The 144,179-nt window shown below is 36.9% G+C and overlaps 2 protein-coding genes across 9 annotated transcripts; one reads left to right on the forward strand and one right to left on the reverse strand.

Moving 5' to 3' along the window:
* Positions 1-2,965: 2,965 nt before the first annotated feature.
* On the reverse strand, positions 2,966-54,561 carry TGS1 (trimethylguanosine synthase 1). Of its 2 annotated transcripts, none has more exons than XM_037506559.2 (13): positions 54,248-54,560; positions 46,758-46,822; positions 44,209-44,381; positions 43,021-43,840; positions 37,790-37,907; positions 36,228-36,314; positions 33,399-33,573; positions 31,482-31,767; positions 28,958-29,113; positions 26,436-26,579; positions 22,926-23,142; positions 22,129-22,207; positions 2,966-6,087 (listed from the first exon to the last, which is right to left on the reverse strand). In XM_037506559.2, the coding sequence occupies exons 1-13, from the start codon at positions 54,349-54,351 to the stop codon at positions 5,965-5,967; spliced, it is 2,547 nt and encodes an 848-aa protein (XP_037362456.1). In that variant the 5' UTR covers positions 54,352-54,560; the 3' UTR covers positions 2,966-5,964. The 2 variants fall into 2 exon arrangements, with proteins under 2 accessions (XP_037362456.1, XP_054548237.1); XM_054692262.1 differs by lacking the exon at positions 2,966-6,087 and adding an exon at positions 11,136-11,401 and having other exon boundaries at positions 54,248-54,561.
* TMEM68 (transmembrane protein 68) lies at positions 54,267-99,421 on the forward strand. Of its 7 annotated transcripts, none has more exons than XM_054692263.1 (9): positions 54,583-54,739; positions 58,660-58,710; positions 60,608-60,652; positions 61,238-61,631; positions 79,564-79,731; positions 82,225-82,418; positions 87,318-87,378; positions 89,153-89,292; positions 98,080-99,421. In XM_054692263.1, exons 4-9 carry the CDS (start codon positions 61,307-61,309, stop codon positions 98,194-98,196), a joined length of 1,005 nt encoding a protein of 334 aa, XP_054548238.1. In that variant the 5' UTR covers positions 54,583-54,739; positions 58,660-58,710; positions 60,608-60,652; positions 61,238-61,306; the 3' UTR covers positions 98,197-99,421. The 7 variants fall into 7 exon arrangements, with proteins under 7 accessions (XP_037362421.1, XP_054548238.1, XP_037362402.1 ...); XM_054692264.1 differs by lacking the exon at positions 54,583-54,739 and adding an exon at positions 54,999-55,802; XM_037506524.2 differs by lacking the exons at positions 54,583-54,739; positions 58,660-58,710 and adding an exon at positions 54,267-54,452.
* Positions 99,422-144,179: the final 44,758 nt, after the last annotated feature.

Raw genomic sequence — 144,179 nt, forward strand, 5'->3', positions numbered from 1 at the left:
CAAATGATTTTTTTTTTTTTTTTTCGGGACCCTCGCCGCTGGCGGGGGAACGAACGGGCGCTGCAGAGGCTGCAGGCAGCCTGGCACCTCAGCGCTCAACCGCTGTGCCACCAGGGAAGGCCCTCCAAATAAATTTTAAGCCTTTGAAAAAATTAACTGAGTTAAAATGATTATGTAACTGTCAGTACATATTGATACAGATAGTTTGATAGTAGCAGAAAATTGTCTCAAGTTTAAAAACTGGAAGCAATGGGCTGGCTGAAGTCTTGCCTTTGCCTGCTTAGGCTACGACCCTTGCATGTGAGAACCTGGGGTGAATTCCACAATGACTCTTAGATCCCTCTGCTATTATCACTAGAATTCACTTGGGTCTATTTGGGTAATTTGAAGTAGGTCTGGGACATCTGGAAAGATGAGCCAACTGTATGAAAATTGTGTTAGTTTTTCAAAGTAAATATTATTAAAAAATGAAAGTCAAAGAATGAAAGCAAATATGGATAATGTACTGTCTTTTCATCAATAAAAGAAAATATAAATGGAGATTTTCCAAGAAGTTATAAATTATTAAAAAAAAACATGAAGGAAGGCATTATTAAAAAGCCTGAATAAAATGATTATTTGAAAAATGCCACAATCAAAACACTTTGCTTAAAAAGTTATCAGGTCAATTTTCCTGGAGTTCTATCAAGGGTTCAATGAGCAGATATTATAACTGTTATTTAGGACAAAGAAAAAAATGGAACACTTTCTAAGTATTTTGCCAGTACAGTCTAACAGGTACCAAAACTAGGCAAGTTACACAAAGTTACCAAGTGAAATCCAACAGTGATTTGAGATAATACATTATTATACAACAGGATTTAATAAGAATGTATATAATGTTGATTAATTTGAAATTCTGGGAGTAATTTAGTACTTAATTAAATAAGAACAAAAAACTCCAGGGAAGAAAAGTAATGTTTTTAATTTTAATGTAAGCTATAACATTTCATAGAAATGCTTCTAATTTTTCATTATAAAATAAAAAGAACAAGTGCCATTATCATGACATTCTTGGCAGGTCTAACCAATCAATAGGAAAAGAATAAAGATTAAGAGGCAATATATATATTTTTTATATCATTGCTCATTTTTAAACAATATTTGCTTCTCCCCTCTCCCCGCCCCACCCCACTCAGGTATAGTCCCCATAGAATTTCCTTCACCAATGCACCCACGCACCATCACCAGTGCTCTTCCTGCCCTCCCTCTGATCCCTCTCCTACTCTCCCCTGAAGGATGTCTCTGATTTATAATTGTCTGTTTTTGTTTTGCTGAGTTTTATATTGTTATTATTTTTTTACCCTGATGTCTTATTTGGTTCCCCTATATTCCTCCTATAAGTGAAACCATCCAATATTTTTCTTTTTCTTTCTGACTTATTTCACTGAGCATAATTCCTTCTAGCTCCATCCATGTTGCTGCGAATGGCATGAGTTTATCTTTTGATTGCTGAATAGTATTCCATTGTGTATATGTACATCTTCATGATCTAGTCCTCTATTTTTGGGCATTTGGGTTGTTTCCAGGTTTTACCTATTATAAACAGAGCTGCAATAAACATAGGGGTACGGGTATTTTTTTTAATCAATGTTTTTGTGTCCTTTGTGTAGATCCCTAGGAGTGGAATTGCTGGGTCATATGGTACCTCCATTTTTATTAGTTTGAGGAACCTCCACACTGCTTTCCATAGTGGTTGGACTAGTTTGCACTCCCACCAGCAGTGTAGGAGAGTTCCTTTTTCACCACATCCTCCCCAACATTTGTTGCTGCTAGTTTTTTTTGATATGTGCCATTCTTACTGGTGTAAGGTGGTATCTCATTGTGGTTTTAATTTGCATTTCCCTGATTATAAAGGATGTTGAACATTTTTTCATGTAAGAGGTATATATATTGGCAAAGGGAAAAGCTGCTGTGTGGACATCATGATTCTATTATTTAGAACATGAAGCTGAAAAAATTCAAAAGCTATTCGAAAAACTATTAAAGAAACTACTAGAGTTCAACAAGGTGACTGGATACAAGACAAACAAAAAAGCACTGTTATATATAAATATTAGAAAATTTAACAAAAGATCTCATTCAACATCAAACAAAAAGTGTGAATACCAAGCAATAAACAGCAAAAAAAATGCAATATTAGTATCACTAAGATGAAGTTTCACTAAAAGATATAAAAGGTCAGAATAATGGGGGGACATACCAAGTCTTTGGATAGACTCAATGTTGTAAAGATACCATTCTCCTTAAATGGCAAATTTAAAATCCCAAGACAATTTTTAAAATACAATTTGATAAATTCAAGCTCATCTAAAAAAAAAAAAGCTCAGCAAGGGCCAAGAAATTTCTGAGAGACTATAATGGGGGTATTTGCAACTATCAATTCATATAGTGAAAACTACAATAATTAAAAACATAGGGCACAGGAATGGACAAGTAATCAATGGAACAAAAAAAATGCCAGAACCAGAATTATTTATACATACACAAAGATTAGATTTCAAATTAACAGAGAAAAGCAATTTTTTTAAAGATTAATGTTCTTCTGACGTTATTTATTTATTTATACAAGCACTGGGTACAGTCAGAAGCACGGGAGGGTGAGAGAATTCACCAGAGCCAGAGCGGGGAACAGAACAGGCAGACTGACGAAATACACTGCTGAGGGGAGCAGAGGGCATGGCAGGAGAGGTCTGCATGTCATGAGGGACCCTCGCTGGCAGCCAGGGATCGAACTGGTGCTGCAGAGCTGCGGGCAGTTTCGCAGCCCAGCGCTCAACCACTGAGCCACCAGGGAGGCCCGAAAAGCAATTTTTTTAAAAATAAGAAATGATATAGCAATTGGTTAGTCATTTAGTGAAAAAATTAGATACTTAACATACACATTTGAGTAATAACTATATGAAAAATTGCTCATACGTCATTAGTAAACATGACATGAAATTAAAAATAATTTTGTTGAACAGACTAGTAAAATATGCAGTTTTTGAAGGTAAGAATATATAGTTGGGGGGAGTCAACTTGACATGATATGCCCCCCCCTAAAAAAAACATGACTTTTGACTTAAAAATTTCACTTCTTGGAATCTACCCTACTTAGAAATACACTGCAGTACTAATTGCAAAAATTGGGAACAATTTAGATGCTCATTGTTAGGCAATGGCTAAAGAAACTTGTGTATTTGTATGGTGCAACCGTTAAAATGATAGTGTAGCAGATTTGTATGTAGTGATATGGTAAATTTGTAAGACATATTGAAGTAAAAACATAATCAAATGTCAAAATATAAATCTATCCCACCCTACTGTTTGCTTTTTATTGCTCAGGGAAATGCCTTGAACGAACATACCAAAATGTAAACAGTGGTTGTCCCTGGGAAGGGGACAGGAAACATGGGAGATGGAGATGGAGAGAAAGGGCTTAAGGAAGGGGATGAGGGTAAAGGTGAGCTGTGACTTTTTTAGTTGCTCAATTTATATTTAAATTTTAAAAGAATATGCACATTTTAATTAAGAAGGTCTTTAAAAAGTTTTTCCACTTAAGAAGAAAAAAAATGTTTCACTACTACAAGAGCTGCTAGCTTCATTTCTGTTTTATTCTAAGTAGTTTCAGGGCCTTTTTTAAATCCATTTTACATACTTTGATTTTCCTAAGATTTTTATGTTAACACAAGAGTAGCATAAAAGAATAGAACATTTCTAAAGTTGTTTTTGAGCACTAACAACCTATAAATGAGTCCATAAATCAATTGTGTCATGTGTGACTAACAGGCAGGAATATTTTAACCTTAGGTTTCCCATTCTACTTGTGTAAGGTTCAGGAAGACAAAAAAGTTTGTATATTAACAATATATAAATATGACAATGTACTGTGGGAAAAAAGTATGCATAAAATGTTAAATAACAAAAACTAAAAAGTAATCAATTCCTCTTAACATTCTACCTCGTACCCTCCAGTAGCTAAGTAACGTCATACTAGTTCTAAGGGGCAAACAAGACTGTCAGGACCAATGCGACCATTATTTTAAAAAATGTTGACAAATATTGTTATGGTACATGAGGAAAGAAGTATAAAGCCTGAGAAGAGTAAGATTTTGATATTGCAAATATACATAAAATTAATATAATACTTAATGACCAGCTCAACTGCTACTTTATTGCAGGCATACATTGTAAAACTTCAAGGGACAGAAGTTAGCATTGCTTCTCCACAGTCCAACAAAGTTGTTTTTTATTTAAGAGCTATTTTTTCCCATACTACTGTGAATTCTCCCATTTTATTTCAATTCTCTCTGTTCCATCCCAGTCAAAACCCTATTTTGCTTAATGTTTACTATGCTCAGGTTATTAAAAGATAAAGTCACAGATCCCCATGGCCAAAGTCCTACATCCTTGTCTTTTTAACTCGTAAAATGACAGAATATAATTTTTAGGTGAATGATTAAACAATACATACTCTTTTTCTTTTCATTGCCATTTTAATAAAAAGATTATAAAGTCCTATATTGCAAAATATATTTCATATTGTTTTTGCAATGGAAATTTAAAAAAATAGCTTTATGAAAGGATGTTAAAAGCAAATTCCAAATGGGGTAAAGACATGAAAATAAGAAATCCTAAAAAAGTCTGGCTAAATGTACTTATGTTCTGGGAATAGAAGAGTTTTCAAAAAGACCAAAATCCAGAAGCAATGAAGAAAAAAAACTGTTAAGTTTGACTACATAAAAATGTAAAATTTATGTATGGTAAAAAAATTAAAAATCACAAAATATGTCTAAAGATAAAAAAATGGAAAAAACATGTAATGATGACTAAAGGTTCTTTATTTACACAGTGCTCATACATATTAATAAGAAAAAGACAACCCAAATGAAAAATTAATAAAAGATAGGAATAGTAAGCTTAAAGGAGAAAAATTATTTAAAAAAGACCAAACACATGAAAATATGCTCAAGTCACATTCAAAATTAAGAGAATACATAGAAATAATAAGATACCTTTTTTTCTGAAGTGAGATACCAGAAATTTAAGTGTTTGAGATGCCCAGAACTTGGGTAGGGTGGGGGCAAAGAGAAATATTTATACTACTCACTGCACAACATAGTTGAAAAGCGCAAAAATTCTGAAATAGTCCCAAAAGTCAAACAATGGGAAACTGGTTAAATTGCGGCCTACTCAGAAGATGGAATATAACGGAACTTTAAGTGAGACAAGGTAGGTCTGTCTCTGTGTATACTGGCATAAAAAAGGTCTTTGAGTAAAAAAGCATATGCTTTTAAAAAAAGGATATAAGTAAAAAAAAAAGGGAGGTGTACTGAATAATGCATCAACGAGGGAGAAAAACTATTATTAGGATATACTGAAACTCCTTTCTGTCCTGCAAAGCTGTATTTGTTAGATAGATGAATAAAAGAGAGAGGAAGAGGGTGGAAGACTTACTATTCAGTTTTACCATTCTATCTACTGTTTATGCTTTTAGCTTTAAACATAAACATTACTCATTTACACAGTATTAAACAGGTAAACAGACTAACTCAGTCACTGTCTACTTGGTATCTATATTAAAAAAGTGCAATAACTTTTTTACACACAAATACACACACACATTAAACCAAAACATACAAACTAAAAAAAAATTACAACATAATCACATACATATACATACACATACCTGACTGACATTAAGCATGGTGGAAAGTCTTTCTCTATATTAAATATTACTAAACAATATACATTGTTACTATAGCCAAAGATCTCAAAAACGTCATTAATATTTATTAATTTTGTTTAAAGTTCTCATTTCACGTGGTTATATAAGATAATGGGTACAAAATATTAGTGAATATACAAAGAAATTCCAAGTGTCTCATTTGACTAATGTTCTGACCACTACATGATCTTTTTGTCCTTGGTACAACCTCACAGTTATGTTTCAGTGGCTGATCTTCTAATTAGGTCACCAAAATAAGCAGTGATTGTCTTTAACTTATTGTTAAGAAAGTTTTGTTCGATTTCCACTTGTCCTCCAGGTCCAGCTAAGGATGCCACCTAAAAAAGGGAACAAAATCACAGACACATAAGCTTGATTTCAAGAGAAATCTTTCCTTCATATGCTTTATAATTTTTTAATATTCTTTATGAATTAGAAAGACTAGTTCATATTTAAGTCCTTCAAGTAATGAGGCATCTCAAGTGTGACACAAGGTTTACTTATTAAAATAGGAATTTAAAGACTAATTCCCTTTCCTGAAAGCTTCTGTCCTGTTCTTAGCTTCTCTATCCACTTTCATTCTTTCAACAATATTTACTGAGTACCTGCTACATGATGTTACAAATATATCAGAGAGCAAGACAGGTGCGACCCCACTCTCATGGGGGTTCTAGTTTTCGGCAGCCATTTTTTCCATTTCTAATTGATCCCTTTTGCTGTTCTCTCAACTTGAACTACCCCATCCAGCTGCTGTTCTTTAGTGTTTTAAAATCCCCCTTCCTTTGTATTGAGGTAAAACATATTATTCTTTTTTAATTTTATATATTTTTACACCATTTTTCATTTTCATGTAATGTATGCATTTCATCTTGGTTATAATCCTCATACACTTCCCACTCCCCTTGTTTTGATTCTACTCCCTCCCCCCCCACCCCCCTGGAGTGTGTCTGTGGTTTATAGTGCTTGTTGATTTTGATTTTTACTTTATTATAATCAGTCTTTTTCCTGGTCCCTTATTTAGGTTTTCTAAATTCCTGCTGAGTGAGACCATCTGGTATTTTTTTCTTTCTGGCTTATTTTGCTGAGCATGATCCCTTCCAGCTTCATCTATGTTGCTGCAAATTGCATGAGTTTATCTTTTTGGATTGCTGAGTAATATTCTATTGTGTATATGTACCACATCTTCTTGATCCAGTCATCTATTTTTGGGCATTTGGGTTGTTTCCATAGCTTAGCTATTGTAAATAGTGCTGCTATAAACATAGAGGTGCAGGTGCCCTTTTGAATTGTTTCTGTGTCCTTTGGGTAAATACCTAGGAGTGGAATTGCTGGATCATATGGAAGCTCCATCTTTAGCAGAGTGAAGAATCGCCACACAACTCTCCAAACTGGTTGGGCCAGTTTGCACTCCCACCAGCAGTGCAGGAGAGTTCCTTTTTTTCCACATCCTCGCCAACATTTGTTGTTGCTAATTTTTTTTAGTATGTGCCATTCTCACTGGTGTAAGATGGTATCTCATTGTAGTTTTGATTTGCATTTCCCTGATGACAAGTGATGCTGAACATTTTTTCATATGCTTGTTGGCCATTTGCATTTCCTCTTTGGAGAAGTTTCTTTTGAGCTCTTCTGCCATTTTTTAACTGGGTTATTTACTTTGTTTTTGTTGAGTCTCATCAGCTCTTTGTAGATTTTTGTGATCAGTCCTTTATCATTAGTGTTGTGTGCAAAAATCTTCTCCCAATCAGTGGGGTGTCTCTTTGTTTTGGTTACTGTCTCTTTTGCTGTACAGAAACTCTTCAATTTGATGTGGTCCCAGCTGCTTATCTTTACCTTCACTATCACTGCTTTGGGTGATGTGTCTGTAAAAATGTCTTTGAGGTGCATGTCATGTAGTGTTTCGCCTATATTTCCTTCTATGTATATTTTATGGTTTCAGGTCTTATGTCTAGTTCTTTAATCCATTTTGAGTTGGTTTTTGTGCATGGTGTGAGGTAGTAGTCAAGCTTCATTCTTCTGCAAAAACATATTATTCTTTGAGATCTGCTAGACTATAATGCAACCAACTCTTTTTAGGAAGCTAAAAGCACCGTCACCTCCCCATCCAGAGTTGATATGAAAAGGATGCTAATCAAATGACCTGGTAACAGGGACAGACAGCTGCTAAAGACTTCTTTTTTGCTCCATGACAATAATGTTTGTCAAGTTCTTACATAGATAAAACTTGTGTTTGGGGCCAACATCTTTCATCTAGCTTCCCAGATTTATTAACTGGCAAACAGATTACCTTGTAACCCATGATCACATCAGCAGAGATCAGTTTATCAGAGTAGCAAGTAAGGAATAAGGGAAAGGGGAATGAAGTGAAAAACCCTGGGATTCAGAGAAACAGGAGACATTTTGTGATAAGGGAATACCCAGGTAGCAGGGACAGGTACAAACAATAGGAGACATGTATTTTCTGAAATTAATTCTGTAAATGTAATCAGCAAAACTATAATTGTGTATTTTGGTCTAGTTTGGTTTGGAGACCGAGAGCACCTCAGTGGTATAACACATACTATACCCGCACTGACAGAAGGTAAGGTTTATGTACATCGCCCATGAATATGTATTTTAAAGTACTGCAACTTCCTCTTAGGAAAAAAAAGTCACAGCTAGCTGTCTACCAAGTAGGTAAAAAGGTCAACATTAATCTCTGCCAGCAAAGAGACACAAAAGAACTGTTTTTTTTTTCAATGAATAGTAATAGATGACAATACAAATCAAACCCAGTTGTTAAAATAGTAACAAGCACATATACCCCACTATTTGTTAATAAGGAAATAATAATTAAAGTAGCACTAGAAATCAAAAAGAGCCATGTAGTCTCAGAGTGGCAATTATTAGGTATAATAGTTTTACTATTTTGATATGTTTATATCAGTCTGATTTTTCACAAAGAATGACAAAAATGAAGATTCTGAATTTAACGAATAAAAAGGCTTTGATATTGCGATTTATAAGGTATGTATTCTATCATTTTGATGGCCAAAGTATATTTCTCATACATATTTGTTCTTCATCTATAGCTCCTGGCTCACAGCCTCACACCCCTTGTAATTTTCTGAGTGTTGAAGTGACATTTTTGGAAGCACCTAAGGATGTGCTCTGGTTAGAACTTTGTTCTCACTCTCCTGACCCCCTGGTAGGGGAAAGGAGCTGAAGGTTGAATCAACAGCCAATGACTTAACGAGTTATTCAGCCATCAAAAAACTCCCTAAAGAACCCCCTCAGATAGCTTCTGGGTTAACACATGGAAATTGGGGTAAGTGGCATGGCTTTTAAAGTCTTGTAAGCTCCTCACCCCTTTTCCCATACCTCGCTCTATGCATCTCTTCCACTGACTGTCCCTGAACATCATTTACAATAAATTGTTGATCTAGTGAGTAAATTGGTTTCTTGAGTTCTGAGTCATTCTAGCAAATTAATTGAAACTGAGAAGGGTGTCTTGGGGACCTCTGGTCTAAAGTTGGTAGATGAAAACACAGGTGACAACCTGCACTTATGACTGGCTTCTGAAGTGGAGGGTGGTCTTGGGAGACCAAGTTTTAAACCTGTGGAATCAGAGACTATCTTGGGATAGGCAGTGTCAGAATAGAGTTCTCTGATACCCTGCTGGTGTCTGAGAATTGCTTGTTGGTGGAGGAAGTCTATGAGTTCTCATGTTGGATAAAGAGCTAACGGAATAAATACTCAAAGACATATTGACTAGTACATCTAGTTTATCACAATAAATTTTATATGAATAAGGTATTAAATGAAGTATTTCTCTTGTTCTTTTAAACAAGTGACTTATTTAAAGAAAGTGAGATTGGCAAGCTGACATTTTCTTTGGGGTTAAGGGAGAAGGGGAGTTGGGTAAAAAAGGGGAGGGCAAAGTAGAGAACAGATTGAGAATGGAGTCAGAGGTCAAACAATAGTGAAAACTCTGCTGGGATATTCCTAGCAGAAACAAGCAGTCAGAGGCAAATTTTATTACCAGTCCTACCACTAATTTCCTACATCAATTAAAAAAGTCTTTAAAATAGGCACTGGCTTTCAAGATCTGAAAAACAGAATATCATTATCTCCCTAAAATAGGGCATTCTGAAAAAAGATTTCTAAAATTTACTTGGAAAAAATCAAAAGCAATATAAAAATGGATGGTTATTACTTTTTTAAAAAATATAAGCCACACATAAAATTACACTGAAATACATCTCTGAAAAGGTGGGATAGTTTTTTACTCTTTTTGTCCACTTTCTAGGCCTTTTTTAAGAAGCAATGAAGATATGATTACATGGGAGTTTTTGAAGTCAATATGAAACAGTCAGATTATTTTATTCTACAACTATTTACTGAGCAGAGATTTTTTTTGTTTACCAACTCCACTGCCCAGAACTGACATTTTTGTTCTGGTCAGTGGAGCATAGCAGACAAAAACTTCTCTGGTTTCATGAATCTTACATTTTAGTTAAAGTCAGACGATAGACAAAACTGGAAGGTTAATATGTCAAAATATGAGAAAACTTGTAGTGTTTAGAAAGAAATTAAAAATTTTCAAGGGTTCTAACTAGAAATAGTTTTTTCACATTTTACAACTATATATATCTTAAATGTTAGAATTCTGGAGTTGAAGACTATAAAGACTATATACTTCAAGCCAATAAATAATACTTTGCTTCACGTAAACTCAATGCCATCAATTACCAGCTGTCTTTACTTTTCACTTTTGACAGAAGTTATTTGGCTCCTTACTCTTTCTTTAAGTTAAATGAGATTTCAATGTGTAAGTGTATAATTTTTATTTTTTTTTTGCAGATAGCATTTCAGATTCCTTGAAAGTTACCTCAGTCTCTCACAGATATTCTTTTATCTTTTTTCAAACATTTATTTGTTGATCAAAATACCTGTGATGTTTAAAAGCTCATCTACAAAGTGTTTTAGGAGGTGGCTACCAATATCCAGTTCACTAATCTTTGTACTTTACCTGTTCTTAGAACAGGACAGTGGTAATGTAAAGATTGTCCTTAAATAAAACACAATAGACGCAAGAATCAGTAAGGCCCTGGCTGTTAGCACTATATGTGTGTAACACTGTATGTGGTATCCTCACTGAAAATTTATTCAGCGGAATAAAAGAAATATAAGCTTATATTTAAAAGCCTCTGTGCCTTCTCAGTTTGACTCACAAAGCCATTTTACTAGACTACTTGAGAAAAATATATGCAATACCAGAGCCAATAATATGATACTGCTCCAACTGTGCAGGGGCAAACTTTCCAAAAGAAAAGCTGGCAAATAAGATTAAGTTAATCAACTTTGTATTCTTAATAGCAATCTATGATTAAGTAGTAGATTTCACAAGGTATAGAGTGGGACTAAAAACCTGGATTACTATCAGAGATAAAAGAATACCTGTGGCAGATAAAGCTCAGCAGCTAGTGACTTTTGTCTTGTGAATTTTTAGCCTTCTACTGTCTTACCAATCAGGAATGGAACAGAAGTGATTTAGCAGAACTCTCTGTATTTTCCTTTGCTTTGTTAGCCACTTCAATTTCTATTCACTGCTTCCAACAAGCTCTTGGTGGGCTGTGATAAGAGATGAGTCTGTTCCTTTTTGGTAATGAATACCTTGATAGCGGAAGATAGTTCTGTCATTGTGAGGCAGAACAAGCAGGTAAATCACTAAACTTCTCTAGTTCACGTCAATAAGATATTGCTGATAACCTGACTTGCTTACTCCAAAGCTGTGATGATGATCCAATTCAGAGAAACTTACAAATTCTAAGTATGCCATTTAGACAAGACACATTTATTAAGTTCCTATGTTGCATATAAATGTAGGGCAATGTTCCTTAATAGTAAAAGGTACTTTTCAGTGCTCTGCAGTTTATTAATCCTACAAGTACCATGTACCATAAATCCAATACAGTTCTTAGCCCTCTTTCTACTCTTCTGCTGCTGGTGCCCAGAACTTCTGGAATGACTTTATAATACTTAACCATGGTTATGGTTTTGACTATGAAAGTGATGCTGTAAGACCAGATTTTCACTATGGAAATTTCATTTAGAACAGTAAGTCTTTTATCAATTTTAATATTTAGAAAACCAGTAAGCCCCAATCTTCTATTTATTAAATATGCATACACCATAGCTAAAAACCAAAATACTTGCAAATAAAACTGTTTGCAGACTTTTTTGGCATTCATTCCAAAACAAAAAAAAAATAATTAAGTGAATTTAGTTATAGTCAAATTATTCTCTAAATAACTGTCACCAAATAGTTTACATATTTATCAAGTTTTAATTAGTCAAAAGCACATACTTTTCTACATGTTAAGTTTTAAAAATGTCAGAATCATGCTGATAAATAAGTTTTCCCTCCCTTCTACCTATCTATTAGATAGACGTGCCTAACTAATAAAAAGTATAATGACTTCTACAGTTAGAAACTTCCCTTCTTTCATGATGGAATGGAATATAAGAATTCAATGGATGCCTCACAAACCCAGTCAACTAGAAAAGATATCTTGATTAAATCTAACAGCAATTTCTATACTTAAAGACACAACTTAAACAATTACAGAGTAAGTTCTTCCTATGGTATCAGATTAATTTGTAAATATTTTCCTGCATTATCAGGAAATAAAATAGGTGGGGTTTGGCCCAAGTGCCAGAAATTGAAAGATGCTGGACTTTCTAGTTAATTATTTCAATCTTTGGGGATGCTTTTCAAGATTTCCCTGTTTTCTGTACTGGTATGAACAGATTACAAAGAAAAGTAACTTAAGTTTGTGCTGAAAGGTACAAATGCTATCATTACTTTTCCCAAGTTAGCCATTTTAAGAGATAGGAAATTGCAAAAAGATAAACCATCCAGTAGCTAATCTTCCACATTCCTGCTGCTCGTCAGGAGACAGGACTCATCCAGTTAAAGATTCTACCACAGGTATTTCATTCACAGTGGTGTCTGAAAATCACTGCAGTAAAAATTCTTTGGGGAAACTAACCACTTTTCTCTGCTCAGAGACCTCTACTTATATATATATTTACCACTTAAAAGAAAAGTTTTTCATCTTTGAAAAGCATGGTAGATCCAAAGCCAACATTGGCCAGAGGTCTATGGTTCTCAAAACAAAGACATAAAGGAAAATAGCAAGATATAGGCATCAAGAAGACAAAATCTGGACTCTTTGAATTGAATCTAATCAGTTTCCAAGTTTCAATAGTGATTTCTGAGAGTGACATATACCGTCTTTTCAAAGAGCCTATTATAAAAAGATTTTCCAAATTATTCATTCTTGAGTTTCATAGTGAGAATTCAGATAAAAAGGGACACATGTTGTCAAATAACTCCAAACAGAAAATGGAAAATATGAGATCAAAGTAACAGGGTCCTAGAAAAACAATTTACTAGACCAGAAAACAATCAGCCTCATCTCCTGAATGGCAAACTTGCAAGAAAAGTTGTATTAGTATTTAGTCCATATTCAGTTTAGCTTCTCTAAATATAAATATTATCCAGAGTACAAATTTTTCCCTGACAGGCAATTAATTGTTCTTTTAGAAACATTTCCATGGGAAAATGCAGTCTGAATTTAAAATGAGAGTCTCATAAACATTTGAAAACCTAACCCAAGTAAGTGTAATGGGTTCAGATTGTTGTGACATTCTAAATTAACGTTCCTTAACAAAAAAGTGAACTTCTCTGTAACTTAGATCTCTCTTTCAATCTTATAGAACTATCTCTTCTGTCATTTAAAAAATCCTACATATGTACAAATTTCCTTCATTTTTAAAGGAAAAATTGATTTTCCATTATAATTTGATTCAAATTCATTATCAACCAAAACAATGCACTTCCTGTTTGACTTTTATTATTCTCTAGTGTCATTACTCCCTCTAGAGGTAGAAAATGTCAATGAACTGGCTTAATCTGGGATGCAGATATGAGTCACATGAACAGGTTTAATAGTATATTTAATATAAAAACTGCATGAAGCAAGGAGACAGTGCTTTTGCCTTGGATGGTCTGATGGTAGACACAACAGTTCATAAATAGATGACAGGCAACAAGATCTAGTTTTATTTCTATTTGGTCTACATTTAAATTTAGAGTAATACAGAAAGCAGTATTGCTGTGAGAAGCTGAGAGAGTATTGCTGTGAGAAGTTGCAGCTGCTTTCTTGTTCCTCCCTTTCCAAACCCCCATAATGGAGAAGTTAAACCTTAAGTTAAAGAGTAGTCTTCAGATACTGATTTTATCCAGCTTCCCCCCACAGGGGAGGGTATATCCTGAGACCAATGTATTTTGTGATAATTAACTGGGTTTGCTAACTCAAAGCATACCCACCTTCACTGCTTGAGTTTATCCCTGATGTTAACACAGGTTACACATTAAATTGCCTCAGAGTTTTGAAAAACCAGTTAGGTCAATTTCTGGAATGGAGCGTGGACAGTCTGTCTTTGCATGTTTCTAGTGATTCTAAAATGCAACCAGGGTTGATACTGGGTTCTGGCCTAGCCTTTCTCCTTTTGCATTACTTGAGAATAGCCAGTATCCAATAAAACAAGATTAAGTGATGATCACGAGTGTGTCATGGAAGAAAAACAAAATGAATTATAAATTATAAAAAATGCAGAAAAAGATAGAATAGATTAAGAATTTAAACTTCCTGGGCCTCCCTGGTGGCTCAAGAGGTTAAGCACCGCACTAATGAAGCAATCCTGCAGCCTCTGCAGCATAAGTTTGATCCCAGGCCGGCCAGGGAGCAACTCAAGATAGCAAGGTAAACCTCTCCTGTCTCGCCTGCTGCTCCCCTCAGCAGAGTATTTCAGTCAGTCTGCTTGTTCTGTTCCCTGCTCTGTCTCTGGTGAATCCTCTCACCCCCCACATCTGTGGCATATACCCCAGCTCTTGTATGCATAAATAAATATTTAAAAAATATATATATATAAAAAGAATTTAAACTTCTTATAACAATATACAATGAGATGTTATTAGGATGCAAAAGAAAATAAAAAATACAGAAATATTAAGTATATAATAGAGTATAATTATTCCATTGAAAAGCATAAAACATGGGATAAACAATAAAATTCATATACCTAAGGAATGTACTACTTGAAAGAATAATTGAAGTAATTTCACAGAAGGAAAAAGAGACAAAACACCAGGAAGTATAATTATGGAAGACTAACATTCAAATAATAGACATCCCAGAAAAAGGAAAAAAAAAAAAAATGATGAAAACACAGTTGAAGAAATAAATTCTCCACAAAAATGAGGGAAAATCTCAGAATGATAAGGCCAGTTCTCAAAGTATCAAACAGGAGAGAAAAGAAAAACCCATGTCCAGCAAACGTAAACCAAAATTTAGGGTAAGACAAACAAAAGACTTTCAACAGATTGCTTAGCATAAAGCAGAAAAACATAAAATGTTTATAGAAAAATCAACAAAAGCATGAAATAAAGATATCATCTAATCTTATGAGGCAGATATATCAGCTCCAACTGTACTAAGAAAAAAAAAAAAAAAAAAAAAAAAACATGGGGGCGGAGCAACATGGCGGCGAGGAGACTCTGCGAGTAAGATCTCCCATTAAAAAAAGTTAATAGGGAGGAAAAGCGGCAGGTCCCAGTGAGAAGTGGGACACGGAAGATAAACGGGTGACGCCAGCGAACTGCCCGAAGAAGAAAGTGGCCATAAAAGAGGACTAGAAGGGAGGGAAGCACAGAACCCTGCTCCCCTCCCCCACCCACAGAGGCGGCACTCTCCGACCGGCAGAGAGGAGGAAACAACAAACCAAACGGCCCACAAGAACAAACGACGCAGCAAGCGGGACTGTGAGTGGAAAGGAACTATTGCAGCCACCACACCCCGTGAACGGGAGCTGAGGCGAACCCTGCAGGATCCGCCGCGGCGGTGAGCGAACGGCTCCTGGCGCCATTAGAGAAGAACAAAGACCCCGGGAGACGCGCACACAGCCCGGGCTGCCGGTAAGCTGGCGCGGAAACGCGGCGCGCTCGGGGAGCTTGAAAAGCAAGTGCAGACCTGGATCGCGGCTGCCCAGGTCCCCGCGCCTGCGACTTAGGCTTGCGGGGAGACGCACGGAGGTCCTCACTGAGGTGAAGGTCCCTCCCTGAGTGAGCAGGAACCAGGCGCCCAGGCACGGGAGCGGTGCAAAAGGCGCCATTCCCGCGCCACTGAACTGGGCTACAGCCCGCGTCCTGGAACTGAGGGCTTTGAACTGAGACCCGGGGCACGAAAATTCGGGGCGTGGGTTCTCCACGACGGTGGGGCACAAGGCAGACACAGCACCCCAAAGCTGTTGAGGTGTACCCTACCATTCCCGCTCTGTTCTCTGTCCCATGGGGTGGGGGGAGGCGAAAAACAGCCCCCCAAGGACAATAGGAGAGATCTCTGGCGCCACCTAGCGACCAGGAAAAAAAAGTCACTAACACCCTATAAAACAGGACAATTCTTAAGACTGCTTGAAAAGGGCAGAAGGTTTCTGGAGGACCCAGGGGCCAGCCAGGAAGTTATTCCACGCCAGGCCCCTTCCGACCAGCAGTCTGAGCCCACAGAGGGAGCAGGCACCCACGTCCGGGGCAGACCGGGTGCGCAGAAGAGTGTGCCTGAAACCGGAGGCGCAGGGACTGCATCCCGCTTCGCCATTTGAGAACAGGGACATTTCTTCAGTAAAAACTGCCTAAAACCAGCAGAAAGCTCCCCCAGAAGACAGAGATGGCTCCTGGAAGAGCCAGAGGGGAGCGGAGAAGTTCACCCAAGATGTCAGTCAGTCCGAGCAACACAGTGTCCCAACGCATACGACAAATTAGAAAACAGACAGTAGGGAGTAGAAGAACCACACGCAACCTAAAAACTCCTCAGGAAAGAAGCACACCACAAAAAGAAAACCACTCCCAGATTGCAACGACAGCAACTTGGAAGAACTTCTGAGCCTTCCAGAAAGAGAATTTAAAATTGCCATGATTAAAAAAGTGATAGATAAGAAGAAGGAAATTGAGTCCCTAAAGAGGGAAGTAAGAGAAATGCAGGAGATCAAAGAATTAATGGAGGAACTAAAGAACTCTGGGAAAAGCAATGAAAGCAGAATAGATGAAATGGAAGAACGAATAAGTACTCTTGAAGACACAGAAATAAAAAGAACCAAAACAGAAAAGGAAGAGAAGTACGAAGGAAAAAGAATGAAGAAAGACTTCGGGAACTATCTGACTCCATGAGGAAAGGAAATATAAGAGTTATAGGAATTCCAGAAGGAGAGGAGAGAGATGTAGGAACAGAGAAAATATTCATGGATATAATTGAAGAGAACTTCCCAAATGAGAAGAAGGAGCTGAAAATTGATATACAAGAAGCAAGAAGAACACCAAACTTCCACGACGAAAGGAAAAACACAGCAAGACACATAATAGTAAAGCTCCCAAGAATCCAGGACAAGGAAAAAATAATGAAGCTGACAAGAGGGAAGAAACAGATAACATTCAAAGGAAAACCAATCAGGCTGACATCAGACTTCTCTGAAGAAACACTACGGGCAAGGAGAGAGTGGAGGGACATAGTCAACAGACTCCAAGAAAACAGATGCCAACCAAGAATACTCTATCCCGCAAAGCTCTCTTTCCTCCATGAAGAAAGAATATGGACCTTCCCAGACAAAGAGAAACTCCGGAATTTCATTGCGACTAAACCCCCACTCCAAAAAATACTACAAGGAATCCTAAAGCCAGAACCTCAGAGGGACGAATAACAACGAAAGAAAACCAAAAAAAAAAAAAAAAAGTTATTAAAAGAATAAATAAATAAAATCAAAGGAAAGACAAACATAATGGCTAATACAGATGCTAACATATCAATATTAACTCTAAATGTAAATGGACTAAACTCTTCAATAAAAAGACACAGAGTTGCAGCCTGGATTAAGAAACAAAACCCAACCTTTTGCTGTCTCCAGGAAACACATTTAGCTACAAAAGATAAAAATAGGCTCAAAGTCAAAGGATGGAAAACAATCCTACAAGCAAATGCCAAAAAAGAAAGCAGGAACAGCTATACTTATATCAGATAAAACAGATTTCAAACTCAAAAAGATAAAAAGAGACCCCAATGGTCACTACATTATGATTAAGGGACAATACTTCAAGAAGAAATAACACTCATTAACATATACTCACCAAACGAAAGAGCACCAAAATATATCAGACAACTGTTGTCCTCTCTGAAAACAGACATCAGAGAAAACACGTATGTAGTGGGAGACTTCAACACACCACTATCAACAATGGATAGATCAACAAGACAAAAAATAAGTAAAGAAACTAAAGCTCTAAATAAGGACCTAGAGCATTTGGGCTTAACAGACATCTATAGAACACTAAACCCAAAAAAAACGGAGTACACATTTTTCTCAAGCGCACACGGATCATTCTCCAGGATCGATCACATACTGGGGCACAAGACAAACATCAACAGATACACCAAGATTGAAATCATACCAACCATCTTTTCTGACCACGAAGGCATCAAACTAGAAATAAATCATAAAAAGAAGGCAAGGAACTATCCTACCTCATGGAGATTAAAAGCCACACTACTGGAAGACCACTGGACTAACGAGGAGATCAAAGAAGAAATTAAAAATTCTTTGAATTGAATGACAAGGAGGACACCAATATCCTAAATGTATGGGATGCAGCAAAAGCAGTAATAAGAGGAAAATATATAGCAATAGAAGCTCACATCAAAAAACAAGAAAGAACTCAAAGAAACAACCTAATCTCGAAGCTCAAAGATCTAGAAAAAGAACAACAAAAAACCCCAGAACCAGTAGAAGAAAAGAAATAATAAAAACCAAAGCAGAAATAAATGAAATTGAAACTAAAAAAACAATCCAAAAGATCAATGAAACCAAGAGCTGGTTCTTTGAAAAAATAAATAAAATAGACAAACCCCTAGCCAGGCTCACAAAGGAAAAAAGGCAGAAAGCACAAATACACAGAATCATAAATGAAAGAGGAGAAATCACAACGGACACAGCAGAAATCAAAAGAATAATCAGTAACTACTATGAACAGTTATATGGAAACAAGTTCAACAATCTAGAGGAGATGGACAAATTCCTACAACTCTACAATCACCCAAAGCTAGATAAAGAAGAAATAGAACACCTAAACAGACCAATTACAAGCAGCGAAATTGAAATGGTAATTAAAAACCTCCCCAAAAACAAAAGCCCAGGACCTGATGGATTTACAAATGAATTCTACCAAACATTCAGAGACGAATTAGTGCCTATCCTTCACAAACTCTTCCAAAAAATTGAGAAGGAAGGGACAATACCAAACACGTTCTATGAAGCCAATATTACACTAATACCAAAACCGAATAAGGACAACACAAAAAAGGAAAACTATAGGCCAATCTCCCTAATGAACACTGATGCAAAAATCCTCAATAAAATTTTAGCTATCAGAATCCAACAATGTATCCATAAGATAATTCACCACGACCAAGTTGGATTCATTCCAGGGCACAAGGATGGTTTAACATCCGAAAATCAATCAACGTTATCCAACACATCAACAAAGAAATATAAAAACCATATGATAATATCAATAGATGCTGAGAAAGCTTTCGACAAAGTGCAACACCCATTCATGATAAAAGCCCTTGAAATTCTTGGGATACAAGGAACATACCTCAACATCATAAAGGCCATCTATGACAAGCCAACAGCCAGTATCATTCTCAATGGTGAAAAGCTGAAAGCAATTCCATTAAGATCTGGAACAAGACAAGGATGTCCACTCTCACCACTGCTTTTCAATATAATACTGGAAGTCCTAGCCAGAGCAATAAGACAAGAGAAAGACATCCAAGGAATCCAAATAGGAAAAGAAGAAGTCAAACTATCACTATTTGCAGATGATATGATAATATACATAGAGAACCCCAAAATCTCCACAGAAAAACTAATTCAACTCATCAATCAATTCAGTAAAGTGGCAGGATACAAAATCAACACGCAAAAGTCAGTAGCCTTCCTATACACAAACAATAAATCTGAAGAAGAAGAAATCAAAAAAACCACCCCTTTTATTATCGAAACAAAAAAAATCAAATATTTGGGAATAAATCTAACAAAAGAGGTAAAGGACCTATACAAAGAAAACTATAAAACACTGTTAAAAGAAATAGAAGAAGACACAAAGAAATGGAAAGACATCCCCTGCTCATGGATTGGAAGAATAAACATTATTAAAATGGCCATCCTACCAAAAGCAATATACAGATTCAATGCTATTCCAATCAAAATCTCAATGGCATTCTTCAAAGAAATAGAACAATTATTGATGAAATTCATATGGAATCACCAAAAACCCCGAATAGCCAAAGCTCTACTGAAAAAAAAAGAAGGAAATGGAGGCATCACACTCCCAGACTTCAAACTATACTACAAAGCCATAATCATCAAAACTGCATGGTATTGGAACAAGAACAGACATACAGACCAATGGAATCGAATAGAAAATCCAGAAATAAACCCACAGATTTATGGTCAACTAATCTTTGACAAAGGAGCAAAGACTATGCATTGGAGCAAAGAAAGTTTGTTCAATAAATGGTGCTGGGAAAACTGGGTCGCTACATGCAAAAGAATGAAGCTTGACCACTACCTCACACCATACACAAAAATCAACTCAAAATGGATTAAAGAACTAGACATAAGACCTGAAACCATAAAATACATAGAAGGAAATATAGGCGAAACACTACGGGATTTGCACATCAAAGACATCTTTACAGACACATCACCCAAAGCAGTGATAGTGAAGAGAAAGATAAACAGCTGGGACTACATCAAATTAAAGAGCTTCTGCACAGCAAAAGAGACAATAACAAAAACAAAGAGAAACCCCACCAACTGGGAGAACATTTTTGCACCCAACACTAATGATAAAGGACTGATCACAAAAATCTGCAAAGAGCTGATGAGACTCAGCAACAACAAAGAAAATAATCCAGTCAAAAAATGGGCAGAAGAGCTAAAAAGAAACGTCTCTGAAGAGGAAATGCAAATGGCCAACAGACATATGAAAAAATGTTCAACATCACTTGTAATCAGGGAAATGCAAATCAAAACTACCATGAGATACCATCTCACACCAGTGAGAATGGCACATATTAAAAAAACTAGCAACAACAAATGTTGGCGAGGATGTGGAGAAAAAGGAACTCTTGTGCACTGTTGGTGGGAGTGCAAACTGGTCCAACCACTATGGAGAGCTGTGTGGAGATTTCTGGACCTACTAAACATAGAGCTTCCATATGATCCAGCAATTCCACTCCTAGGTATTTACCCAAAGGACACAGAAACATCAATTCCAAAGAGCACCTGCACTCCTATGTTTATAGCAGCACTGTTTACAATAGCTAAGCTTTGGAAACAACCCAAATGCCCAAAAATAGATGACTGGATCAAGAAGATGTGGTACATATATACCATGGAATATTACTCAGCATTCAAAAAAGATAAACACATGCAATTTGCAGCAACATGGATGGCACTGGAAGGGATCATGCTCAGCGAAATAAGCCAAAAAGAAAAAGAAAAATACAGGATGGTCTCACTCATAGCAGGAATCTGGAAAACTTAAATAAGGGACCAGGAAAATGAATATAAGAAAGTGAAAATCAAAATCAACAAAAAACTATGAACCAGAGACACTTTTTGGGGGGTGGGGGGCGGGAGGGGAAGGATTGGGGTCAGAATGGGGCGTTTGCAATTGTATGGGGGAATATAAAAATAAAATTTAATATTTAAAAAAAAAAAAAAAAAAAAACATGATTAAAGTAGTCATGTTTACAGTTAAGAATAGAATAAGGATATCTCAATGTTAGTCAAGTGTTCTATATCCTAACTATAGTTAAATTGTTCTTGGACAAATTAAGGTTTTTATCTGTCTGTACTTTTTTTAAGGTTATTTTCAATAACACCAAAACCTCTATTCTCAAGGTAGGTTTTAAGAAGGATAAATCTTGACTAGTTTAGGTATTGAGCATTTGAAACAACATATTCAATCATCCTCTCAATATAAGTAATAAAAGCTTAAAGAGCTCTATTTACATATACATGTCTGCCAAGAACTGTGGAGATGAAGACAATGAAACAGGGATAAATTAAGTACCAAGCACTTCCAGTTTCCTAGTGGTGGAAAAACCAAGGACTACTCATAAAAATTCTTAATTAAATAGCATGTGTCTTTTTCTGCCCATTCTCTGTAACAGTGATTGATGCCAGAGGCTCATGCATGTTCTTGAGTAATAGCTTACCTGATCAATGTCAGCATTTCTTGGCAGAAAATAAACAATATTATTAGTGATCTTCTGGGAAAGTCTGAAAATTTCAAAGGTGGTGAACAGTTAAGGAAAAGTAACAAAAAAAGCAGTTAATTTTTTTATCAGAGGTATGTTCTTTACTTATTATAATTCCAATGAATGTTGATGTGTAGCAGTAAGGAACAAACCTAAATCTTTAAATGGAACCTAGAAGAGAAATACATAGCAGATTTTGTAACTCAGCAACATACTGTCCCTGATAGGTCAGAGGTTAGAAGTTAAACCTATTTATTAGATTATCCTAGTGTTAGGTAGTTAAGAGTCAGAAACATACTTTAGTCTACATTCTAAATTTAACTGTGCTATTATTTATGAAATCAGGGTTTGCTCGAGTATCTTGGAAGAATAACAGGGAAAATTTGAAGATACACAGAGAATTAGCAAAAGTTAGTATGAGTTGAATAAAGGTTAAGTAAGGGATGGTGACGTAGTTTAGGGATAGGTGTTGAGCAAATTACCTATTTCCAGACAATGCCAAAAATTAGTGCATTCTAGTTCTTGTTTTGCAATGGGAAAACTAGACAGTAACCAAAGGAACCATGACTTCACATTTGCCATTACTTTTGGTTATCAATCACCACTTAATTTTACATACAATCTGCTTTAGATGCAAAAAACCTGGAATCTAATAAGTGTCCGCCTTCCCCTTTCAGTCTCTTTCTCTGAAACTCTCTTCTCCCTCTTTCTCCATAATTATTCTTTGAGTAAACTTTTAGAATTCCAAAGGATATCCATCAGGAGACATCATTGTTCTAATATCAAAGATCTCTGCAGTTGCATAGTCTGGCCCTCCCCAGGGGGGGCTGAGGAACACAACATCAGCCTTTAAATGAGAAGCCAGCAACAAGAAGTCTCCACAGATGAACTCTATCTTGTCTGCTATCCCATAAACTTCTGCATTATTGCGAGCCAGATCAATCTTAACTGGATCAATATCAATGGCAATCACTAAAAAGGGGAAAACAAAAATGAATCAAATACAGTGATTATTAGTTACAGAGAACAGTTCATCTTCTGAGCAATCTACTTATCTTCTGTAAAAAAAAAAAGTACAGATTAAGGGAGGTATAGGCACAAAGAAACAGAGACAGATTTTTCAATTTAAAGATTCACTTGTCTTGTACCAAGGAAATATGAATGAAGAACCTAGTTTTCAAAGCTATCTTAGTCAGCCAGTTTTACCAAAGCAAATAGTGAAAGCTGCCACCTAGAGAGCCAAATATGTGCTTGGCACTCTGCTCTATGAACAGTCTGAGCAGCAAATTCTTGGAAAGGTCACCAACCACATGAAAGGCTTATAGTGCTAAAACTTCAGAAAAGCCCAATCTCTTCAAATAGAAGCAACTTCCCAAAAGGAAGACAAATTTGACAACTTCTACAGAAAACTGAAATAAAACACATTTTAAGAAACCTATATAGCCAACTTATAAAGAAGAAATGTAAAGACATCTGTTAATGATGTTTAATGAGGCATGTCAGGTAGAGGGAATAGGTAATGTTTTTATTTTCCTTGAATGCGCTTTTATTTAACTTATTGTAATTTCATAGTTTGCAGCACAAACATAAGTTAATTTTAGCTCACTCATGTCCTGTAGTAAGTTACCAAGCGCACTTGTATGTGTGCCTGTATATTAATGGCAATATTTTGTTTGGAAGGGCTAAGTGGGACCCTGATGCATGCAGAATGGTAGTCATGGAAACAGTTATTTTCTAGAAAATGCAGGTTTCAGTGTTTGTTAATGTTTTTGAGAAATATTGCACAAAATAAATCACGTGAATCAAGAATATAAGAACAAATTATATGTTGCAAAATCATGCATTTACAATTCTATGTTTTCTGTTCAAAATAAACATTTATTTTTATAAAAGATCCTTTTCAGCTGCTCAATCTGCTGTATTTATAATTCAGAGACAGATGGAAAGATATGCTGACACTACCAAAAAATTCAAAGGGAAAAATGGCTTTGAATATCAAATATACACAGTTAATTCTCATGTTTTCACCTTCCCTTGGAGGTCATATTTTGTTTTTAGGCCTAACAGAACATAAGCAATCTATCATATACATGCAATGTTGCCAAATGATGGATGATACTATATAAATAACTGTCCAGTAATGGCAGCCACTAGTGGTGATTACCTTTATATTGATAAATTATTAAGAGAATACTCAGTCAAATGTCACATTTCAAGTGTTCAACAGCCAGTGGCTAGTGACTATCATACTGGATAGATAGAGACTTATTTTCATCATCACTAAAGTTCTATTGAGCAGCATTGATAATGCACTACTGAAATACATACAAAGGGGGAAAAAAATCTTTTAACAACAAAATGTAAACCTTTGGGGATACTCTAACCATTTGTTTGACTCTGTGTATCTGAATGGAAACAGGAAACATGTCATAATGCCATTTTCTCATATGGTATGTATATAAACATGTGCACACACACACTCATACACAATCAATTATACTTTGTTTTGAATTTTCTACTATTCTGTGGTCAGCTCAAGCATACTAGAGCAACATATATGACTAATACTAAAGTACCAATGAGTTATTCTGCTCTGGGGAGCAGATACCACTATATTGAACATGCTTTAAGGTTCCTAAGCTTCCACTTCCATATGTTCCAAGGACAGAAGCCAGATCACCATGGTATGGGAAAGTGTTTGCTGTGCGTCTCCTTTCCTTCCCAGAGGCTAGGCTGATAATTTGTAAGTGTAAGTGATCTAAAGAAGCTAAAAACTTTGAGAACATGGTAACAGTAATTTCCTTTTAACTTGAGACCAACATTAAGACATTTACCTTTACGAAATGTGTAAGATGTGTATTAAGCTCCAGAAACCCTTGGCAATAGAGGTGTATTTGGAGAAATACAAATATACCATATGGACTGTTTCCATAATGTTTTGAGAAATTTTCCAGATTTGCTGCTTTATCAGAGATAAGACATTTTTATTGTCATGTTATGATACAATGCCAAAATAAAAGTTATAAAGGTTTACAACTTTGAGGAAAAATCTTTTTTGGCAATAAACACTAATTTGAGTTCACAGGATAGGCAAAGGCAGAGAACCTTAAGAATAAAGAGCAAAGTCTTGAAAAACAAGGACATAATTACTATTCTGGTACATGTGAAAATAGCTTCAATATAGGGAGGCTAGGAGACCATAATAAAGTTAGCAAATGTCATGCTTGAAACACCAGAGTGATTGAATAAGGGAGACAATCCATCAGCACTGGTTTAAAAAAAAAAAATCAATGTTAGAATTAATCACTTTGCATTTTCTGTGACTTCCAGCTTTTCAAAGTTACATGCTTTCCCAGTTAATATTAAGAACTTTGTGTAAACAAATGTGATTTGTATGAGGTGTGTTTAAAGACAAATTATTACTGATATACATAATGTAAAGATACTTAAAAAAAAGGCATCTGCAGTGTATGACTTAATAACTTATTATCTCTAAAATATCCAACCACGCTATACTTTAAAAAGGATTTATAAAGAACAGGGTATTAGATACAAAAAATTGAGCATAAATTCTGGCTTTATGATTCAATTTTGTTAATTTGGACAGACTGTTCAATTTACTAAAGCTTTGTTTGCCCTGTGAAAGAGTGCATATAAAACCACTTGACGTAGTTCCTGGTCGATATATAGTTATTATAGTAAGTTTTCTTTCTTGCAATTCCAAAATCGAACAACCACAAAGATGACCTAATACTTGAAAGGTTTTTGGAATTTTAGGAATTTAAAAGCTGAAAGATATCACAAAGATTATCTCAACTTATTGTGTCCTTTAAATTAAGGATAAATGATGTCCAAAGTCAGAACGGTACTGTATGGCAAACCTGGGGCTCTGTGCACTGCCACTGTCCCTTTCTTCTAAAGAATAGGCTTCCATTTTAATATTTTTGGTTTTATAAGTTATAACCTTGGTTCCACCAACTTGTGCCTGTCTAATCTTGGATAAATTACTTCATCAGTTTATTTCTCAGTTAATCTATGAAACACAGATAGTAAAAGAAACATTTTGCAAGACTGCTGATTGAATAAATTAATACATATTAAGTACTTACATTAAGATGTGATACAAAGCGTTTAATATATACTATTATTTTAAATATTTGGTATTTATTAACTATATATTAAATCTCAACAAAGGCTGAAGCAAAATGAAACATTTACTGCATAAATTAGAATAAAATAGGTCTCTTCCATTGACAGCTAATTACCTCTCTTTCCTGTCAAGGCAAATTGAATGGTATTCCCTCCAACTCCACAAAACGCATCCACTACAATGTCACATTTGAAGGTCTGACTGACCCGGCCAGCAATGTGTTCTGCAATCTTTTCAGGTGTAACTGAAAACCAGCCCTCTGTGAAAGAAAAGTATTTCTCTTAAAATATAATGTTCAATTTCAAGAAGCCAAGAAAAACAAACATAACAAACATCACTACATATTATATACTTAAAAACTCATTCCTTTCAAAAAAAGTATGAATTACCTAGTTTTAAAGAAGAGTTCCATAAAGCTTTCTAAAAATTAACTACTATTTCCAATCTTCAGAGAAAAAAAAATCACTTCCATTTTTGTATGATTCTTTGGCAATATGTCCATAAATGAATATAATTCCAATTTCTCTGCCTGAGCCATTACTGACTAGGGAAAATGGAAAGTTAGCTATTCTAATTGGCCAACTCTCTTAAGTTCACACAGTTCTTCAATTATTTCATACCTAATAAGGAAGCAATGAACCACATTTGCACTGGATATTTTGGAAAAATTCTCACATTATTCAAGTGTCAGGAAATGCAAGAAGCTGATCGCAAAAGAAGTGTAGTAGGGATGGCAGAACACTAACTATTTTCAGAAATGAGGCCGAGTCATTCACTCCAAAAGAGAGCATAGTGTCCTCCTTTCCCAAGAGGATATTTATATTTTTCAAAAAGATACTTTTCTGTTTGAAACATTAATTCTAAAGGGCACCTGCACCTCTATGTTTATAGCAGCACTATTTACAATAGCTAAGCTATGGAAACAACCCAAATGCCCAAAAATACATGACTGGATCAAGAAGATGTGGTATGTATACATAATGGAATATTACTCAGCAATCAAAAAGATAAACTCATGCAATTTGCAGCAACATGGATGGAGCTGGAAGGGATCATGCTCAGCGAAATAAGCCAGGAAGTAAAAGAAAAACACCAGATGGTCTCACTCATAGCAGGAATTTAGAAAACCTAAATAAGGGACCAGGAAAAAGACTAATTCTAATAAAGTAAAAATCAAAATCAATAAGCAACTATAAACCAGAGACACACCAGGGGGTGGGGGGGGGTGGGGAGGGGAGAGGGATCAAAACAAGGAGGATGGGAATAGTATGAGGACTAAAACCGAGATGAAAATGCATACATTGTGCAAAAATGATGTAAAAAATGTATAAAATAAAATTTAAAAAATATAAAAAAAAATCGACTTAAAAAATATAGTTTCTCCCTCAAAAAAAAAAAAAAAAAAAAGATATTTCTCTCTTTTGTACAACCACAGAACTCCTGTTTATAGTACAGTTGATTTCCAACTTTGCCATTTGATCTCAAAAAAGATATTTCTCTGAAAATAATGATATACCAATTTTCCTGTTCTTTACTGAAACTTTAAATAGCTTCTCCTTGCTTTTGAAAGAATAAAAAACACAAACTTTTTGTAGAATTAGAAGATCTTTTTCCAGTCATATTGCCATTAACAAACTTCAATATACTTTTCTCAATACACAATTTTTGTATATAATTCATATTTCATAGAACCTCTCAATTTTCACCAGATTAACAGCTCCTGGTTTTGAGTTAATTAATACCAATATTTAGGTAGCCCTGATATGAAAATAAGTATCAATTTGTAGGATCAAGTTAAGTAAGCTGTTCAAGAGCTGAACAGAAGAGCTGGAAAAAACCTAATTTTAGTGTTAATTTATTAAACTTATTTTTCTGCACTATATATTTTTTCATCAAATGTCTTGATTAATAATCTATCAAATATTTTTGCTATCTATCCTAGACTACAAATACAAACTAAATCCAAAACCTGAAGTTTAAAAAACTTATATATACACATATATGTATATATACATATATACGTATGTATATATATGTATATATGCATGTATCCATGTATATGTATACACACATATATGTACGTATGTATATATACATACATACACACACATATATATGTATATAACCAAATAGAGGGATACTGTGGAAAACTGATGACCATCCCTTGAAAATGTCAGTGTTATGAAAGACAGAAAAGTCTGAGAACTAAGTGCATACATGACCCTATACTGGGTGAAAATACATGACCCTATACTGGATGAAAAAAATGCTATAAAGGACATGACCAGGATAACTGGAGAAACTAGAATAAGTTGTGTAGATTATTATAATGTAACAATGTTAGATTTATAATTATAAATTTATAATTTATAATTTTTCTATTGTTATGCAGAAATATTCTGGTTTAAGAAAACACACTGAAGTTAAGGGGTAGGAACAACTGAATTAGCAATACAAACAAGTAACACACACACACACACACACACATCTACAGAGATTGAAAAAGCATATGTGGCAAAATGTTAATAGTTGAAAATGGGGATATGAAAATTTTGAAAGTTTTCTACACAGCGCTTGCTATTTTTCTGTATACTTGAAATAATTACAAAATAAAGTAAAAAAATACATATACTTCACCTCTGTCCAACTTAATCCCGTCATCAAATCGGGAGAAAAGCCTGTATCTCTGGGCCCAGTATTTTGCCAGTTCAGGAACAGCAGCTATCTCAGGAGGCAGACCATTTACCTTTTTGTTCTTGTTTTTTCTCTTCTTCTTTTTCTTTTTAATTTCAGCTACAATAAAAGAATATAAAAAAACATAGAGCTCAGTCTAAAAAAAGAAAATCACAGTGAATTGATCTAAAAGTACAGACATATCAAATGTTTACATTTTGGGACTGTGCTCCAGAACATGTATGGAGAAGCAGAAGGCAAAATGGAAACAGCACTTTACATTACAGTCTCCATTTTGCTATTACTGGCTCCTTGAGCTTATAAAGTGACTTGAGTTCTCTAAGCTCTTATTTTTAATTCCTTATCAGGAGTGAATGAATGAGTATTATTTAACCACCTACTTATTTCATAGGAATGTTAGGCAATAAGCAGAAATACTATCATAGCTATAAAAGTTATTACCCCTGCTAGATAAGACACTACTTAGTTTTTGAATTATAAGAATTTAAATATTTCCCTTACCTTCTTTAAAATAAAATCACTTAAGGATTGATAAAGCTCTCATTCTTAGTCACATCAGTACTTAGAACCTAGCTATCAACTAGAAGGTGTGAAATAGGAGTAATTATCTCTATTTCATTCAATCAAAGACTGATTTTTTTTTACTTGCAATTTTTAGTAGTTTGACTATTTGATTTCAATTTTGAGCAAATCAGAAGCAGTGACTTAGAAAGATGAGTGTGCTGTATCAACTATGTATAATGAGAAGAATGATACAGACACATGAAACTACTATATTTAAAATAATTCCAAGGAAAGGACCATGTCTTAATATGGACATGTGGTCATTATTACCAGCAAAAATGTCATCAATAGCAAAATCCAGTGAGATTTCTCAAGAGAGGGGATACTTATATTTTGAGTGAACAATTTTTTGTTCTGCAAAACCACACAGTAACCTAGACTATTAAATGCCAGCATTCCTGAAGGCATTCTCTCAACCAATATCTTCCAAATACCCGAGAGTAGTAGGGTAGGGAAAATGAGATTTACGAATCAGATCACTTGGTACTGAGTCATAGCTACTATATACTACCTAAATGATCCTTGGCAAATTTCTTATTTTTTTTTTAAAGATTTATTTATTTATATATGCACTGGGTACAGTCAGAAGCGCGGGAGGGGGATCAAAGCGGCGCTGCAGAGGCTACGGGCACCTTCGCAGCCCAGCACTCAACCACTGCGCCACCAGGGAAGCCCCCAACTTTCTTAATTTCTTTGAGCTTTACTTTCTATATTTCTTGAACAAGGATAATTCTACTCACCTCACTGGGTTACTTTACAGATTAAATGAGAATAAAACGTGAAAACATTCAGAAATCTCCAAGTACCAGTGAACATTAGTTGCATGATGATAATAAAATTAAAACTACCTTAAGTATATTGTTTAGAAAGGCAACGAAATGTGCATTACAAAGATCAATGGTCGGGTCTCCCCGGTGGCACAGCGATTGAGCGCTGGGTTGCGAAGCTGCCCGCAGCCTCTGCAGCGCCAGTTCGATCCCCGGCCTCCTAGGAGGGTCCCACATGACGCGCAGACCTCTCCTGCTACCCGCTGCTCCCCTCAGCAGTGTACTTCAGTCCTTCTGCCTGTTCTGCTCTCTGCTCTGGCTCTGGTGAATTCTCTCACCCTCCCGCGCTTCTGACTGTACCAGTGCTTATATAAATAAATAAATAAATAAATCTTAAAAAAAAAAAAAAAAAAAGCAATGGTCAACACACACACACAGGGGGAAAAAAAAAAATCAAGGTTCAAGTAAAGTATTTTCCTCAATACTAAATTAAAACTATGAAGGATCTTAACAATACTTACTGGCTCCATTTACGGTATGTCTGAAAAATTCAATAAAACTGAATAATGTTAAATGAAATTTCTACCTTATAATAGCCTCAATGTTCAATCGAATACAATGATTATTCTTTTAAATTATAAAAGAACATTTGCTGTAAAAAATATTCAAATAGTACAAAAGGGCATAGTAAACATGTTATTCTCTTCTACATACATTAAAGCCATGTACTATAAATACTTTTTACATATATGTACCGTCAAAAAAAAAATTATCATCAGCAAACAAAAATCACTACCAAAAAACCCAAAAAAATTAAAGGAAATTGACCACCATTAGCCCACGGAACGTCATGCCCATGGTGGCAGAGACCAATCTTACTGGCAGAAGAGGTCCTTTTTCCCACATGCTTTACCTTTTATTTTATTGTACTTGCTCAGCAAAGAGTTAAGTATGCCCTGGGTGCTAAGCCATAGCCATTAGAACATTTCTCTTTAATATGCTCTCTCAACTTAAAAAAATAAATAGCAGGTATGAAAATTTAGATAGAGATGATTCATAAATGAAAACTAAGGAAAGACATTTAAAAAATGTATTTGTCTAAACCCACTAGCAAGGTGAAATAGATTTAGTCTTACCTTCAGTTTCTCCCTGAAGACAGTCTGGTATATCCTGAGTAACACAATCCTGCTTATCTGTAACAGCTGCTACTGAGCTAGCCATTTCATTTTTTTCTGTTTCAGGTTCACAACCTGCAGATACGGCATGGCACTTTTCAGGTTGTGGACTGCTAATCTCCAGCAGGTCATCACCCTTTTTAACAGAAATTTCTTGTTCCTCTGAATCACTGCTTGTACAAGTGTCTAGCACATTATTGTGAGAAGCTGATGTTTCCTCATTGACCCATTTTAGAAATTTTTCAACCTAAGAGTGTAAGATGTCAATAAGCATGAGTTAATCCCAAATTACACAAAATATTTCCACCTGCTTTACCAGTTATTACTTAATGACAAGCTGTGTCATACTTATTATCTCCAAGAAGTATGACGCATCACACATGCTATTATGAGTAAATAATTCTAATTGCACTTTGCTGTCTGGATATACCACAACCTTATTAAAGATTTCTTTAAAAGAGAAAAAGCATCAGATTAAACGTAAGACTGTAGCCACTCTATTATCATTTAACACTAAAAGGATAAAGCTGAATTGTTCCTGTAGCTTTCCTAACATATAACCATACTGTGTGATGTTACCATCACAAATATAATTATTACTGAGCTATTAATTTTGGTTTTTCAAATTATGTAGAGCTTTCTGCAATGGTTCAGGCTACAATCTGTGGTACTCAAAATCAAAGATGAACTCAAAAAAGGACAGTGCCAATCTGTCTATAGGAATAAAAGCAGTGTTGGGCTTCCCTGGTGGCACAAGAGGTTAAGACACAGCCTGTGAAGCTGTCCGCAGCCTCTGCAGCACTGGTTCAATCCCCGGCCGGCCAGGGAGCAGCACACATGGCGCAGCAGACTTCTCCTGACTCGCCCACTGCTCCCCTCAGCAGTGTGCTTCAGTGGATCTGCTTGTTCTTTTCCCCGCTGTCTCTGGTGAATCCTCTCATCCCCCACGCCTCTGGCCTATGCCCCAGCTCTTTTGTGTGTGAATGAAGTAAATCTTTAATTAAAAAAAAAAAAGAAGAGAATAAATGCAGTGTTATCTTAGAAAGAAATCAGCTGAGTCAGTAAGATGATGCCCAAAAACTAGGATTTATTCTCTGAAATGTTAACAAGGTTATAAGGCAGATGATAAATATTTCCTTGCATTTTCAGTAACATGAATATTCTTCATAACAGATCTTCATGTCCTTCTTGAGTTAATAAAGCAGAACAAGAATTGAACACAGATGCTGAAAATGGACAACAACCCAGAATCTTCCTTTGACGTTACTGAACCATACACAACAATTAGATATCTAAGGACACAACACTCACATTTATTTTTTTCCTCACCAAACCTTAGCAATCATGTTTCTATTCTTAGATACATATAAATGATGGGGACCATCACATCAAATACATCATAAAAAATCCCACAGGATTGATTGGACTGATACTGGGATAACAGATTAGCAACGTTGTAAATTACTAAATTAATCCTGAGTCTCGTGCTATTAAGCTGAACTTACTAGTACAAAGTTTGATCTATTGCTTCTGGATGACCTAAAAAAGGAAGGCTTACAATAAAAGGTGATAAGGAAATGGACTACCAAGGATCCTACTTACCTGAATGAGATGTGAAATCCTACTATCCTTACTACTTTATAAAGGGCAATTTTACCTATTTATCTTCCTAGACACTACTACTTTGTAGTTTTGACACATCTCCTTTTCACACTGCCCCCAACTTAGGTTTTTAAATTTAGTTCATACAATATATGCTTTTTAGGTACCCTTATTATCAGGTAGAAAAAGGGTTTCCATTTGAAAACAACAGTTTTAAGGAGCCACGCTCACAAAATGAAATTCTATCTGTAAGTATAAAAAAAAATTTATACTTACCTTACTCAAAGCTTTGCTTTTCTTCAAAAGCGGTTTTTCTGACTCTTCAGTAAAAAATATGTGTTTGTTTTTCATATTTATTTGCCTTCGCATATCCAGGAACTTTGATTTATACTTTACGTTCTTCTGTAGATACCTGACCCGTCGATGACTAAAATTTGAAATCTCACCATATCTGTGACCAAACCAAAAGAACTGGACTCAAACATAATTCTATGGGCTTGTCTCCTTACGTGAAAAGAGAAAAAAACTAACAATTTTCACTATTTTCTATTAGTAGTCACCATTTTCATTTCATTTTTCTAAATGAAGAAAATTATGAAATAAAGTTCAAAATGAAGGGAACTCTGAGGTCCAGTTTGTATGTTAACTCTCAGCTAAATGTGAAGGTGAGATGATGCCAAATATCTGTTAAGTTTGAATTATCTTAAAAATGGTTCCTATATTCATAATCAAATTTAGTCCATGCTTAACAAAGAAGCAAGTCACTATTATCAAAATAATTAGAGAATGTATGTTGATTTAACCATCTGAATTTTGCAGTCCTAAAAATATGTGTCCACTATAAAGCCTCCTTTGACTATATCAAGTCTCATTTAACTGGCCCTCCTATACACTACTTGGGCCTTGGACTATAATATACAATTTAGCACTTATATATTCCTGAGTAATTTGATTGTAAATGTCAGATGTTCCAAAGGACACAATAAATAAAATCCACAAACACACTCCTAAGCTCACTGCAGCACTATTTACAACAGCAAGATATGGGAAATACCTAAAAGCCCCCAGACAAACAAATGGATCTAGATGTGGTATGTATATACAATGGCTTACTCTTCCGTGATCAAAAAAGACATATTCATGCCATTTGTGGCAACATGGATGGAGTTAGAAGGGGTTATGCTAAGTGAAATAAGTCTGAAGGAAAAACATAAATAACAAATGGTTTCACTTACATGTGGAATACAGAGAAACCAAAGTCAGGTAAAAGACAAAACTTGCAAGCTGGCCATAGACCTGAGGCAGACAGCAGGAGAGGGAGAAGGGTCAAAACAGGGAGGGAAGAGCAGAAGGGACTATGGTGACAGATCATGGGTACTATGGTGGAGGGAGAGCTACAGGGACTACACCGGAGGGGAGAAATCAAATACTGTCCTAAAAGTAACAACAATGTAATAAAAAAATTAAAATTAAAAAATAAAGTTTATTTTTTAGTTATAAACTTCTTTATAAAAAGTGTATCTTACTCTTAGGGTGCTTTAAGTAGAAAGAAGATAGTTAAAAAAAGAATAAATCTGTGTATATAAGCCAAGAGCTATCCAAGTAATTTCTCAATAAAATTATATGTGGGTAGAAATAAATTCTACTACCAATTTAAACATGGCAATATCAAAAAAATTTTTTATATTACTAATCTTTCTCATCTTTAGTTTTAGATAACTATATGAACTACAATTGCCTTTAAGTACCATAAGGAAGTGATAACTGAGTCTTTAATAATAAAAATATTCACAGTACTATAATTATGAACGTTCATTTCTGAACTAATTTGAATTCAACTTACGGGTCAACCATAAGAACAATCTCCTTTTCTTGTTAACTTCATAATGTGTAGGTCCCCATTAAATTTTCACAGCTAACAAAAATAAATCTCAACCCTTAGAAATATCAAATACCTTAATCTTAACTAAAATCACTGGTGTAAATTGGAGAGGATTTAAGTTTAGCTCTTGAGACAGTAGGTCTTTTGTGTGCCTTAATTCAAGTTCAATCTTTGTGTCGTGTGCAATAAATCCTTCAGTTTCCTTATATTTAATACTTGGGCATTTAATCCCAGAGAAAACTTGAATCTTCTGGATATGAATGTTCACAGCAGCTTTATTTGTAACAGCAAAATATCACACATGATTCAAGTGTCCTTAAACAAATGAATATCTAACAAATGGTATATCCATACAATGACATACTATTCCAGTAGTAAGAAGGAATGAGCTACCTGTACAATGCAATAACCTGGGGGAATCTCAAGGGCATATGCTTAGATCTTAGAAAGTAACATAGATGTGCATATAGGATGGTGCATGAAACACACAGCCCCACTGAAAGGATCAGTAAATGTATGTGCACTGACACAGCAGGGTGTTCACTGTCCACTGTTGGGGGAAAGGGCAAGCCCCAGAATATGCATATCTGTGTTTTATAAAATGATTCTTATGTTTTATAAAAAGGGACTCGTGTGTTTATATGCACATAATTATAAAACACACACATTAATGTGGATGGATATATGCCAAGTTTTGTCTACATTTTAGGAATGATTTGAATAAAAGAGTTTTACTCTATAGTTGGTACTTCTGCTTTGAGTTTTGCTACTTTCTTAAGAAAAAAGAAAAAAAAATACCATGGCTATTAACTTTTCATGCATGTTTGCTTAAACAGTTCAGATAGTGTACCGGGGTAGACATGTGAGACTCTAGATGAAAAGAGAATCATGCTTTGAAGTCTCAACAGTTGGGATTATATCCTTTCTCCAGGAAATTATATGATCTTGACCAATTCAAAGGTTCTGTAAGCTGCAGTTGCTTTAGCTATGAAATTGAGTAACGGCATTGGATTGCTATAAAGTGCAACTTTAACATATGAATATGTCACAATGTATGGTGATAGTCCTACAGTTCTTATTAAATGAGAGGTTAATATTTTAATTGTAACATACCACCATGGAATACATCATCAATCATTCTTAGCTATCCGAATATTGGAGACCTTTAAGATAGCTCAAGCAGTTAAGATTTCTGAAAGATAACAGAATTTATGTATAATTACTTTTGTCCTGAGCCATGCTTGAATCCTAGCAGAGAACCGTCATCTTCAAAGTCTGAATCTGGGTTTTCATCAATGTCCAGTTCATGGCTAAACAAAGAAACAAAAGGTAAATAGTACTTAGCTATTACCCCAGAGTCAGTTCAGGCAAATATCAAAAGGTACCAATGCAAACTTTTCCATCATGACTATCAACTATAAGCACACAAATTTAGGAAGATAAGAAAGAGTACTTAAATTGGGATTTTCCAAATTGGATATAGTATCTAGCAGTATTTAGAACACAGTAACAAACTATGTCAAATCATAAGCCACTGAACATGGTACAAATAAAGATTCTCCATTTTCCTTTGAAAAAACACCAATAAAAGTTATAGCCTTAAACTAATCTCCTAGACTGATATATCTAGAGGTTTTCCTTAAAATCAAGCAAGGAAACATTCAAGAAGTTGAACCCAACCAAAAAAATTAAAAAAGGAAAAATACTGTTAGGGAAGAACAAGGTTGTGATACAAGTGATATTAAGTAATATGGGATCATCTACCTACTGGGAATGCCTTCTAGGTATCTCTACACTACCTGGGCAACAGCACCAAATAAATAAAAATGGTGAGAAAGAGCTTTTATAAATTAAGCTAAGTGCACTAAACATTTATGGAGTATCTACAAGATCCCAGGAATATATGTGCATATATAGCTTCCAGGAGCTAATGGAGGAGTTTACAAGCAATGTCTACCATGCAGAAGGAACATACTACAGATATGCTTTTAAGTACTATGTTACTACTACTTAAAAGAATAACCATACTATGTTACTACACCTCCAAATCGTTCTGTTTTTCGGAAGCTGTTAAAAATGAAAGGTTTATGGAAGCACTTCATATTCTGTCAGAGAAATAAATGTTTCCTTAATGTCCAAATTCTATAATATCAATCCATTCCTTGTATTTTATAACATGAACATCTGACCATATTCTACCTTAGATTATTCCCTGTTTGCTGCTCCATATTTATTAATACTAGAAAGAACACTGTCTTCTAAAGTCTAATCTCTAGCTTTAGAGCTGCCATTCATGCTATGTAACTCTGGGCAAGGCATTTACCACCCCCCCCTTTCAATTTAGTATTTGTATCTATAGAATGAAAGCATTAGCTTTGATGTACTGAGATCTTACTAGAAATGAAATTCTGTGATAATATATACCTAGACTTTTGAAAAAATTAGGACTCTCTTGTAAGACCATACCTATTTATTATCAGTATTACTTAAAATCTATCACCTATTGATAGATCTAAGTGTTAGATATGACACACGTTAGTTCCAGTCGTCCCAATGATCTCACATAAAAAGGCATCGATTCCATCTTATGAGAAATGGTGGCAGAATAAGCGGTAGAGTTGGGAAATGATCATGTTTCAAAATGTAGTCTTCCCAGTATGTCTTGCCTCTTTTTCTCATGGATTAGCAGTGTTTTAATTTAACAAGTACTTTCTAAATAAAGACTCATTCAGACATACTAGCTTATGCTAATACATTCTGGAGAGAACATTAACATGCAACTTGCCTTCTCTTGAGTTTACTGGGCTTATGCTCAGGTGGATCTTCTTCACTCTCATCTCCATCAGCACCGTTGGTGTGTGTTTTTTCTTTGACTGCATTTGCTTTTGAAGACTCCTGCAAATCTAAAGAGGCAGAGGTATTGTAGTAGATTTCTCCCTTTGGTTTGACAACTCTTCTGCCATTTGCATAGGCAATCAAAATATTTCAGTGCCTTTCCTGCAATGAATTGTATGTGTATGTCAAAGTGTCAAACCACATCTACTGATTATATACTACCTGCAGAGATGGAGCATAAAATAACTGTAGCTATGTTTAAAACACTACAGACAAACATACTTTATCTTGCAATGCTCTCCTCTCCTTTCCATACAAGGAGAAATTAAGGACCTTCTTAAAGTCTTCAGAAATTCACTACTACTGACCCCCCACTTCAAGATATAATATTAAATGAAGCCTTGGACCCTAAACCAACAGGGGAATAAACACAAAGAACCAAACAAGGTTTCGAAATGATAAGCTAAACGGCAATAACAGACTTCCACATATCAATAATCACTCTAAATGTTAATGGTCTGAGCTCACCAATAAAAAGATAAAGGGTAACATGTTGGGTTAGAAAACAAAATCCAACTTTCTGCTGCTTCCAGGAAATACAACTAAGTTCCAAAGATAAGCACAGATTGAAAGTAAAGGATTGGAAAACAATTTTTCAAGCAAATGGCCCCTAAATGAAGGCAGGGGCAACCATATTTTGATAAAATGAACTTCAAGCTAAAAAAGGTGATGAGACATAGATGGTCACTATATAATGATCAAGAGGACAACACTCCAGGAAGACATAATGCTCATAAACATATACTTAACAAATGAAGGAGCACCAAAATATATTAGACAATTACTATACCTCTGAAAACAGACATTGGAAAAATACACACATTGTAGGAGACTTCAACACCCCACTCTCATCAACGGACAGATCAACAAGACAAAAAATAAAAAAGAGCACAATAGCCCTAAATAAAGATCTAACATACATCTATAGGACAATACACTCCCCAAAATCCAAATACACAGGATCATTCTCTAAGACTGACCACATATTGGATCACAAGACAAAAAATAAGTACGTGAAGATTGAAATAATACTAAGTATCTTCTCTGACTATAAAGGCATCAAACTAGAAATCAGTTATGAAAAGAAATCAATGCACTCCCCCATCACATAGAGACTTAACAACATGCTAATGAAAGACCACTGAATTAGCAAGGGAATTAAAGATGAAATTACAAAAAAACCTTGAGGTGAATGACAATGAGGACACAACCTTCCAGAATGTGTGAGTCATAGCAAAAGCAGTATTAAGAGGCAAATATTTAGCAATAAGGCCCACATCAAGAAAAATAAGAAAGAACCCAAAGAACAACCTAATCTCCCATTGCAAGGGACTGAAAAAGAACAACAAAAAAAAAAATCCAAAAAAGTAGAAGGAAATAATAAAAATTACAGCAGAAAGAAATGAAATAGAAATTAAAAAGTCAGTCCAAAGGATCAACGAAACAAAAAGATTAATGAAAATAATAAACAAAATAGAAAACACTTTAGCTAGGCTAACAAGGAAAAAGAGAAAACTCAAATAGGATAATAAATAAAGAGGAGAAATTACAACAGATACAGCAGAGATCTGTAGGATAATCAGAGAGTACAATGAACATTTTTGTGCAAACAAGTTAGCAAATTCTTGGAATCACAAAATCACCCTAAGCTGAAGAAGAAATAGAATTTTAAAACAATAAGCCAAGAAATCGAAACCTTCCCCAAAATCAAAAGCCCAGGATCAGATAGTTTCACAAGCAAGTTCTATCAAATGTTCAAAGATGAACTAATGCCTATCCTACAAAAATGCCCCCCCCCAAAAAAAAATCAAGAAAAAAGGAATAGTACTAAGTATTCCTTTTATGAAGCCAACATTACATTAAAACCAAAACCAAAGACAACTCAAACAAAGAAAACTATAGACCGATCTCCCTAATGAACAAGGATTCTAAAATCCTTAAAAAATTCTTAGCAAACTAATCCATAATGCATCAGAAGGATTATATACCATGACCAAGTGGGATTTATTCCAGGGTCACAAAGATGGTTCAACATCCTAAAATCAATTAATGTAATTCAGCACATCAACAAAAAGAAAAACCATGAAATTTAATTAATAGATGCCAAAACGGCATTTGATAAAGTTCAATGTCCATTTGCGATGAAGGTCCTAGGAAAACTAGGGATAAAAAGGAATGTATCTGAACATAATAAAAGACACGTATGACAAATCTACAGCTAACATCACTCTCAATGGTGAAAAACCAAAATTCTTCCCATTAAGTTCTGGAACAAGACAGACTGTCCACTCTCATAATGCTTTTCAATATAATACTGGAATTCCCTAGCTAGAGCAATTAGGCAAGAGAAAGACATGAAAGGAATCCAAATTGGGAAAGAAGAACTAAAACTATCATTATTTGCAGATGAGAAGATATTATTTAGAGAGGATCCTAATAAAAATCCATGGAAAAAGTAATTAAACAATAAACCAGTTTAGTAAAGTAGTAGGTTACACAATCAAGAATGTTATCATCAGCAAAATGGTTTCAAATTTGAGGAAGAAATTGAGATTTTTCTTAGACAAATAAAAGTTAAGAGAGTTTGTTACCACTAAACCTGCTCTGCAAGAAATGGCAATCTGGCATGGTGAGCAGAAAGCACACTAAATAACAGCCTACACCATGTGTAGAAACAAAGATCTTGGTATACATTAAAGGAAGTATTATTGCAATAACAGTTTGTAACACCACTTTTTGTTTTCTGTGTGATTTAAGAAACTAATACATGTTCAAAAATTATTAGTCTAAAAGTTAATATTATGACTCTGATTTTAATTTCACCTTTTATTTCTTATATAATTTGAGTTTAATGAAATTAAATATTAGTTCATAAATTGGGGCACACATTGTATAAAGACGTAATTTATGACATCAACAACTCAAAGGGTTGGGACAAAGTTGTAAAGAAGCACAGTTTCCGTATTTTATTAAAATTTAACTGGTATAAATTTTAAAAAAAAGTAGCTACTTCTATTAAAGTCTAAGTTTCCAGTTCTAACTACTTATTGACATCCAGATCTACACAAATTAGTCCACAACTTACTTTGTGATGGTCATTAGCTATCATATTTTGATGAAATTTTAATTTAATGACTTTAACAACAGCATGATCACATGGATTAAGTAACTCTTTTTATGAAGAAGCAAATGCATTTGTTTCTACCATAGCTCTTAAATAGTGGAAACATCAGAAAGATAAGTATCATCACTTAAAAAGAATGTTTTTTACTTGTCATGGCTCCATCTGAGGCTTGTGTCTTTGTTTCACTTATTTTCAGATTGCAAAAAAGAATGCCCAACCACCAACAGAAGTAGAAAGATAGAAATGCAGTATGTGCTTTGTGTTTGACCTAAAAGAAATCAAAACCTAAAATTCTCAAATTGATCCTGATGGCAGTCACAATGGAGCTAATTAGAGAAATGGCCAATTACCTATACAACTAAGAGAACAAGCAACAAAAATGGTTAATCTCTACATATAATGTAGGAAGCAAGCGATAGAAGGCATAGACAGTAAAATTTACATTTGACATAAGAAAAAAGCAGAAAGAGAAGGGAGGAAAATCAAAGCGAGTAACATGAAGCAGTAAGCTAAGGGCTAACACATTGACCAATATACAAATTTCAAGTTTAATGGTCAATAAGTACAAAAAATAATCAACAGAATTATCTGGACTAATTTAAAATAATCACATTAACTATAAAAATAACACCAAGCAGAAAAGAATGAGAATACCATACTACATTAAGCTCCATTATAAGAGTGTAGAGAAAACGCCAATAAAAAAACAGATGGAGTTCTATAGGTACTCTTTAAAGGAAACTGAACCAGATAAAGATTATCAATCTGAAATGAGCAAAGCAAAACCAATTGTTTAGTCAAAGGCCAAAACCTTTTGCTTCATCTAGGAATAAGGCTAAGAAGTTTTGATAAACCAGACTTTTCTAAAACTAAACATCAAGAATGTCAAAATAATATCTCAGTGGACTTCAGGAAATCAAAATGTTGTGAAATTTCCTGCCTCTGCCACTTTCCCAGAGCCATGACTTGGTAGGACCCTCCCATGCAGCAAGAGCATTCTTATATTCACCTTACTCTAACTTCTCCCAAATACTTCTTTTTTTTTTATTTTTATTTTTTTTAACAAGTTTTTTTTTTTTAAAGGAGGCATGCTTTATTTATTTATTTGTTTGTTTGTCTGTTTGGTTACACATGCACTGGGTACAGTCAGAAGCGCGGGAGGGCGAGAGAATTCACCAGAGCCAGAGTGGGGAGCAGAGCAGGCAGAAGGACCGAAGCACACTGCTGAGGGGAGCAGCGGGCGGCAGGAGAGGTCTGCGCGCCATGTGGGACCCTCCTCTGGTGGCCAGGGAGCAGCCGGGGATCGAACCGGCGCTGCAGAGGCCGCGGGCAGCTTCTCAACCCAGCGCTCAACCGCTGCGCCACCGGGGAGGCCCTCCCAAATACTTCTTACTGGCTTTCTTTAGTTCTGAGAGTGGTATCAGTCTGCATGATGAGGGTTTTTTTTTTTCTTTTTTTCCTTTAATTCACTTAGGTAGGAGTCAACAAAGCTCCCTACCTTGGATATTTTATAAGAATCCTAAAATCAATCCTTCTAGTTATAAATTTCAGGCTCTGTTGAGATTCTCAATAGAGCAAGACTTCAATTGTTCCAAATGAATTCCAAATGATTCACAATCAGATTTGCAAGATGTCAAATGTGTGCTCCCAATCACTCCTTAACCTGTGTTCTAAACTCTGGCCCTCTGGAGAAACTCGGAAATTCCAAGCTCAATGTAAATTAGATCTCTTAAGGGATTCTGAAGTTTAAATTCATTGGCCACCAAGGTACAATAGCAAGAAACAATACTTTTGATACCTTATGGAATTTTTTCCCAATTTATATAAAAGGATAATAAATAACTTGTAATACAAAAATGAGATGTGTAAATTAATTCCTTAATTGTACAGTAAAATGTAGTTGGCATGACTAAATTCTACCATAAAGGATGGTGTTATTTTGTAAAAGACTCATTTGGTTAACCATTACTTTGTAAGATAAACTTGGCCAATCTTACCTTGAGAAGATTGGTTTGTGCATTTATTCCTGGACAAGCTGTTTTCCTTGGTTCCGCCATTACATGGTTCACTTTGGCCAGAAGCAGGGCATTCTCTTCTGTTGCTAACTTCACATAACCACTGATGTCCATCACAACTTACAGAGGAATCCAATAGTCTCTGTTCTACTTTCTCTGAATTTAGATTTATATTACTCATTCTACCAAGTATTTCACTATGATCTTTGTCACTTGAACTAGAGCTTTCACTATCAATTCTAACAGATGGAAAAGAATTTAAGTCACCTTTCATGCAAGTTTCATCTTTCTCATTGTCAGCTTCTGTTTTAGACCCATAAGTATCTGTGTCACAGCTTTGTGAGGCATCAAATGTCCAACCCTGAGCTTCCCAATAATGAAACTGTTCCAGATAATACCAATAAAGTTGACTATAATGTTGTTCCCATTCTTCCTTTGTTTCAGGTATGTTCCATGGTTCAGAACACTGTGTTTGATCTGAATGTTTTTCTTGCCAGCTTTGCCACAACAGTCCTCCACCATATTCATTCCAATACTTTTCCCATTTCTCTGTAATTTCTAGTTTTGGAGATAATGCAGTTTCAATAGGAAGATTTTCAATTTCATTATCTTTTTTGGTTTGAAGTTTATATTTGCTGATGTTCTCAGACTGCTTAACTGAAGATGGATCATCTGAAGCCAAAACATCGTCATCTTCATAGTATTGTTTCCAAGATTCCCTTATAATTTCATCTAAGTACTTCTTTTGATGTTTTTTCTTTTTCTTTTTAATTTTAACTTTATTTCTAGTATTCATAGATACCTACATAAGATAAATATCTTGAATATAAAATGTACTTCATAAACTATAACAGATAATACAATCTCTTTTGACATTAAAAAAAAACAAACAACTTTCAATTCAAACACATACTCTGAGTCCTTATACAAACAAATGAATCTTACTAAGTTTCCTAGAAGAGGGAAAAAAAATTAATCACACATGGCACACATCACAGCTTAGTTTTGGTTAATTTACAAATAAATACATTTAAAGAGAGCAAATGCTCTAACTCATGAATGCATTAAATTTGAGATAAGAAAAATTTCAATGTGGTATTTTATGAAAACAAAACAAAACAAAACAAAACAAAACAAAACAAAGTAACAAGTAATATAATGAATACATACCTCAAAATTCTTATGTGCAGATATCCCACCAAACTGAAGGGGAAGTCCCATACTTCTCATGAGTTCAGCCTCAGAATCAAGTTCACTTTCATCTTGGTCCAGGCCTTTGCTGTCATGTGATTCTGTAATGCTGGTGGAATGACTGCCATCCTCCTCATCTGTAGCTTGGTCTCCTACAGATGTTTATTTAATTTAGTTTCTTTTTTTAAAAATCTTTTTTTTAAAAAGATTTATTTATTTATTTATATAAGCACTGGGTACAGTCAGAGGTGCGGGAGGGTGAGAGAATTCACCAGAGCCAGATCGGGGAGCAGAGCAGGCAGAAGGACCAAAGTACACTGCTGAGGGGAGCAGCGGGTGGCTGGAGGAGTCTGCGTGCCATGCGGGACCCTCCTCCGGTGGCCGGGGAGCAGCTGGGGATCGAACTGGCGCTGCAGAGGCTGCGGGCAGCTTCGCAACCCAGTGCTCAACCACTGTGCCACAGGGGAGGCCCTATTTTATTTAGTTTTAGAGAAAATATAGACACAGGTTTTATCATCCTCATTTTAAAGAACTTGAGACCCAGAGTAATTACAACTTGTTCAAAGGAAAGGTGTGCAAATGTTAGAATTTTTCAGGGGAAGAATAAAAAAAGGACAAATGGAAATAGATGGTAACATGAAATAGAAAAAAATAGCTAATAAAGAATCAAGACACAACTTCTAGTCTGGCTCTGCCTGAACTATCCATCTAGCTTCCCATTCAATTTATACTTAACCATTATCTTCTCTGTGCTGAGCACCTGGCAAACAGTAAGGATGTAAGAGGGACCATGGCAGAGTTACCACAGGAAAATACGTAAAATCTTTACATTCGTTATCTGAAAAATTACTGAGTTAACTATGTGGCTTTAAAAATGATCTGTGGAATTATCGTAGCAATTGTTAATAAGAGAAATGAGAAATACATCTTTCAGCCCTTCACAGGCATCTTAATCACAAGTGGGATTGATACCCTGGGTTCTGTGGGAAGGTTGAATTAATTTAAGGGCTCTGCTATTAAAAATTTGAAATCCACCATCATGGAAGATCCTTTTAAACTCCCTGAATCTAGGTCTTCCAGAAAACCTGTTTTATTTTAACAAGTTTTACTTTTTCCTCACATGGTTATTTAAAAGTAGCTCATTCCACTAACTGGACAAATGCCATTTAAATGCCCTTAACCGTTTAAAAATCTGAATTTTCTATATTAGCATTTTCAGTTAGGCTTGAGTTGCATACTGGCTAAATGATCTCAGGCAACAGAACAGTGAAAATAGTAAAAATAAAGACTGAAAGAGAAATCTCAAGTGTATACATTCTACTGAAAGAGAGGAAACCAAGATATTTATCTAAATAATGAAGGGGATTCAACTCACCATTCTATTCAATTAACTTATTAAAGCACAGAAGAGCAAAATAGGGAAAATAAATCTGTTAAATTTTATGTTCCTCTCATGAATGCATATTTTCTTGTGTTTGGTGAGAGCTTAGTATCCAAATAAATCTTTTGTACAACATAATATTGAATTACAAGCACAACATTTTGTCCAGTGCTCAATTGAAAAAAAAAAGTGATTTATTCCCTCAATGTTGCAGTTAAAAAGATTTTTGAGGGTAATATGACATCCTTCACTTGTGCTGATTTTAAACTATAACTCATGCTGCTGTTTTTCCCATGGCTAGAAAAACATAAAATATCTGGGTAGAAAGGAAAACTTGGGTCCTGAGGCCTGAGTGACATTAAAATGGCTTTCAGGTAGCTAGGTGAAACTCAAAGTACAAAAAATTCTGTCTGTTACTTGGAAAATTACCTAGACTGTGACCTCTTTACTTCAGACAACAGACAATGATGTTCACTTAAGAGTTTATCCTGAATTGTTTTCAATACAACTGGTAGTTAAATAAGGAGGCTATAAAATTGAGGTGACTCTAATGCCTTGATAGCTTACTCAAGCAAATCAAACCTAACTGAGTCAATGAATTGAATCTGAGAAAATGAAAATTTAAGTACAGCCAACTAGACTTTCCCAAAGAAAGCAACTACTAAAACTATGGCAAATCAAGTAAGTTCCTTGATTTGCTTGTCCATTTTCTTTTGTAAAAAACTTTCCCCTTAGTTTCTGTTAGTGGAACATTCCTTAACCACCTTTGGTTTGGCCCTGTCTGGTGTAAATTGTTGTATGCTCAGATAAACTTTTGAAAAATATTTATGTGCCTCAGTTTAACTTTTAACACAATAAATTCTGCTAAAAAACTGTATGATATATACTTTTCAAAACTTCACATCTCAGGTTACTCTTATTTAATGGAGACAACTAAGGAACATTACACAGGAAAAAGAAGTCAAGTTCACACAGGACAGGACCTATAGGAAAACAAGCCTGGCTTTGATAGAACTGTGCTATAATAAAAAATAAGGACTGTACGATTACAGGATTACTTTCCACTTATAATATTTTATCCTAACAAATTAATATAGTAATAGTTAACTTTAGCAAGAAAGAATTATATTGTTTTATACTGTGTTACCTGCACTGTTGCCGTTTCTTCTGACATAATAGCCCTTTAAGCCCAAATTGCATAGTTTTCGATCTCTGTGAAGCAAATTAAACAGTCAGTATTGAAAAAATAATTAAACTATATGTTTAGAGGAAAAACAAGTTGAAGGCAGCATAGACTCATAAAACTTAAGGAACTGAAAAGCAATTTGCTTATTCATTTTCCTCATTTGTAATACAGATGTAATACTACATATTAAGGAGTTGTTATCAGGATTGACAGTATTATTACAAAGTTCTTACTGAAATATTTTATCAGACTGAAACATAAATCAAGACAAAGCAATGCAATCTCAATGACTGACTTATGAAAAACAATTAATGGCTTAATTCTTCTTAACAAACCTACTTATTTTGTTTTTTATTATTTTTTATTTTTATTTTATATATTTTTTTACATCATTTTTCATTTTTGCACAATGTATGCATTTTCATCTTGGTTATAGTCCCCATACAATCCCCCCCCACCCCCGTAGTATCTCTGGTTTATAGTTGCTTGTTGATTTTGATTTTTACTTCATTAGCATTAGTCTTTTTCTTGGTCCCTTATTTAGGTTTTTTAAATTCCTGCTGTGAGTGAGACCATCCGGTATTTTTCTTTTTCTTTCTGGCTTATTTTGCTGAGCGTGATCCTTTTCAGCTCCATCCATGTTGCTGCAAATAGCATGAGTTTATCTTTTTGGATTGCTGAGTAATATTCCATTGGTATATGTACCACATCTTCTTGATCCAGTCATCTATTTTTGGGCATTTGGGTTGTTTCCATAGCTTATTGTAAGTAGTGTTATTATTAAGTAGTGCTGCTATAAACATAGGGGTGCAGGTGCCCTTCTGAATTAATGTTTCTGTGTCTTTTGGGTAAATACCTAGGAGTGGAATTGCTGGATCATATGGAAGGTCCATCTTTAGAAGTGAGGAATCTCTGCACAGCTCTCCATAGTGGCTGGACCAGTTTGCACTCCCACCAGCAGTGCAGGAGAGTTCCCTTTTGTCCACATCCTTTTTTTAAAATATGTTGCTACTTTTTTTAAAATATGTGCCATTCTCACTGGTGTAAGATGGTATCTCATTGTAGTTTTGATTTGCATTTCCCTGATGACAAGTGATGCTGAACATTTTTTCATATGCCTATTGGTCATTTGCATTTCCTCTTTGGAGAAGTTTCTTTTTAGCTCTTCTTCCCATTTTTTGACTGGGTTATTTACTTTGTTTTGTTGAGCCTCATCAGCTATTTGTAGATTTTTGTGATCAGTCCTTTATCATTAGTGTTGTGTGCAAAAATCTTCTCCCAATCAGTGGGGTGTCTCTTTGTTTTGATTACTGTCTCTTTTGCTGTACACAAGCTCTTTAATTTGATGTAGTCCTAGCTGTTTGTCTTTGCCTTCACTATCACTGCTTTGGGTGATGCGTCTTTAAAGATGTTACTGATATGTATGTCATGTAGTGTTTTGCCTATATTTCCTTCTCTAGATTTTATGGTTTCAGGTCTTACATTTAGTTCTTTAATCCATTTTGAGTTGGTTTTCGTGCATGATGTGAGGTAGTAGTCAAGCTTCATTCTTTTGCTTGTAGCAACCCAGTTTTCCCAGCACTATTTATTGAACAAACTTTCTTTGCTCCAGTGCATATTCTTTGCTCCTTTGTCAAAGATTAGTTGACCATAAATCTGTGGGTTTATTTCTGGATTTTCCATTCAGTTCCATTGGTCCTAGTGTCTGTTCTTGTTCCAGTACCATGCCGTTTTGATTATTAAGGCTTTGTAGTATAGTTTGAAGTCTGGGAGTGTGATGCCTCCATTCCCTTCTTTTTTTTTCAGGAGGGTTTTGGCTATTTGGGGTTTTTGGTGGCTCCATATGAATTTCATCAATATTTGTTCTATTTCTTTGAAGAATGTTATTGAAATTTTTATGGGAATAGCATTGAATCTGTAAATTGCTTTTGGTAGGATGGCCATTTTGGTAAATAACATACCTACTTCTACACTTTTTCTCTTTATGTACTGAAATCAGAAATTACATAACTAATATAAACCTAGAAGAAGACTTTTAAAAAGGGGATGCTATTATCTTTCTGCCAGCAAATGCAACTGTAATGAACTCCATTATAACTGCCAATAAGGCCATTTGCAGTAACAACTAATACTGCTTTTCTAGTAAAGCTATGATAAATTCAACAATATATAATCCTTATGTACTTGATATATTACTTCATATTCTCCCATATATTTTTTAATACTTTATAAAACATAAAAGTAGGTGGTGACTCATAGCAGGACAGTGAAAGGGTTAAGGAATCAAGTGCAAGAGTGCTCTGGTAGTATGCCTCATGACTCCCACGAATATGGGATAAGAGAGGCAGTGAGTGCATTGGTAGGGTGGGAGGTAGGACTGAGAGCAGCAGCCACATAAGCGATCAATGCTGTGCCCACCAGCATCTGAGAATATGGGGCATCAAGGTGTCAAGTGGAGGATTGAGCCAGTGAGATTCCCAGATTGGTTACACTGAGGATGATGATAGCCAAGACTCTCCTACACACACAAACACACACACGTATGTAAAATACACATATATATGTACATACTGTCTATTGTGAGGGTACAGAAACACTGAAAATGCAGAAGCAATTAAGTGCAAGAAACACTCCCTAAAAGGAACCAGGGTACCATGGAAATAGAGTGGTTTCTACTTGAAGCACACAGTATAGAAGATAAGCCTGGCTGAACTTATCCCAGACTAGGAAGAGCTTAGAAAATACCAGGGACATATATCAATAGAAAGGGTACAGGAGTCACTTTGAGAAGCCCCCACAAGCCTCATCTGTGACAGTACGAATTCAAAAACAGAAAAAAATAATAGAACATACCCATTAATAAACTAAGAACCCATAGCCCAAGTTAATATAAAGGAGCAAACAAATCCACCGGGAGAGAAAAAGTGCTCCATAGAGAATGCTAACCCATGAATGTAGAAGGAACGATGGAGACAGAATCACTCTTCGGTAACTTTCAGAGGTAGTGGATTCAGGCAGGAAAAGGATTTTTTTTTTAAGGATTTATTTATTTATGCATACAAGAACTGGGTTGTAGGCCAGAGGTGCTGGGGGTGGTGACAGGACCCACCAGAGATAGAGTGGGGAGCAGAATAGGGTATTGTTTCCACTGAAATACACTGCTGAGGGGAGCAGTGGGTGAGGCAAGAGAGGTCTGCTGTGTCACGTGGGCCAGCTCCCTGGCAGAGCCAGGGTTGGAACTCATGTAGCAGTGGCTGGCAGCAGCTTGACAGTGCTGTGTCTCCAACCCCTGTGTGTGTCACCAGGGAGGCCCCCCCAAAAGGTTTTTTTTTTTTTTTAAATAATAAATTTTATTTTTATATTCCCCCATACAATTGCAAACGCCCCATTCTGACCCCAATCCTTCCCCTCCCGCCCCCCACCCCCCAAAAAGTGTCTCTGGTTCATAGTTTTTTGTTGATTTTGATTTTCACTTTCTTATATTCATTTTCCTGGTCCCTTATTTAAGTTTTCTAGATTCCTGCTATGAGTGAGACCATGAGTGAGACCAACCCGGCCACCGGGCGAGGGTCCCACAGGCCGCGCAGACCTCTCCTGCCGCCCACTGCTCCCCAAAAGGTTTTTAACACTGGAAGACTTCCTCACAAAATAGTAATAAGTACAAGGGGACCATTATGATTTTACAGTGGAGAAGATTGGGAGATAGCAACATGATTAGGCAATGGAGTTCAACATCCATAGTGGTAGGATAGGTTTACAGAAAGTATCCCCTGAAGTGACACAGAATCAAGCACCAGGATCATTTCTGTGGCATCCCTGACAAGACTGTATGGCCCAACTATGTTCCTGTTGAGAGGTCGCACAGACCTAAGTAAAGTCATTCTATAGAAGGTAAAGTCTGTATCTTGTATACTCCTGAGAGCATGAAAAGAGTGAGAAATTTTTCCAGAGACTGACAAGAGATAATAAGTAAATATAGTAGGGTCATTCATACCTGGAATCCTGGATCAGAAAGAAAAAAAGCAGTTGGGAAAGCTGGGGAAATTTTAATCTGAATCTACTACAGTGGCCATGGAGGAGAATACTCTTGTTTTGGGGAAATGTACAATGAAGTATTTAGGAATGATGAGGAAACATGCCTGCAGCTTGCCCTCAAGTGATTCAGAAAAAGGTCCTCAATTTGTGTGTGTATGGAAGAGGGAAAGATGGAAGGACTGCAGTTAGGTGCTAAAACTGACTGAATATGTGAGGGGAATATGGAGTTTTTTTGAACTACTATTCTAAGTTTGAAATTATTTCAAGACAATTTTTTTTTTTTTTTGGTGGGACCCTCACTGGTGGCCGCAGCTCGAACTGGAGCTGCAGAGGCTGTGGGCAGCCTCACAACCCAGCGTTTAACCTCTGCGCCACCAGGGGAGGCCCAAGACGAATTATTGAAAAATAATTAAGCCTGCTATTTATAGCATAATCAAATTTATAAAAAAAAAATCTATTAACTCCATGCCAGCATTTTCCTATGTTCTAAGTTTTGTACAGAAACACACAAAATTTTCATATAATTATAATCATAATGTATTTTATATTCTGATGTTAATGAGCACAAGGACTTTTTCATGTCACTATGGAGTCACTGTATGATTATTTTAAAGAGCACCACAACATTGCAATCATGTCTTCTTTATATAGGACACGTATAGAAACTTGAATATACAGATGAAACAGAATTACTACTCTAATTATAGAATTCATAAAACAAGATGTTTGTAAATACCTCCAGAAAATGAAAATTACAATTTTCAGACTTTTCTATTCTATTGCCTGCCTCTGAAGGGAGGTGTGTAAATAATGCTGGTACGATAATCAACTCCTACTTATTGAGAAGCTATCTGACACCTATGCCACTTGTCCATTATCTATGGCACTGAATTTGTTGTTTCACCAGGTCACCTGCTGTCCTAAGAGATTTTATACCACTTAAACCTAGAAGATTTCATAAAATTGTACATGTTAGGCTAATCAGTGGGATAACAGAAAGACTACAAAGTCACGTAGACCCAGGTTGCCACTTAACTGGTGGTGGGATTTTTTTTAAGTCATTACTGAGACCTAGTTTTCTTCTACAATAAAGGAAGAATAACGAGTGACACCTCAGGGTGTGGGTGCAAAGTGGGTAAAAAGTATAAAATGTAAATGGTTTCAATTACCATCTGCACTAGAATGGCTCAAGTTTTTATATTATTTTTTTATTTAAATTTTTTTTTAAAGATTTATTTATTTATACAAGCACTGGGTACAGTCAGAAGCGCGGGAGGGTGAGAGAATTCACCAGAGCCAGAGCGGTGAGCAGAACAGGCAGACCAACGAAATACCCTGCTGAGGGGAGCAGCTGGCGGCAGGAGAGGTCTGCACGCCATGTGGGACCCTGGCCAGGGACATAGAAGGTATTATTGAACTCTTACTTTTAAAGATTACACTAGCAGCAGTGTGGGTGCTTGGAGAAGAGCTACTTAAAACCATTTTCAGCCAACAGATTATGGATTAGGATTGGTGGCAGAGGAACTGGAGGAAAGGAAGAATATAGAAGAGAAATTGTTTGATTTAAGGGGTTGGATTGAAGTGGGGATGTGGGATGAAAGGAAAACAAAGAATGGAAAGGGCAAGTCCCTGGTTTCTGGCTTGTATTGATGCCTTTCACTGAGATAGGGATCTTTAGAGAGGCATGGGTTTTATTTTGTTAAGTGGTGAAAGAAACTATTTTGTCCATTTTGATTTTGTAGTACCTGTCTGGAGACGTTATAGTAGATGTATATATTGGTTTGGAACTCTGGAGAAGTCTAGGCTGGTTTTAAAAACTTGAGCCAGGGCCTCCCCAGTGAGTGCTGGATTGTGAAGCTGCCCACAGCCCCTGCAGCGCTGGTTGGATCCCTGGCCCCTGCCGCGGGTCCCACATGGTGTGCAGACCTCTCCTGCGCAGGGTATTTCCACAGCATTTAAATAATTCTTAAACAGTTGTCAACACTCATCATCTTTACCAGAAAGTAAACTCAAAGGGTATAGGGCAAGCTTTGACTTGTAGACCAGTCTATCCATACATAGCACAAAAGAATGAGAGAATACACGCACGCATGCTACAAAGACAATCTTTTACATTAAACTGTATTTAACTTAACTTTGGATAATTTTTGATTACTCAACAAAAACACATTAAGAATAGTAAGAATTCCTTCAAACAAATTCAAGTACATTGAACTGTGTTAGAAATATCACATAAAATTCACTTCCACAGTGGAATCTAACAATAAACCTGTTTTAGGACTGAAAATACGAAGTGGCTGAACTCATAGTCCTGATAAGAGTATAAAGATGCCATCCCTAGACTCCAATTCTTCGGTCAGTTTTTTTTCACCCACTAGCTTTTTCCATGCAGGGAATTTTTACTCAAAAAAAGTATTTTCCCACCGCCAAAATAAAGCGCTCAAAAAACTGATGAAATTATAGTCAAAATTTTGATCTCAGCTAGAGTTCTATTTATGTGAACGTGCGCTTTAATGAATCTTAAGGTTTTAAAAAACTTAAGGAACACAAATCACTCATCTTCAAACTTTAACCTTCTAAGGTTACATTCATTAAATTTTACGTCTCTGGGCCTCCCCTGGTGGCGCAGCGGTTGAGCACTGGGCTGAGAAGCTGCCCCGCAGCCTCTGCAGCACTGGTTCCATCCCCCAGCCACAGGGCAAGGGCCCCACATGGCGTGCAGACCTCTCCTGCCGCCCGCTGCTCCCCTCAGCAGTGTACTTCGGTCCTTCTGCCTGCTCTGCTCCCCGCTCTGGCTCTGGTGAATTCTCTCACCCTCCCGCGATTCTGACTGTACCCAGTGCATGTATAAATAAATAAATCTTTAAAAAAAAAATTTACGTCTCACTTTCCCCCAATTTTTTTTTTTTTAAAGATTTACTTATTTATTTATACAAGCACTGGGTACAGTCAGAAGCCAGAAGCGCGGGAGGGTGAGAGAATTCACCAGAGCCAGAGCGGGGAACAGAACAGCCAGACTGACGAAATACACTGCTGAGGGGAGCAGCGGGCGGCAGGAGAGGTCTGCGCGCCATGTGGGACCCTCACCCAGTGGCCAGGGAGCAGCCGGGGATCGAACCGGCGCTGAAGAGGCTGGAGGCAGCTTCGCAGCCCAGCGCTCAACCGCTGCGCCGCAAAGGGAGGCCCACTTCCCCCCAATTTTTAAGTGTCCCCTGCATTTATAAAGCTGGCATATATCAGGCACCAATTTTTTCCTAACAGGAAAAATATACTTCACTTAATGGCCAGGAAACGACCACCCTGTAAGGTCGGGGGACTTCTTTTCTTAAACATCACCTTGCTCGAGGGCCGCCGTGGTTTCAAGGACCAATTACAACATATTTCCGAGAAATGAAGACGACCACGTGTTTACTTACTCCACAAACGCCCTGGAGCAGAGGCAAAGGATTTTATAATCCTCCTCCAGGTCTTCAATGAAGAGAAACATTTCCGCCACGCGGCTCCACTTCTCGCAGCACATTTTACCACTTCAGAGGCGACACCCCCGTTCTAAGTGGCAGGAACGCGGCGTCCCGGTTCGCTCCTCGAGGACCGGAAGAAGGTCTCGCCGCGCGCCCGCGGGTGAGGGGTTAGGAACGGGCCCGGGGCAGCTCGAGCGGGGAGGTAACGGGGAGCGCCACCACCGGAAGTGGTTCCGGGAGGCCACAGGAAAAGGCGGGGCGACCGGTGGTGTCACACTCAACGTGGCTCGGCCTGCAGCCGCCGCTTGGCGCTTGTTTTTCCCCCTCCGTTTGCCCGGGAGAGCCAGGCGCTCAAATTTCGCTGCTTCCGTCGGTCGTTGGGCCACCGGATCGCTCCGTCGCTGCTCGGGAGTGACGGCGAGCGGCCCCTGCCTCCTCCCGCCCTAGGTGCGTGGGTCCCCCGCTGTAGCCTGCCCGCATTCTTCATCGCCCTTAGGCGCGTCAGTCACGGGGCGCTGGGAGCGGCCGAGGCCGCTGTCTGGTCTTCCCGGGGCCCCTCTGGAATCCCAGACCCGGGCGGGCGGCGGCCTGGGGCGCCGGAGTGGCGGGAGGGGAGGCCCTGCCTGGGTCACAACGAGCCCATTCACATCGCCCAGTGTCTGTCTTGGCGCGCCCCCCCCCGCCCCCCCAACTTCGGCGGGTTTCGTCTTGGTTTACCATAGGTGGGTGGTGGGACGAGGGTGCTCCAACCTTTTTAGAGACCCCTGGCTGTCCCGCTGACCTCTGCGATTCTGGAACCTGGTTCGAGCTTAGTGTCTGTAAAAGCTGAAGGGAATCATTTGGCGATCTCAAGAATGGAGTGGCGAGGCTGCACGGGTGCTCGAGTCCTGACACATCAGGCTTAGAACTCCGGGCAAGCGACTTAACCCTTCTGAGCCTCATTGTGATCATTTGTAAAATGGGGATGTTTAATACCTGCTTCTTAGAGCTGCTGAGATGGTCTAATTGAAACTAGCTATATCAAACCTTTCATTTGTGCTATTAATAGTTGGAGTCGTTACAGACTTTGTAGACGCCAGGCACTGACTCGGTCTCAAGAGTTTTTGCACCCTGTAAAACAGCTCTCTTCCCTCAAGCTACTGATTAACAAGAAAAATACATGTGCACATAACCAGAGTGTCGAAAACTGGAACAGCTCCGCTAATTTGGGGAAAAAAAAAAAAAAAAGCAGATAGTGCGTGGTATTCGCTGAAACTGCCCAGGCTGCTTCTTCAAAGAAGCATGTACAGACTTGAAGTTGTTGGAGCACTTAGGACTTCGTTTGTGGTGTTAATGCTGAAATGATATTGAAAAGAATTTATTTCTTTGAAAATATGAAAACAAATATTCACTATTATTTTGGCTGCATTTACTAGTGGGTGGAAATAGAAGATTAACTTACAAATGAAAGGTTAATTCCTACAGCTTTACGTTGATGTCAGAGGTAGAATCATTTTAATGACTCAAGAAGGTAAGAGTGTTGCAAAGTTATGGATACACCAGTTGAGATATGCAACAGTTTGGGGATGAGGCTAGGTTAAGAAAATAAGGAGAGAACAGTAATTGTCAAACCCAGTGGGATATCTTTATTAAAATTTGAGGGACAGTCTAAGATTTTAAAAAACAAAACAAACAAACAAAAAACCAAACCTTGAAAGATAATTCATATCAAAACCTACAATTTGGGCCACCCTGGTGGTGTTAAAGGGGTTAAATTCTCAGCCTATTAAGCTATCACCAGCCACTGTGGCATGAGTTCAAACCCCTGCCAGGGAGCTAACCCACATGGCACAGAAGACCTCTCCTGCCTTGCCAGCTGCTCCCCTCAGTAGTGTATTTCAGTAGATTCCCCTGCTCTGCTCCCCACCCTATCTCTGGTGAATCCTCTCATCCTCTGCAACCTCTGGCCTACACTCCTGTTCTTGTATGCATAAATAAATAAATCTTTTTTTTTTTTTAAAAAAAAAAAACAACCGTACAGTTTAAAGCTTGAAATCAAAAGGTATTGTTTTGAAGTTAAAATGATGGGGTTTGTCAGATAACCTAACTGAAATAGTAGGTGAACTTTAATTTACATTATTAAAACATGCAAAAAAGAAAAAGGGAAAATTAATTTGAATTTCAGTGAGTATTTTTTAATGGACATTTTCACACTATCCTCACTATGACTCATAAACTAGAAGTAAGAAATGGATCTGCTATCATCCATGATAGTACACATACTGGTAATGGGGGTTTAAATATCAATTTCTTTTTGAGGGGGTAGGGGAACAGCAAGAGCAAGGTGGGGAGGGAGCACAGAGGACTGTGGGGATAAACTGTGTGCTTTGCTGGTGGGTGTGGTATAGTAACAGCATTTGAGGGGCAAGTTGCTATACCTCTAAAACACAATTAATACTGTAAGCCAATGCTATCTCAATAACAATTTAAAAAAAAAAAAGCTTTATTTCTTTAAGCTTTCCAGGAAAGCCAGCAAAAAAATCCACTGTTCTTATTTATTAATTTTTCAAATATTTTGATTTTAGACAACTAGAAAATCAATTTTACTAAATATTTCTCATCATCAACATGGTGATATTTCAGATTGTCAACTTTGTTTTATGAGTTACATGAATTCTAGCTGGAAAAATTGAGATACTTTGTATGTGATACATAGGACTGTGATTTATTGCAGATATTTTTGGGATGGGAAATAACCTGCAATTTGGTAACTAAAACATATCTGCCAAAAAACACCTTTTATGAACTTTAGCTTTTATCTGGTTTATTTATTTTATTTTATTTATTTATACAAGCACTGGGTACAGTCAGAAGTGCGGGAGGGTGAGAGAATTCACCAGAGTGAGAGCGGGGAGCATAACAGGCAGACAGATGAAGTTCACTGCTGAGGGGAGCAGTGGGCGGCAGGAGAGGCCTGCGTGCCATGTGGGACCCTCGCCCGGTGGCCGGGAATCGAACCAGCACTGCAGAGGCTGTGGGCAGCTTCGCAACCCAGCGCTCAGCCGCTGCGCCACTGGGGAGGTCCCTTGCTCTACATTTTTGTCGTAGATTTGGAAGAACATAATTGTCACATCTTTGTCAGATATCTAAGATGTGCCAGGCATAATTCTAAGTGCTTTACTTATGTTTTCTCATCTAACTATTTTATCTAATGATTTATCCCCAGTGTTTGGATTAGTGCTGAGGACAAACTATAAGTATCTAATAGAGTAAATAAATGAATAATCGGAGGAAGCAGGTCTTCTCTGGACCACCCCTTCTCTAATATGCCATATTTATCCCCACTGGCTTAATCAAGGACAGGCCCCACGGAATTATCTTTTGTGCTGTATTATCCATTTCTCACTTTCCCAGTGATGTATTACCCCTGGCATTAAATGCTGATTTATTTTATTTCATCTTAAAGCAACAACAAAGTTATCTACATTCCCCTCTAGACACTCACCTGCTTCTCTACTGTACCTTTTTAGCAGCTGTATTCCTCTGAAGGAGGAATTTGTTTGCACTTCATTTGTTCCCATTCATTCTTGTATTTCCCTACCGGAATTTCTTTTCTTTTTTTTTTTTTTAAGATTTATTTATTTTATGCATACAAGAACTGGGGTACGGGCCAGAGGTGTGGGGGTGGGGTGGGGTGAGAGGATTCACCAGAGACAGAGTGGGGAACAGGCAGACTGACTGAAATGCACTGCTGAGGGGAGCAGTGGGCCTGCTGTGTCATGTGGGTAACTCTCTGGCCTGCTGGGGATGGAATTCATGCTGCAGAGGTTGTGGTTAACTTCACAGTGCTGTGCTTAATCCCTTGTGCCATGAGAGTGGCCCCCTCCTGGAATTTCATACCTTACATCAAAATAATTCTTATCACAGGTTCCCAGTACTGCTATGTTATAAAATCCAACGGTCAGTTATCATTCCTTACCGCACTAAACTCAGCAACATTTGAAACAGCTGGTTGATTATTTCTCCCTTTTTTAAACACTCTTATTTTGAGACGCAGGATGAGATTTCTGGAAGGAGGATGCTAGTTACTCCTTGTTCACCAACTTCTGCAATGTTGAGTGCTCCAAGGCTCAGTCCTGGAAAATCTATTTATACTATATTCACCCCCTAAAGGATCTTCTTAAGTTTCGTGGTTTTTAATACTTCTGTATGTCAATTCCTATATGAGGAAATTTTTATATATTTATATTTCTGTAGCTCTGACCTTCCTGCTGAACTCTGCTTATTTCTAGTTGTCTGTTTCATGCCTTTACTAGAATAGAATCTTAAACTTCACGTGCTCAAAACACATATTACAAGTAGGTGCTGTTACTTTCCTCATTTTACAGGTAAAGAAACTGAGACAGAGAGATGTAAAGTAACTTTCCTAGGTCATACAGGTAGGTAACTTGCCCATGATACAAACCCTTGTTGCCAAAAACACAGAGTCATCTCAAACATCTCTCTCATTCACATTCTACACCTATTATCAGCAAGTCCTTTGACTTTCTCTTCAAAATACATCCAGAAACCGATCTCATCATGCCACCGTCTCTTTGCCACTGTCCGAGTCACTTACATCACTCATCTCATTTACATATATATAGTAGTAGCTTTCTATTTGTTCCCTGTATAGTATATTCTCAACATAGCAGTTATTTAAAACCAGGTCAGGTAATTTCACCCTTTTGCTCAAAGCTTCACACCTCTCCTTCTCACGTATACAAGAGTTGTCTTACAGGTATTACAATGCTACCTCTCTATACCCATTTCTGACTGCTCTCCCTATTTTTCTCAGCCTTCCTACCTTGCTGCTTCTGAGACCACACTGTGTACTTGTGTTCATTTAGCTAGGAATTCTCTTCCAAATACCCACATGATTTGCTTCTTCACTTAGGTCTCTGATTAAATTTTAGAGTGACTTCCCAAACTATGTTACATAGCAGTACCTTCCCCTCTTGACAGCTAAAGAACTCCATAATCCTCTTTTTTTTTTAAATTTTTTTTTTTTTAATATAAGGACTGGGTACAGTCAGAAGCGCAGGAGGGTGAGAGAATTCACCAGAGCCAGAGCGGGGAACAGAACAGACAGACTGACAAAATACACTGCTGAGGGAAGCAGCGGGCATGGCAGGAGAGGTCTGCGTGCCATGTGGGACCGTTGCCAGCGGCCGGGGATTGAACTGGCGCTGCCGAGGCTGTGGGTAGCTTCGCAGCCCAGCGCTCAGCGCTCAACCGCTGCACCAAAACCCTCCATAACCTCCATAACTCTCTTAACCTTGCTCTATATCTCTACCCCCACATATTCATATGCACATATATGTTTGTAAGATAGGGATAATATCTATATAGTGTTACTGTGTGAGCGTGTGTGTGTGCATATATGTATATACACATGTATATATATACACACACATATATATCATTTCACTATCAGATAACTGAAGCCAATCACTGAGTTACCTGAGTCATGAAAGTTTAAGAAACCAAGGTCTGAGGAATAGTTGAAAGAGTTAAGAATTCAGACAAGGAGAAAAATAGAATTTTGCCATTCATTATTGTTGCCCTGACACTTAAGAAATCACCAAGTGGACAGGTTTACTGTATAAATCTGAATCTAGTAGGGAGCAGTGAAGTATTGCAAGTAAATGCTGATGCTTTCAAGGAAATTAGACTTTAAGTTCTCCCTCTCCAGAGGAACAATACTAATAGCAGTAAGTCAATTAGTGAGATAATTTTGGTGTGGTGACAGCATATACTGCTCTTGTATATCTGTCTCTCCCTCTCCCTCTGTCTCTTTCATGGATTCATTTTCTGTCTCTTACACAAAGGATTTGAGGTGATTTTCATTAAGATTATGTAGTATAGGATAATGATGAAATATCTTTTAGAATCAGAAAAGGGAGGAATGGAAGATCTCTTACAGAGGAGAACCTGATGTAAGTGCTATTATAATTGTATCATCAGATACCATGTTTGACCCTCAGCTTAGTGGTGACACAGAGATAGTTATACATCTTAAGTTCATACTTTTTCTCCTGAGAAGCAGAATTTTTATAGTTAGAGGTTTAAAAATCTTCTGAGGGGCTTTGTATAATTTTACTAAATGGTGCACAGAGTTTTCCTCACTAAAGCAGTAGTGGCAAGAATATAATTTTTAATAATGATCCACTAGTGTGACTAACAATCATATCACACATTTCTGAAAGTCTCATAGTTTGTTTTGTGGAAATTTTAACTCTAGGTGTTAATTATTTTAATCATATTTTTCTCCTATTTGTGTGCTGTGTTTTTCAGATTATGTACATTGCAGCTTGGGTCAAGCTATTTATCTGATTCCTGGTAAGTTAAGAGACTGGTTTAGAGAGGTGTTCATGAAATGATTTTATTTAAGACTTAAAACATATTTTAGTGAATATAAGATAATGAAAACTGGTAAAATTTATTGTATAATGCATAAGAACAAGAGCTTTTCTGTAAATCTGCTTATAAAAGACAATGTCTAAAATGTATGTGATCATTTCCCATAACCTATAGAACTGTTACTTTTATTGAACCAGGTACTGTTGTTTTCTCTTGATAAGAACAGAATTATCTCAGTATGATCTAGTTTAAAATACAAATGTTCAATATGACCCACTTAGGCTATAAGTCAGATTATTGAGATCAATTTGAAATTTCATTCTTCATGAGCTTTTTTTTCCTTTCTGAATGAATAGCTTGTAAGTTATTTTAAAAGTTAAACCTGGCATGTTTCATGAGCAGACAAAGAAACCTTATAATTTTTATAGTTTAATGTACAAAAAAGCTAGTTATTTAATAATTCACTCATTATTAGTATTAGGAAATGACTGGTATTTTTGTAGACTGAAACATACAACTTTTCAGCTGCGAAGAGAATAACGTTGGGTTATTTTTCTCTTCTAGTGGCAAAATTAAAGACCTGCTATGGCAATAAAGAAAGAGACTGAATTTGTCACTTTCACCTAAAGAAAAATGACAGACAAAAATCAAACCTGTGGTGTGGGACAGGATTTGATGCCCTATATGACTTGTGTGATTCACATACTGGAAGAATGGTTTGGTGTGGAGCAACTGGAGGATTATTTGAATTTTGCAAACTATCTCTTGTGGGTTTTCACACCACTAATACTTCTAATACTCCCTTACTTTACTATCTTTCTTCTCTACCTTACTATTATTTTCTTACACATTTATAAGAGGAAGAATGTATTAAAAGAAGCCTATTCTCATAATTTATGGGATGGTGCAAGGAAGACAGTGGCAACTCTGTGGGATGGACATGCAGCAGTTTGGCATGGTAAGCAAAATTACTTTGATCTCTGTGTTGCTCTCCATATGTGGCATCATTACATTTTGTTGATTGAGTTGATACTAAAAAATATAATGGAAAGACTACTTCCTACTACCTGTTTGTATGCATTGTGCATATTTAGGCCTTTTTAAAATTTTTTCTTCCAAACATATTAGTTATACACTAAACAAAGGAACACTCAGCATTGTAGACTATGCCTATAAAGGAAAATATATAAATAAGGTGTCTAAAGGAGTAAAAGACTAATTAAAATGCTATATAAAACTATTTTAAAATGCTTTATTTAGCACTTTTTTTTTCAAAATAAGCTTCACTTTCCCAATGTAGAGATTTTGAAAAAATGAAATATTAAATAGTAATAATATTAAGTTAAATATAATTTATATACCACAATTTACACATTTTCTGTTTGATTTGTTTCAGAGGTCATTGTGTTTTCTGAATAAATGAGTGACAGTAAGTTTTTGTCCAGGATATTCATTCTTTTATTTATTATTTGAGAGACTGTGATAATTGCACTCTTAGTGATTGGTGGTTGGAGCTTCTTGGTTTGACTATTGTAAAAGTTGCCCTCTAGTGGCCGTTTTTTCCTTGACCAGTTTTTACTTCATTATTCTGCCAATGCTTTCCTATTTGTTGGTCTTTTTTTGCTTTTAGACTATCCAGAACTACAGAGGAATCAGTAGGAATGTAACAAAGATGAGCTTTCTATATCATGTTGTTGAGCATCAAAATGATTTCACAGAAGGACATGGAAGGAAGCACAGACTTTGAAATATTGTATATTTGGTATATATATCAGGCTGCTCTTAGCAAAGGTCACCAGTGACATGCTTATCAGGTTGATATCATTTTAATACTACATACATTCTTACATACCTACAAATTTTTTTTTTTTTTTTTTTTTTTTTGTGGGCTGGCAGCCGGGGAACGAACCGGCACTTTGGGTAGCCTAGCAGCCCAGCGCTCAACCACTGCGCCACCAGGGGAGGCCCGCCTACAAATCTTTTTTGAACTCTATGGCATATACTGTTAAATGTTTACCAGGCATTCTTTTAAACCTTTTTATAGCTAGATTGATTTTATGTATTACTCCATTTTATTGTTAACCCTTGAGAGAATGAGGAACTGAATAACCAACAGGTTATTTGCCCAAAGCACACTCTTTGTATTAGGCAGGTAGGAAGAAGAGCTTGGATACAACCTCACATCAGGCTGTAAAGCCTGTGCTCTTGTGATGTGTGCTGATTCCCAACTTGGGGGTTCAGGGTCAAAAGCCATGATACTCAATAGGAACCATGTGCCTTTGATGTATTGAGTTGTTAATATTCACTCCCTAATAGAATGTTTTTGCAATCAGTACAACTCTCTTACCCTTTGATGGTGTTTTACATGAGCCCTCCTATGAGACTGCACCTTTGTTGATTGCATTGTTCATTATCTTTAAAAGATGCAAAATTTAGTGATACCAATTGTAATACTTGTTGAGAATAAATATCCTCCTATATAAATGCTCCCCCTATATCATACCAGGAAAATACAAGTTGGAGTAATTGTTTTGTTTCAGGAGACATGATTAATCTGAATACATTCAAAAACTAAAATTACTTTGTAGCAGGATATATAATTGGAAGTATTTTGAAATATGTACTTACTACTCAGGGGAAGTAAAACACATAGTTTATTGTTTAATGTTTTGCTACAATTTAACATTTATATTAGGATAATACTTATTTTAACTGATTTACTTTTTTTTTTTTTTTTTGAAGATTTATTTATTTATTTATACAAGTACTGGGTACAGTCAGAAGCACGGGAGGGTGAGAGAATTCACCAGAGCCAGAGCGGGGAGCAGAAGAGGCAGACTGATGAAATACACTGCTGAGGGGAGCAGCGGGCGTGGCAACAGAGATCTGTCACACCATGTGGGACCCTCGGCAGGCAGTGGCCAGGGATCGATCGAACTGGCGCTGCAGAGGCTTCTGGCAGCTTTGCAGCCCTGGCGCTCAACCGCTGCGCCACCAGGGGAGGCCCTTAACTGATTTTCTTTACCTTGTTAAGTAACGTATAAAAGATATGTGAAACTATGGAGAGCTGTGTGGAGATTTCTTGACCTACTAAACATAGAGCTTCCATATGATCCAGCAATTCCACTCCTAGGTAGTTACCCAAATGACACAGAAACAGTAATTCCAAAGGGCACCTGCATGCCTATGTTTATAGCAGCACTATTTACAATAGCTAAGCTATGGAAGCAACCCAAATGCCCAAAAATAGATGACTGGATCAAGAAGATGTGGTACATATATACATATATATGATGGAATAATACTCAGCAATCACAAAAGATAAACACACACAGTTTGCAGCAACATGGATGGAGCTAGAAGGGATCATGCTCAGCGAAATAAGTCAGAAAGAAAAAGAAAAATACCGGATGGTCTCACTCATAGCAGGAATTTAGAAAACCTAAATAAGAGACCAGGAAAAAGACTAATCAATACAAAGTAAAAATCAAAATCAACAAGCAGCTATAAACCAGAAATACACTACGGGGGGTGGGCCCGGAGAGAGAGGTGGGGAAAGGAAGGACTAGTGTCAAAATGAGGGGGGGGTGCAATTGTATGGGGAATATAACCAAAATGAAAATGCATACATTGTGCAAAGATGAAAAAAGATGTAAGAATTATATAAAATAAAATATTTAAATTAAAAAAATAATAAAAGATATGTGAAAGTTTGGATTTTAGTGTTAGATCAGTTTTATCATTTTGAACGTATAGATATTGGTATCATTGATAACCATAATCATATTGTTTTGGTATCACATTGGTTTTAATTCATGTTTCTTTTTTTTCTCTCTTTTTTAATAATTTTTAAATTTTTTTACATCATTGTTCATTTTTAAACAATATTTGTTTCCCCCCATCCCCTCAGGTGTAGTCCCCATAGAGTTTCCTTCACCAATGCATCTGTGCACCATCACCTCAGTCCCCTGTGCCCATCCCTCCCTCCCTCTATCCCTCTCCCACCTCCTCCCCTGCTGGATGTCTCTGATTTATAATTGTCTGTTTTTGCTTTGTTGTGTTTTGTGCTGTTACTTTTATTTTTTTTACACTGATGTCTTATTGGGTTCCCCTATATTCCTGCTATAAGTGAAACCATCCAGTATTTTTCTTTTTCCTTCTGGCTTATTTTGCTGAGCATAATTCTTTCTAGCTCCATCCACATTGCTGCAAATGGCATGTAATTTGTGTTTCTTAAAGAATCTTTAAAGGAATTTTTTAAATAATAAAATTGTTCATTGTAGAAAATGTGACAATCACATAAAACTATAAAGAAGAAAATAATAGTCACCTAAAATGTGCCATGCATTTGAGTTCTGTAAAACTCAAATTGTGGTATGTTTTATCATTTTTATGTATGGCATAATAGTGTTTTTTTGTGTCACCAAGCATTCTTAGTGACTTCTAATGACTACCTGGAGCTATTACTTATTGGACCAACTTACATAGTTTGTTTACTATAAATATCTTTGTATAGGAAACAGTCCAGTATTTTCTGTATTAAATTTTACCCTCATAACTGTACATACATGCTCTGATTTTTCAAAAAATTCTGATTCTTATGTGCTTTGCGATATAACATCTATAGTATATCAAGAAACAGTAATTTGGTATTTCTTAAGTACCTGCATTTCTAGATAACTGTCTTGGTGATGGGTGAATGGAGTCCCTATCCTCCAAGTTGCTTGCAGCCTTTAAACTGTAAAAATTTTGGTTTATGTTTCATAAAACATTTCTGGAAAATATGAATGGTATTTTAAAAAGCTAGGCTCGTCAAGTTTAGTGATTTCCCCTGAAAGTTAATATAGTAAGGAAGATATCTAGATGTTTTTGAGAAAATTAGAAAAAAATTATTTTTACCACAACTGTAAAGGTGCTTAGGACCATAACTTTGACTTCATAGATATCAGAAGTATTTTATTTTTGAGGCTTGTCATGAACACCTGTTTTATCTTGAGTGTATATATGTGTGATTGTGGCTTAGTTTTTGTTTTACAGGAGGACTTTTTTCGTTGTCTGAAAGTGATGTTTATGCTTATATAACACTCATAACTGGTTCAATTAACTGGTAATACAAAATTTTGAGACAGTGCAGAAGTTTGATTAATTGGCCATATTAGTTACTGATTTTTATTTTAAAAATGTGTAATAGTAGCACAAACTATTTTATATTTTATTATATTTAAAGAAAAAGACATTTTATTCACTGAAAGTTTCCTATAAATAAAAACATGTAGCAGTTTTTTATGGGAAAATTAGATTTCAGTATCAAGAGAACATCTCCTTTTTAACTGAGTAGGATAAGTTTCATTTCTTGTTTTCTGAGAAAGATTATTAAACTACCTGAGTTTAAACTAGGCTCACTCTAGTTGTTGGATGGGTAACCTTGGACAAGTAACTGAACTTTCTTCCTTCCCCCTTCCTTCTTCTTTCATCCTCCCCTTTCCCCTTTGCCTTCTCCTTCCTTCTTTCTTCCTTTTGCAACAAGTGATTATTTTAACTTCATTTTGAATTAAATTTAGAATAGGAAAAGTGGTAGAAATCATACTGAGAGATCTCATTTATTTTTTTTGCCCAGCTTTCCTTAATGTTAACAACTTGATACCCATTTGTACAATTATCAAATTAAGAATGGTATATGTTATTAACTACACTGTAGACCTTATTCAAGTCTTACCAGTTTTGCCACCACTGTCCTTTTCCCCGGATCTTATATTGCATTTATGTCTCTTCCAAACTATGACAGATTTTTTTTCTTTTATTATCTTCACACTTTTGAGAGTCCTACCAGTTATTTTGTAGATTGTTCTTCAGTTTATATCTGATGTTTTCCATAATTAGATTGCAATTAAGCACTTTTGACAAGAATACCTCAAAAAATGAAAATGTGTCTTTTTCAGTGCGTTATTTCAGAGTTCCATGAGGCTGCTATGTCTTATTACTGATGACATTAACTTTCATCACTTGGTTAAGAAGGTGTCTGCCAGGTTTTTCCTCCATAAAATTTTTACTTTGTAATTGATAATTATGTTGGGGGAACTACTTTAAAACTATGCACATAACTTCTCAGAGACTTAATTTTTTTTGAAGCTCACTTTCCTCTTCTATAATGGGTTGTTATACAGAATGGGTAATGGGTATAATAGGACTCAGTGAAATTTCACTTATTTAGCATAATTTCTATTAATGATCTAATGTACAGTGTTCGCTGTCATAGTTATAGAACATCTTTCTCTAATAACTTAGAAGGCACTGAAGTACCTCATCTGCCTCATGATCATTATTAAACACACCTACACTGTTACTTACCCTTCAAGGTCCCTTGTATTTTCAAGGCATAGTTTTAGTTATCAGTTTTTTGACTTATTCTTAGATAAAAAATATATTTGCCACCAGTATACATACATGAATATTCTGTATCATAAAAGTATACCTACTTTCTACATGTGATTTGCTCTATTTTCTGCTTGCTTATATTTAACATGATAAGTACCAGTCATGACTCAATAAAGTGATTTTACAACTCACTATTAGGTTACCACCAACAATTGAAAATCACAGCTGCAGGTTAGCATGGCCATACCTGTAGTAGGAGGTGTGGTGTAGGCAGGAACATAGACTGTGCAGTCAGGCAAATGTCAGTTTACATTCTGGCCCCACCTGTGTGTGACTAAGTTCTGTGGGTTTTTCTCACTTGAGTTTCCTCATGTGTGGATGGTTTTTGTGAGGACTAAATGAGATAGCAACTCTTACAGATCCAGTACAGTGCCTGACATTCTTTAGGATAAAAATTACTCTTCACAGAGGTGGTAACTTTAGAACAAAACTTTAAAGGTTGCATGGGAAAAAAAAATATTTTACACCACTGTATTTAAAAACAAAATGGACAGTTTTGCATGAAAATAGAAATGGTCAAAATTGGTCAACAAGGAAGAAACAAATCAATAATCCTAAAATAAATAGGAACAGTGGTCAGTGTTTACCTCCTCTCTTCACAAGGGGCCAAGAACCCACAATTTATGTTATACTTTTAAGTAATAAATAAGTTGCCTAACTTAAACTGTTTCAAAGCTTAGAAATAATGTAGAATTACAGTTTGTTTTCCATGGCTAGCATAGCTTTGCTGTCAAAACCAAGGAGAGCACAAACAAGATTTGTAGGTCAGTCTTATCTCAAAAACAGTTTTATAAAGTTCAGTATTTACAATGAAAAAAATCAGAGCCATGGAGGACTTTTTTATAAGTTCTACTTTAGCTAACAAAGAGAATATATGAGAAATTTTCAACAAACATGGTACATAAAGGAAAAATATTAAAACAATTTCAGTAAGTGGGGAACAGGACAAAGAGACTCCAATCACAATTGCTTAATGCTGTCCCTTAAGGTCCTAGGAATAAGTATAAACATTAGAAAAGACTTCTGAAAGAGCCAAGTGAGTTACTAACTTATCAATTCTAAAACGATTGCTTTGCAGAGAAATGAGTATAAGAAAATACAGATTTCCTAACTGATCCTATGCTCATAGGCTACTAATAATCATATTCAAAGTCAAAAGGAAAAATTCTATTTAAATCTAACAAAAAACATATACAGGCTTTATGGGGCAACTTTATGGGGAATTAAAAAAAAAAAAGATTTGAATAAGGAGATAGAAAGTCTCAATACAGGAAAGATGTTACTCTACATACTCCCAGATAGGTAATACTGATGCAATTCAAGCACAAATTTTCATGCCACGTCTACAATTCATATGAAAGAGCAAATAAAGAAGAATAAGACAGATTTAAAAAAAAAATGAGCGTGATTTCCCTGTCATATCAAAGACATTAACTTTATAAAGCTTAAAATTTTGGTATTGGTATAGAGAAGATTTACTACAAATAGATCAAACTAATTAGAGTCCAGAAATGTGAATTAGTAAATAATTTAAAAAAGTGGTATTCCTGGGTCTCCCTAGTGGCATAGGGGTTAAGCCTCAGGGCCAACACTGATATGGCCTGAGTTCAATCCCAGACCAGGGAGCTCTACTTACTCTGCTCCCCAATCTGTCTGGTGAATCCCTTTACTACCCCTCCTCATACCTTTGCCTTTGGCCTACACCCTGTTTCTTCTATACAAAAAATAAATAAAATCTTTAAAAAAAAGTGATATTCACATCAGCAGGTAAAGACATAGGAAAATCTTTGATGATCTCCAGGTAGAGAAGGTCTTAAAGAAGACAAAAACGAGGTTATTCAAAAATGATAACTATCAGTAGATGACATGTTAAATGACCAAGCAGATCAACAAAACAGATTAACACAAGGTATTTGCACTATATCTTAGAAAATAATGAATTAAAAAAAAAATCCAAGATAAAAGTGACCCAAGCATGTGATCAGGAATCATAATGGCCAGTAGTTAGATGTATGAGCCCACTAGTTAGGAAAAGGCAAATTGAAATCAATAAAATATTTTTTACTTTAAGACTGGCAAAAATTAAAGTTTGATAACATTAAAAGATAACATTAAAACATGGGAATGTGGAGAAATGTGAACTCATTCATAATGCATGTGGGAAGTACTTTAGGACAGCCAGTTAGAAGAACAATTTGATAGTATCCTTTCAAATGGGCATATCACAGGACCAACAACTTTTCTTCTCAGTATCTGTTACAGCAATATACTCACGTGTTCAGTGCACAGGGATGCACATAAAGTGATGTTAATTGCAACACATTTGAAAACAATCCAGTTGAATAGGGAAATGGCTAAATGAACTATGATAGAAATTTATTATAAAATACTTAAAATCCATTAGAATATGATCATGTACTATCAAGGGTATGCCTCCAAGACAGAGTAAACAAAAAAGATAACTAGGTCATAGGGCTTCACTTATGTTGAATCACACATCAGTACCAGCAAATATAATGCAGGATGTATTTAGTATAGATGATTAGTTGTTCATGAGTAAGCATGCTAAATGATGAACTTGTAAAGGGAGAGTGAAGCTAGATTTTGAAGGATCTTGAGTGCAATTCTCAGGAGTTTGTTTTGTTGGTAGTTCAATTATATTTGCTTTCCTGTGGAAGATTCAAGAGTATGGCGTTGTTAATTTACCATTGTATGTAGGTGTGTAGGCTTAAAACTGACAAATTTACTCTCTTCTGAGAGTATCTTTATTTAAATTCATGAAATTAATGTCTGAATCCAGTAGGCAGTTAACTCATTTACATAATAAATGCTGTGGTGATGAGACTAATGGATCTCCATGTGAGTTTCAAATCCCCTCTCTCTAGGCTGAGCTATCTGGAAAGTCAAAAAAAAAATCAGTGATGGTGGGGGTGGTGTAGTGACATACGTCTGAGAAAGTGTGAACCTATTCTAAATCATACACAGTTTTGTAATCCGCTGTTATTAAAGAAAAAAATCAGGACAGTTTTTAGAGAACTTGTTATCAGAGCAGAGGAGGTAAATAAATCCATATTTAATGGCATCAAGTAAGAGCCGTTTTCACAGAATATGGATATTCTTAATAGGGCCTAGACTACTCAAAAATCTATTGAGGTTCACAACCCCTGGGCAGTGGTTAATTGGACAGTGACAGTTGTGTTTGTGATTGCTTTCACTGAGCTTCTACTTGTCAGATCTAACTGTGATTGCTGTCCTATGGGCAGGAGACAATGGGACTACCCTTTGAAACTAACGTTAGGAAGGGGAAGGGAGTAATACATTTAAAAGGTTTGGGAGCTAATGCACACAGAACTTGGTGAGTAAGTGAACACAGGGTGTGAGAAAGGAGGACTTAGTGCCCTAAGAGTTCTGCTAGTTGGGGAAATATGGGACAGTAAGTGCTCCATTTATAGACAACCATGTGAATAGAGGCACAGAGAGAAAATTTATTCAGGGTGCCACTATTAATTCATATGACGCATGAAAGACTGACATATGATAGGCAATTTGGATCAAAATGGCCTGGCAAATGTTGAACTAGAATGATAATCCATTGGTGCTCTCTGAGTGAGGAGTGGTTTGATCACATCTATGCTGAGACTGACACACTTAAATAATATTTGGAGTTCATGTTTAGTGGTACTGAGGTAAACACTTTGTCAGTGATTGAATTGATGTTTTCTGCTTTCGAACAGGTGATTTGTTAATATGAAAATAGTTCAATTATTAAAAAAAAAAAAGAAAACACCTCCATCCGTTCTCTTCTCCCCCACACTTATTCCCACCCCCTGCCTTCTTCACCTCTGGTAACCTCATTTCTGTTTTCAGTATCCACTAGTTTGTTTTTATAGTTATAAGTACATTTATTTTTATTTTTATGTTTCGTTTCCTTATATTGGGTACAGGTGAAGTCATACTATACTTGTGGTCTTTATCTCTATGATTAATCTTGATTCCACAGTCCCTTGAGTTCCTTTTTCTTGCAAATGACAGAATCTTATCTTTCCTCATAGCTGAGTAGTAGTCCATTGTGTATATGTAGCACATCTTTATCCAATTATCTTATCAATGGCCACTTAAGTTGTTTCTGTATCATAGCATTTGTAAATAATACTATAATAAAAGTTGTGATACTTACAGTTATTTGAATTGATAATTTCATCTTTAGTATGGTAGATCTATTTTTATTTAATTTTTTTGAGGAAGGTGCATACCACTTGCTACAACAGCTGCACCAGTTTACGTTCCCACCAACAGTGTATAGGATTCCTCATCACATCCTTGCTAGCACTTGTTAAGTGTTATTTAGTCATTCTCATAGGTGTGAGATGATACCTCATTGAGACATTGAGGTTTTAATTTGCATGTCCCTAATAAGTGCGTATTCTCTTTGAAAAAGTGTCTATTCAGATCTTCTGCCTATTTTCAATTGGGTTGTCTCTTTTTTTTTTTTGGTTGTTGTTAAATTGGATGAGTTCTTTATATATCTCATTCAGTAATCTGTCTTTTTAGTTTGCTGGTACTTTGATCCATTGTGCAAAGATTTTTTTTTAATTTTATTTATTTACATCATTGTTCATTTTTGTGTAATGTTTGATTTCTCCCCTCAGGTGTTATGCCCATAAAATTCCCACCCCCAAGTGACCCATGACCACCCCCCAAGTCACCATGACCATCACCATAGTCCCTTGTGCTCTTCCCTCTGCTCTCCTTACCCCTCCCCTGTGGTATGACTCAGTTCTATAGTATAGCAGCAAAAAGGCACAGAGCAGAATCTCTATGACATGAGCAGACGGGTGTAGGGCCAGAACTGGAAGGACACAGAGCAGTTTTTCTGATCTCATGCAGACCGGGTAAAGGAGGAGTCAGAGTCCTCAGTGGTTTTTGCAGGTCTTTTATTGGGGTTTACCCGGTACACAGCAGGCAGGGGGGGCCGGGAGGCTGGCAGTCCTCCCAGCTCCCAGCAAATCCTCACTCTATCTGGGCTCTCCGGTGATCTCTGCTTCTGCTTCTTGGCTTCTCTCTTGGCTTCAGCTGGCGTCCCCATGATGCCACCCTTAAAAGCGCAGCCTTAGCCCAGGTGAATCCCATCTACCTATGTCCACACCCTACTTCAGGTGTCTGCCATCAGGCATGCATTCAGGACCACAAGGATCCATCATCTATCCTGATGGTGGGAGGGCAGAAAAGCCTGACATTTTCTTTACCCTACACGGGTAGGGGAGAGTCCTGGAGCCCTCGGTGCCTTTTTCAGGCCTTTATTGGAATTTTACCAGGTACACGGCAGGCAGGGGTACTGTGGGGCCAGGAGGCTAGCAGGCCTCCTAGCTCCCAGTGAATCTTCACTCTTTCTGGGCTCTCCAGCATTTTCGTGTGTGCTCATTCTCTTCTTCTCTTTCATTCTGGTGTCCCCATGACACTGCCCTTAAAAGCCACTCTGAGACCAGGTGTAGCCATCTATGCATACTGTAAAGGCAGGTTGACCACATGGCAGGATCTCTATGACCAGAGCAGACGGAGTAAAGGAGGAATCCTGGAGCCCTCGGTGGCTGTAAGGGCAGGACTGGACACGGTGCAGGTTTTCTGATCCCATGCAGACCGGGTAAAGGAGGAGTCAGAGTCCTCAGTAGTTTTGCAGGTTTTTTATTTGGGGTTCACCAGGCATATGGCAGGCAGGGGTGCTAGCTGGGGGGCTGGGAGGCCTCCCAGCCCCCAGCAAGTCTTCACTCTATCTGGGCTCGTCTAGCGTTCGTTCTGCTGCTTCTCGGCTTCTCTTTCGGCTTCTGCTTCGGCTTCTACTGCTGCTACTGGTGGTGCTGCTGCTGCTGCTGGCGTCCCCGTGACGCCGCCCTTAAAAAAGCACAGTCTTAGCTCAGCTGAATCCCATCTACCTATGCCCACACCCTATTCCAGGTGCCCGCCATCAGGCATGCATTCAGGACAAGGATCCATCATCTATCCTGATGGCGGAAGGGCAGAAAAGCCTGACATTTTTCCTTACCCTACAGTGGCTTTTGTAGGCTTCTATTGGGATTTACCAGGTACACGGCTGGGATGCCTGGGGACCTGGAGGCTGGTAGGCCTCCAAGCCCCAGCAAGTCTTCCCTCTTCTTGGGCTCTCCGGCCTTCTCTGGTTTTCTCCGCTTCTTTGCTCTCCGCTCCACTGGCATCGCTGTGTTGCCACACTTATAAGCCTAGTCTCTCAGCACAGGTGCATCCAGTTACACATGCCCACACCCTACTCCAGGTGTCCGCCATCAGGCATGCATTCAGGACCGCAAGGATCCATTATCAGTCCTGATGGTGGGAGGGCAGAAAAGCCTGATACTTTTTCACTTACCCTACACATGCCTACACCCTACTCCAGCTGTCTGCCATCAGGCATGCATTTAGGACCACTGGGATCCATCATTAATCTTATGGCGGGAAGGCAGAAAAGCCTGGTAATCACTTACCTTACATACAGTATGCCTGCTAGTTTTGTCTTTTTTTTTTCCTGACCCCTTGTTTGGTTTCCCTACATTCCTCCGGTAAGTGAAACCATCCAATATTTTTCTTTTTCTCCTTCTGACTTATTTCACTGAGCATAATCCTTCCATCTCTATCCATGTTGCTGAGAATGACATGAGTTTATCTTTTTTGATTGCTGAATAGTATGCTATGTGTGTAAATATCACATCTTCTTGATCCAGTCATCTGTTTTTGGGCATTTAGGTTGTTTCCATATCTTAGCTATTGGTAAATAATGCTGTAATGAACATAGAAGTGCAGGTTTCCTTTTGAATTAATTTTTGGTGTCTTTTGGTAGATTTCTTGGAGTGGAATTGCTAGGTCACAAAGTAGTTCCATTTTAGTAGTTTGAGGGTCCTGTACATGGCTTTCCATAGTGAATGGTTGCACCAGTTTGCATTCCTACCAGCAATGTAAAAGAGTCCCTTTTTCTCATCGTCTTCCCTGGCATTTGCTGTTGTTAATTTTTTTTAATGTGAGCTATTCCTACTGGTATGAGGTGGTATCTCATTGTGATTTTGATTTGCATTTCCCCGATTTTAAGTGATGTTGAACATTTTTTCATATAGTGTCTTTTTAACTCTTCTGCCCTTTTTTTGACTGGATTGTTTATTTTGTTCTTGTTGAGTTGTGTAAGCTCTTTGATGTAAGTCCCTTATCAGTTGTGTGGAGTGCAAATATTTTCTCCCAATCTATAGGGTGTCCCTTTGTTTTGGTTATTGTTTCTTTCATTGTGCAAAAGTGTTTTAACTTGATGTAGTGTCACTTGTTTATTTTTGTTGTCATTTCCCTTGCTGTTGGGATTGAGTTCCCAAAAGTATATCATTAATGTCATAGAATGTGTCACCTATGCTTTCTTTGTATTGAAATCTTATGTTCAAGTCTTTAGTTCATTTGGATCTGTTCTGTGTGTAGAGTAAGATCCAGTTTTATTCTTTTACACGTGTTCATCCAGTTTCGTTTTTTTTTTAAAGATTTTTTTATTTTTACACAAGAGCTGGGGTACAGGCCAGAGGCACGGGAGGGTGACAGGATTCACTAGAGACAGAGCGGGGAGCAGAACAGGCAGATGACCGAAATACACTGCTAAGGGGGCCAGCGGGTGCAACAGGAGAGGTCTGTCACGACATGTGGGAATCTCCCTGGCCAGCCTGGAATGGAACCCGCGCTGCAGAGGCTGCCTCCAGCTTCACAGCGCTGCGCTGCGCAGCCAGCTGTGCCACCAGGGAGGCCCATTCATCCGGTTTTGCTAGCATCATTTGTTGAAAAGACTCTCTTTTCTCTATTGTATGGTTTTAGCTCCTTTGTCATAAATTAGGTGTTGAAATAAGTGGATCATTTTTTTTTTTTGGCTCTTGATTCTGTTTCATTGATCTGTGTGTATGTTTTTATTCTAATACCATACTCTTCTGAGTATTATTGCAGTTTAAATTTGGTAACATAATATCTCCAGTTTTCTTTTTTCTCAGATTTGCTTATCTATTCTGAAGGGTCTTTTGTCATTCCATATAAATTTTGACACTTTTAAATTCCATTTCCTTGAAAAGTACCATTGGAATATTGATAGGATTACTTTGAATCTCTATATTTCTTTTGGTAGGATGATCATTTTTATTTTAATTATTCTCCTCATCCATGAATATAGGATATCTTTCCATCTTTTTATTTCTTGCTATATATTTTTCAGTAGTGTCTTACAGTTTTCATTGTATCTTTCATCTCCTTTGTTAAATTTCTCTTCAGTATTTAAATCTTTTTGATGTGATTTTAAATAGTATTGTTTCTTAATTTCTTTTTCTTTTTGCTTGTTATTTGCATGTAGAAATGCAGCAGATTCTTCTCTATTGTTTGTAGCCTGTTACCTTACAGTATTCATTTACTGTTTCTAATAGTTTTTGGTGGAGTCTTTGGGGTTTTCTGTATATATTATGTTATCTATAATTAATGAAAATTTTCTTATTTTCTAGCCTGAATTCCTTTGATTTATTATTATCTAATTGCCCTGGCTAATACCTTTAATATTAAATTAGATGAAAGTGGTGAAGGTGGACAACCTTGGTTTGTTTCTGATCTTAAAGGAAAAAGGGAAAATACTCAGTTTTTACCATAGAATATAATAATTGATTATAGATTTTTAGTTTATGACTTTGTTATTTGAGGTGATATATGTTTCTTCTATACTCAATTTGTTGAAAGTTTATTATTATTTAAAATTTTTTTTAATGTTCTGGAAAGCAAGAAGAACCTTAGGAATATTCTGTATATTAATATAATCCCTCAAAGAAAAGCATGCTTTTCTTTGCTTCAGTGTGTATTGGTTAAGTGCATGGTACATATGCAGAATCTCTCAAAGAAGTATTTTCTATTTCTTAGAAAATTTTATCAATGAGACAGTTGTTCCTTTTGGTAATTACCTCAGTGATTATAGTGTTAATTTACATTAAATTACTTGAAGTAGAATTAGGTAATTGTTAAGAAATGTTGAAACTATGTAAACACATAAAATCTTGAAATATCAGTAAATTTAATTTTTATGAGCATTGTCTTGAGTCCATTTAAAATATTATCAAGTGGTTTATTCCTTCAACACTACAATTACAGTCATTACACCTAATTTAATCTGTTAACTTTATCAGTTTAATGAAGATATTATAACCTATCTAATGAATGAATATACCATTTTAAAATTTAGACTGAATCCATTATTGTTTGAATTCTTGTTTGTTAGTGAATCAAAAAGGTATAAACTTAAAGAAATGAACAGATTGATAGTTTGAGATTTCCATATCCTGGACTTTTATCTCTGACATGTTAGTAGCAGACCCTCTTGAGACATTGTTGGGCAGTCTGGCCTTAGAAATTTCTTTATCTATTATTGGTATTGGCACTCAAAATTTCTTCCTTTTTACTCTTCCCTTTATTTTTTTGAGCCTAATTCTGTCCTTGGTCTCTGAACACTTGCTTTTTTTTCTTTTTCTTTTTTTTGCCAGCACAAACTGAGGCCTTCATCTATGATGGTATGACAGAGTGGTGAGATGGGAAGGGAAAGCAGTTCTTACAACTAGAGAGATGATCACATTTTATCTGCTCATGTTGTCTGTTCTCAGTCCTGTGGTAAAAATACCTAGGGTATTTTCTGCTAAGGCTTGGGTGGAGCTATTTCTCACAATCTACCAGCAATGAAAGATTACTGTGAAAAAATGACTTGGCAGTTAGTAGCAATATGAAGGACAGTAGACATGTTTATCTTTTTAACTGGTCGGAGAGAAAGAAAAGGTGGGCTGGAAGCCAGTCTTGAACTGCGATTAAGTTAGTAGTAAACCTAGAGAAATCATCTCCTTTCCCATTTCCACCACCCTTTCACCCTGTCATTTGTTCCTCTTGCTTAAACTCTTGTTCTTCTTTCCAGACACTTAAAGTAGGGTTTACATTGTGGCAGGAAGGATTGGTAAGAAACTACATGAATTCTAATCACTCTACAGGAGACATGTTGCCTTGACATCCAGTTCAAATCTCTGATGACAATTTGTTCCCCACTTGTAGTAAGTGGTTAGAGTCAATGAAATCCCCCCCTTTTTAAAGATTTATTTATTTATTTATTTATTTATTTATTTATTTATTTATTTATTCAAGCACTGGGTACAGTCAGAAGCACGGGAGGGTGAGAGAATTCACTAGAACCAGAGCAGGGAGCAGAACAGGTAGAAGGACCGAAGTACACTGCTGAGGGGAGCAGCGGGCGGCAGGAGAGGTCTGTGCGCCATGTGGGACCCTCCTCCGGTGGCCGGGGAGCAGCCGGGGATTGAACCGGTGCTGTAGAGGCTGTGGGCAGCTTCGCAACCCAGCGCTCAACCGCTGTGCCACCGGGGAGGCCCAGAAATCCCTTTTGTTTTTTATGAATAGAATGGGAGAAATTTCTAAAGAATTCATATGTATACATATATAAATGCCTTATGTGTGTATATTGTTTTATATATAATAAAACTTATGTATAAGATATATAATATATGATGTAATAATCAAAAATAAAATATATAAATGCTTTACATTTGTGAATAAAATAAAATTTTGCAGCATTATTAAATTATCCATTTGTATATAAGTTTTTTTGCTTTGAGTCACTAGTTAAGAAATTTTTGTATTTTTATTAATGAATTATTTTTTGAGTGCTAAATTTTATTTTAGGTTGTGTTAGGAATGGTTGTGTCAATTGTTATCTTCTACCCTTCGCTTTCCTTCCCTTTTCATCTACTCCTTTTTCTCTGTTCAATTCTCTGTTCATTTACTCACAACCTGCTATAAGCAGTGGAATCTTATACTCTATAGACCTGCTCTCTATCAAGCTTACATGGAAGGGTCCTGAGTCTTTCTTAGAAACTAGCAGATTCAATAAAGTGTACCTGATATTTCAGACATGTGTGACTCTTTGGATATCCTCGATTAACAACCCCAAATAGTCCAAGTTCTAATGTTGTCTTTTCAGTTGGAACCTGAAGGTTCTACCTTAAGGATTCTATGATTCTCTGTTCCTGCATGATTTTCTTATAGAAGACAATACAATTGTTGTTTCTATTCATAAACTTAAAAAATAATATTCCAACTATTATGTGAAGCACGTATAATATGATTATTTTCCTCCTATTGGCTGAAATTTCTAATCTGATTATGCATGTGTCCACTTTTTCAACTAGATCCTTGAATGTACTACACATAGTTATTTTAAAGTTACTGTTTGAGAATGTAAACATTTGGATTTCTTTCATTTGATTAAACAGTCTCTTGACAGAGCATTGGTTTTGGTAGCTGTTTTATATGTTCTATAGTGATTTTAGTTTTCAGTTAAATTCAAGACATTGTAAGAGAATAGAGACTGAAGTACGTAGTATTTGCAACAGAAAATTGGTCCTTCTCTGTGAGACCGCTAGTGAGTGTCAGTGTGGTGAGGGTTAATTAATTCAACTCACTAATTGAATTGGGTTTGGGTTTTGTTGTAAGTTACCTTCGGTTCAGCACAGACTTAAATCCTACCTTGCACAGGATCTTGGAGTGCTGGAAGGTTTTTCTTGGCATTCTTGTTCTAACCTTAATCTTGCATACCTGTGCCTTGGAAAGAATCTCTCTTATCCTTATCTCCTGCTCTTCTCCCAGGAAAAGGTTGCCTTTGTAGCTCCATGTGATACTTATGGGGGGGATGAGAGTGGTGGGGGCATTCCTTGATTTTCCTGGTTTAGCTAAAATTTTATTAGCCTTGTATTTCTGGGACTTGGGAGTGAGATTTTCTCAATGTCCTTTTTCTCTTTCTGGTGGCAGAGAGACTTTGGCCTGTTTAGGTAGGGATTTGGGGTTGTGGGCAAGTTTCCTGCTTTTCCTCCTAATGGGAGCATGCTTTATGTCATTTCAGGGCCCTGGATTTACCTCCAACTTCTTGAACAAATGTGTTGGCTTCTACTCTTCTTTAACATAGTGGGCTTTTGCCTCAGTCAGGGATGTTGGGGCCATGCAGGGAAAGGGTTTGGAGAGTAGAGCTCTGTCCCATCAGATGCTTTTTGTATCTACCCTTTTCTTAGAAGGGTTGGAGGATTTCCCTTATCTCCAGTGTCAGATTTTCCAGTACAAAAGAAGCTTACAGGAAGCCAGTGGGGTTTTGTTCTCTGTACTGTTAGCAGAGGCTCGCATGGGTCTCTTGCCTGCCTTGCTGCTAATTGTGAGTACCCGAAAGGAACATGGAGGAAAGCTAGTGAGTGAGTATGGACTCTTGTTCATTTCTGGGCTTCTTAGGGATCCTACATTCAATCCTAGCCTGCACTAATATAAGAAAAGATTTGAATTTTTGTATTAGTAACCACTCTTTAATATAAATTAAGTAATGAATATATTTAAATATGTGAATTTTGTGTTTCTAACAGGTTATGAAGTTCATGGGATGGAAAAAATACCAGAAGAAGGGCCGGCACTTATAATTTTTTATCATGGAGCTATCCCCATAGATTTTTACTACTTCATGGCTAAAATTTTTATCCACAAGGGCAGAACTTGCCGAGTGGTAGCTGATCACTTTGTCTTTAAAATTCCAGGTAAACATTAATCATTGATAGAGTTTAAAATGTTTATCTTACAAATTATGTGATTTTATATCTTTGAGCTTATATCTTGAGCTCGATTTTATATCTTTGAGCTCTTTATGATAACATTTGGGAAAGGCATTTGTCTTTTTCAGGGTCACATACTTAGAACTCCAATTTGGGAATATTTAATTATCCTGTTTAGGTAATATATCTAAATATAAAATAGTATGGCAAAAAAATGTCATAATAAATCCTTGTTAATTCTTTTTTTTTTTTTAAAGATTTATTTTATTTATTTATGCATAGAAGAACTGGGGTATAGGCCAGAGGTGTGGGTGGTGAGAGGATCACCAGAGACAGAGTGGGGAGCAGAACAGATGGATCTACTGGAATACACTGCTGAGGGGAGCAGTGGGCAAGACAGAGGTCTGCTGCACCATGTGGATTAGCTCCCTGGCCAGGATCCAACTCATGCCCTCATGCCACAGTGGCTGGGGATAGCTTTATAGTGCTGAGACTTAGCCGCTGTGCCACCAGGGAGGCCCCTTTATTAACAAGCATTTATATTTCCAATTTAAATCTTGAACTTCCCCTTTTTAAAAATGTAACTTTTGCCAAACAATGTTTTTATATTTTGTTATAGAAGGTTGATTTTGCATAAGTTTTTCCATGAACTATTTATTTTTGGAGTTTAATTTTACTGTAATTAGAGTCTGATTACTGTCATTTTGGTGGCAGATCAAAATTAGTAAAAAAAAAATTAGCATTTATTGTCTTACATAAGAATATAGCATTGCCTAAGATATCCTACCCTAAAGAATTTATTATGTCTCTTATACTTGACTTGATTAGTGAACTTATAACTCTTAAAATTGAGCACTATATTTGTAATCTTTTCATAAAGGCTTTGTACCTTTTCAAAAAGATTAAGTAAATGGTTTAAGCACAATAGAGTTTTAAAAAAGGTTTAGAAAAAAATTCTGAAATAATATCATTAAGATCAAATCTTATTTTCCTCTGCACCAGTCTCCAGAAACAAGCCAGTATGTTCCCTTTAATAATTAAAGCGAAACCCACCCATTAACTAGACAGACAAACAACAAACAGTGCATTAAACAATCTCAAAGCCTTTTATAGACATGATTAATGCTATGTGTAACTTTGTGTATAAACTAAATTGGCTATAAAGGGCTTTTCTTTAGAAAGTAAATTCACTTTATAATAAATTTGGGAAATAACAGTTATTTTGATTTATTTTACTTCATTTTAATTTGCATATTTTCACATATAATGCAAATTATTTTATTCATTTTAAAAAAAAAATAATGGTAGCATTAACATTTTACCATGTTTTATGAGGAGTAATTTTAATGGATGACTGAAATATTTACCTAAGTGGTTTTTTCTTATGGAATGTTAGGTTGCTTCCTATTTTCAAAAAGTAAATAATAGAATGTGAAAAGTTTTACTTAGCATTTGGCTTTTAATGTTTTTCCTTCTTTATGGTCTTGTAGTTTTTTAAGCTCCCCCCGTTCATACATTTATTATGAGAATACATTTACTAAATTAGTGAGCTTTTAATGTAGTGTGAGATGAAAGTTATTTTAGTCTTAACACTTATGATCTTGCTTCAGATCTTGCTTCAGATCCTCACAAGAAGTTTGATTAATCTGCCCAGTTTTCACTATCCATCCCCATATTTCCCAGTCTCAAGAAATGAGGTGAATGAGCATTAGTCCTCTGATGTTTGAGTTTAGGGTTGGGTAAAATATTTAATTGCTGATAAGATTATTTCTTTTATCCATAAATAGTTGTAATTTGAAAAACTGTATAATATTAATATTCAGAATTAGCTGTTCCTAAATCAAGCACTTGCTTTATTAAAAACTCAATTATTTTGCTATTAATGATTTTTTAAAAGCAACCTCTGACTTTTAATTTCAGTCAATTTGATTTTGGCTTACTAATTTTGGTAGGACTAAGTATAGTTAGATGCACATTCTCATATTAAGGGTTAAGGTGAGGTTAGATTTGTGATTACTGATAAGAGGTGATTTCTGATTGCTCTAATAAATGTTGTAGACAGTCTTTGGCTATGCGATACTGTAGAAATAGCTGTGCACTAGACATACCTGGACTGGAAGCTCTGCCCTGCCATTTGCTGAATGTGTGACTTTGAGCAAGCTGCTTATTTTTGAGTTAGCTTTCCTCATCTCTAAAATGGGGTAAAGAATCCCTGTCTTTCAAGGATTTTGTGGGTTTTAATTAAGAGTTTGAACATGTAAAGTAGCCAGAATAGTAGGTGATCAATAAGATATAGCTATTGCTTCACTAGCAGTATTTATCCTATATTAATTTTAAGTGTTCTTGTTAATTGAAAAGAAGTAAAAATGTACTGATTTAAGTATACACTGCAAATTATATAGGTTGTAAACATTACTACTCTTGAAGAATTGGACAAGAAGTACTTAAGATGTATCTTCATGCTAATGTTTCTTACAGGGTTTAGTTTATTACTTGATGTATTTTGTGCTCTACATGGACCAAGAGAAAAATGTGTTGAAATTCTGAGAAGTGGTCACTTGTTAGCTATTTCACCAGGTGGAGTTCGAGAAGCCCTAATTAGTGATGAAACCTACAACATCATATGGGGTAATCGTAAAGGCTTCGCTCAGGTTGCAATTGATGCAAAAGTGGTGAGTTGTGTAAACCTAATTATTAAAGTAAAGCTAGGTTGATTTGAAAATAGATACTTAAATAGTGAGCCAAAGTAAATAAGAATTTAGACATTACATTACATTACTTTAAAAATCCATGTATCTAACGCTTAAAAGGTAGCATAGAAAAATTTCCTTGGTCATGGAAGCCATCTTAACAAAGAAATCAACCTTAAAAGCAATAAATTGGCAAATATTTAGCAAAGTTTTATTTTTACATTTGAAAATCTGGCCTTTTTTGATTTATAAAATTCTTTGTATTTCTTCAGTTATACTTTTTTCGTAAGTATAATCAGTCCAGTTCTGTATATCTTGATCTTTTGGTACAATTGATTGGTGTGTTTCAGTGATGGTTGTTGTTTGGTTTCATTACAGTTCTTTTTTCTGTGACCAATTACAATAAAAATCAAATAATATATGACTCCTATAATTTTTTTCAACAAATGTGATCAGCTAGCAGGATGAATGAAGAGGAGAAATAGATATTAGTGTCCTGTAGACCTTTTATAAAGACTTTTTGCAAATGTGTTTGTCAATAAAATTAAGTATTCCTCTGGAATTCACCATAGTTAATTATACTTAGTATACTGGAGAATGTGAATGCCATTTGTTCTTTTGCTTTGGAAAAGTATTTCCATTTTTGGTCTCTGTATTGTGCTTGGTCCTATGAAACATTTATTACTTATGGAATGTTTCTTCTTTGTTTTCTTTTTATTTTCATTTTAGATTGTCTGTCATAAAAAGAACTCATACTGCCTTTGACAAGGTGGTATTCTTTTCTCACACCAATTAGTTAGAGGCTGCTGCTAGTACTTTGACATTTCAGTATTTTTGTATACTCACTGCTGCCAAATAAAGAGACCAGTCTGCACCCTTTAACTTGCCTGTTCATCTTGCAAATATAGATTGTTGATTAAAAAGGAAAAGATTATTGATGACTCATTCCAATCCAAGATCAGTATTTGAAGAAGAATGGAAATTTTCTCTTTATTTTTTAGTTGTAAAGTTCCAATAAAGTAAAATCCATGGAGTTCTATTCTCTCCTGTACATATGTATACATTACTCCTAGAAATACATTATTGCCATAGTGCTTTAATAATGTGATCCTAGTGTAAGGGTCAGTGTGCTTGTCCAAGTATTTCATAATAGACAACATAAGAACTTGAACATGACTGTCCTATAGTGTATTATAAATTTCCTAAAGACAAGGCCATCTAATTATGTTCTGCATCCCTAGAACAATGACTTGTATTTGCTAAGCTATATTTGTTGAATTGGGTTAATTTTTTATAGTACATGTTAAATACTTCTGGAAAGGAGCCTTTTGAATTTAATTTTATGTTAATAGTGACATAGAATACTCATATAAAGAACACTTCATTTTCTAAAATGTTTTAAGCACTGGTGTAGAAAACAAAACCTTCAACTCTGAATAATATAGAGTAAGAGTACAAAAGGATATTTGTACATTTATACAAAAGTTAAGTATAATCAATGTAATACATATTAAAACACTGATAAAAACCTAGTCAAAGATAATTTAGTTTTTAGGATTATATTTTAAAAGAATTATATCTCCTAAGGTTTAAGATAAAAGTGACAAAAGTATATTTGGAATCTCAAATTGATCATGAGATTGTAATTCCTTATCCCTAAGTTTACAGTTTTAATGAACATTGTCTGGAAGATTGCCTGAAAGGCAAAATTATTATATAGAGAAAGTAACTCTTTTTCCTATCCATGGAAGAGTTCCTATATAATCAATTTAGATAATCTAGATAATTTAAGATTTTTGTGTTCAGAATTTGAGAAAACAGCCTTTTACAAGTTTAAAAACAAGCAAAATTTTTTTAAATTGCTTATTTATAACATAGCATAAATTTGATAAATACTCTACAACCCCAGCCTTTTGTAGTGTTTTTGAAGACTTTTGTTGGTACTCCTGTATAGTAAGTAGGTGACATATGTAATTATTCCAATGTTACAGATGAGGAAACTCAGGCACAGAGAGATGAAGGGCTGGAGGGACCGGGTCATACAGCAAGGCAGAAGCAGAGCAGAGCATACAGTTCAGAACTGCAGGCAGCCGGTGCAGTTGCCATCCCTGACTGCATTTCACAGTGAGTCCGCTGACCTGAAGATTAGAGGGCCTTCCAGATACATGAGAGAAATTTTTCACTTATTTATGGATATAGTTGTAAATTGCACAGATAATATATCTGGAAAATCCGTTCATAGGCCTCACAGAATTATTATGAACTTCGAGTAAAAATTTTGCACTGTCCAGAACTAACATTTAGATTGTGATGTGATAATAGGAAAAAAGAATAGGCTATTAATTCAAGTTTGTAAAATATTGGTAGAAAATATTTAAGATTCATTTGAAAGTTATGGATAATATAAATTTATATAACTTAAATTACTCATTTTCTGAATTTTTGAGAATTACAACTTTTATGAGAATTTTTAGGTAACTTCATAACTAATAAGTTATGGGAAAAATAGCCCATTTACTCTAATATAACAGATGTAAAAAAAAAGTGTTTCAATAAAATTGTTTATGTATTATCTTAATCTTAAAAAAACTTTGATAGAATAATTATTATTGTCATTTTATATATGAAGAAACTGAACCTTAGACAGGATAAGTATCTTTTCTAATAGTTCTTTTTCTTTTTAGTGGCAAAGACTCCAAGACCGTATTAAAGTATATAAAGTATTTAAAGTATATAAAGTATATAAAGTATATAAAGTATTCTCCTAAGAGTAGTTTTAAGAAAATAAACATTCTATCTCTTGCACACATCTATGCACATACACACACATACAGAGACACATGTACATGTAAACAGTTCAATGCTAGCTTGTATATGAAGTATGTATAAGTAAAGGAATGTATAATTATTCTATAGTATCATGTTATGACAAGGTCATGCTTGTAGCTTTAAGACTATAAGCTTGAATGCAAACTTAGAAACCATATGCCCAGAGAGTAGCCTGCAAAACAGAACCAACTAGGGTAAGCTTTCTCCTTTACTACCTTCTAGGTTCTGGATCTGTTTTTTAAAGGATGATGTGTAATCTGGAAAGTCTTTATGAAGTTTATGAAGTGCATACTGCAATACAGAATTCAAGCCTCATGCTCACTAGTAGACATTTGTAGCATAAGTGATCAAAGAAGGCAAGATAGGGTGTGGATATGTGTGTGTGTTGAAAGGTTTCTGCTCCTTCTTGGACATTTTAAGTTCCCAACTCTAAAAACATAACTTAGGACATTAAGATTTCAACCATCATTTTATTTTACGAAACTGGTGGTGGTTTCCTAGATCATAATCTCTAGTTTTTTGTTTTTTTTTTTTTCCAGAAAAGTCAGTGTACTTTGTCTTATATGTCACTTGTTAAATTCTTTATCTGACTGGTTTCCTTTAACTTGAATTCTTTTTTTCCTAATTGATTTTAAGATTGCCACTATCTATTTCTGACCCTTTGTATTCAGAGAATACAAATTAATTCATTAGATGTATTATTTCTCTGTTCTGTTTATTTATTCCTTCTGTAATTCATCCTTTACATTTTCTTTTGCCACTTAGTGTATTCCAGGCACTGTTTTAGGTTCCAGGGGGTAGAACAGTGAACAAAATGTTCCTGCTATTGAGTTTCTTCCTTCAGATGACTAGAAGCAATAAATAAATCATTGATCATATATATGTGTATATACATGTTAATGGTGATAAGTTTTATGAAGAGAGCTATTCCTGTAGCCTCTTCCCTTTTGTCCTCTGTATTTTACTGTTTTCCAAAGCTGCATAGGAATGGCCTTTTAAATGTCAGCTTATTTAAATATGTCAAACCCTGTTCACTGAGGCAGGTAATTCTGTATTAGAGAAATACTCATGATAGATTCTAAGTGATACCTTCTTCAGGCTTTTTTGCTGTATTTTAAAACAACATTTAATTCAGTATATTTTGTTTACACTTTTAAGTGTTTTATTGAATATTTTTATCTACTTAAGTTTCACGTGGCATAATCTCCTTATGTGGTCCTTTGCTGCAATCCATTTTTAAAATGATACTTAGTTAAGGTTTCTATTTTTAAAAAGTGTATTTTATCATTGATATTCATAGAAAAATAAAAACCAGGTAAAATTCATGACGCAATTCTTATATATATGCTTTTCCTTTTTTTTTGCAGTGTGTCTTATTCATATTTCATTGTTGTTGAACTTTATTAGATATAGCAAACTCACAAAAAATGGTGTTTCTCAAAATACTATGACGTTTTCCCAAACCTGACTTTTAAATGTATGTAAATTTCCTTGTAGAGAGATCAACTGTCTTGTAACCTTTTCTTCACTGAACACCCTATTCTAAAGCCCATAGAAACCTATTTAATTTTCCACATTCATTTACTTAATGAAATTAATGATAACTGTAATCTTTATTTTGAGTTTAAGGGTTTATGTGGAGTGATAGGAAAAGTTGATAAATGAAATATGTATGTAATACCACTAGAGGGTAGTGTTTCCAATTTATAGTTTTGCATGTGATCTGATAAATCACACTGATAAATATACCTTTATTTTATTTATTTTTTATTTTTTTATGCTCAATTAATATTTTTAATATTTTATTTTATATAATTCTTACATCATTTTTCATTTTTGCACAATGTATGCATTTTCATTTTGTTTATATTCCCCATACAATTGCACCCTCCCCTTATTTTGACCTTAGTCCTTCCTCTCCCTGCCCCCTCCAATATACCTTTATTTTAAAGATAACTTATTTTCATAAACAGGCCCTCAGAAGTTTGCATTAGTGACTCATAGAGATATTATTACATGGACTAATTTATTTTTAATTCAAATTCTCTTTAGCCCATTATTCCTATGTTTACACAAAATATTCGAGAAGGCTTTAGATCACTTGGAGGAACAAGTAAGTTCTGATTCATATCACTTTTCTAATTATAATATAATATTTTAAATATTTGGACTTTGAGACCCTGTAAGGAATCCTTTTGAATTATTACTTTAGATAATAGAATATATTGATGTTTAAAGTCTGAATGATAACTGGTTCTAAGCAATGGTGGTTCTTAGTTGTTGGATTGTTTTAAGAGTCTCATATGCATACTGAATGTACTTTTTTCCATAATGGACTTTATAAAATTGCAGTATGAATTGTCAAATTTACTGTGTTAAACTGTGCTGTTGAGGTTGAGAATAAATATATGTATTCTAACCCCCGGAGAAATTACAGTTTAAAAAATGGATGGCAGTGTGATATTGAATTAAGATTAACAACCAATGGATATCACTTGCTTTATTTGTTACTTTTTATTTTCTATTTCTTTGTTTTTTAAAGAATATTTTGAATCTTGATATATTTACACTGAACAGTGCTTTTTGTTTACCTTCAATTTATTGATGGCAAAATAAACTTTGAGTCTCATTATAGAAGAGATAACATTTGAGCATGCTTTTCTTGTTGTCATGTCTCAGTTGTTTTCCTTTTCTTTTAGAAATTTCATTATTTGTTTTGTGCATCCCATGGTTCATGTATTATTATGTTTTATATCCCTAGCATTGTATCATTAATATTCTCACCTACATACAAATTCCCTCCTAAAGCACTTTAAACTTCTTTCTTTTGTCTAATGTTGGTCTGTTGTTGATATTCCACTATTTTAAGTCATGCTTTTTCTTTTTCTCAAATTTAAAGTAGAAAGGTGGATTGATGTGATATTTAACATCTGTTCTAGAATTATTTTGTACAATTTTCTCTGAGATCAGTTCTTTAGAATTTGTCACATATCAGAAATTACTCCTAATCTTGTTTTAAAATTCCCTTTTGACTGCTTTTTGACTTTTCTTGACTTTAAAAGTAGAAAAATACCATAAATTAGTATCTAGTGATTTTTTTTTTGAGTATTACTTTGGGCTTTATGATATATTCTATGTTTCATATGTAGAAAGTATTTTAAAGTTTAAGTGCAGTTTATAGATATGTTGTCTTCTTTGAATTCCATTTTTTTAAAACTTAGTTTTATTTTTTTTTAATTTCTTTGAATTCTTTAAAAAGAAAAACTTAACCATAGTTCATCAGTTTATTTTACACTGACTGCCACTTTTTAACCCTGTTAAATTTTATATTTGGTCATTAGCATTAAATTTTTTTTGCTTTTTGTTTTCCCTAATTTATAATAATTATGTTCATAGTCTTTACCTAGTTTATTGGTGCATTTTAGTTTCATTTTTATGTAAGTTTATTTTATGCTTCCATTTTTTCTTTCAGTCATGTAAGTCACATATTTGTGAGTTTCTAGATTTTTTAGTGTAATTTTGGTTGTAGTCTTTACACTTTGCTTTGCAATAATGGGAATTAATTTGCCATTTTTAATTCTCATATTTGTAAAGCACATTTTTTTTAAACTTTAAAGCATTTCTAAGTTTACAAAAAAATTGAGCAGAAAGCTCAGAAAGGACCTAGATACCCCCTCATCATGTCCAGTTTCTCCTATTAGTAACATCTTGCAATAGTTTTGTACATTTGTTACCATTGATAAAAAGCTCATTTTTAAAAAAACATAATTATTTGTGAAGAGGAGATACTATTTGATATCTTCTATGTTTTACATAATTAGTTGAAAGTTTACAGTTTGTTGAGTATTTATTAACCAATTAAAATGATTTTGTTTACTTTAACACAGGGTTATTTAGGTGGCTTTATGAAAAATTCCGCTATCCATTTGCTCCAATGTATGGAGGTTTTCCAGTGAAATTACGTACCTATTTAGGTGATCCCATTCCGTATGATCCAAAGATAACAGCAGAAGAATTAGCTGAAAAGGTAATTATTCATTCTTTCTTACTCTTAGGATAGATTTTTACCTTTAAGTATTAAAATTTTATTCACTTATTCTAAAAGCATGTTCTAAATTAGTGGTGAGTTCTCCCCAAGGGACATTTGGCATTGTCTGGAGACAAATTTTTTATTATTATAATAGGCAGGCTGCTATCTGGTGGTGCTGCATGCATCTAGTGGGTAAAGGGTAAGGATACTAGAAAGCAGTCTGCATTATACAGGATGACTCCCCCAATTTCCCAACGAAGAACTATTCGTTCTAAAGTATCAATAGTGTTGAGAATCCTTGTTCTTGGCACTGATGATTAAAGAATTTAGTTTAGTGATACTTAGAAGAAGAATACTTGGACCTTCATGAAAAGAAAGATATTATTTTTGCCTGGTAGAAATATCTTGGGAGGAAAATGGAATGGTGGGTTATGAAGTCAGATTGTTCCTAGCTGAACTTTCTCTTTGCTGTGTGACCAAGGATACTCTTCACCTCACTCTTCTAGTCTGCAAAGCAGGAAAGAAAATAGTACCTACTCATAGTTTTCCCTGAAGGTTACATGAGATTGCTCTGTTTGTTGTTTAGAACAGTGTATGGCAGATAGGAAATTCTCCATGTAGAGTGGCTGGTGCTTAATCTTAATCTTAGAGACTTGCAGTCCAAATCAGTGTTATAAGGTGGATAAGTGTTACCACACTGTGTGCTTACAACAGAGTGTCTCAACCTGGGCACAGTCACCATTTTTTGTGGGGGCTGACCTTTGCATTGCAGGATGTTTACCAGCATCTCTGTTCACCTAGATACCAGAAGTATTCCCATCCCCACCCCTAATCAATCGTAACAGTGAAAATATGTCTCAGCACATTGTCATAGGTGGGCCACAATGTCCCCTGGTTGAGAACTGCTATCTTGAGGTATAATGGAAGCAGAAAGGAAAAGCATATAAATTTTATCTAGATGCTTGCTGGAGGTAGGTGATATTTGAACTGAGTTTTGAAAAACAAGAGGGGATTAACTGAACAAAGAATAGAGGAAATATATAATGGGAAGGTGACATGAAATAGTGTAAAATCTTTGAGGAGTAGATAGTTTATTGTAGATGAGGCTAGAAATGTAGGAAGGGTTTAGACTTTGATGGCCTATAATTGATTTTGTTTCTTGAAAGCCAGGGTGGGTGCTGTTGGAAGCAGATGAATGTCTTAATAGGTTTGAACTTAGAAAGATTACTAGAATAAGTGAAAGTGACTTTGGGAAGAGTAGAAGCTCAAAAAGAAAAGGGACGGTTTTGTGAAGGAAAATACTAGGAAAAGTTTCCTAGAATGAGGTAATTTTGTACTGGGTGTTCAAAGATGGGCCTGTGGATTTTGGGCATGAGGGAAGTGTATGAACAATGAAAAAGTGACAGGAAAGTAGATTGCATAGCACAACAGTGTTGAACAGTCTAAAATGATTAGAATAAGAAGATTGGGAAGTACTGCCTAGTAAATCCTCCTCTAGGAATTTTGCAAAGCCCAGGAACTCAATAAAATTTCTAGAAACCCTCTGCCAACAATGTCCATATTACTTTGTCTCAAAGAGCATTTCCTAGTCTCATCTGACCAAAATTCTCCCTGTTTTTCTTTTTTTTTGTAAAGATTTATTTATTTTGTTTATGCATACAAGAACTGGGGTACAGGCCAGAAGTGTGGGAGGGTGAGAGGATTCTCCAGAGACAGAGTGGGGAACAGAACAGGTAGACTGACTGAAATACACTGCTGAGGGGAGCAGCGGGCAAGACAGGAGAGGTCTGCCGTGCCATGTGGGTAGCTCCCCGGCTGGCCAGGATCGAACCTGCGCTGCAGAGGCTATGAACAGCTATCCAGACTGCGTTCAACCACCTGCGCCATGAGGGAGGCCCACCCTGTTTTTCTTTGTGTAGCATTTACGGCTATGAAGTAAACGTGGGTCGTTAGCTTAGTGAGTAGAGTTTGATTGAGATGAGACTGAGAAATTAAGTAGGAGCTACATTTTTAGGCCCTTAAACATCAAATTAAGGAATTTGTCTACCAACTACTTTTCAATTAGGATAGACTTTGGAAGTTGCTCATGTCAGTCCCACCCTAATTTTTTGGCCAAAACAAGTAATTGTAAATTCATCCTTTAAATGCTTTGTAAAGGTGATTGTAGCAATTGTCATTGCTTAGATACATATAAAAAAAAGTGCATTCTTCCAATTCCTAACACAGTGTTGGATATTTAAGTACAGATCAATAAATGTTCAGTGAATGAATGAATTAAATAACTCTTTCCATATTTACTTGAATATGGAGACAAAGTACAGATTTGTGAGATTTTATAGAGCCAGATTACTCACTAATTCTGAATATTTGCCTGGAGGATATCTAGATCTATGTTTATGTAGGTAATTTTTGGAATATTGTACATGAGTTTGGGAGAGTAGTCAAATTGATGCTGAAGATTTAGAAATTGTATTGAGACAGTTGTTGAAGCCATTGCCTTTACAAGACAGGTTAGAGAGAGAAAGAGAACTGAAGAGGGTGTAAGAGATGTAACATTTAAATAGGAAGGTCAAGGAAGAATCAAAGTTGAATGAAAGGGAGTGGGAGAGAGGTAGGAAACCAAGTAAATTCGTGGGAAAGAAGTCGGCTGTAGAGGTTTTTTAAAAAATAGAAATGATCAACTTACCCATTTTTAAGTTTTTAGTTTGGTAGTGTTAAACAATGTACATTGTTCTGTAGTATAATAGATTTCTTAACTTTTTCATCTTGCAAAACTGAATCTCTCAAACCACTAAACACCAACTCCCTATTTCTTTTTTTTTTTTTTTCCTATCAATACCTTACTCTGGTTCTTTTATGGGTGCACAATATTCCAATTTTTCCAGTTTTATGAAGATATGAGTGACATATAACATTGTATAAATTTAAGATGTACAGTGGCAAGATTGATACATGTGTATTACAGAATGATTGCCACAATAAGTTAGTTAATAGTTCCATCCCTGACATAATTACCACATTTTCTGTGTGTTCAGTGACAGTATTTAAGATCTACTCTCTCAGCACTTTCAAACATGTCATGAGGAGGTGTTACCTATTATCACTATGCTCTACATTATATCCTCAGAAATTACTCTTGTTGTAATTGGAAGATTGTGCTCTTTACCAACATCTTCCCATTCCTGCCTTGCCCAGTTCCTGCCAAACACCATTCTATTCTGTTTCTATGATTTCTGCTTTTTTAGACTCTACATATAAGTGAAATCATACACTAACTCTGCAGTTCTGCCTCTCCATAAATGCTGTAACCACCCTTCTACTTTTTCTCTAAGTGAGTTTGACTACTTTAGATACCACGTTAGATCCTATAGTATAATGATCCCTAAATTTTCACAAATTCAAAGTTACTAGCATCCAAATTAATGTAGAAATGAAACCATATTTGAAAAATGGGTGACAAATTCAATTTAATTTGGTATTAGAGATTTTAACTAGAGCTATTAGGCAAGAATAGGAAATAAAAGGAATTCAGATTGGAAAAGAAGAAATTGAAACTCATTATTTATAGATTATGATGATGTTATGTATAGAAAATCCTAAAGACTACATCAAAAAGCTATTGGAAATAATAAATGAATATAGTAAAGTGACAGGTTACAAAATCAACATACACATATTTGCTGCATTTTTTTATGGACAAATAATGAACAATAAGAAAAAGAAATTAAGAAAATAATTCCATTCACAGTTGCAGTAATTAGAATGGAATACTATTCAGCAATCAAAAAAGATAAACTAATGACATTTGCAGCAAAATGGAGGTGGAAGGATTATGCTCAGTGAAATAAGTCAGCAGGAAAAAGAAAAATATTGGATTGTTTCACTTATAGGAGGAATATAGGGGAACCAAATAAGACACAGTGGCGGGAAGAGGGGGAGATAACAATACAAAACACAACACAACAAAACAAAAACAGACAATTATAAGCCAGAGACATCCTGCAGGGGAGGGGGAGGGAGAGGAATTGGAAGGAGGGAGTGAGAGAGGAGCACAGGGGACTGTGGTGATGGTGCACTGGTGAATTGGTGGAGGAAATTCTGTGGGGACTACACCTGAGGGGGGGAAGCAAACATTGTTTAAAAATGAATAATGATGTAAATTATATATAAATAAATAAATTTTAAAAAAGAATTAAATGCCTAAGAATTAACCTAGCCAAGGAGGTGAAGGACTCGTACAATGAAAACTACAAGACTACTAAAGGATATAGATAGAGTATGATTTAGAGGGTTGGAAAGACAGTCCATATTCAAAGATGAGAAGAATTATAGTCAAGACAACCTTTCTACCAAAAGCTATAAATACATTTAATGGAATTCCATTATAATGCCAATGATATTCTTCAGAGAAATATAGCAAAAAAATTCAATTTTTATAGGACCATAAAAGGCCTAGAATAGCTAAAACAATACTGAGAATAAAGGAGAAATGTAGGTGTCATGTTACCTGATATGATATTAGAATAAAAAGCCAGCCGCGAGGATCAGTGGAATAGAATTGAAAACCCAGAAGTAAATCCACACACATATCTGTTATGTAATCTGTTACGTAAGCCACAATCATGCAATGGAGAAAGGAGAGTTTCGTCAACAAATGGTGTTGGGAAATCTGGGCAGTAATATGTGAAAGAATGAAGTTGGATCATTTTCTAACTCCATGTATAGAAATAAATTCAAAATGGATTAAATACTTAGATATAAGAACTGCAAAGGAAAATAAACAGAAGGAAACATTGATATATTTCTTGACATTAGTGATAAAGATGTTTTTGGAGACTCAATCCCAATGGCAGTGGAAATAAAAGCAAAAAGGATTACCTCAAATTAAAAAGGTTTTACACAGAGAGAAAATACATGTCTGTTGAAAAGATATTGTACTGAGTCAGAGAAAATATTGACACATTAAACATCCAAAAATGGGCTACATCCAAGATATGTAAAATAAATTTATTCAATTTAACGAAAAAAAGAAAGCACATATAATTAATGGGCAGGATGTCTAAACAGACATTTCACTAAAAAGGATACCCAGAAGGTCATTAGATACATGGAAAAATGTTCATTGTTGCTTTTAATAAGGGAGATGCATATCAAAACCACAATGAGTATCATTTCACACCTCTGAGAATGGCACATGTTAAAATGATATTTCCAAAAACAAATGCTAGAGAGGATGTGGCGAAACAGGAATCCTGTTATATTGGGGGAAATGTAAACTAGTGTAGCCGTTTTAGAAAGCAGTCTTAAAAAATCAAGAATAGAAATACCATATGACCCAGTGTTGCTATTTTTTGGGCATCTGTCCAAAGGATATGAAACCATCAACTCAAAAAATTATATGCTCTACAGTGTTTATGTAGCATTATTTGTAATAACTGAAACATTGAAACAGCTTATGTGCCCACTAATATAGGATCGGATTAAAAAAGAGGTGGTATAGCCACACAATGGAGTAATATTCAGTCATAAGGAAAGATGAAATGTTGCCGTTTATAGCAAAGTTTGAGGAATTGTGTGTACTAAAGCAAGTCAGAATGACAAAAACAAATAATGAATGTTTATACAGCAAGAGATTTGATAAAGAAAAATATTTAATAAAAACTAAATATTGAAACAACCCCAATGCCTCAAAATAGACAGCTTCATCAAAACATTGTGGTATATTTATAAATGGAATATTACTTAGTGATCAAAAAAGACAAATTCAGGCCATTTGCGGCAATGTGGATGGAGTTGGAAGGGATTATGCTAGCAGATAATACCGATGGTCTCACTTATATGTGGAATATAAAGAAACCAAACAAAAGGGCAAGAAAAAGACAAAACTAGCAAGCTGACCATAGAACTGAGGCACACAGTAGAGGAGGGGACAGGATGGAAGGGACAAAACAAGAGAGGGATTAACACAAGGGAATGTGGGGATGGTTCACTGATGATGTGGTGACAGAAGAACTATGGGGACTACAACAATATAAGAAACAAATTTTAATTAATATAAAAGTTTAAAAACTACTGGACACTTATAAATGAAGTGAGGTTAGGGGGGAGAAGGAAGGAGAAAGGATCAAAGGGGATGGGATAACAAATTAAAAAATGGATGACAGACTGTTCGGGCATTTGTGCAAAAGAGCAGTTTGTAAATAATCTAAATCTAAATGAAAATATTATCTACTGAAGAGGACACTTACTTGGGATATTTCCTTAAAGTTTTATCAGTCTTAATCTCTTCTTTTTCCTTGCTTGCAATTTCTCTCTCTCTCTGCCTCTTGACATTCTCATACACAAATACACATATAAATACAAATTTATATACACACGTGTATCATATATACATGTATTATTAAGGTGGAAAGAAAATGGAGAGAAGAGATAGATTTGAGTGAGTGATATTGGAGAGATGAAACTGGACCAACGATGAATGACTATTGTGAATGAGAAGCAGAAAATGTTAAGGTTGCCTTCTAGGTTTGGATTGACTTGGCTACATACATGGTAGTGTCATTTGCTGAAAAAAGTGAAGTCATGAAAGGAGAAAGTATGGGGGATAGGATGGTAGTTTAGGATTAAGAAGTCTTAAGTTAGAGGTGCCTTTCAAACATTTTCAGGAAGTCATACTGTACATTCCTATCTGAAACTGGGGACTGGAGAGATATAAATTTGGGAGTGATCAGCAAATAGGTGGCAATTAAATATATAGGTCAGGTTATTGAAATGTTAAAGAGTAAGTTAGTGCCTGATTTTGAGATTCAAAGGAGATTGAAAGGGAGCAGTTTGAAAGCTGGAGAAAAACCTAGTTTTTTTTCTGGTGTGCCTATGAGGGCTCCAGAAGAATCATCAATGATGACTGAGATAAAAAGACTGTCCATTGGATTTATTGGTAAAAGGGGGGTCATTGGTAATCTTTGCAAGACTTGTATTTTTCTTAATACCTATCCCTGATATTCCCCTGAAAATTCTTCATTGATACCTCAATTCATACACTTGATATTTAACTCCCTTTATGATTGAGTTGAAATCTAAGTTTAAAACATACCATTTAGCTTTTGAAAACATACTTGAAACCCCAGCCATCTCTCACTAACTTGCCATTCCTTAAACAGTTGTTTTCCTGTGGTCTTTTTTTGTTGTGCTTCGTCCTTCACTGTTACTGAAATATTTCTGGTTTGTGAATTTTGAACTTCCAGATATCCTTTTTCACATGTTGGACGACACATCTCTCACATTATCTTATATATTTTAATTACTTTGTACTTAATTATGCTTAGCAAATTATGAGCTTTTTGAAGTTAGAGGCTATATCACTATTACAGCTTCCAAAGCATCTTACGCTTCCTGAATTAATAATAAAATTTTAAAATATATACTGTGTAGTGCACTACCTATGTGGTAGTAGTCATTGTGCCAATTACCCGAGGACTTGGCTTCAATCTTTTTATTCGTGTTTATTAATTTCACTTAAAAAGAAATGAAAGGGGCCTTCCTGGTGGCGCAAGGGGTTAAGCATCGCATTATGAGGCAATCCACAGCCTCTAAAGCATGGGTTCGATCCCTGGGCCGGCCAGAGAGAAACACACATGGCGAGGCAGGCCTCTCCTGACTCGCCTGCTGCTCCCCTCGGCAGTGTGTTTCGTTCAGTCTGCTTGTTCTGTTCCTCACTCTGTCTCTGGTGGATCCTCTCACCCCCCTCATCTCTGGCCTGTACCCCAGCTCTTATATGCATAAATAAATAAATCTTAAAAAAAAAAGAGGGGCCTCCCCTGGTGGCGCAGCGGTTGAGCACTGGGCTGCGAGGCTGCCTGCAGCCTCTGCAGCGTCGGTTCAATCCCTGGCCGCCGGTGAGGGTTCCACATGGCGCTCAGACCTCTCCTGCTGCCCGCTGCTCCCCTCAGCAGTGTAGCTCGGTCCCTCTGCCTATTCTGTTCCCCGCTCTGGCTTTGGTGAATTCTCTCACCCTCCCACGCTTGTATGAATAAATAAATAAATCTTTAAAAAAAAAAAGAGAGATGAAGGTCCAAGATTTGTAAAAAGAAGACTTTCTGAAAGGTTGTCATCTGAAACAAAGTGTACGTGAATGTACATATACGTACTATGTATATACTTAAATGAAATAGCTAGATACCACAAACTGATTTAAATATAAAAACTTGAAATTTGTCAAGAATTTAATGGGAAACAGTTTTAGAAGATTTCTTGATATATCCCAATTGACTTCCTTGCTATGACTTAATTAAAATGTCTGGAAATTGAGACAATAAACTAAAAAGTATGTCAGCTCATTCATAACTTTCCTCACTTTTTCCTGTTGCGTTGCCTCATGTAATTGTTTCATGTGTACAATGATGAAAGAAAAAATGCACATACTTACTAGTTACTAGAAAGCAGTGAAACTTGCATTTGCGCACTATGTTTTTTCTTCTGTGTGTGTGTTTTTTTTCCCCTTTTGAGTGTTTACTGTATACAGGATATTGTACTCAGTATCATTAAAGTATTGAAGTATATCTTACAACCTAGTGTTGAAAATGGTCGTGAGATAATAATGCAAATATAGTAAGTGTAAGAAAATGCTATGGTGTACGGTGAAGGAAGCCATTAATTTTGAGGAGATATGGGTGCTAATTTGGGGAAGACTTCTTGAAAGTAGTACTGTATAAAAATCTTTACAAAGTAAAATGATATGTATTGAGAACTAAAAGAATATTGGCTTTTCTTTTGTTTTCTTAATAGACAAAGAATGCTGTTCAAGCTTTGATAGATACGCACCAAAGAATACCAGGAAACATTATGAGTGCTCTGTTAGAACGTTTTCATAAAAAACAAAAGATCCACCAGAAGATGACTTAATACATTTATATCGATATGTTTGTCTCTGTAGTACTGTCTTCTAAATTTTGTGGTTCTATAATAAGCATTTTTTAAAATCATGCTAATAGACATCTTTTGCTGAATTTGTTTAAAATTGTATTGTCAATTTTGCTTTTATAATCAATTGTATCAGATTTAAACAACTCATTACATGCCTAATAATTCAGAAAATGATCATGTTTCTTTTTATAAATTCCTAATAATGTATAATGAACATATTGATTCCTAACAATAAGGTTAGTAATAATAGGAATTTAAGTTAAACATTTCTAAGTAATGCATCTAGTTTCTGTATCTGTTGTACTCAACTAATTTTGTGAGATGTGTAACCTAGGGTCTAGTACTGATTGATGCTTAAGTTAGAAAATAATGCTTTTTTAAAAAATCTCCCCTAACTCCTTTCTTTATCTTGGGCAAATCACATAATATTTTTTTTGTGCCTCATCAGTTATTAACTTTTTAAAAACATGTTAATGATATGTTGGGGATTATTATTTTATGATCTTTATATCTACTGTGGTTGATAACTGTAGAACGAAGATTTTAACCAAATTAAACAATATCAAGATCTTTTAGAGGTTTTTGTATATATTTTGTCCATTGGATGTTTAAATTATGACTTCAGGTATGATGTCCAGTTGCCAAGCACAAAGAAGATGTACTGTTTTTCAAATTGAATAAAAACAAAATTAGGAAATGTAAAATTTCTGATTAATATTTTTAGTATTATATTTTTAATGAGAGTCTACAAACAATATAGGGTGTGCTTGCTGTACATTATCAGCCCTACAATTTGGCTTTTAAGAGTGTAAGGTTAAATCACTGTCGTGCTCTGCATTCATATGTTAGAAACTGATTCTAGGCTGATGAGCTAAGCAAAAGTTCTGCCTTTGCTCAATATTGTGTCTTACTCAGTTTGACTTTGCAACCAGTCAAATGGTTTATTGTTTCAATAAAAACATACTTGAATGATGAACTTATGTGAACAAGTTTTCCGAAAAATTAATGGTTTTCAATTTGTTGTCTCATTGAAATCTGAATTTAAAAAGTATTTAAACAAAATAGTACCAGAAATCAAATGCAGTATCTCCCTCTCTCTTTTCTAGATATTAAATTATTGGGATTTTTGTATAGATTTTTGTATTATAGGTATATGTATATGATATGTGTAATGTATATAAAATTAAGCAACATAAAAATAAAAGCTGAATTACAATAATTTCTTGTGAAATTATATGCGTGATGTTCTTCATCCCTTTAAATGATTTTTTTTGTCTCTGCATTTCTCACCATGATCATATTCATCTATCTTAACCACTATGAATAAGCCTTACTTTTTAATGTAGTAAATATATTTTCATTTCAGTTTCAGAGAAGTGTCCATTAATGATTTGTAGGTTTTTTTCTCCTACAAATTTAAAAACTGCAGAAAGAGCAACATTCATTGTTAATGAAGCAAACGCTGTTGTTTTTTACTCAATTTTTCGTTCTCTCATACTCAAACTAATAGGAAAAGTCTGTCTCACTTGATTCAAGATCTTTAACTTTGCTATTGGAATTTAAATCTCATTTAGAAGAGAGAGGGAATATGACACAATATTCCCTTATATTTATAGAAAGGTAAACGGAAATCCATGTTCCTGACTCTTTTCGAAGAGCATGTTCACAAGTCAGAATCAGATACAGACTCTCCAGAAGCATAAACATGTCATGCTTTCACAGGAAATCTTTGATGCCCTTTTAAAACCTTTCATTATGGAGCAATTTCACACTTACTGAGAAGTGGCAATAATAATGCAAAGTACTTTCATATACTCTTCACTGAGGTTCACCAATTGTTATGGCACATTTGTTTTATTCTCTTTACATGCCCCTTGTCCTATCTACATATATAAAAGATTTTCTCCTGAATCATCTAATAGGAAATCACAGATACCATGCTCTTACCTTTACCGTTAGCTGCAAGACCATCCATTTCCTGCCACCAGAATAGTGATCAACATTAGGAAATTAATCGTTGATATTAGTCGTATCAGATCAAAAGACTGGATTCAAATTCTACCAATTATCTCAATAATAACCTGTACATACATTTCTCTTTGATCCATGGTTCATGGCAGGATCACACATTACATTTAGTTTTTCTATCGCTCTAGTCACCTTTAATCTGGAGTGATTTCCCAGCCCTTCTTTGTACTAATATTTTGAAGGGGGGCAGACTATTTATCTTGTAGATAACTTTTCGATCTATTTCCCCTGATAATTTCTTCATGATTTGATTCAGTTATGCATTACTCCGGAAATACCATGTAAATGGTGCTATTTTCTTTCCAATGTATCACGTAAGAAGATGTACATCTTGGTATATGTCAGTAGTGTAGTAACTTTTATCACTTGGTTAAAATGCCTCCCACCAGATTTCTTGCCTGTAAAATATTTTTCCTTTGTAATGAGTAAGTTCATGGACAAAAACTTTGATACCCACCATTATCACCTACTAGTTTTAGCATCCTTAGACTATTGCCTGAGTAAATTACTTCTATGAGTGTTTTGAAATTTGACTTCCTATTTTACATTTATTGGTTGACATTCCGTATGTTGTAAGAATTTAGAGAAATAACACTTTCTTGATTGATTGATAGATAGAATATATATCTTATTCTCTGTTTCTTTCTCTTTGCTGATACTGTAGAAAGGTTCTCCAAGTTTTTTTTTCTGTAAAGGTGACCATTTTAGAGTAAATAATTTTAGAGTAAATAATTTTTAGAGTAAATAATTTTGATGTGACCTGTTAACTGTCCTAACAAGGTGGGGTTTTAAAGTCCATAAGTTGATTGGTTGCCTGTTTATTCATCCTTACAAATTTTTAATCAGCAGGCATTTGTAAAAATTATATGTTATATGCCTAAGCATTGCTATATGTCAGGGGTCAGAACATTTTCAGTAAAAATACAGATAGAAAATATTTCACACTTTACAAGGCAAATAGTATTTGTTATGATTATTCAACTTTGCTATTGTGTTTTGAAAGCAGCTATATATTACACATAGATACATGAGCATTGCTATATGCCAAAAAAACTATTTATGGAGACTGAAGTTTTAATTTTACGTCACAAAATAATCTTGTTTTGAATTTCCCCCAAATATTTAAAAACATAAAAACCATTCCTAGCTTGTGTCCCACACAAAAGCAGGTATTGGGCTGGATTTGACCCTTGAGCTGTCACTGCTAACCCCTGCACGAAAACTCAGTTTCACTGTTGTTTTCACAGTCATATTTTTGTTGTTGATTTTCTTCCCATTTATGGTTATCATCTACAATAATTCTGTTTTATATTACTTCTGCTTTTCTACTTTTCTTTAGGTTTTGTTAGTGTTTATGACTTGAGATTTTGAGATGGATACTTAGATCACTAATTTTTCAGTCTTCCAATAAATGCATTTAAATTTCTAAGTGCTACTCTGCATCTCACAAATTTTGATGTTCTTCTTATCATTCAATTCAAAATATACTTTTATTTGCTTTCTTTATTTCCATCTTTGATACTAAGATCATCACTTAGAAAATTGTATTGCCAATGAGATACCATTTTACACCAGTGAGATACCATTTTACAGCACATTTTACAGCCATTTTACAGCACATTTTACAGCCATTTACAGCCAATGAGATACCATTTTACAGCACATTTTAAAAGAACTAGCAACAACAAATATTGGTGAGGATGTGGAGAAAAAGGAACTCTCCTGCACAGCTAGTGGGAGTGCAAACTGGTCCAACTACTATGGCGAGCTGTGTGGAGATCCCTCAATCTGCTGAAGATGGAGCTTCCATATGATCCAGCAATTCCACTCTAAAGGACACAGAAACATTAATTCAAAAGGGCACCTGCACCCCTATGTTTACAGCAGCACTACTTACAATAGCTAAGCTCCAGAAACAACCCAAATGCCCACAAATAGATGACTGGATCAAGAAGATGTAGAATATTACTGGAATATTACTCAGCAATCCAAAAAGATAAACTCATGCAATTTGCAGCAACATGGATGGAGCTGAAAAGGATCATGCTCAGCAAAATAAGCCAGAAAGAAAAAGAAAAATACCAGATGGTCTTACTCATAGCAGGAATTAAGGAAACCTAAATAAGGGACCAGGAAAAAGACTAATTCTAATAAAGTAAAAATCAAAATCAAGAAGCACCTATAAACCAGAGACACATGGGAGGGAGTAGGATCAAAACAAGGGGGGTGGGAATTGTATGGGGACTATAACCAAGATGAAAATGCTTACATTGTGCAAAAATGAAAAATGATGTTAAAAAATACATAAAATTACAAAATAATAAAAAATATAAGTAGAGGGAAAATGAATGCTACAAGATGAAAGAAAAAGAAAATGGTATTGTTTTTAAGAATTTTTCCCTTACTTGTTTATAGTTAATTCCTGGCTTAATTCTCCTGTGGTAAGACCCTGCTTTCAATTCCTTTGTGTATATATTCAGAAGTGGGATTGCTGGACCATGGTATTTCTGTTTAATTTTTGAGGACCCACTAGACAAGCTTTCTGCTCTTCTACAGGGTAATTTGATCCAAAGAGATGTTCTAGAAGGTAACAAGAAAGATGTTTTAATTTCTTTCAGAAAGCTGAAAATAAATTTGGTAATAGAAAGTTACAAGTGGATAAAAAGTCAAGGCAATGGTTAAGGGGAATGACATGAGGACAGTAAGGAAAAAGCAGGTGGTAGAGATCTGAAGAACTCAAGTGAAGAAAAATATTCTGGAAAGGTAGGAATATCATTGCTACAACTGAGGAAGAATGTGTTCTGGATTCCTGTACTTTGAGGGAGTAAAACCAGATTCGATAGAAGAGTCTTTTTAAAAATATATACCAGCATTTTCAACATTACCACGCCCATAAAGCATAAATACTGTACAATTACAGAATTAAAAACACTGACGTTTGGAATCTGAGCAGGGTCTTCTTACTTTCCAACCACAAATCCTTTCCCTGAGAGATGAGAAAACATGTTTTTCTTTTTCATATATTTTTCCTTGAAGTGTTAATAGAAGCATGAGGTGTGACCTATAAAATAAGGCAGAGTAAGGGAAAATAAGGGGAAATTATGTAAAATTTCCGGGAATTGTTCCAGAAAAAAATTCTTACACAATAGGTACTCAAATTATTTGACAAATAATGTCAAATAAAGGAACAAAAGCATTGCATTTCAGTCTTTAAGACACATCTTAAAACAAATTACTTGTTTAAATGTCATAATTAAAAATAAAGATATAGTATGGAAACTTTGATGTAAGTTTAAATTAAGTAATTTATTGGGCATTAGATGTAAATCTATATATTTTTAAGCAAAGGGTTTTTCACTAATTCAGTCTAGTCTCAAGCTTTCTCAATCTTTTAAGTGACATTGCTCTGTCTTTAATCCAGGGCCCTTGACCTGCGTACCTTTCACCCATGTGTGAAAAGAGGAGCTACATATTTCGGGGTCACTCGGGGACACAGATTTCAGGACTCATAGTTCCAAAGCAGTCTTTCAGGAGTCTTTCACAGCACTTTCAGGGAGTGGTTGTTATGGAAACAGGGAGATGATGTTCATAGCAGCACTAGTGGGCGCTGTCACTGACCTGTTGGGGGGGTCACAATGCTTTAAAGTCTAGGGTGACAGGTACCTTGGAGACAGGCTGCTGGAGGGCCAGTCAGGCAGAGAAGCAGGGGGTGAAGGAGAAATACCTCTGCCCTCCAAGCACCTGCTGTTGCCTCCAGATGATGAAATTCAATCTGAAGCCCATGGAAGGCATGCTGGGATGCAGGCAAGCGGGCTTCAGAAACAACAGAGGGGCTTCCCAGATCACAGGGCATGGCAGGGAGAGGAGGGTAATGGACACAAGGAGGCGGGGGCAGTGGTGGTCAGAGTAAGCAGCACAGGATGATAGGAAAAAGTGGCAGCAAGTGGACAGAACAAACCCCGACTCCTTTAAGAGAGGACCATTGCTTTCAAGCAAGTCAAGTGGTAAAAGTTCATGGCGGACAGCAGAGGGCCTTAGGATGAATGAAGCTAATCCATCCTCCCTGGATGACACTTACAGCACTCATCAATACATATTTATGCAGCACTTACTACTGCACCAAGGCTACTCTCTACTCTGGAGCTTAGAAGGAGTCAGTCTCTGATATGTTCTGCTTGGATGGCAGAGTGTTTTGTTCATTTTGTTTAATTTGAATTTCAGTTTCTTTAGGTCAGCCTGATCTGCCTTGAGCATCAAAGGCTCCATGGCTCAGTCCCGTCCTGCAACAGCCCTCCTCACACTTGCCCCCACGGGCATGGGAGTAGAGTAGGCTGTGTCTTGAGTTCCAGAGGTTTTCAGTGTAGTTTACCATCCACAAAACAGTCTCCTTACAACGGCTGTAGGTTTCCTGTTACTGTTTAACATGGCACCCTGACAGCTCACTTGCCCCACAAGCCAACACCTATATCCTTCTGGGCTGGGTACTGCCTCTCTGCTCTGGCTTCTATCTGGACTCTGCTATACTCTTCTTGCTCATCTCTGGTCACACTGAGTGCTTGAGTCAACTTAGGACAAGTGTAGACCGAATTCTCCAGACCAGCCTAGGGGCTTCTAGCATTGGCAACTCTTGGGGCTTTTGTGCTCTCATCAGCCAGTACTACCAGCTGCTCCCAAGTCTTGCTGGGAGGCTAAGCAGCCACTATACTCACAGGCCTAGGAAGGACTTGAGTTCCTCTACCTCACCCAGATGCCACCCAGCATAGTTCCAGCAATATCTGGGGAAGGGTTTGGCTTTTGGCAAAGAAGTTGATACTGAGCAATGGGCTCGCTGTCTGACATACATAGAAGTGGACACCTATAATAGGCTTTGAGAAAAGAAAGCATTTGTTGTGTTGTTGTTTGCAAGCGATTGGCAAGGAGGCAGAAGAAAAACTAAAATTTGTCCTAGTTAAGAAAGGGAATGAGGTTATATAGGTTTTAGGAAATAAGTTAAGAAAAAAGGAGTTCAATTGTGTTGGCTAGGGAGTGGTGTATGAGCAAAGAAATGTGGTCTTGGCTGAAGTTCATTGGTTAGTTACAGGACACATGGTACATAGAAAAATATGAAGAGGATTTTCTTCAGATAACTGGAGTTTTGAACCTCTGTGGGTGGTCCTTCACTTTTTGGTAGCCCCTTTCCTCTCTATTTTTGGTCTCGTGGATCCAGCCAGCCCTAAGGACTCTGCTCCTGGTTAATCATTTCTGCAAACATTTAGGTTGTATCACTCTTGTAGATGAGGTCAAGAATCTGGTGTGTCTGTGAAAACGAGCTTTAGAAAGAAATTTAGATGTTTTATGTAGTCTAGGAAACTGGAGTTTATGCAGCTTACGAAACTGGGGCCAGTCTGATCTTGGTTTCAAAGTGGTTCCATACTCAATGGACCTTTATCTTCAGTAACTGCCAAATTGAAATCTTAGATTTTCAGAGGGACACTTGACCTGAAACAGAATTTAGATATCAAGGATGAAAATACATCTTCTGTATGTGTTTAGTGTTTATTTATTTGTACATGTACTTTCCCCCCTAAGGGATACAGGGGTTAGAACCTCACGGTTGATGCCTGAAGTTCATATAACATAAATAAGGAATGTTTTCTTTTTCTCTTCTTTAAAGTCATCTTTTTTTTTTTTTAGATTTTTATTTATTTTTGCATACAAGAGCTGGGGTACAGGACAGAGATGTGGGGTGGGGGGTGAGAGGATTCACCAGAGACAGACCGGGGAGCAGAACAGACAGACTGACTGAAATACACTGCTGAGGGGAGCAGCGGGCGAGGCAGAAGAGGTCTGCCTTGCCATGTGGGTTGCTCCCTGGCTGACCAGGGATTGAACTTGTGCTGCAGAGGCTTCTGATTGCTTCATAGTGTGGTGGTTAACCCCTTGAACCACCAGGGAGACCCCTAAACTCATCTCTTTTAAGTGTTCATGTTTGTTTTGTATTCAACAATTATAAAAAAACAACAGAAAAAACTACAAGGCTTACTTTGGGGGAAAAAGAATGGTGAGTGGGTTATGTTTATTTTTTTCTTTGCACCCTCTGTGCTGATGATGTATTTTTATAATAAATGAAAGCAAGAATGGTCCATATTTAATTTTAGGTGTTAGATTCCGTAGACATAAATCCTGTCTATCTCCCCAAAACTTTAGTAAGATCACTACATGGCCTACTATGAGTGAGATTTGAGGGGATTTTTTGTGTATATCAAGGAAAGAGTACAGGATTTGTCTGTGTGGATTACCAGCAGTTCCTAGAGAGTTAATTCAGGCCCTTCTAGGAAATAATTGAACTGAATTGATTCAATAGAAGTTAGAGTCTAGAGACCATGATAACTAAGTAAACATAATGTGGCTGGGAATTTTCAGAATTTAGTGTTCCTTAATTTCTGCAGCAACTCTGAAAGGTAATTATTATCAATATCCCTATGTTATATGAAGTAACAGAAGCTAGCAGCATAAGTTTTTCCATTAAGATCAGATACATGACAAGGATGTTCATCTCACCACTACTATTCAATATACTTTTGGACACCCTAGTTAGAGTAGGAATCTTAAAAACTCCACTAAAATACTATTAGAAACAATAAGACAATATTGGAATATGGCAGGCTATAAAATCTGTCTGTTACATTCCTATATACAAATAATGAAATAGAAATTAAGAAAACAAAACAATCCTACTTATAATAGCATCAAAAAGCACTCAATACATAGGAATAAACCTAACAAAGGAGGTGAAAGACCTATTCAAAGAAAATTATGACATTTTAAAAGAAATAGAAGATACAAGGAAATAGAAAGATATACCAAACTTATGGATTGGGAGAAATAACATTGTAAAATATCCACCTAACCAAAAGCAATATATAAATTTAGTGCAATTCCTATCAAAATTTCAAGGGAGTTTTTCATAGAAATAGGGAAAACATTATTGAAATTCATATAAAACCACAGAAGAAAATGAATAGCCAAAGTAATCTTGAGGAAAAAGAAGAGGAATTAAATATCACACTCCCAGATATTAAACTAAACTACAAGTCTGTAAAAATAAAAAAAGTTATGGTGCTGGAATAAAAACAGACAAGAAGACCAATGAAATAGAATTGAGATCCTGGAAACAAACCTACATTTACATGACAGTTAAATTATCATGAGGATACAGGATTATACATTGACAAATGGCACTAGGAAATCTGGCTAGCCACATGCAGAAAAATGAAGCTAGACTTTCCTCTCATACAAAAATTAACTTCAGTGGATTAAAGACTTGAATGTAAGACCAGAAACCATAAAATATGTAGAAGAAAACATGCAAAACACTTTAAGATGTTGACTTCCGGATATCTTTAGAATTTAAGAGGGAGAAAACAAACATACATTCAACTCCAATGGGAGGGAAAACAAAAGTAAAAATAAACAAAAGGGACTACATCAAGCTAAGAAACTCTGTACAGTGAAAGAAACTATCATTAAAACAAACAGAAAAACACCCTACTGATTGGGAGAAAAATTTTCCACGTAATACTTTTGACAAGGGACTTAATATCCAAGATCTACAAAGAACTCATACAACACAACATAAAATGAAGAACCCAATCAAAAAAATGGGCAGAATTGCAAAATAGACACTGCTTGAAAGAAGACATTCAGAAGACCAACAGGCACATGAAAAAATATTCAACATCACTTATCATCAGGGAAATGCAAATCAAAATCACATTGAGATACCACCTCACTCCAGTAAGAATGGCCCATATCAGGGCCTCCCCGGCGGCACAGGTGGTTGAGTGCCGCCCTGTGAAGCTGCCTGCAGCCTCTGCAGCACAGGTTCGTTCCCAGCCGGCCAGCGAGAATCCCACATGGCAAAGCAGACCTCTCCTGTCTCGCCCGCTGCTCCCCTCAGCAGTGTATTTCAGTCAGTCTGCCTGTTCTGTGCCCCGCTCTGTCTCTGGTGAATCCTCTCACCCTCCTGTGCATCTGGCCTGTACTCCAGTTCTTGTATAAAAATAAATAAATCTTTAAAAAAAAAAAAAAGAATGGCCCATATCAAAAAGACCAGAAACAACCAATCCTGACTAATATGGGGATCAAATGATATATAATTTGGTATAAGCAATTTTCCTTTTTCTCTAACAATGGAAAAAAGCACAACATGGTGGTCATGTGGAAGAGTTTTGGATTTCAAGTTCTCAGAGAATTTACTGTCTCCATTTCCTCCCAGTTATGTGAGCTTAGGCAGAATTACCTACCCTCCAAACCACCGTCCAGCACTATGAAAAGCCAGAGTAATGAAAGCTCCTGTACAAAGTTTCATTGAGAGGATTAATACAAATTATCCCTGTAAAGTGTTTAGTTCTTTAGGGTATCTAGTTGCAAAGTATGTAAAACACAAAGTACTAGATCCCATTCATCACAGATATTTGGTACTCTGTAAATATCTGCTATTATTATTATTGTTATTTTCCTAGTGTGTATGTGCAACATAACCTTTGGACTTATATTAAATACTTCACATGTAATTCTGTTAAATTTTATATTCATTTCACCCTGTTATTTCAAACTCTAATATCTCATTGACTCTGTCAGTCAACATACTGATAGTTCTTTCTTTTAAAAATGTATTTATTTATTGACTTACTGTTAACCTTTGTTGAGAAATGTTTCTTTGTATTGTGATTCATCCACCAGTTACATAGACACATTTTCTCTCAAGTTTGATCCAAATTGTCAGCCAATAGGACTCCTCTGTCCTGCCATACGAGCTTCTCTGAATGTTACTTGGACCTTACCTGATATTAAGCTTGTATCATATATATCTTATTTCTCTTCATTGCCCAAACCACCTGATTTTTACTTGCAGGGTTTACCCTTTTAGAGTCTAAGAGGGAGGAAAACTAAGATTTATTAAGTACCTGCTGAATGTTGGGCTCAGCGTTAATGTTCCCAGCCCCAACCCCAACCCAAAAGAGTGGGTCCTTTGGCTTCTAGAGCAAGAATTCACCAGACAGTCCTTGATATAGTCAAACCAAGAAAGGTTTTATAAAAACTTGTGCGCAAGGAAACCAGTGCCAGAAAGGAGAATTTAACCTGGCTCCCTGAGCCAATCTTAAAAGGGCTTGCATGGGGTTAGTTCTGGGCCAGGATAAAGTAAAGCATGTGCAGAAGAGCAACATGTTCCTATGTATGTTGCGTGTCTCATTATTAGCATGCTAATGAGGCCCACTTTTCAGTCAGGGTCTTTGCTAACTGTGACTGTGGAGCCCCAAGTACTTCTCTCCATGATGTGGCATGGCAATTGATGCTAAAGTCACAACTTCTGTCAAGATTGATGGTTCCTCTGTCAAGTCATGGTGCGTGATGGGGCAATCTGAGGTTGTTAAGACCAGGTGTCCCAACAGCTCCTGCCAGCTGTGATAGGTCCATCTGTTGGAGGCAGGATGAACTGTGCTCACTTCTGTCGGTTGCGGGACAGAAATGACTTCAAAGTACAAGGCCAAACAATTCTCCAGATGGTTAGGACACATGGAGGTAATTTCCTCACCAGAGACAGTTTCATGACCAGCTCAAAATTTTAATTAATTTAATCTGTTTCACTAGTACTTTTTAGGTCATGTCTTTTCACTCTTACCTTGAGTGTTCTGTAAACACAGAGGAGCCAGAAGCTCACAGAGGTCAAATAACTGGCCATCAAAGTGCTGTTCTGCCTGCAAGTTCTTGACTTTTTCTACAACTACCACTGCTGTCTCCATTTCCGGTACTGATTGTGGCCTAGGCAGGCTGGTGGCAATCTTCCTTGATGCTGTAAAGACTCATCATCAGGCTAGGTGTGGTGGGTGCCACAGCACACTGTCATGTCCCATCATGACAGAGGTGCTCTTTCCCCAGCTGCTGAATTCTCCAGGTTGGGCATCTCCCCTGAAATTGCCTCTGCCAAAGAGATGACAGCATTGTCCAAGAGAACATGCTTCCCCAGGCACTAGCACACATCCAGGCACTGGTCCATGTGGGTGAAGCACAGGCCTGACCCCTATCTCAATTCAGGATGCCACTAAAGGGCCTAGCCTGGTTCAGAACATCCCATGGGAATGGAGAGGCGTCTTATAACTTCTTCTCCTGCCAGTCCAGTTTCTTTCACTTCCTTGTAGTCCAGACTGAAGCCCTGTGCTCACTAACATCAATCTCAGAAACCATATGCACTTCTTTTTCATCTCTATGAATGTACCCTGTTTCTAGCTCTAGCTGGCTTCTCTTCCAGTTCTGACCATGGAGTCCTAAACCTGAATCCCTTCTTATCCATCATATCCACTGTAGGGGCAGGAAGGGCACAGTGCAGGATCTTTATGACCCGAACAGACAGGTTAAAGGAGAGGATCCTGGCATCCTCGGTGGCTTTTGCAGGCTTTTATTGGGATTTACCAGGTATACAGCAGGCAGAGGTGCCAGGAGGCCGGGATGCTAGCACAACTCCCAGCCTCCAGTAAGTCTTTACTATTTCTGGACTCTCTGATGTTCTCTTGTGGCCCTTTCTTCTCTGCTCCTTTCGCTCTACTTCACTCTCTTCTTTTGCTCTTTTGTTCTACTGGCATCCCCTTGATGCTGCCCTTATAAGCCCAGTCTTAGTCCAGGTGTACCCACTTACACATGCCCACACCCTACTCCAGGTGACCACAATCAGGCATGCATTCTGTGCCACAAGGATCCATCATCAATCCTAATGGCGGGAGGGCAGAAAAGCCTTACACGTTTTTACCTTACCCTACATCCACCCAGGTACCTATGGATCTTTTGCCTGCCCAGCTGCTGGAGCCATGTATATCACCTGCTCCTAGGCTCCCAAATTTGATGTGTGGTTTTCCCCAATCTCTCATTAAATTAACTTTTTCCAAAAAATATCAGAATTCATTCTTAGCACATCAACATTGGTTTTATTTGACTATTTCTTTAGTATCAAAGTGTTCATAAACCATCTGCTTGATCAACAGAGCTCATTGTGTTAAACAGTGTACATGTGCATTAAAACAATGCATTTGACTTTTACTATTTGCATTTTCTTTTATTAGCAATCTGTTTTTTCTCTGAATCCTTTTTGAAAAGTAAGACATTTATCCAAATTTATCCCCTGGAAATTCTGGGCTCTATTTACTACTGTCCAAAATTCCTTGGATATTACTAATTATAAAATCCTAATTCTTCTGGACATGAAGATTTGGAAATATCAAAAGCAATTAGAAATTGCTGCATTTTGACAAATATCTTACGCAGCAATTCCTTTGAAGAAGGTTTATTCACACTTTTCTAATTTTAAAATATATTCTAATGAAAGAGACCAAATCTAAATAGTGTTTTGTTATTAAATGTTGAGCTTTTATATTAAATATTTTTAATTTGTTATTTACTGCTCTGTTATGAAATGTTTAGTATTCACTTACTAAACAGCTCACAGCCATGTGCTAAATCTTTTAGAGACATTAGTTAATTCTAGGAAACTGCGAGGTATTTATATTTATTTATATGAGGTATAAATCATCTCTAATACAAAATATATGAAATGGACATTTCTATAGAGAAGCAGAAATTTAGACCTCCAGGGGTTAGAGCACTCACCCATAGTCATGTAAGCAGTAATAACAGAGGGAAGAATCCTCTTCACTGTCTACCCCAGAATCTACCCTTTCCACATCCACACCCTGCTCCCCTCTGTGTCTCCATGAGTGGGTCTACCCCTCTTCTCTTCTTGCTGTCTAAAAGATTCTTTTTTTTTTTTTTGCCTGTGATGATTAATTTTATATGTTGACTTGGTTGGGCCACAGGGTGCCCAGCTATTTGTTCAAACATATTCTTAGTTTATCTGTGAGGGTGTTTCAGGATGAAATTAACATTTAAATTGGTGGAATGATTTGCATTCCCACATTTATTGCACCACCATTTACAACAGACAAAATGGTGGAAACAACTTAAGTACCCCAAAACTGATGAGTGGATCAAGAAGTTGTGGTGTACGTGCACAATGGAATATTACTCAACAATCAAAAAAGATAAACTCATAACATGTACAGCAACAGGGATGGAGCTAGAAGGAATAATGCTTAGTGAAATAAATCATACAGTTTTATTTCTCTGGAGAATCTTGACTAATATTTTGTTCTTAGCACCATCACTTCATTTTGTGCTTCAGTTTGGAATACTGAACTAGAATTTCATTTCACACCATTTTGGAACTTGCTCTTGGGTATTTACTAGTTCCTCCAACTTTTATAAACAATTTTTTAAAATTTGATATCACTGGGCCTCCCAGGTGGCGCAGCGGTTGAGCGCTGGGTTGCGAAGCTGCCCGCGGCCTCAGCGGCGCCATATCGATCCCCAGCTGCTCCCCGGCCACCGGAGGAGGGTCCCACATGGCGCGCAGACCTCTCCTGCCGCCCGCTGCTCCCCTCAGCTGTGTACTTCGGTCCTTCTGCCTGTTCTGCTCCCCGCTCTGACTCTGGTGAATTCTCTCACCCTCCCGTGCTTCTGACTGTACCCAGTGCATGTATAAACAAAACAAACAAACAAACAAATAAATAAATAAAACATGCCTCTATAAAAAAAATAAATAAAATTTGATATCACTGAAGGACAATTGTATAACAACATGGGTTGTGCTATCTGTCCTTCCATTTCTTCATACTTTGTGTGGACATTATGAGCACTTATTTTTTCGGATCCCTCATTCTTCTTTTTTTTTTTTTTTTAATTTTCTAGAGGCATGTCTTATTTATTTATTTATTTATTATTTGTTTGTTTGGTTTATACATGCACTGGGTACAGTCAGAAGCATGGGAGGGTGAGAGAATTCACCAGAGCCAGAGCGGGGAGCAGAGCAGGCAGAAGGACCGAAGTACACTGCTGAGGGGAGCAGCGGGCGGCAGGAGAGGTCTGCGCGCCATGTGGGACCCTCCTCCGGTGGCCGGGGAGCAGCCGGGGATCGAACCGGCTGCAGAGGCTGCAGTCAGCTTCGCAACCCAGCGCTCAACCGCTGCGCCACTGGGGAGGCCCTCCCTCATTCTTCTTATGACAGCTTCCTCTTTTTAGAATCTCCAAATATAGAAATGTGCTTATTTTAATCCAAAGTTGAATGCGTCTGCTCATAATTCCTTTTCTGAGCTTACAAGATATCATCCCTTTTCACCTTTCCAACCAGTTCTTGTTCACAACTGAGTTAGAATAAAAATTCCTTGTATTATTCTGTCTATTGAATGTGGGATGTAATTTTTTTAAGAAAAATCAAAATTTTAAGCTGCATTTTGAGTGTTTCTTCATGGTCAAATGAAATCCTCAGCAAAGGTTTTATATTTCACTGACGGCTTTTCATTTGGAGAGTGTTGTGCAACCATTCCAGCACACATAGTTTCACTGTTAGTTCTCGCAGATGAAAAGAGAATTTTGGAGACTTTAGTGGATTTTTCAGGCCTTTAATAACGAAACAGGACACGTCATTTTTCAAATCCCTTTTTAATTTTCATGGTAAAAAGCAAATGTTTTTCTGAGATCTTCGTATTAGTTCTACAGATGAAAACAGATATGCAGTCCCACAAAGAATTACCTTAAATAGTTCATACACATATTTCTTTTCCTATAAAGGTCTAAAAATTAACTCAATCTAAAGAAAAAACAAATGGTGAAGTCATATTTACTGAAATTCTTTATGAAAACTGAAGAATCGGGCCTCCCCTGGTGATGCAGGCAGTTGAGCGCCATGCTGTGAAGCTGTCTGCAGCCTCTGCAGTGCTGTTCGATCCCGGTGGCTGAGGGTCCCACATGGCGCAGCGGACCTCTCCTGTGGCTCCCGCTGCTCCCTCAGCAGTGTATTTCGTCTGTCTGCCTGTTCTGTTTCCTGCTCTGTCTCTGGTGAATCCTCTCACCCTCCCTCACATCTGGCCTGTACCCTGGTTCTTATATAAATAAATAAATCTTTAAAAAATAAAAAAGGAAACTGAAGAATCTAATTTTGAATTATGTGCAACAATTAGTATCTCACAGTGAAAACAAAAAACAAATCTCACAAAAAACAAATCTCCCGTAGACCTGTGGGAAATTAAAAATGATCACCACACCAACAAATGAAAAGGAATTTACTAAAAAGGACAAGTATCAGAAAGTAATTGTAAATATTTATTTATTTATTTATTTTTAAAGATGTGTTTATTTATACAAGAGCTGGGGTACAGGCCAGAGGTGTGGGGAGTGAGGATTCACCAGAGACAGAGTGGGGAGCAGAACAGGCAGATTGAGAGAAATACACTGATGAGGGGAGCAGTGGGCCAGACAGGAGAGGTCTGCCACGCCATGTGGGACCCTTGCTGGCCAGCGGGGATCGAACCAGTGCTGCAGAGGCTGTGGACAGCATCACAGCGCTGCACTCAACCCGCTGCACCACTGGGGAGGCCCAGTAATTGTAAATATTTAAACCAACCTGGTTCTGAACTTCAAGTAGGAATTTGAAGTAGCATTGTTTAAAATTAAGTAGACCCAGTAAAAATTTTTACTCAAATGTATAACCTACTATCTTCAGATGAACTTTCAATTTCATGCAGATTACTGATATATTAACATACTTGGTCTACTGCAGTGAAATGGAAACTTTCTAAATAACATCTAATTAAAATTCTTTACAATAGTTTGAGACTGTAGTACAACAGATAAAGTCCTGTTCTCTCCTGTTTAAGAAAAAAAATAATGAAACAGGGAACAGTATACACAGGCCGGCAGAGAGGGACTGAGAGATACTGAGAGGCATAACAGCAACTGGACTGCCTACTCCCTGCTCACTGTTTTGTGTCCATAGTCAAACAACTGATACATTGCTGGAAATGCAAGGCCCATCTGTTGTTTGCTGGGTGTCAGAAAAGCGGAAAACAACATTTCATGGTTATGGGCTGTCTGATTCTTTGGAAGGTGAAAAATTCCTGATTAACTCATTTTCCTTACAGGGAGAGAGTTGTTTTTTCTTTCTCCGCCTTTACTTGAACTTTCTTGCTTTATATAATCTCCCCTCTCTTCTATTACTTTTGAGTTTGTTTTTTTTTTAATACACAAAGAGTAACTTTTTGTAAAAAAAAAAAAAAGAATAGTTATAAGATATAAGAGTACCAGGGAAGTAAAAAGTACATCAGGAACAAATTTTGATACCATATTCCTTCAGCTAGTCAAAATGACATATTTGTGTTCTACTTCATATCAGTTCTCTTTAGAACTTTAGTACCTTTAGACAAGTTATTTTTTAAAGAAATTTTTGTCTACTATTAGCATATCTCTTACAAACTATCCTCCAGTAAATACATTTAAATACTATCCTCCAGTAAATACAAATGTATCATTAAATACAAATAAAAATTACATATCTTCATCCCTTAGTGATTTTTCTGAGGTGAAATAAGATCTACCTTGATGAATGTTTGAGTAACGTTCTTGGTATCTGATGCCTAGTGCCCAGTTCTGATACAGTGCAGCAAGGGGCACTAAATCTGGCCAAGGACACTGCCCAAACATTTTATCAGAAATTATCTGAGTTCTTCACCCACGTGCACAATTGCAAGACTACTCATGTTCAGAGAACTACAATAATGGGATTTATTTAGCAAACCAGGTACAACAAAGAGTTACTGAGGCCAAAAATGGCCTCACCCGAAGCAGTGCCCAGTGTTTTGAAGTCCTAAACAAAAGCAGATAAGATGGCATCTTCCCATCACTGAGGATGTCGAGCTCCTCTCCCTAACAATAAATAGGCCATGTGCCCAAGATGGCCTCTTCCTGCCTCTGCCGACCTGGAGCACGGCACAACCAGACGATAGGCCAGGTTCCAACTCACAAAGACACAACAGGAGATGCTCCTGTAGCTGCTGAGATGCCCCAGCATAGAAATAAGTGACACTCAAAACAGCACCTACAGTGGCTGAACAACCTAACAAATGGCCACACTCATGCATCTCAGCAAGGCATCTGGCTCCGGGTTTTCACCTTCTCCAGGCTGCAACAACAGCAAAACCAGGAAGTTTCAGTTGCTCGGCTAATTGCAAAACCTCTGAAACTTTCCTTTCCGAGATTGGCTGCTGGAGGCCTCTCCACTTTCACCAGAGGCCCCCAACAGACTTCTGCAAGATTCTGCAAGATCGGTGGGGGCCAAAATTGCTGACCCCAAAAACAGAGTCCCAAATGCTGGATCAAAAATGCTGAATCTGAAACACTGAATCTGAAGCGTTGAATCATGAAGACTGAAAAATCCTGGGCAGCTTTTGCACTCTGTTATATTTCTTATCAGCCCCTCCATCCCAAAATGTGATTTTTTTTTTTTAGCATTTTCCCTGGGGCTATATATCCTTACCAGTATCCCCTCCAGGGAGCACCACCTGTAACAGTCTTTGGCTTTAGCCACTGATTACAGTTTCAGAATGGTGATTTATAAGAGCACTTTTTTTCAGTTTAAAGATATATTTGTAATTTACATACAATACATTTTACTCTTTGATGTACAATTCTATGGGTTTTGAATGCATCACCATTTACTCATTAGCACAGTCAAGATACAGAACTGGCACACAGCCAGAGGTTAACTGAAAAGCCCCCACAAGCCCGGCCCCATCTGGCCACCAGTCTGAGCACAGAGGGGGATCCAGTGATTTGGAGCCAAGCGTGTGATCCTGCCACCACAGGGTAGACTGTGGGACCATAAGACCCTCCTTGGAATTAAACAAATACAGAAGGAGGAGAGTCTCTGCGACAGCGGCCACTAACATATTCATAGTACTACTGCCCTACCGGAATTCAGACATGACAGTTTTTGACTGGATTGGACCACTAGTTTCTGACATCCCAGAAAGAGCACACCAAAAAGAATTAACATTATCAAAACGGCCATCCTACCGAAAGCAATATACGATTCAATGCTATTGCAATAAAAATTTCAATGACATTCTTCAAAGAAATAGGACAGTTATTGATGAAATTCATATGGAATCCCCAAAAATCCTGAATAGCCAAAGCTCCCCCGAAAAAAAAAAAAGAAGGGAATGGAGGCATCACATTTGAAGTACTCCCAGGCTTCAAACTACAAAGCCATAATCATCAAAACTGCATGGTATTGGAACAAGAACAGACACACCAACCAATGGAACTGAATAGAAAAATCCAGAAATAAACCCACAGATTTATGGTCAACTAATCTTTAACAAAGGAGCAAAGAATATGAAATGGAGCAAAGAAAGTTTTTTCAATAAACGGTGCTGGGAAAAATGGGTTGCTACATGCAAAAGAATGAAGCTTGACTACTACCTCACACCATGCACAAAAACCAACTCAAAATGGATTAAAGAACTAGACATAAGACCTGAAACCATAAAATATCTAGAAGGAAATATAGGCAAAACACTTCATGACATGCACCTCAGTAACATCTTTACAGACACATCACCCAAAGCAGTGATAGTGAAGGCAAAGATAAACAGCTGGGACTACATCAAATTAAAGAGCTTCTGCACAGCAAAAGAGACAATAAGCAAAACAAAGAGAAACCCCACCGACTGGGAGGAAATTCTTGCACCCAACACTAATGATAAAGGACTGATCACAAAAATCTGCAAAGAGCTGATGAGACTCAACAAAAACAAAAACAAAATAATCCAGTCAAAAAATGGGCAGAAGAGCTAAAAAGAAACTTCTCCGAAGAGGAAATGCAAATGTCCAACAGGCATATGAAAAAATGTTCAAGTCAATTGTAATCAGGGAAATGCAAATCAAAACTACCATGAGATACCATCTTACACCAGTGAGAATGGCACATATTAAAAAAACTAGCAACAACAAATGTTGGCGAGGTTGTGGAGAAAAAGGATTGCTGCATTGCTGGCAGGAGTGCAAACTGGTCCAACCACTATGGAGAGCTGTGTGGAGATTTCTGGACCTACTATACATAGAGCTTCCATATGATCCAGCAATTCCACTCCTAGGTATTTACCCAAAGGACACAGAAACAGTAATTCCAGGGCGCCCTCACCCCTATGTTTTTAGCAGCACTATTTACAATAGCTAAGCTATGGAAACAACCCAAATACCCACAAATAGATGACTGGATCAAGAAGATGTGGTACACATACACAATGGAATATTACCAGCAATCAAAAAAGATAAACACATGCAATTTGCAGCAACATGGATGGAGATAGAAGGGATCATGCTCAGTGAAATAAGCCAGGAAGTAAATGAAAAATACCGAATGGTCTCACTCATAGCAGGAATTTAGAAAACCTAAATAAGGGACCAGGAAAAAGATTAATTAATACAAAGTAAAAATCAAAATCAACAAGCAACTATAAACCAGAGACATACTACAGGGATGGGGAGATGGGGAGAGGAAGGATTAGGGTCAAAATAAGGAAGGGTGCAATTGTATGGGGAATATAACCAAAATGAAAATGTATATATTGTGCAAAAATGAAAAATGATGTAAGAATTATATAAAATAAAATATATTTTTTAAAAATATACAGAACTGCTACATCATCCATATCAAAATTTCCATGAGCCACTTTTGTAGTCAATGCTTCTCTATCTCCAGCCCTTAGTAACTACCATTCTGTTTCCTAATGTCATAGCACAGAAAGTCTTATTAACAGAGTCATACATTCCCTATAAAGCATTTTGGGTCTGGCTTTTTTCACTTACCATAACACACTTAAGATTCATCTTTTCATCACCTGTATCAACAGTTTATTCCTTTTTTCTTGCAGAACATTAGTCTATAGCATGAAGAGTAGTCTATCCATGAAGATACATAAATTTTATTTGTATTTAATGATATCAACCAAATGTATTTACTGGAGGATAGTTTGTAAGATATTATTTAAAGACAATAACGTCTTTAACTATTCCTCAATAGAGAAACATTTGGGATATTTCCAGTCTCTAGCTATTATGAATAATGTTGCTATAATATTTTGTATAGGTTTTAGGTAAACATGAGCTTTTGTTCCCCTTGGACAAATACTTAAGAGTCAGATTACTACATTTGGTAGTTTCCCGGAGCTTCCATAGCAAATTACTATAAACTTGATGACCTAAAACAGAAATTTATTCTTTCATAATTTTGAAGTTCAGAAGTTCAAAGTATAAGTCTGCGAGGTCACACAAGGAAGATTCCATTCCTCCTGTGTTTTAGTTTCTGGTGGTTGCTAGCTTCCTTTGGCATGTGGCCACTTCACTCTAATTCTCTACTTCTGTCTTTATATGTCCTCTCTTATGTTTCTGTCTTCTCCCCATTGTAGTCAATGCTGATTGTCAATACTGATAATCAATGCTGTAGTCAATGCTGATAATCATATTCCAATGTGTGGGCTCCACTTTTGACTCCAGGTGACAAAGAAACTCATTTAGTCTGAGTGCAAACAGCTCCTGTAAGGTTTACTGGTGGAGATGAGGATATAGGTGGAAGCCAGGTGTCACTCCAGGTGACATATTATTTTTCTTATAACATGAATCATTTCTTGATTCATGTTATTTCCTTCTGGGTAAACTGTATTCCTTACTTGATTACACTGAGCCAGTCAGAATTCTTGGTTGCAAGCAACAGAAACCAAATCTAGTTAACTTAAATATCGCCTTTACATTGTTTCTCAACATTCAGAATCCTAGCTTGGGACATTCAACTGGCTAAATCACAACACATGCTCTTGTCTTTGCTGTGAGGGAGCTGGGAAAAAATTCTAAGTGTCCCTCCAAGTTAGCTGCTCTACAGGGAGCATCTCATTTTCTCAAATGGTTTTTCTCCCAAAAAGGAAGCATGTTTAGTTTCTTGGTAACCAAAACAAAACAATACAAAAATCACAAATGTTTGCTGTATAGACCACAATAATTCCTTTAGTGATTGTTTTTCAGCAGGGAAGATTGAATAATACTTTTCTGCTTCTAGTTTCATAAAGGAGAAATTTGTTTTCTTAATTTTTTTTATTTACTCCTATCACTGTTGTGGCTTGGAGCTAAAGGGGAGATATAAAGTTTCAACTTACAGCATTATCTTTACCAAAACTTTTCATGCTGTCCAGATTTGTTAGCTAATGCTTCTCACTTGTAGAGCCATTGTTTACCATATTAAAAATGTCATAACCAAAACTACAATTCTTTAAAACACCACTAATAAAACCCCCAGACTAGTGGTAAAGTATTTTTTAAAGCATATGCAGTTAGCATGTGGCTCTATGACAGGACAGAAACCTGGCCCTCCTTCCAGACTCCCTTCTGACGCCTCTTTCTAGCTTTCTGGGTTGACATAATAGCTGAATAATATTGCTTCCATTTTTGGATTTTGTTTAAACTTTACACAGAAGAGTGTGGTATTTATTTGCCTTTGGGAAGGGCCATCCATAGCCTGATGATGCTACCTGGTTGCATCAGGCAGTTAGCTTCCCTAGAGGAGAAGCTTCCCTAAACTAAGCTTCCCTTAGTTCCTTATTTTGAACTTAGCTGGCAAGGGGAAAGCGAGAGACGAGTAGAAGCCAGGCATGTGCATTTCCCTCCTTTCTCTCTGCTGTGGTCTACTCTGAGCTGCTTTTTTGCTATCCTTCTGGAAGATCATGTGTGATAACTAAATGTGCTGCTGAGCAACCTGCTGCTTTTCTTTGCCGCTGAATGAAAGACAATAGCTCAAGAGGTAACACTAATGCAGTCTACTGCCTTGCCCCACAGTGTAGTGCTTGCCTCTCTTCTCTTATTTTCACATTTCCTGAAATAAAGTTCTAATGTCTTAATCTTTGCCTCAGGCTCTGCTTTCTAGAGGATCTGGGCTAAAAGCAAGACATGAAATTTAAGACAACAACTGCCAGTGGGTTTACTCTATCCATGACTATTGAATAGGACCAGTATAAGGCTGACTAACTTCCATAACTACTCCATTGTGAAAATCCAGGTAAAGGGTAGGGAATTTATCTCTCACTCTTAATAGAGATTACAAACAAAATTCAGTCTTCCAGAGCATATAGTTTAGATGTTATAAATTTATAAATATGAGCATTGATTTATAAAGGCCAGGAATGAGAGGAAAGTCAAGATTTTACTAATATTAAATGGATTAAGAATAATGTTAATAATTGTGAACTGGTTGGAATAGGGACAGATAGTGCAATCTGGGCACTGGCAACTAGGGGGCCCAAGAAGACATGTTCTTTTCCAATCTTTATCAGATTTCTGTTGGAAAGCTGAAGTAGTTTAGCAGACTCAGGAAGTTTCCTTCTATAGATCTATAATAGGAATCATCTCTAGTCCTCTCATCATGTGTATAATAATTCTGCATTCTGTTTATAATCTTATCATTCTAAAAACATTTCTTGATTTGTTTTAAAAGTCTAACCTGAAATGTTAAATAAAGAATAATTGATCATTAGAAAAATCATTTGACTGTTCACATGACAACATTTATAGGCATTCTTCATTGGAAATATATCCATTTTTACAAAATTAAGTCTATTTTAACCCTTCGAAGCTCCCATTTCTCTAAATTCACCTTGTAATTTTAATCATTTTTACATAATTTAGTTCAAAATGGTGTTAACTTGCCTTGCTCTGTTTCCTTATTTTGAACTTAGTTGCCTAAGTAGGATATAAACCTTTTCAGAGCTGTGACTGTCTTTTTATGTCCTTTGCATCCTTCAGGGCATAGCAAATGCTTGGGCACATACTAGATGCTTAGCACCTACCTGCAGAAAAAAACTGTAAACAAAATAAACAAGCAATTGATCGCTATAGAAATCTAATTCCTAAATATAAGTCAGGACTAGTTTGTCTCTGATAGAAAACCTCAACTAACAACGGTTTCAAAATATTTGAAGTTTTATCTTTTTTCAGCTATAGGAAATTTGTGTCTTGGACTCATTATCCCCTATTGCCTCATGAGTGGAGTCACAGTGCACGACTGCTTAGGTATTTTAGTCCAGGCCCTCCTGTATTTTAGTCCAGGTCACATGCTTCAGGAAGGAGGCTGAGCTCTGCCCACACCTTTGGAATGCTGGACTTCTCACATTGTACTTTAGCTTATGTTTCAATGCCCAGCAAGTACTCAGCCAACTATATTAGCTGCAAGAGGGGCTGGTGCCAACATGTCCAGCTGAAATATGAAGTCCTATTCTTGAGGAAGAAGAGAGGAGAACACTGGAAAAAAGAGGGGGAGGGGCATCAGTGGAATACGGTGGATTATGGGTGTTTTTTGCCCGACGTGGTGTTGTGATCTACAACTTTAGATGTGTGAACATATGCCTCTAAAGTTTTTTATATAGGTTTTTTTTTTGGCATAGTAGAACTGGGGTGCAGGTCAGAGGTGCGGGGGGGTTTCACCAGAGAAAGAGTGGGGAGTAGAACAGGCAGACTGATGATACACTGCTGAGGGGAGCAGCGGGCAGCAGGAGAGGTCTGCGTGCCATGTGGGACCCTCCTCCAGTGGCCGGGGATTGAACTTGCTCTGCAGAGGCTGCGGGCAGCTTTGCAACCCAGCGCTCAACCGCTGCGCCACCGGGGAGGCCCTGTTTTGAAATTTTATAATGGAGGTATAACATCAAAATAGAAGTCTCCAGGGAAGGGTTTTTAGTTTTGGTTGGAACAATTTTTTTTCATTTAAATCCTACTTAACAGAAAATAGTAAAGCATACTCATTATAATGAACTTGTCTAAAAGTTAATAAAGAGAAAAAAGGATTATCATCTGCCTGCAATCCCTGGGCCTCTGAGAGTGCACTATCAGTATTGTGGGGTGCAAGGCATGCCTTCCTCTCCTCCCTATGCACAAACATATACAAATACATATGCACATTGGTCAGTTGTTATTCCATGATTTTTTTGTGTGTGAGTGTTTTCTTTTTGCAAGGTCAGATCTGACTACAAGCATTATATTGAAACCAGCTTTAAAAAAATTTTGACTACCCCCAAAATAAATATTTATAGATCTAACTCATTCTTCCTAAAAGATGCATAGTACCCCATAATGCAAATATCTTTTAATTAATAAAACCATCTTTTTACTGGTGGCCATTCAGAAACTCACTTAACAATCAATTGTGTTAGACTATCTCTTTTCTACAAAAGGAGCTTGCAGAAAAACTCTTTAAGTACACCAAGCCTGAGAAACAGCAATGTTTCTGCAACTCTATTAGTGGGCAGTAATAATAGGACCGATATTCCATTGAGGACCTGAGAAGAGAAAAATACCATCAACCCTTCAAAACATAAGTATTAGTGATGTGACAGTGTATAACTATTGCAGAATTTCGAACTATAAGAACATCAAAATGCCAAAGAGAACAAATGTATTGCTGAGGTTAGAATCAATCTTCCAGAGAACTAAGCATTAAGTTAATTAAAATAATAATTTTGTGGTTAGTGTGCATGGAAATCTTCATGTTGTTAGTAAAGAGAAGAAAAATCATCTAAAAGTGATATCTCCAGGGTAGAAATTAAGCAGATATATTAAAAATGACTGGTCATATAATCTAACTAATGAGAAGTAACAAGCCCTTTCATAACAAAGGCTCTCGATTAGTGGTCCTGCACAGCTCAGCCTGTTGCAGGCCCAGCAATCTGTCCTAATAAGACTCATGAGTAACTGTCTCCTCTTAGGTCCATAAGCATGCATTAACTGGCAGCTAGACCTTGCTTTATAGTTCCAGGCCCCTTTCCAATGCCTCTAGTAACTCACAATGCTTATAAGACTCTGTCGTAAATTTTGTAAATAAATGAGGATTCCAACTTAAAAGCAGCCGACACCTTTTGTGTGCTCACTATGAGCCATTTGCTATTCAAGGTGCTTTATATGCATCAGGTTAAAACTCCTTACAATACCCTTAGCAAGCAGGCATCACCCAAGTGCTTTCCCTCATTTGGATACTAACTCATGTGCAGTTAGAGACACGCGGTCCACATAACTCGAAGGTGTCATGATTCATAGTGGTCTTTACCTCCCAGCTTGCTGATACATTTTTCTAGTTGATCAACAGCAAGCTTTTTTATGAATAAAGAAAAAATACATAACAATAAGTAAAAACATAGCAGTGCTTTTCTGTTTGCTAGATGGGATGCTTCTGATTCATGAATTGTTCTTGTAAAGTCAATTAGATCTTTTAAAAACTATACGCAAAAAAAGTAGGAAAAAGATTGAACTGCAAAAGTGTCTTCTTTGGTGCACACAACTGCTTTGACGCATTCAAGAACCACTATTCTATCCACAAAGTTAAGCTACCTGGGGAAACTGTTCGGACTGATGAAGAAGCTTTGAGACCTCGCCCTGAGGTTTTTTTTCCCCTCGATGCAGAAAGTTGCTCCTGTAATTGTGTTACAGTTTCAATTCTGATGTAACAGGTGTCTGCTGGAAGCAAGTGCCTTCAAAGACCCAACGCTTGAAAGTGGAAGCACAGACTCTGGGCGCAAAGGGCGATGAACTCTTATCCTCGGTGCCACTCCCACGGTCTCGGACCTCAGTCTACTAATCTGCTGCCAAACTGTGTCTTCTAAAATTGAATGTGTCCTCGTGTGATGAGGTCTTTGCCTTTGAAGTAGCCGGAAATGCTGAGATTCACTTCTTATTCAGAAACTGGCAAACCAGTCAAGCCCTAAAACCACAATGAAGTACCCTGTGAAAAAACGGAGTACAAAATCCCTATTTCAGTGAGGTCTGGAGGCTATGAAAGAGGGCCGTGCATGTGTAACTCAGCGAACGACAGGACACACAGTGCCCAGCATATGAGTGCGGCTGCTTCCAGCCCTAGTGGAAGAAAAAGGCGGCCTCCGAAGTCACCCTAAAGACATACACCTTTTGATCTGCCTTTTTCATTGTTGTTTCTCAGTAAGCCCATCTTGTTGGTGAACTAACTGCTTTTTGTTAAAGGTACACAACCCCAGCCAAGAAGCAGGACTCAAAGTCATTAAAAGACACTTTATTAAAAAAATATTAACTAACCCAAGTAACATCTCTAGGTAATACCTTAAAACAGGGAGAAAAGAAACTCACCCACACAGTTGTTCCTAGGTATCTGGGGGAGGTTGGTTCCAGGACCCCTAGGGATACCAAAATCTCTAAGGGCTCAAGTTCCCTAGATAACTTGGCAAGGTATTTGCATATAATGTATGCACATCATCCCATATACATTAAATCATCTCTAGATTACTTTTAATACTTAATACAATGTAAATGCTATGTAAATAAGTGTGATACCACAATGTTGAGGGAGTAATGACTAGGGAAAATGTCTGTACATGTACATGTTCAGAACAGATACAACTGTCCTAGGCCTAATTGCATAGTATACATTTTTGATCTACCATTGGTTGAATCCATGCAAGCAGAACCTGTGAATATGGAGGACTGAATGTATTCAATTTGTAATTAAGAAAATTGAAATATTTGATTAAAACTATAGGAAAAGGATATAAAAAATAGAAGAACACAGAAAACCCATGTGTGGGTGGTCTCATTTAGATAAGGTCTCATGTTATTAACATGGTTATGAAGAAGCCTGTACCTTACTATTTATCCTTTCACCTTCCTCCCACCCCTTGGTTTTTGTCATACATATTTTTTCCCCCTTTAGTCTCTCTGTACCTTACTCCTATTTTTCCTTTGCTAAGCTGCACAATCTCCCCAATTGCTCCAGATTTTCTTGGCTAACACTTGTTCAATAAGATCACATGTCCTTGATGGCCTTTTGACTTGTTTGCCAGAGTTGCTGCCTCCCTGCAAGATAGGGCACTTTTTCTATTTAATTTGTCATGTTTGTAATTCCTTAATATTCCACCAGAAACATTAAAGCACTGTGGTTGAAAACTTAAATTCTAGAGACAGTTGACCTGGATTTGAATGCAACCTCTTCTACTTCTTAGCTGTAATAGCCTGGCCAACTCATATCACCACTTTAGGTCTTAGTTTCCTTAAATCTGTAAATTGAAGGTGATGGTAACATTAGCTAGTGAATAGCATGGTGGTGCAAAAAACATATGCAACTTATGTGGCACAGTGCATGGCATATATACTAGTACAGGACATGTTGTTAATATTACTAATCAGCAGTGGCTTATATCACTGTTAGATCCTTGCTTTCTTTTGGAATTCTCACCGTATTACAAATAAATAAACCGAAATGTATAAAATGATTAAAACATGTTCTAATGATAAAAACCTTTCAACTGAGTTCATATAAAAAGGTAATTTAATTGATTGATTAAAAAAATCACCAATATACTTAAATCCCAAGCAAAAAGATCTACTAGCTAGAAAAATGTCATCAGTTCCAATGCTTTTATCTATTGATAAGTCAGAAAAAGTCTAGAATGTAGCCCTAACAAAGAAGTCCTCTCTGCAAAATGCATCGTATTGAGTTTTCTGCAAATCGAATCTAGAAATTGCTTATTTTTATTGCTTGGTACTGCCATCATGAAATGCTATTAAGAGGTGTCCTTTAAGTGTTCCAGGATACAATTAAGTAGATTTTTGTGAATCTGTGTAGAATAAGTTTTGGAAATAAACAATTGTATTTTATGTGTGCTTAATGCAGAAAAAGAATAATTGGGCTTAAATTTGGGCAAGCATGATATTGATTAAGCTTCTTGAGATCAATGTGATAAAGCACTATTATAGGCTAGACAGGGAGGCTGTGAATTCCATAGTGTTTCCATAATACACAAACAAACACACACATGCAGATAGACATACACACATAAATATATATGTCTATCTGCGTGTGTGTGTTTGTGTGTGTATTATATATAATACATACATATACATACATACATATATATATATATATACACATACCATATAAAAGGCACATTCTATTCATTTTCTCCTGGAAAGATGTTTTTCCTCACCTACCAGAGTCACATTATTTGAGCAGGTATCCTCTCATGTCCTTTTTCTACTCACTAAATTTAAAGATGTTACTAGTTTTTTATGAAAAAGAGGGATTACAATATTCTTTATGCACTTCATATTGCCCTACTTGTTACCATTTTGAAGTCACTTTATCCAAACAAAAGCAAAACCCTCTTTTCAGGTTCATATCTTCTGCTACAGCATCGTTCATGTGTCTTTGCTGCTGCTGTCTACTGACCTCCAGGTTTATTTACAATCGCCTTCCCCAGTGCAACCATAGATCCCCTACAATTTCTGAATGAATGAAAGACCTCACACTCTAAATTGCAGCTGGCCATGACACTGGAGGTCCATGGTTGACTAGCCATTCCTATTTCTTCCTTGCTGAAGAATCACTCTTGGGTTTGGGTACCAACCCCTTCCTACATGACACCCTTAGTATTGCCAAATCATGTAAGCAATCCCCTCTCCCTTGCATATGACCCAGTTTGGGCCATAGTTCCAGAAGGATAACTGTACTGATGACTTCTAGGAAACATTTTCCTTATGGATTAAAAACTATAAATATCACAGGAAATAGTTCCTCATCTTCCTTGCTCATTATTATGTTTGGATAAATCACAGGAACCACATCCACTATTTTGCAACCAAAGGGAGCCAAGCTGTCAGACTAAGAACGGCAGAGTGAAAAATGTGGAGAAATAAAACAAGTGGTGAAATTCTAAATTAACTAAACCTGGAGTTGTCTTACTTCTTGATAAAGGAAGAAATGCTTTTGTTGTAAGCCAGGAAATTCTTTTTTAAATTGTGGTATTTTTCATCCTGATATTTCCTCATAATTAGATCTAGGCTATTTTGGACAGGAGAACTGCTGAAATGAAGTGCTGTTCTGTGCTTCCAGGTGCAGCTCTCAGGAGGCACACAGTGTCTATTTCTCCCAGTATTGGTGAGCTTCATTTGATCACCTAAGATATCTGTCTTGTTTCTCCACTCTGATGTCAGTTTTCCTCCTATAATTAATGAGTATTTTGTAGGCTAAAACTGGCCAAGGACACTGCCCAAATAGTTTACTGGTCGCTGTCTGAGTTCTTCACCTGTGCACACAATTCCAAGACTACTCAGGTTCAGAGAACAACAATAATGGGATTTATTTAACAAACCAGGGAAAATCAAAGTGTTACTGAGGCCAAAAATGGCCTTTACCTCACCCAAAGCAGTGTCCGGTGTTTTCAAGTCCTAAACAAAAGGCAGCTAAGATGGTGTCATCCTGCCACTGAGGATGTAGAGCTCCTCCCCCAAACAATAGGCCGTGTGTCCAGGATGGCATCTTCCTGCCACTGTGGAGCTAAAGCATGCGGCAGCCAGACTAAAGCATGTGGCAGCCAGACTATAGGCCAGGTTCCAACTCAAAAAACACAGCAGGAGATGCTCCCTGAGCAGCCGAGATGCTCCAGCACAGCACCAGACAAGCAACACTCAAAATAGCAGCTACCATGGCCAAACAGCCTGACAAACGGCCACACTCACAGCTCAGCGAGGTGCCCGGTTCTGGGTCTTTGCCTTCCCTGCCAGCCTGTAACAGAAGCAAAATCAGGAACAGTTTCAGTTGCTCGGCTGCTTGCAAAGCCTTGAACTTTTACTCTCTGAGGTTGGCTGCTGAAGGCCTCACCAAGTCCCTCTGAGGCCTGCACCAGCCTCTGGAAGATCGGTGGTGGGGACCAAAATTGCTGACCCCAGAAACTCTGAATTCCAAACACTGAATCCTGAACACTGAATAATCCACGGCTGCTTCTGTAGTCCCTTATATGTCTTATCAGTCCCTTCACTCCAAAATGAGATACTTTAGCATTTTCCCTGGGGTTATCTATCCTCACCAGCAACCCCGTCCAGAGGGCACTACTAGTAACAATCCTTGGCTTCAGCCACCAGTTACAGGGAAGTACTTAGTACTTTGGTAGTCTAAGCTGTGTGTTCCTCATTAAACTTTTACCCACTAGCATTAGTGTTGATTGGCCCCCATATCATAGTGTTGATTGGCCCTCATATGATCATTGCTAAACCATATGCCCTGCATAATTTTTAAAGTTAAAAAAATTGCAGTACAATTTACATAGCATAAAATATAGCATTTTAAGTTTTTGTAAGGTTATAATTCTGTGGCATAAAATACATTCACATTGTTGTGCAGTCATCAAACACCACCATCCATCTCTAGAACTTTTTCATCATTCCCAAACTGTAGAATCCCCAGCCCCCACCCCCCTGGTTTTCCGGGATATTGTCTTGGTGCCCAGTGTTCTGCTTGTCAGCTAGATGTAGAGTCATGCAGGGGGCCTCTCACCAAGGGCAAATGTCTTGGTATGAGGAACATACTGGAAAACCAGAATCTGCTGAAAACAGCAGATATATATTAGAATAGAAATAATTAGCTTGGGCCATCCCCCACCCCCCCCAGGCAATAGCCCTTGGTCTCTCCACCCTAGTTTACATCCCTAATCCCATCACCCACACATGTACACTCCTTATGTACTTGCCCCACCTTTGTACTCAATGCTAATAAATAGGAGACTGCCTTTGGATCGGGGCTGCACATTATTTCCAGGGTAGCCCCTCTAGGCTTCTCATTGCTCCATGTGGACTCTGAGTAATCTTTCTCTCATCCCACACCACTTTCAACATTGCTTCCCCACGAGGTGACACCAAACTGAAATTTTATTCCTATTAAACAAAGACTACACATTCCTACTTCTTCAGCACCAGACAACCTCTATTCTACATTTTGTCTCCATGAGTTTGACAATGATAGATAACACATATAAATGAAATCATGCAATATTTGTCCATTTGTATCTGTGTTGTTTTAACATGATACCTTCAAGTTTCATCCACATGTCAAAATTTTATTCCATTTTAAGAGCACATTTTGTTTGTTCTTTTATTCACCTCTAGACATTTGGATTCTTTCCATCTTTTGGCCACTGTGAATCAGGCTGCTCTGAACACTGATTTACAGATATCTACATCTTTACTCAGACATCTTGTCATAGTTCAGTAAAGGAGGGTCGCTGCCTCCTGTTTAGGTCCATCCTGCAAAGATGTGTCCCTGCAGAGTCACTCTCCACTTTTCCCAACCTGGACTCTGCTCTGGAAAGACACTCCCTGGCCATATGGCTTCTGGTGGAGTTTTGGCCAAGGGACTGCATCAGTAGGAGCTTGGGGAGTGGGAGAGGAACCATGTGAAACCTGGGAAAATTCATCATGTGCTCAGAACTGCAAGTCACAACTTAGACACAGAGTGCAACAATGGGGTTTGCTTACAAAGGGGTGAGAGAGATAAGGAAATTAGGAGGAAGGGAAGAGTTTCTAAAACCACAAATGGCCATCTGTCTCACTCCGGATAGTGCCCAGAGCATACAGTAGTTCAAACCTGAAGTTAATAATGCAAGATTGTCCCTTTAACAAGAGCCTGCAGCTGGTGGCACACTGATCAGTGGTGGACCAGGACCCAGCTCATGGTGACTGCTGGATATAGTGACAGGTGACACTGCGAGGCAGCACTGCAGTAGCCAAAAATAGTAATATGAAGGCTGGGCTGGGTAGCACCAGATGCAACAGCAACAAGAGGGAGTGCTGGACATGCCAGAGGCAGGGGCAGTGATCAGGCATGGTGCCAGGGGATCAGAAGTAGTAGACAGCTATTAACAGGCCAGCAGTGCCAATTAGCACCTATTAGCAGACACTGATGTGGAGGCTCAGGCACTGTAGTATAGCTCTTTAAATATGCCAATCACAGGCAAGCAGCAGGCAGCTCTTTAGAGGCACTGGTCACAGGCCAGTGGTACCAGCGGGCAGGAAGATCAGGCACCAGCGGTTAGGAAGCGGTTTGAAGAAGTGCTCAGAAAGAGACTGAGAATGAAAGAATAGAAACTCTGAAGCCAAGGCCTTAACAAAGCAGAGTGAACCCACCCGAAGTCCTGATACCCCTTCAGGGCCTGCCTGTCATATCTGATTGACCTTTTTTTCCAAACAGGTGCCATTGCCAAGGCTTAATGGGTGCCAGTGTAAGTTCAGACCTGTCTGGTCTGCTTTCAAAATCCTGGAGGCTTCAAAACCTGAATGACTTTGGTGCAAGCTCGAACCTGAATGTGTCTTGTCAAGTTCAAATCTGATTGATCTGTTTCCAAAACTGGCCAAATTTACAAGCTCCAAATCCTGCTACTGCATGAAAACTGGCCTATACCACGTTTGGGGGGATTGCAGAGCTGAGGATGTTTGGTTGTACCCCTGACCCAGTGACTGTGGGGGTTCCTCTTACAGGAGGAGAGGAAGGTGGTAAGGGGTGATTCAGTCCATAGCCTCCTCCATGCCATGATGATTAACAGTGAATGCATTTGTCTGTCAAGCCACAGCTTCTGCTGGGCAGACTCTCAGAACCAGAATGCTTTCTCCTCTGGCCCCTTTAGAACACAAGCAACAGTGGATTTTGCTGGGAGTACCTTACTCTTCCTCTTTAATTATCCCAAATGTGCCCACACCTGGGTACATAGACCTTTTAGTCCTCATCTGTTTCCTGTTGGGACCCTGATTAAGACACAGATTCAGTCTCTATGCTTCATGGTAATTCTTTCTAGAAAATGTCAGTGATAATGCTGATGATAAACCAACAACAATAATATAGCAACAACTATGATTTATTGGACCATATTGACATTTTAGGCACCATGACAACTTGGTACAGGACCTTATTCAATGCTCACATCAAAGTTGTTCTGACCTATTTACAATCCCCTTTATAGATGAAAATCCTGAGATTTACACAGAACAAAAGACTTTCTAAAGCCACACCTTGGGAAGTGACACAGTAGGAATTTGACCCCAGGACTTAAGAAACCCACCTGTTAGACATCTAACCACATACACATATTTCTTCATTATTAGACTAAACAGGCTGATCATGACCTCCCCTGAACATAAAGGAACCAGGAATAAGTCCCACATGGTCCATGGGAGTCCACTGATGATTCCTATTGTTTTCAGATTTTAAATTTGGAGCTTGAGTCCTTGGTTTAAGAGGTCTAAAAAGTAGCCAGCTCAGGAGTTTCAGCTTATTCTGTCCAAGATATACTGCAGAGAAGGAGCGTGGTGGAGAATACATGTTTGTGGCAGTGAGCAGGAAAAGGCAGAAGGACTTAACATAGCTGAAAGTCTAGTTCCTCCATTAATTCTTTGATCTCTTGCATTTCTTTTACTTCCCTCTTTAGGGACTCAATTTCATTCTTCTGACCATTGTTTTCCCTCTTTACGGACTCAATTTCCTCCTTCTGATCATTGTTTTCCTTTATGACTTCTGTCACTTTTTTAATCAGGGCAATTTTAAATTCTCTTTCTGGAAGGCTCAGAAGTTCTTCCAAGTTACTGTCGTTGCAATCAGGAGGGTGGTTTTCTTTTTGTGGTGTGCTTCTTTCCTGAGGCGTTGTTAGGTTGCGTGTGGTTCTTCTACTCCCTACTGTCTGTTTTCTAATTTGTCGTATGCATTGGGACACTGTGTTGCTCGGACTGGCCGTCATCTTGGGTGAACTTCTCCGCTCCCCTCTGGCTCCTCCAGGAACCATCTCTGGCTTCTGGGGAAGCTTTTTGCTGGTTTCAGGAAGTCTTTACTGAAGAAATGTCCCTGTTCCAAACTGGCGAAGCGGGACGCAGTCCCTGCGCATCCGGTCTCAGGCACACTCTTCTGCGTGCCCGGTCTGCCCCGGACGTGGGTGCCTGCTCCCTCTGTGGGCTCAGACTGCTGGTTGGAAGGGGCCTGGCGTGGGCTAACTTCCCAGCTGGCCACTGGGTCCTCCAGAAGCCTTCTGCCCTTTTCAAGAAGTCTTAAGAAATTTCCCTGTTCTATGGGGTGTTAGTGACTTTATTTCTGGTCGCTAGGTGGCGCCAGAGATCTCTCCTATTGTCCTTGGGGGGCTGTTTTTCAACCCCCCCACCCCCGTGGGACAGGGAACAGAGAGCAAGAATGGTAGGGTAAGCCTCAACGGCTTTGGGGTGCTGTGTCTGCCTTGTGCCCCACCGTCGTGGAGAACCCCCGCCCCGAACTTCGTGCCCCGGGTCTCTGTTCCAAAGCCCTCAGGTCCAGGACGCAGGCTGTAGCCCAGTTCAGTGGCGCGGGAATGGCGCCTTTTGCACCCGGCTCCCGTGCCTGGGCGCCTGGTTCCCGCTTACTCAGGGAGGGACTTTCACCCCCGTGAGGGCCTCCACGCGTCTCCCCGCAAGCCTAGGTCGCAGGCGCGGGGACCTGGGCAGCCGCGATCCTGGTCCGCGTTTGCTTTTCAAGAGCGCCAAGTGCGACGTTTTCCACGCAAGCTTACCGGCAGCCCGGGCTGTGTGCGCGTCTCCCGGGGTCTTTGTTCTTCTCTAATGGCGCCCGGAGCCGTTCGCTCACCGCCGCGGTGAATCCTGCAGGGTTCTCCACAGCTCCTGTTCACGGGGTGTGGTGGCTGCAATAGTTCCTTTCCACTCACAGTCCCGCTTGCTGCGTAGTTTGTTCTTGCAGGTCCTTTTAATTTGTTGTTTTCCTCCTCTCTGCCGGTCGGAGAGTGCTGCCTCTGTGGGTGGGGGAGGGGAGCAGGGTTCTGCGCTTTCCTCCCTTCTGGTCCTCTTTTATGGCAACTTTTTTCTTCAGGCAGTTTGCTGGCGTCACCCGTTTATCTTCCGTGTCCCAGTTCTCACTGGGACCTGCTGCTTTTCCTCCCTATTAACTTTTTTTAATGGGAGATCTTACTCGCAGCGTCTCCTCGCCTCCATGTTGCTCCGCCCCTCTCCAAGGGTACCACATAGCTGAAAGTCTAAATACAATCCTCCTGTTCCTCATTTCACTGGGGAAGGACACACTAGCACACAACCGAGGACTGAGTTTTATTTTATTTCTATTTTCTTTGCTTTTTAATTCTTTTATTTATTTATTATTTTGTATTTTATATATTTTTTACATCATTTTTCATTTTTTCATTTTTCAATTTTGCAATGTATGCATTTTCATCTTGGTTATAGTCCCCATACATTCCCACCCCTCCTTGTTTTGATCCTACTCCCTCCTCCCTCCTACCCAGTGTGTCTCTGGTTTATAGTTGCTTGTTGATTTTGATTTTTCTTTATTATAATTAGGTTTTTTTCCCAGTCCCTTACTTAGGTTTTCTAAATTCCTGCTATGAGTGAGACCTTCCGGTATTTTTCATTTTCTTTCTGGCTTATTTCGCTGAGCATGATGCCTTCCATCTCATCCATGTTGGTACAAATTGCATGAGTTTATATTTTTGGATTGCTGAGTAATATTCCATTGTGTATATGTACCACATCTTCTTGATCCAGTCATCTATTTGTGGGCATTTGGGTTGTTTCCAGAGGTTAGCCATTGTAAGTAGTGCTGTTATAAACATAGGGGCGCAAGTGCTCTTTGGAATTGATGGTTCTGTGTCCTTTGGGTAAATACCTAGGAGTGGAATTGCTGGATCATATGGAAACTCCATCTTTAGCAGATTGAGGGATCTCCACACAGCTCTCCATAGTGGTTGGACCAGTTTGCACTCCCACCAGCAATGCAGGAGAGTTCCTTCTCCTCCACAACCTCACCAACATTTGCTGTTGCTAGTTTTTTTAATGTGTGCCATTTTCACTGGTGTAAGATGGTATCTCCTTTTAGTTTTGATTTGCATTTCCCTGATTACAAGTGATGTTGAACACTTTTTATATGCCTGTTGGCCATTAGCATTTCCTCTTTGGAGAACTTTCTTTTTAGCTTCTCTGCCCATTTTTTGCCTGGGTTATTTATTTTTGTTGTGTCTCATCAGCTCTTTGTATATTTGTGATCAGTCCTTTATCATTAGTGTGTGCAAAAATTTATCATTGTGTGCAGAAATTTTCTCCCAGTTGGTGGGGTGTCTCTTTGTTTTGGTTACTGTCTCTTTTGCTGTGCAGAAGCTCTTTAATTTCATGTGGTCCCAGCTGTTTATCTTTGCTTTCACTATCACTGCTTTGGGTGATGTGTCTGTAAAGATGTTACTGAGGTGCATGTCATGTAGTGTTTCGCCTATATTTTCTTCTGTATATTTTATGACTTCAGGACTTATGTCTAATTCTTTAATCCATTTTGAGTTGGTTTTTGTGCATGGTGTAGGTGGTAGTTAAGCTTCATTCTTTTGCACGTAGCCACCCAGTTTTCCTATCACCATTTATTGAACAAACTTTCTTGCTCTGTTTCATATTCTTTGCTCCTTTGTCAAAGATTAGATGACTGTAAATCTGTGGGTTTATTTCTGGATTTTCTATTCAGTTCCATTGGTCCGTGTGTCTGTTTATGTTCCAATACCATGCAGTTTTGATTATCATGGCTTTGTAGTATAGTTTGAAGTCTGGGAGTGTGATGCCTCCATTCCCTTCTTTTTTTTTTTTCCAGGAGAGCTTTGGCTATCAGGGTTTTTCGTGATTCCATATGAATTTCATCAATATTTGTTCTATTTCTTTGAAGAATGTCATTGAAATGTTTATTGTAGTAGCATTGAAACTGTAAATTGCTTTTGGTAGGAATGCCATTTTGGTAATGTTAGTTCTTCCAATCCATGAGCAGGGAATGTCTTTCCATTTCTTTGTGTCATCTTCTATTTCTTTTAACAGTGTTTTATAGTTTTCTTTGTGTAGGTCCTTTACCTCTTTGATTAGGTTTATTCCCAAGGATGTCCACTCTCACCACTGTTTTTCAATATAATACTTGAAGTCCTGGCCAGAGCAATAAGACAAGAGAAAGACATACAAGGAATCCAAATGGGGAAGGAAGAAGTAAAACTATCACTATTGGCAGATGATATGATAACATACATAGAAAACCCCAAAAACTCCACAGAAATACTAATCAAACTAATCAATCAGTTTAGTAAAGTAGCAGGATACAAAATGAACACACAAAAATCAATAGCCTTCCTATACACAAACAATAAATCTGAAGAAGAAGAAATCAAGAAAACCATCCCTTTTATTACTGAGTTTTATTTTAAACCTTGCTCTGTACTGACATGGGGAAAATTCATGGTACTTTTGGCTAAGTGTTTCTTTACGGAAAGGGACTGAGTTGTGCTCTAAAATCTCTGTGCATTTGCAGAACATGATCTCTTCAGATGGTGTTGAGAAAGAAGGAAACAAAACCTCAATCATTTCTTTATTTTCTTTTTCAAAATGGGGATAATTAGGCAGGGAAAACAGGTAATTCCTTTTAATAGCATAGTCCTTATTTTTGCTGTGCCCTCACTAACTTTGCCTATGACTTGAACAATGAACATATCCATTTGAATGTTATTCAAATAAATCCTTTCTAAATACATACCCTTTACATCTGATGACTCCCCTAACCCCACTCCCAAATCTATGTTTAGCTTTCAATCAGAGATAGCACATGGAAAATCCAGATAAATGCACAATTTAGATATTTCCAGAGAACATCTGCCAAACCTCAATCTCCTTTGTTATTCTGGAACAAAGTTCTGGACACACCAGAAAGCAAGCTTGAGAGTTCTAGAGTAAGTTCTGAGCAGCCAGACTCTGGCATTCTCTCCTCCAGCCCCCATCTGCCCTTTGGTCTGCCACATCAAAGTTGCCTTTTGAGTAAAAGGCACCTAACTGGATGAGTAGAATTATCTCTACGCCTTAGGATCCCAGAATTCCTCTACTTGGTAGAGCTTCATAGCTTCCTACTCAGCTTTGCTAAGTCTTCACTTTCTCTTTTGTCACCTTTGTGACATATTTATACTTAAGAGTGAGGAAAGAGGAGGGTAATATGGCTTTCCTACTCTGAACTACTATTGCATTTATTTACCATCTAAAATGTAACTATGTGTTTTTTTGTCTTCACCACTATTAAAATCTCTTGGACTCTTTTGCATACTTTGGAAATGTCTTGCTTATTACACCCCATCTCCCTTCATTCCTCCCCTGATTTTTTTATAGAGATTTATTTATTTATGCATACAAGAACTGGGGTATAGGTCAGAGGTGCAGGGGATGAGAGGATTCACCAGAGACAAAGTGGGGAACAGAACAGGCAAATCTACTGAAATACAATGCTGAGGGGAGCAGCAGATGAGGTAGAAGAGGTCTGCTGTGCCATGTGGGTCACCTCCCTGCCCTGCCAGGTATTGAACTCGTGCTGCAGAGGCTGCAGATACCTTCACTGTGCTGTGCTTAACCCCTTGCACCACCAGGGAGGCCCTCCCGTAATTGTTTTAAATGGGACGTAACAGGATCTTAGCTTAGTATGTTCCTAGGCCAGTATCTTATTTTCTCTTTTAAAACTTTTTTCAAAAGAGCTCAACAAGAAATGAGTTTCTAACTTTCTCTTTGTCTATTTTATAACATTTAAAACATTTTTTTCTCTTCTTATAAAAGTGTTGTTTTCTTTCTTAACTTGTTAGTATTCTGAAATACAAGGAGAGTTTGAAAAAAGGAGAAGCTACTCTATTTTGAGTAGCAGCAAGAAGAAAGAAATGAAAAATGATGTAAAAATATATAAAATAAAATAAAATAAAAAGAAGGGAACCGTTTATTTTTTCTTACCTGGGTGCAGTACTCTAGTGAGTAGCAACACTTTTCCTCTTTCACTGGTATTCTGCGGCAACTACATCTACTAGCCATAAATTAGGTGATTGCACAGTAAATAAACTTTCATCCTTCGTCACTCTATGGTTAGTGCTGTTTTAACCTCTGTAGGAATAGCTTCTTGAAATCTAAATTCTCTTTAGATCAGGTTTCTTGGTGCAACTACATTTGATGACCTTGTCTTTATTTAGACGGTGTTTTAACTTGAGGCATGCTAAAGCTTTTTTATGTATCTTATTGAATGTGTGATCTTTTGTAGCACATCTTTTAGTAGTCTACTAGCTCTTCTATCACTTTTATCAAAATCAACTGTGAAGAACTTGTTAATAATTCAGATTCCTAGTCCCCACCCCAATCCTACTAACTTGGAATGTTTTGGTTGAAGCTAAGAAGGAATCTATATTTCTAATTTGTTCCCATATATTTTTTAAAAGATTTATTTATTTATTTATTTATTTATTTATTTATTTATTTATTTATTTATTTATTTATTTATTTATTCAAGCACTGGGTACAGTCAGACGCTCGGGAGGGTGAGAGAATTCACCAGAGCCAGAGCGGAGAGCAGAACAGGCAGAGTGACGAAGTACACTGCTGAGGGGAGCAGCAGGTGGCAGGAGAGGTCTGCACACCATGTGGGACCCTCTCCCGGTGGCCAGGGATTGAACCGATGCTGCAGAGGCTGCGGGCAGCTTCGCAATCCAGCGCTCAACCGCTGCGCCACCTGGGAGGCCCTGTTCCCATATTTTTGAATCCTGGTTCGAGAACATATAACAGCTAATTCTAGAGCAAAAAGATTCTCAATCTGAGCTTAGAATATCATTTCTCACCCTTGTTTGTGTACTAGATTTGTTTATTTATTTATAAAAGATTTATTTGTTTATTTATACAAGAACCGGGATACAAGCTAGATTCTCGGGAGGGTGAGAGGATTCACCAGAGAGAGAGCGGGGAACAGAACAGGCAGACTGATGAAATACACTGCTGAGGGAGCAGCAAGCACGACAGGAACGGTCTGCCACGCCATGTGGACCGGTACTGCAGAGGCTGCAGAGAACTTCACAGTGCTGCGCTCCCTCAACTGCCTATGCCACCAGGGGAGGCCTTGTATACTAGATTTAGTTAGAGTATTTACATTATAATGCCTCAACCTTCCACTCAGTTAAGTAGTTCAGAGCCTTTGTAGGGAGTGAGGGTGCTAGGACTCTTGTAATGTCTAAGTTTCTTATATGTAGCCATGATTAAAACTCTTTTAGGGTGTCCACAAACTTAACTAAATTGCATAATATGAAAAAATTGGGGTACTTGCCTACCTCAGGGTGAAGTCTTCTTCTCTGAGAAGAGTCTTGATGTACGGGAATCCAGTGGCTGAAACCCAATAATTCAGCTTAGATGTGCAACCTAAGCTGAGTCCACATGTGTCTTTGTCCTGGATGTGTTGTGTTTAAAGTATTTTCTTAACTTTCATTTTTCCTTTAGTTGACTCCTTCTCAAAATAACACTTTAATAGAAATAAATCTAGACAATGGGAAAAGAAAGTTAAAATTGAAAATTACCAACTCTAAGAGAACAATATTATGAGCATTTTGATATGTGTCTTCCCATATTCTTTTCTATGATATATTACAAATGTGACCATATTATACATACTATTTTGTAATCTTTTCTACTTAGTATAACATGTGGGCATTTTTCTTTATAATGAATATTATATTCAATATTGACATTCAATAATTTTAAAATCTACATAACAACATTCCACTGCATGGATGTACCACTATTTATTTAAAGAATTCCCTATTGGGCCTCCCCTGGTGGTGCAGGCGATTGAGTGCAGCACTGTGAAGCTATCTGCAGCCTCTGCAGTGCAAGTTCGATACTGGCTGGCCGGCAAGAATCCTACCTGACGCAGCAGACCTCTCCTGTCTGGCCTGTTTTTTATTTGTTCACAGTTATGAATGACACCATGATGAATATATCTGTGCATATAACTTTGTATGCCTTTGCAGTTATTTCCTTAGGATAAGTTCACAGAAGTGATATTGCTGCATAAAAGGGCATAGATATTCAATATCTGATTACATATTGCCAAATAACCCCAGAGAAGTTGGTCTTATTTACATACTACCATCTGTTCTGCACATTAATACCAGCTTTTAGTAATCTTAAAATTTCACCAATCTGTTCAGCAAAGGTTATAGTTATTATTGTTTAAATGCTTTGATCAAATTCTGAGACAGAAAACTTCACTTTAGCCATGGAAGCAGTGGGGTTCAATGCCATGGTGGGGAAAGCTAAGATGGCCTCCTACATCTTATTATTCTTATTGTTATTACTTTAACTGTCTGTTCTTGAGGTCCTTATAGTTAAGTTACCACTGACAGTTTTGATCTTTCAGTTCTCCTTTTGGTCCTAAGTATCCAAAATGAAGTTGAGAAGAATTGGAAAGAATTTTGAAATTTTATTCACTACCCTTACAGTTTCCTCACCTCAGTGCATCACTTTTCTTTGTGTACTCATACTTGCTGATAGAAATAGGGCTTTTTTTCTTGAAATCTCTCATCCATTTGTGTCTTATTCCTTCTCCACCCCATTCAACTTATTTTTTTGCTTTAATTGAGGTATATTCACATAACACAAATTTAACCATTAGCTATTTGTGTGTGTGTAATTAAGTAGATTTAGGTATTTCACAGTGCTTTGCAATAATCATATCTATTCAGTTCCAAGATCTTTTGTCAGCCCAAAAGGAAACCCCTTACTCATGAAGCAGTTGTTTCCCATCAACTTGTGTATGGACCCTTTGGCACCTGACAGATGAGCTTAAATGTGGACAGTCGGAAAAAAATGATGATATATCAAATATCTTCTTTGTGGGATACAAATCTAGGCTAAGAATGCCAAAAATCAAACCAACAGAAAATATCAAGTGTTGGTGGGGATGCAGAAAAATTATAACCCTTATGCCCTAACTGGTGAAAGCAAAGTGGTGAAGCCTCTATGGAAAACAATGTGGTTTTTCCTTAAAAAAATTGAACACAAAATTATCACATGATCCAGGAATTCCACTTCTGAGTATATAGTTAAAATTGAATATAGTGATTCAAACAGATATGCACACAGCCTTGCTCATAGGGGCATCATTCACAATTTTCAAAGGATGGAAGCAACCCAACTGTTCATTAATGGGTGAACAGTTTAGAAAATATGAACTATACATACAAGACAATATTTTTCAGTCTTAAAAAACAATGTAATTCTAGTATGAATGAATCTGGAAGACATTATGCTAAATAAAACAAGCCAGTCATAAAAAAACAAATACAGGATGATTCCGCTTGTATGAGGGAACTATGGTAGTCAGATTCAGAGACAGGAAGTAGAATGGTGGTTTCCAGGACCTGGGGGAAGGAAGAATTTGTTGCTAGTTGTGAATAGACCAGGATATCAGTTTGTGAAAGAGTTCTGGAGACATGTGGTGGGAATGGTAGCGCAGCTACATGAATGTACTTAATGCTGCTGAACTGTGGTACATTTAAAATTGGTTAAAATTGTAAATTTTATGTTACATATATACTTTAAAAGGACACAGGAAATATTTACAGCAGACAATTTGACCATCAAAGGGAATGATTGCTATAAAATAATACATATATATATAATTTTATGTTTATAGCAGCACTGTTTACAATAGCTAAGCTTTGGAAACAACCCAAATGCCCAAAAATAGATGACTGGATCAAGAAGATGTGGTACATATACACCATGGAATATTACTCAGCAATCAAAAAAGATAAACTCATGCAATTTGCAGCAACATGGATGGAGTTGGAAGGGATCATGCTCAGCGAAAGGAGCCAGAAAGAAAAAGAAAAATACCGGATGGTCTCACTCATAGCAGGAATCTAGAAAACTTAAATAAGGGACCAGGAAAATGAATAACTATAAGAAAGTGAAAATCAGAATCAACAAAAAACTATGAAACAGAGACACTTTTGGGGGGGGGGGGGGCGGGAGGGGAGGGATTGGGATCAGAAAGGGGGGGTTGCAACTGTATGGGGAATATAAAAATAAAATTTATTATTAAAAAAAAAAATAAATAAATTTATATGTTTCTGATACCAAAATTTCCATTGTCAGTTACTTTGGGATACTGCTAGGGGACCAATTAACTCATTATTCTGACAACTGGTAAACGAATATAACATAATTATGGGAAAAAAACCCATGTACTGGGAAAAATAACATTTTCTGTCAGGTTGAAGGGTTTGTATTTTCAACCCTTTTGCTATGGTATTTGTTTGCTTTGAAATCTGGTTATTACCTTAAGTGTGAGCCTTTTGCCAGCCTGACAGAGGAGCTTAGATATGGATGTTCAATAGAAAAACAATCAAACATCAAATGTGTTTCTTGTGGGGTATAAATCTCAATCAGGAATGCAAAAATGACCTTTTCCCTTGATCTGCAGCTCTAATTGAGACAATATTATATTATTTTTTCATCAGAATAGGATTAAATCTGATCCGTTGAAAATGGACACTAAAGTTAAAAATTTGTTAAGTTGGATGCAAAAATCCTCAATAAAGTTTTAGCTATCAGAATCCAACAATGGATCCATAAGATAATTCACCACAACCAAGCAGGATTCATTCCAGGGACCCAAGGATGGTTCAACATCTGAAAATCAATCAACATTATCCAACACATCAACAAAAAGAAATATAAAAACCATATGATAATATCAATAGATGCTGAGAAAGCTTTCGACAAAGTGCAACACCCATTCATGATAAAAGCCCTTGAAATTCTTGGGATACAAGGAACATATCTCAACATCATAAAGGCCATCTATGACAAGCCAACAGTCAGTATCATTGTCAATGGTGAAAAGCTGAAAGCATTTCCATTAAGATCTGGAACAAGACAAGAATGTCCACTCTCACCACTGCTTTTCAATATAATACTGGAAGTCCTAGCCAGAGCAATAAGGCAAGAGAAAGACATACAAGGAATCCAAACAGGGAAGGAAGAAGTGAAAATATCACTATTTGCAGATGATATGATAACATACATAGAGAATCCCAAAAACCCCACAGAAAAACTAATTCAACTCATCAATCAGTTCAGTAAAGTGGCAGGATTCAAAATCAACATGCAAAAGTCAGTAGCCTTCCTATACACAAACAATAAATCTGAAGAAGAAGAAAAAAAAAACATACCTTTTATTATCAAAACAAAAAAATCAAATACTTGGGAAAAAATCTAAAAAAAGAGGTAAAGGACCTATACAAAGAAAACTATGAAACACTGTTAAAAGAAATAGAAGAAGACACAAAGAAATGGAAAGACATCCCCTGCTCATGGATTGGAAGAATAAACATTATTAAAATGGCCATCCTACCAAAAGCAATATACAGATTCAATGCTATTCCAATCAAAATTTCAATGTCATTCTTCAAAGAAATGGAACAATTATTGATGAAATTCATATGAAATCACCAAAAACCCTGAATAGCCAAAGCTTTCCTGAAAACAAAAACAAAAACAAAAACAAAAACGGGAATGAAGGCATCACATTCCCAGACTTCAAACTATACTACAAAGCCATAATCATCAAAGTGCATGGTATTGGACCAAGAACAGACACACAGACCAATGGAATCAAATAGAAAATCCAGAAATAAACCCACAGATTTATGGTCAACTAATCTTTGATAAAGGAGCGAAGAATATGCATTGGAGCAAAGAAAGTCTGTTCAATAAATGGTGCTGGGAAAACTGCTTCGCTACATGCAAAAGAATGAAGCCTCATTACTACTTCACACCATGCACAAAAACCAACTCAAAATGGATTAAAGAACTAGACATAAGATCTGAAACCGTAAAATATCTAGAGGGAAATATAGGCAAAACACTACGTGACATGCACCTTAAAAACAACTTTACAGACATATCACCCCAAGCAGTGATAGTGAAGGCAAAGGTAAACAGCTGGGACTATATCAAATTAAAAAGCTTCTACACAGAAAAAGAGACAATAACAAAAGCAAAGAGAAACCCCACCAACTGGGAGAACATTTTTGCACACAACACTAATGATAAAGGACTGATCACAAAAATCTACAAAGAGCTGATGAGACTCAACAACAACAAAGAAAATAATCCAGTCAAAAAGTGGGCAGAAGAGCTAAAAAGAAACTTCTCCAAAGAGGAAATGCAAATGTCCAACAGGCATATGAAAAAATGTTCAACATCACTTGTCATCAGGGAAATGCAAATCAAAACTACAATGAGATACCATCCTACACCAGTGAGAATGGCACATATTAAAAAACTAGCAACAACAAATGTTGGCGAGGGTGTGGAGAAAAAGGAACTCTCCTGCACTATTG

The sequence above is a fragment of the Talpa occidentalis genome, unplaced genomic scaffold (assembly GCF_014898055.3).
Source record: "Talpa occidentalis isolate TD23 unplaced genomic scaffold, MPIMG_talOcc4v2.1, whole genome shotgun sequence".
Taxonomy (NCBI): Eukaryota; Metazoa; Chordata; class Mammalia; order Eulipotyphla; family Talpidae; genus Talpa; species Talpa occidentalis.

Bases quoted from the DNA above. Each gene is read 5' to 3' on its own strand.
- TGS1 (XM_037506559.2), bottom strand. From the start codon at position 54,351: ATGTGCTGCGAGAAGTGGAGCCGCGTGGCGGAAATGTTTCTCTTCATT. The intron at 36,315-37,789 runs GCAAGTTGCATG...TTCTTTGTTTAG, and splicing joins CCCAGTAAACTCAAGAGAAG to CCATGAACTGGACATTGATG. The intron at 31,768-33,398 runs GTAAGTATAAAT...TTACACTCTTAG, and splicing joins AAAGCAAAGCTTTGAGTAAG to GTTGAAAAATTTCTAAAATG.
- TMEM68 (XM_037506524.2), top strand. From the start codon at position 61,307: ATGACAGACAAAAATCAAACCTGTGGTGTGGGACAGGATTTGATGCCC. The intron at 79,732-82,224 runs GTAAACATTAAT...TGTTTCTTACAG, and splicing joins CTTTGTCTTTAAAATTCCAG to GGTTTAGTTTATTACTTGAT. The intron at 89,293-98,079 runs GTAATTATTCAT...TTTTCTTAATAG, and splicing joins CAGAAGAATTAGCTGAAAAG to ACAAAGAATGCTGTTCAAGC.